General features: G+C 39.0%; 1 protein-coding gene across 5 annotated transcripts; it reads left to right on the top strand.

Moving 5' to 3' along the window:
• The first annotated feature begins 5,362 nt into the window (after positions 1–5,362).
• ATL2 (atlastin GTPase 2) lies at positions 5,363–90,436 on the top strand. 5 transcript variants are annotated; one of them, XM_088796213.1, is made up of 14 exons: positions 5,433–5,561; positions 61,635–61,879; positions 74,583–74,717; positions 75,207–75,311; positions 78,315–78,365; positions 78,671–78,727; positions 80,132–80,224; positions 82,286–82,424; positions 83,226–83,353; positions 84,457–84,513; positions 85,443–85,514; positions 86,168–86,599; positions 88,036–88,050; positions 88,637–88,849. In XM_088796213.1, exons 1-14 carry the CDS (start codon positions 5,501–5,503, stop codon positions 88,754–88,756), a joined length of 1,710 nt encoding a protein of 569 aa, XP_088652339.1. In that variant the 5' UTR covers positions 5,433–5,500; the 3' UTR covers positions 88,757–88,849. The 5 variants fall into 5 exon arrangements, with proteins under 5 accessions (XP_074188005.1, XP_088652339.1, XP_088652338.1 ...); XM_088796212.1 differs by lacking the exon at positions 5,433–5,561 and adding an exon at positions 37,320–37,504; XM_019742227.3 differs by lacking the exons at positions 5,433–5,561; positions 88,637–88,849 and adding exons at positions 37,320–37,504; positions 88,149–88,388.
• The last annotated feature ends 53,743 nt before the right edge of the window (positions 90,437–144,179 follow it).

Here is a 144,179-nt window from a genome sequence, read left to right on the forward strand (position 1 = left end):
CATCTAATACAATCTTTTCTTTGCATAAGATAGTTTGAGTTTGGTCCTGACTAATTAATCAACTCCCTCCCAAATCCTCTAAAGAGTAATTGGCCCCTAAGTTTCAAAATGAGAACGATTTGGGGGGAGATAAAAAGGTGACCACTAGGTGCTAAGTCTACCTTAGCATGGGCAATTACGTATAGAGGTTCAAACAGATGAATAGAGAATCTCATAAAGAGGAGGTGTTTATGCCCCATTTGTCTGCAGCTGCTTTTAAAAAAAAATGGTTCTATCTTAGCATGGCTCATTAGTCTATGAAGCCTGACTAATAAAATGGGCTGGCTACTTTTGGTTCTGTGTGTTGTCGTTGGATAGCTAAACCCTCCCTGGGAGGGCCCAAGGAGGGCCCAATAACTGTCCTCTGGTCGTAACAACTGACTCATCTTCCATTTTCGTCCAACCCTCCATGTGGGAAAATAGAACTTGCTCCGCAGGGGGCTCACCAGTGTCCATAGGTATGCTGGGGTGTGGTCATAGGGGAAGTTCAAGGTTAGTGCAAGCCCAGTGCTGACAGTCAAAAGCAAAGAAACAGAATTAGATCATATTCTCCAGGGACCCAGGAACAAGACACAAAGCCCAAGGGGTCTCAATCAGGCTGGATACCAAAATGGAGCAAGGGGTCAGAGCCAGGTAGAAAACAAAGGTAGACAGTCTAAGAAAGTGGATGCCAGTGGGACTGGGGTGTCCAAGACTTTCACTGATGTACACTGACCTGTGTATATATAGGTCTATTGAGATTAAACCACTGATTACAGGTGGACAATTCTAGCAACCACTCGAGGATTCGGTTACCTAATGTACAATGAACCATCAGCTTGGGAAGGACCTGGTGTGTGCACCACAGAGGGGGCAAAGAGAAGGGCAGCATGTTAAGCAGGAATTCCTGTGTAGATCCTTAGTTCCAGGAAGCCCTCTCCTCATCCTTTCTTTGACCATATAAACCACACAGCCATAAAGTGGAGCACAATTTAATGTGTTCCATGCTATGCCAATTGGTGTTAAAGTGACAGATAGGGAATTTTATACAACATCTTTATTTATCCAAACATTTGGCTAGTGTGGGTAAAGATAACAAGCATTATCTGGGCTCTTATGGAGGCTCACCATGACATAAATAGACACAGTCGCCCAAAAACATGATTTTTGTTCTAATAGCTGTCTGGCACTCACTAATCAAGCCAGTTGAATAAATAATGCTTCTCTCTGACATTCACTTTAGCAGGCATGGTGTCTGCATGTCTGTGTCTTCTCACAGTCAAAGAGTTTTGTGTTTTTTCCTGATCTGAGCAAATAAAGTATAGAAATGTTTATTGAATCAACAAGCCCAGGGGCTCCATGCTGCTTTCTTGTGGGGAAGGAAGCAGAAGGTTGACCTGAACAGTGATGGGAACCACTCTGGGGGTCCAGAGAAATGGGTTTGACCATCAAAGGACAGTCAAAGTGAACTAGTGGGTGGTGCATGAGAAACTCACTCAGCGAGCCCTCACTTCCCATGTGGGAAGCAGACCCTTGAAGTTCAAAGCTTAGTTGAATCAGAGGGAAGGAAGGTAAGGTGTTTGCAGTGCCTGGAAACTGAAAGGCATCCTTTATTTTATGGTAGTGAGCAGTGGAGAATGCAATAGAGACTGTGGCCCACTCCTCTGTCAGCTACAGCGAAACAGTGGGGAGTCAGTCGTTCCACAGAAATCCACCTTTCTGTTCCTTTCCTCCAAAAGCAGGTTGTGGCACAGGGAGCAAGGAATGTTTCTCAATCTCCTCAAGGTCTTCCCACTACCTGGCAACAGTGCCGTGCAGCCGCTGGACAGATCTTTCTCCCCATCAGATTACATCTCAATCCTGATTGGAATTCTCTGGGGGTCCTCATCTGCTACAAGACAAGGTCGACACTTCTAGGCAGGTGTACACTTAGCTCACATCCCAATGTGGCCCCACATGCCTCTCTCAGCCTCAGATCCCAGGTCCCAGCCACAAACAGTTACTAGATCATGGAAGACTCTTCTACCCATGTGCATGCTGTCTGCTGTCTGGATTGCTTTCCTCAGTCCACTGGGCTGAGCTCCATTCATCTTTTAAGACCCAACTCAGAGGGTATCACTGAAGGGCATTTCCTGACTATCCTGAGCCTTTGCCCCGGGAGACCCCTCTTCGCTGGGCTCCCACTTGCGCATGCACAGTGCTTTATCTTCTCACCCAGCACTTAAATGTCACTTGAATATACCCAACCCACCTCCACAGTTCCCCAGTCCTCAATAGATTGTGGGTACAAGTGAGGTCACATTAACAGTTATAGCCAAAGCCCACTGGCTATAAATCCCCACCAAATAGTGGCAGAACCTCAAGTTCCCTTTCTGGGTTCCCTGCCATCTAGTATCTTCCAGTGGGTCTTCAGGTGAGGTCTCATGGGACCTCATCACTCTGGTCACTGCCCATGCTGCAGTTCTGGGGATGCCACAGCACCCTGGCCCCAGACAATGCTGGTGTCTGGGTACCACACCAGCCCAAAGAGTGGCCAACAACCTGTCAGTTCTACTCCACTGAAGGCTCGAGGGAAATAGGATGGGAAATAGAGAAACCTCTGCCTCTTGACATGGAAGCTCTCAGAGCCCCAGGCCCAGATCCCATGTTTTTGTATAGGGGCTTTCCTGTCACATGGCAGAGGCACACCCCAGCCTTCCCCTCATGGGCCTCCCTGGTCAGAGCCAGCTTCCATCACCACCACTGACAAGGTCAACTTTGTGCACAACTCTAGAAGGCAGTGGTTTCATAAAATACAACATAAGTAGCACCCCCTGGAGTTGTTCAATAGAGTATCCCTGTATGTACCTACTTCCCAGGCTTCTTGGGGTACAGGCTCTGGAGACTAAGCCCAGAAAGGCCAGGAAGCCCCTTCCTCTCCCTGTCCAAGGCCCTCCTTCCAAGCTCTCAATGCATATTTTAGCTTCTGCCTCTTTGCAGCATGCTTGACAGTGGGTTGAGCCTGCTCCCCACCCACAGATTGGGGTGCCCCTTGGGCCCTTGTAATCAAGTCCATATACAGTCTATGACCAACTTCTGTTACATAATTATATTATGGGTCTGTCTCCCCTACCAGACGGTGTGCTCCCTGAGAGCAGGGACTGGGTCTCCTTCATCTTTACAGCCCTGGAACCCAGCCATGGTCAGTAACTGGTGCGTGAACAAATGAATGAATGAGACTCAGTATGGCATTAGCTTTAACAGTCATCAGCATGAGACTTCTAGAGACTTGTCAAATCTCCATGTCTTGGTCCTCTCCTTCCGTCTCCTTTGTGGCCCCCCTGAGATCCTTGCCATGGCTCCCTCCCAATCCTCCCACCATCTTCTCACCCGAGCCAGGCACAGCTTAGCCTAATGCTTCTCTCCCTTGGTTGCACATTAAAATGTACTGATGCCCAGGCCCCACTCCAGACCAGCTAAATCCAATGTGCAGCTGAGGTTGAGAATTCCACCCTGCTCCCCTCCATGCCAGAAGACTCCTCACAGCGTGCCTTGAGATGGCGGTCTCTTCAAAAGCATCAGTTGGTGGTCATTGCACTCAGTGTCCACAGTACACATGGGAAGTCCAGAGGAGAGTAATGAAGGGTAGGAAAGGAATAAAAACTATGCTCTAGATAAGAGACTGCTCTATGGGACTATCTGCTGCGAGGAGCTAGACATAGCTCTGCCCTGGGACTTTGGTCCTGAAATCAACTGTTTCCCAGTCTTCTGTGGACCTTTCGGTTACATTCCAGTCTATGACCAGTTTACTTAAGGCCCTAATAGCTATTGTACAGCCGTCTCCTGTTCACTTACTGCTCCTTACAGCTCAGGTTGGCCATCAACCTTCACAGACCTAGGGACCTCTAGTTTATTTGGCACTGTGTCCTCCCAGGAGGTCAAGCTGCCGGCTGATTACCCAAGGTCTTGCACATCTTTAGGGGGCAGCTGGGTAATTGCATAACCGTTAAAGCAACGCAGCCATGTCCTGGGGCTGGCTTCTGAGCATGTGAAGCAACTTAACTTGGTCTTTTCAGCTGCCACTGTGGCCGTGAGCCTCTGGAGCAACTTGAAAATTTACTCATTAACTCTGTGATCATTGGATATCTTTTCCTGAACTTCCTTCTGCCAGAGGGCCAGAGACTTAATTAGAAGCACTTAACCTTTTTTAAAAACTTGTGGTCATTTTAATGGGAATACTCATCCAGAGAAGCCAAGTCAAAAACCAGTTCCTGTTATTGCTCAGGCTTGTGGAATGTCAGAGGTGGAATCTTAGCTGTCACCTATCACAGAGGTTCCCAAGTGTGGCAACATATTAGATCTGCCTGAGGAATTTTAAAAAGTGCTGATGGCTGGGCCTGACTAATTAAAAAGCACCTCAGGCACGGCTGTGTTTAAAGCCCCCTCATGAGGCTGTGTCCTCAGGGCTGAGAATATTTAGTAATTCAAATTCCTTTATTTTTCATATAAGAAAATTAGGACTGAGGTGTTTGGGGGGCAGTTCTGAGATGTTATCCCTGCTTTGATGGCCAGTGTGTCCAACAGGCCAGAGAAATAAACAGTAAAACAATAAACAGTAAAATTCTGCTCTTTTCTGTAAGTAAGCTCTCTCTGGGCCTCTTGCCTGCTCTCCCACTTCCTTCCCTTCTCTGGTTTTTCATTTCTAAGTCAGAAATCTAAGAAACTCTAGAATGTCTCATCTTTCCAAGCCCCTAATTTATAGATTTGGTAGATGAGCTAGAGCAGTGGGTGCCTTACCTGGGACCACGCATCAAGGGGCTGTGTCCAGGATTCCATTTGCTACCTCCACGGCCCCCATCTGCTAACTCTGAACTCTCACCAGGGGCTGGCAGGTGGACTGTTCATATTCAGTCCTGTTTCAAAGCCGGAAGTTGGAACATTTAAAACTGTATTAGTTGTAACTTGGGGGAAGCTAGACATTTTGGGATTTTGTTGACCCCTTTTCATTTTGTAGGTGCTAAATCATTGTGATGAGGGGTATAGGGGGGACTGGAAGGGGGAGTGGGGAGTTGGTAACTGGCCTGGGACTGGGATGAGGCAAGCAAAGGGCCTAGGGTGGGTGCAGAACTGAAGGAGGGGCTCATTCTTAAGGTCATGCATGGGCCTCCTTACATTTTGTGCTCTATGCCCTTCACTTGCGTCACCCTAGACCTGGCTCTGAGGCAGGAAGAGGGAAGGGAGGGGGAAGAGGAAAAATTCTATCCTAGCCAAAGAGCTAAACCTAGAATTTATTCCAAGTTAAATAGAGTTGGAATGCTAATATGCCAGTCTTAGCCTACCTTAGGCACTGAATCCAGCTCAAAGACCAGTGATCTCAAAAGCAGAGAAGGTCAGAGCGGGGACACCCCCGAGGGTACCGGGTACCGAGGCAGTGCTGACAAAAGCTCAACTTTTCTCCCTCCCCACTGTCGTTTGCTCCGCGCCACAGCCTGCTTCAGCAGTCATGGAGCCTCTGGGCGAAGGTGGCCCCTGGAGAGGCAAAGAACAGAGAATCCGGAGAAGCGGCAAGTCTAAATATTTAATTTATTCTTTTTGTTCCTTTTTCTTGAGAAGTAGCTGCAGAAATCAGCCTGGGTCCCGAGGCTTTGTATTTCTCGTAGTGTGCAGGGCAGGGAAAGCAACTTCAGGCCATGGGAACAGCTCTTCTCTCATGCATGGAGATGCTAAACCTTGTGGTCCTCTCTGGTCTCAGAGTCCATAATTAGAGCTTTGCAGTCTTTGTCCAGTGTGAACTACAAATTCCTTGGGCACTTAGCTCACACTGAGCTATATCGGATATTACTGAGATGCCTGCCCTAACCCTGTCTGCCCGGAAATTACCACATGCCCCTCCAGGCTCACGAAGGGTCCCACCTCTTCTGAGAAGCATGTCTCAGCCTCTCTCACCAAGAGAGGATGCTTGATAACTGTCCTGTGACATTTTCTGTATTTGATATGGGATCCTGGAACAGACAAAAAGATATTAGTGGAAAGATTGGTAAAATCCGAATAAAGTCTTTAGTTAATAATAATGTACCAATGTTGATGCCTTAGTTTTGATAAATGTACCCTGGTTAAGTAAGATGTTACCATGAGGGGAAGCCGGGTGAAGATTATACAGGAGCCTTTTGAGCTATGTCTACAATTTTCCTATAAATTTAAAATTATTCCAAAACTTTAAAAAATATTTTAAAAAAATGCATTAGATGTTTTATCCTGTAGTGAATTTGAAAGACTGAGGTGTTAGAGTAAAAATCTCAACCCAATTACTTGAGAGTTCTCGGCAAATAACTTGAGTCTATTTGTTTGGCTATGAAAGGGAGATAATATCTATGTGGTCAGGACACTCACTTGTCCCCCCCAACTTGGTCCTCCCCTTCTTCCACAGTGATAGAAACTTACTTTTTAAATGGATATCTTTCATCAAAATGCCTTTAAATTTCCTTTCTGTGTTGTGTGTATGTGTGTATGTGTGTGTGATAATTGAAGGCTTGTTTCTACATACAGCAAAAACCTGCTCATGCATATTGTTTGGGAAAGTCTAGCTTGTTTTCTTAGAGAGGTCTGAAGGCCTCTCATAGGTAACAAATACCTATGGCTTCCTTCTTTTCATTTCATATATTTTGATCCAAAGATTTCATAGTTCTGTCCCCACCCTGGTTATTCCCTAGGGCTAAAAAGAAAAATATTTTGTAAAGGGCAGCCATTGTATTCTTTTCTTGGCATGTTCCCCTGCAGAGCTCTGTGTACACTTAGGGCTCTGTATAAACAAATGGCACAAATATAGATCTTGTGGGGAGAGCTCTTGCCGGCTGTTTTTTCTGGGGTCCAGTGTTAACTGTATTGTTGATGTGCTTATGAATTGAGGTTGGTTTATGCTTTGAGTGAGGACCAAGTAGAGATGTTCTTGAGTATTTGAATTTGGACCAAGTAGACACAAGCAGATGTTGATTTTCACACGTGACCTTTCTTTTTGAATTTGAAGAGGACGATGATACTTCTTTGTCTTCCTGTCCATAACGAGGAAGCTTTTCCAAAAGCTTTGTATGGGAGTTATCTTCATGCCCAAAGTCCCTCCAGTAGCTTCTCCTTCCCCTCCACCATGATTTTTGATGTCTTAACCTCCTTTCCAGTCCTTTCCCACTCATTCATTCTATTCTTCTAAACTGGTTTTATTTCTCTAAAGAATTTAATGTCCAGTCCTTGTACCAAGAACAGCCTTCCTCCTTTTCTCTCTGGTTCCACCTCAGAACAAAATTACAAATGAAATCTAATGGTGGATGAGTTTAGACTAGACTCAATTTATACCTTTGATGGACAGCTGTTGTTCTGCTCCTAGACCAGTTCTCTCTGAAGTAATGTTCACCAAAATATGTGGCTTCCAGAAAGCCTGGAGGAAGACTGATGTTTTTCCTAGAATGCAGTTTCTATGTCATTGTGGTAAACAGGAATTTTCAGACATGCAGTCAATGAAAGCCTTTAACATTCTCTTTGGATTAATCTAATCCTAAAGGCTCTGTAACCTCCCTATAAATAAGAATTTTACAAGGCTAATTGCCCAAATGTTTGATTCTCCTGCCTGAAAACAATGATTTGGGTGTGAATCACTGACCACACATCCCTCCAAACCCACTCAGGACCAGCAAATGGCAATTAAACCTACAAAGCTGCAACAAACCTTTCCAGCTATAACTATGTATTTAACTCATGAAATCTTAAAGCAGTTTTGACAATAATCTCATTAGATTGTTCCATGGTGTGTCAATTAAAAAACAATACAATTTTATTCAAAAGTTGGCTTATGTACCCTTCTCTCATCTAGAACTTTCTATTAACTGATATTTATGAAATTACATACATTTCTGGTGCAAAGATAAATAATAGTTATTATGATGAGCCTGAAACACTTGTGGAAGTGCCTTCTGAATCATCAAACCAAGATGTGATTTTTGCTTAATATATTTTGGGGTTAAGTATATTTGAGGTTCATTCTTGGGAAATTGGGCCTATATGCCTAATAAGACCTTACATTGGCAGGTCAATTTCCAATTTATCTAGTAGTTTAAATGAGAAACAGTTATAATCCACATTCTAAAGCCAAAGGAATTAAGGTGAAGTGACTTGCCCAAAGTTTATAGAAGGTAATAAGTAGAAAAGCTAGGACCCAGGATCCAGGTCTGCTATTTTCTTTTACGGCAGTTCTTTTTTTTTTCTTTTAAAGTCAACTTTATTGGAGTATAACTCTGAGTGAAATCCACCCACTTAAGTGTACAGTTAAATGAATTTTGCTACTCTCCTATTGAAAATCTTTTTTGCACAATATTTGGCAATTCTAGCTTTTGACCCCCATGAGGGTCCCTCCTCCTCTTCTCTCATTGGTCATCTTTGGCCTCTGAGGAGATGTCTTTTCTGCTCTCCCGGTTAATAACCAGCCAGCTCCAGCAAAACCCCTGGGAGCCATCCAAGTCAGGGTCCCTGCACACTCATATCAGACAGCCTGCACGATTTTGAGTCCCAAACTGTATTTACCTGCATTATTCACCAAACTTGACCAAAATGGTCAACCATGTTACTTTATAGTCCAGATAAAAGAAATAGAGACAGACTTCCCACTAAACAAAACAAAGTGTGAATCCCTGTTCCAGCTGCTTGGATATTCTAAGTGGTAGGCTGTGCCCATCTTTGCAAGAATGGTGAATTTTAGAGGTGAGGTATGACTAGGAGAAAGTCATCTGTTTTCTGATTGGCTGCTGAGCAACAGGTGAGCTAGCATCAAAAACAGAAATGTCCTCAGCCTTTCTCCACCCTCTGGGGACCTGGCCCTCTCACACAGGCTCCTGGAGGAAGGGAAATATCCAGGCCCACTTGATGCCTAAATGGCTCCCTCCCTGGCCACGCCAAGGCCACAGAGGTTTTATTGAAAGCTGCTCCAGCCCCTCTCCCAAGTAGACAATTTCCTGTCTCTGGTCCCACCTGTGTCTTCCCATGTTGCCTCTCACATGTTCAATCCAAGCCCATGAAGCCACCTCTCACCATTGCTGCTTGGTTTACAATGAGCCCGGTTTGGCACTGGGGGTCTTGAGATGAAGCTTCTAGGATGACTCGTGTCTGCTTCAGGAATAATACTTCAAAGGACTCTCCCCTCTCACTCAGCCACCCATAGTCCACTCGTGCCTGGTCCCACAGAGATACTAGTCATTACATGTCATATTTAAACTGTTAGATGGATAACAAAAGCAATCTCACTTTGGCCTAATAGCTTAATATCTTTTTTGTGCTTATTTGAGGATTACCTAGCACATCAGCAAAGTTTATACAGTATAAAATCGCCAATCATAACTTTATCACTTTAATCAGCTGAGTTGTTTAAGTAGAAAGTTTTGTTTTTCAGAGCAGCACACTAATTTATAATCTAAAGAATGTGCAAATATATTTCTTATCTACTTCTCTATATTTTAATTATCTTTGATTCTTCCTTTGAAGGATTAAAACTTTAAAAGTACATGCTTCATATTTCTTTTGAGTCTTTTGTACCTTTCTTGGCTTTGCTGATATTTTTAGAGAAAAATATTAAAAATCATCGTTATCAGTACTGTGGACCCCCAATGGGGAGGAGAGAGAGAGTTGCCACAACTGATGTTAAATTGGGGGTGGAGGAGAAATAGTTGGATGGAAATGGCTATAGGCTCTCTCCTCCCCCAGGAGTAGAACTGATGGTCCAAACCACTAAGCTTGGGGAGTGGAGCTGAGTCTGATCCAGGCTGGGCTGGCCTGTGAGGGGTTTTATCTGGTTGAGCAGGTAAGGCACAGGGTGGGTTTTCTAAGGAAAGTTTAGGTGCATTATGTGTATCTAACACGTTTATCCAATGGTCCATCTGTCCTAGGGAAGAGACTAGATTGAACAGGGCCCAATCGAACCAATGTTCAGAGATTGGCTGTGGTCCCAACAGGGAGCTGGAGAGGGCATTGGAACCAGAAGTCATGGCAGAAGACAGCCAGACAAATGGACCATATGTGGTGAAAGGGAGACTATAACTCCACACTTCTGTGGACAACCAAAGGCAGATTCATTTTTTCCTGGAACACTGGGCACTGGGCATGGGACTATTTCCAGCTCCCTCTCAACAGCAAGGAAGGCTCCACATGCACTGCAAGCCTAGTTTCACGTTGGCTCAGAGTTCAGGCAGAATGAGCCTAGATCTTACACCTCCTATCTTCCTATTATGAAGAGCTTTCTTTTCTCTTTACCTCCTTATCTATCTGGAGAGACTATTGTCTTACATTTACAGTTGTCACTTTGTAGTTTACAAAGCAGTTTCATACTGCACCGCCTCAAAAGGAATCTGACACCAGCCTAGAAAGATGAGTAAGGGAGGAATTACTACAGATAAGGAAATGGAGGTCAACTAAGTTGACCAAGGTCACATAGTTAATCTTGTTCTTTTGCTCCCCACTCAAGTTCAGGCTGCCCACATGCTGAGATCAGGTCCAAGGATATCTACAGAAAGCTGCTGGTTCAAAAAGTCCATGGTTCTGCTGAGTTCCATGGTGGGCACCAAGAACCTTGCCTGGGTGAGTTCCTTGGGCCCTTGCTTATTGGCTCTCCAGTCCTCTAACTGGGCTTTTCCAACCTCTGAGAGCCACATTCTGGAATGATGCCCTTGGATTTGGACCTAGATCCTCACAATTTTCTTGCAAAGCCCTTACCAGTCTCTTTTATGGATGGAACTAATAGACGGGTTATCTCTAGATCCCTCAGGGCCTAGAGTCTGGGGCAGCAAGCACTTAGGAAATGAATATTTCCTTCCTGCCCCACATTTATTTCCTTTCATGAAGAATTTCTTGTGTGTCTTTTTGAGGATTTAAAATTATGTCTGTCTTATGGATAGTGGCCTTGCTGCTACGATGATCCTTCTCAGGGTCTTTGCTCCTTGTGGGGTTTGGAAGTAAATTTCCGTGCCACACATGGGAGTGCTAAAAGGTGACAATTCATTCATTTAAAGTCACAAACCAAGTAAGAGGTGAGTTAGAAACAGGCTCTATATCTCTCTTACTCCTAAACTCTGTCTTTCTTGAAAATGACAGACAACCCTGGAGAGTCTGGATTCTTCTGCTATTCAGCTAGGACAAAGAACTAGTTATAAATCTCCTGCAGGTAGAAAGGGCCCCCATCCTCCCAACAATGATCAAAAGAGACATGATGATACTGAACATTTTTTTTCATCTTTTGGTCTCCTTCCTAACATTTAAAACAAACGTTTTAGATAAGACACAAAGGATGGGATGGGATAGCCACAGTGTAGGGTTTTACTGAATACTCAGCGTCATCACCTTCCCACTGCCAAATTCTAAAGGTACTTATGACTCTTAATCTGTGGACTTTGCTTGGGTCCCAGGATGGGCCTCAGGACAGGACGCTGGTCATGAGGTAAGATGCACATCTCTGCAGTAACCTGAGCATCAGCTGCAGTTCTTGGAGGCTTATGGTTTTTTGACTGTGTTTGAAAATGAACCAGACAGGCTTTAACATAGGAAATGACACTTCTCTTATCACTCTATGTCGTAGGTTGGGTACCCTAGAAGCCGAGCTGCAGTGGGAATTCAGGTGTACCTATCTTGGTGGGGCAGTGCTCTAGGAGAAAGGAAATGAGAGAAGCAGAATGAGACAGAACGAGCAGCTAAGCAAGGATTTCATCCCAGCTGGAGTTGAGCTATGATCTGATCTCAAACAGTATGGATTGATTGTACCCCAGAGCTTGAGACAGGGGTGCAACCTTTGGCACAGGGAGAGGGCCACTCCCCTTCAATTAGACATTGGTTGGCTGCCCCAGATAAGTGGTGGCGCAACCTCCAGGACGAGGGGCTCCCATGCAGCAAAGGGCAATTCTCTGAAGAAGGGGCCAGCTGTGATGCTTTCACAGCCATCTAGGGTGGGCACTGATAAGTTTACCTACTACACAGGGATGAATGGTGATCAACAAGGGCCATTTGGCACAGCCATAGAGAGCCATGAGACCACAGAGATGCCTGTCATATTCTGGCTTCCTGGAAATAGAATGAGCAACTATTATTAGGAGACTGATCTAGGTTTTGTGGTCCTTGAAGCTTGTTATAATTTAAGGAATTTTAAGAAAAAGAACACAAAACTAAATTCAAAATTAGGTTCACAGCCTGTGGAAGTGGCAGGTCCTGAAGCTAAAGTTTTGTTAGTCTCATCCATCTCTGGGTGTTTTAGATCCTTTGTGCAGAAGAGAAAACTGAGGTTCAGAGTTTAAGTGAAATTGCCCAAGGACATCAGTCAATGAAGGATTGGAGCTAGAGCCGTATTCTGGCTCATAGTCCAGAGCCGGCTCTGTGATACAGGCACGCCCATTGCAGAGGACTGCTGGGAGTTCAGGAGATAACAAATGAGAACGTGCTTTGTAAGCCCTCCCTTAAGTGTCATGTGGCTATAAGGCATTATTGTGGTGAAATGAGCAATTGATCTGTGAGATGGGAAATTGCCAACTTGAGTAATTTAGTCAAAGGGGATATATATATAGAGGGTGCCAAAAAAATGTATACACATTTTAAGAAAAGAAAACTATTAAAATTGTAATACTCAATATATACCGATAACAAAAGATGAGTACAAGTCACGTTTGACTTCTGCAATTACAAGAGGTGCTCAAAGTGGTTACCATCAGTGTCCAGACACTTCTGATTATGGCAAACTACTGCTTGAGCAACATTGACCAAAGGGTTCACTTGTATAAATTTTTTGGGGACTCCTGGTATGTTTTCTCTCCTGAGTTTCCTATGCTGGCTTCCTAGGTTTGTACAATAGCAAATATCGCTGGTTTGATTGAAATTTGCAAGCTTCCAAAATTGGCATGAGTAATAAATTGATAAATTGCCCTGGTCGTGGCTACTTGCTCAGCATGAAAACAGAAAACACAGGCTTTATCATAGAAAACAAGAGCGGTCCTCCTTATTACTGTACAAGAATGAATAGTTGATGACCTCTCAATGGTTCATGAGAGACAAGGCTGAGGAGATAAGAGAAGGGCGGGAGTCTCTTGAATTAATGGTGCAGAGCAATGATAGAGTAGGTTTCTAAAAACATTTTTTTTTTCTGTCCAAAAACTGTTGCCAATAAGTGCAGCTAACTCTAAGTCCTAGAGGCTACAGCTTATGCCCAATGGTTTTCTTTCATTCAAGTTTTCATCAGCATTGGGTTAGAGGGGCCCACCAATCCCCTGAAGGTAACTGAATGTCATTTAATTGGCATTATGTTGACCTCTTTGCCTTCTTTTCTGTGGACTGAGCAGCACTGCTGAATTTTGGGACAGTAGCACACTGAAAGAGTTGAACAGCTTCATTGAAAAAAGCCCTTTTTTTCAGAGTTTGTTTTGCAATCCCTCAGGATCTCTACTCCTAGGTACCCAAACTCAGCCAGGTGAGAGAACTAAGCTCTTGGTTGGCCTGTTTGCTTAAAGAGGATATGCCATAATCAGCTCATTTGTGCTAAAAGGTCTTTGGAGAACAAAGACATCAGGGCTTGAGAGTTGTCCCTCTCCTACGTATGTCACTTATCTCTGTTCATTTTGCATGAGTAGAAATTATAAGTGGCATGCTATTTCTCCATCATCTCCTAGCCTTTCTTGATTATCGTACAGTAAGGCCATTTTTTCAAGGGTCTCTCAACTCCTGGAAGATGGGGATGGGAGTGGGTCATGTGGGTATTCCCTTTCACTTACTACTTTGTTTATAGAGCAACACTCTACTTGGTCTTGGAGAAGGTTCTTCAGGGTCAGGAAAGTGTGGGAAGGGATGGATCAAAGGATGTGAGTGGGAGTTAATGGGTATGATGAAGCACGGAAGCAAGGAGACTGGGTTTTCAAGATCTTGGGATTTTAGGATCTTGATCTGAAATTCAGTTTTCATTGCCCAGATTGTACATTTGAAGATCAATCCTTGGAAATGGAAGTGGGTCATTCACTGAGGCTGACATAGGAACCACATCTGTGGAACTTTCCTAATTTTCGTTTTTGTGCATCCCAGAATTCTATGTTCAGAGCTGCAACCAACAGTGACTTAGATGTTACATTTAATGAGACATTTGACTAGGAATTTTAGAGAAGTAACAACTGAAAGCCAGTAGCAAGGAACTCTAAAATTAGAGTGTGTGTTGTTTAGACCTTTGTCTGTGGCATGTGACACTGTTTGATACTGCCAAAAAGAAACAAACAAGAAACCAAATTGAATTCCTCCTCCCTTCAAAACAAATAATACACAAACATGAGATGTAAGTTAGAAGGCCTGGACTTTCTATCTGTGCTAACTTTCTAACATTGGCCAAGATGAGTAAAATAGGAACTACTCTCATAAGTAAAAGAAAGGTATCTTTTCACCTAAAAAGAGGGTGCATATAGGAATTGTGTTTGGAAATTATTGAAGTGTAAGAGGAAAAACAGTTTCTGTAGGAAATAATAAGAATTTGGGCGATAGCATGGGCATGACCTCTACAGAACAGTGAACCTCCATTCTCCCCACATTTCTTTTTCTAACACTGGTGAGATTGAAACTGTTGACATGGTCAAAAATGCCCGTGCTAAGAGCCTTTCTCTCCTCAGCACTCCCTGTCAGCTAGCATAGGTATAGGGTATAATAGGAGAGACTCCATTTTAAAACCAGACTCCATCTTGTCTATAAAGTCAGGAATGCAAAGGGAAAACAGCCTGAGACACTGGTTAACTACCTGCTGCATACATCCTGAATGTACATAACTAAGAAGGGAAGAGAACACAGTGCAATCACCAGAACTTGTAAAAGTCACCAGCACGTTCCATTCTCATGAAGTCAATCATTGTTTGTAAAACAAAACGAAAACACACACAAAAAAACCCCATAAATTGTAAAATTCCATGTAAATTTGTTTTTATACAACTTGAAAGAAAACCCTTTAATGGGATGATATTGAACAGACACCTGCTGACCATGAGATAGAGACATTGCTTGTTTTGACCAAAGGGAAACGATCTGGGACTGCCCGCCAGTTTCTCCCTGGCTCCCTCCCTCTCCTGCTCCCCAAATAGCCAGTAAACACCAGGAACCAGCCAGCTCCTTCCTTCTTGCTGGTTCCCTGGTACACTAGCTATCTCTCCCTAAAGCTTTGCTTGCTGAGTTTCATATGGGCTACAATGTTCATTTCTGACATTGGGACCCAAGAACCTGGCATTTGTTGACTCCATCAACACCTGGGTGATAATAAAAGTAATAAGAGCCAGAGTCCTTGAGCACATTGAGGAGCTTTATCAATACATGTTAAGAGCTTAATCAATGTTATCTCACTTATTTCTTGCTCTAAGCCTTTGTGGTTTCATCGTGTTTTAGATGGCAGAAACTGAGACTCAGAGGTTAAGTCACTTGCCCAAGGTTACACAGCTAACAGAAATATAACGCTTTCCCTTTCTCTACTGTCCTTCCTATTCCCTCTAACTCAGATCAGCTTTCTATGTTGTTATTTTGGTCCCCTGGTCTTTTTCTGAGGTTTCCTCCTTAGCTGCCTATTAATTTCATTCGCATATCTGCAAATTCTAGTGAATCCAGCAGGACAAATTGACTAGATTGCAAACTGTGTGAAAAATAAGGAATTTTGCCTGTCATGTTCATGGCCATATCCTCTAACCCATAGTAGGTACTGTATACATATTTGTCATATGAAATATTTATTACTGAACAAATGATATGTCTACAGAAACTCAGATCCAGGAATCTGCTTTGGGGTTCAGGTCAGGTTTCTTGAAGGTTTGGGTCTGGGTTGGCTTTCCCTGGGAGGTGTCTTCTGGAATTTGAGGGTCTGGGCAGGCAGTTCCCACAGGACAGCCCTGATAGAACCACTGATGCAGGATCCACTCAGAACATATGGTTTGCAAGAATGCACAAAATCCCAGAAGGTAGCATAATTGTTCAAGAGATGTATATCTCTCCTTGGTATTAGGACCAGAATGAAATTTCTGTTGAGAAGCCTCATAAAGGGGGTCTTGCATGATGAATGTTTTTAATGACATCTATGCAGGAGATACCAGGGATTTATTCTGTGGCCTTTTCTATGGCTACACTCAGTGGAGGTGAATGGTAGTTTCCAGAAGTTCAATCAGAAGTCATCAGGCCCAGCCGTTGGATGCCACCGAGGAAGTAGCCCTCTCCCTGTTTTAACCACCCCTGCTTTCTGGCTGACTCACTGTAAAGGTTTGCCCTTTGGGAGCAATACGCCAACCTGGGAAGACTTTATTCTTGGATTGTTCTAAAAACAACACTAGAAATTTAAACACATGCTCTCATATACCCTGTGCCTCCTCTCTGACCCATTATCCCAAAATATGCTGGATCTGAAAGACCATTTCACTTGGAGGGAGCTAAAAGTTTTGAATGAAAAAGGTCTTACTGCTTTCTAAATAGGATGATGGAAAAATGCAAAACAATCCAGGGACAGCCAACCAGTTGTGTGCTGGTACCATTTGTTTTGATGCAAATTTAAGACTACAGATGCCCAGTAAAGCAAAAGGGACAGTGTAGACCTGGTCCCCAGAAATACAAGTTTTCATTCTCTCTGGCATGCTTTGCTGATGTGGCAGGATTTTGGAAAAGCCAGTTATTCAAAACTAACACTTCTAAAAATGTTAGAGCCTGTGGGTAGTCTTACACTTTTCTTTGGAGTGGCAAAATAAATTTCAGACCTATTATTTTGTTGTTTAAAGTCCCCTGATCTAAAGCCAGAATATTGAGGGCTGCTGGCAGTGTTGCAAGGATAAAGCTCTCCCCAGGCCTCGTTCTGTTCCAGGGAGCCTGCCAGTTCTGCCTGTCTGTCCAGTAAGAGATTGGGTAATCCCAATACCCCTGGGGGCCTACCAACCCTGCAAGAGCCTGCCTCCGAGTTTAATCTGGCCTAGCCGGTCCCCCAAACAAAGAACCACTTCACTGTCCATAGAGGCAGCTTGGATCACATTCTGCTGGGTTTAAAGCTATAAGCCACTTACCTATTGGCACAGGTTCAGTGCTAGCCCTTTTCACATTTGTGTAAGTCAGGATTTCTAAGCTGCGTTTGGGATTTACCTTTTTCTTCCCCCTCGTCTATAACAAAGTACAGGACACATAGGATATGACTAGTATTGTATGTCCCCAACAAGGATAGCACCAAAGCACAACAAATGTAGGTTCCACTGAAGGAAGAGCCCCTGGCCATGGCGATGGACACTGGCTACAGCCTACTGCTCCCTGCAGGAGGAGCTACGGGCAGTTGGGCAGCTCTGATTCCCTTTTGACATAACTGGGCTGCCTCTAAATGACGGTCTGAGGGAGGTCCAGAAGGCCCTGTCTTCCAGGACATCCACTGTGGGGACTTTGTTTCTTATGGAAAGCTGTTAGGTATTAAAGAATGCCCTACTAAAATGCAATTACCTTGTGGCGGGTTCTGCCTTAAACATGACCAGTTTTCTGGTAGTAGGCTTGGTGAAGGCGGGGGGAGCTAAGGGCCCCCAGATGGGACAAGGCTTTGGTTGGAAGAGAGGGAGAAGAGGTGGTTGAAAGAGAAAGAAACATTTGGTTTCCAGACGGCACTACCTCCCAGTGCCACTAGCAAGACAACACAATGCCTATAGGTCCTTCTGTGCCACCAGTGGGTTGAAGATGTAGCCAGGTGGAAGAATTAAAAGGGGAAGAAAAAAGGGAGGGGAAGAGAAAGGAAAGGGAGGGGGAGAAGGCTTCAGGTGAGGAGGATGGGGCTAGCCTCAGTGAGTGTGTTGCGGTGGGGTGTGCTCCAGTTACCCCCACTTACCACCCCCCATCAGCTGCCGACTGTAGGTCTGTGATGTGTCTGAAGGTGCAGGCAGTGTGGTGAAGTGGAAGTGGCACTAGCCTGACACCAGGAGTTCTAGTCGCTGTCCTGTAGTAACTGGCTGGATGACCTCTGGGATTTCTTATCCATAACAGGAGGGGGTTGGCCCTATGGTCTCAAAGGTTGCTTCCAACTGGAACAGTTCTTGTGAAATAGTAACGCTTTTGAAAGCCCCACGATTCCACCACCAGAAGGGATCCACAGCTTGCCAGAAGACATCCCAATTAACCCAAGGGAATGGCTAGCTGTACAGACGTCTGTCACCCCTAGCTCCCAAGGCGGAGTCTCGTGTTGGCAGGAAGTCTATAGGAAAAGTGCTTGGAAACTGCTGCTAGTCTTAATTCCTTTCTTTAACCTTGAGATAAGAATGCCTTTGTTTGAGTCTCAAGCAAGTCTCAAATTATGTAACTCACTTTTGTTAAAACTCTCTCTGACTGTTTCATATTCAGCCTTTTACTTGCCCTGGTTTGTGGCTTTAATTGAAGAGGTGGCCTTGTATTTATGCTCCGTTTTTTTGTTTTTCTCTTTTAGATCTTGACAGGCTAATCACTTGGTTTGTTTAGTGAACACTGAGGCCAGCTCTACAATCCAGTGGCCTGACAAAGGGCCTGTGACTGCTCTGGAAAAGCTTTGCTCCTCGTGCAGCACGTCAGGAAGTCTTTTCAGGGCAACAAGCCCAACCAAACCAGATCTGCCTCCTCCCCAAGCCCATGCCCCCTTAGAGAACCAGACAATTTTGCTCTTGTCTGTCGAGCAACCCCTGGTCACAAGATTCATTCGTCACTTATTCCTCAGCGTGGTCCTCCCTGACACCCCATCCAAAGTAGCTCCCTTCCCCCACGCACAGCTCTTCCAAAATGGTAACACTTACTACTCTTTGGAATTATCTTATTTACTTATTTTTGTTTATAGTAACTGTTGTGCTCCACCTTGCCTGGAATTTGAGTCCCTCTGCGGTCAACAATCACTTATTGAACATCTAGCATGTACCGGGCATGGGGCTTTCTGGGACAGATGCGTCTATAAAAAATAAAATAAAAATAAATGTGTTACACACTCGGAGGTAAGTTGGCAAAACTAGAAGTTTTCTCAAATACTCGTGTTCTGTCCTGCTGAGTATTTGGGAGATTGCCATCCACTGATTCACTACTTGATGTTGTGCTAGGTACTGGGATGGGGCAGGAGAATGCAGGAGATGAACAGAACGTGTTCGCAAGGAATTCACTGGTCCAGTGTGGGGAGCATGACGGGGATGACAGACATGTAAATGAGAACTCTAATATAGTGACATTGGTGCCTTAGTCCTGTGATGCACACATTGTCACGGGAGCAGTAATCAGAGGAGGAGGAGAAGGAGACCAGCTTTACAGCAGAGGGTTCAGCAAGAGTTTGACAGAAGAGGGGAAGGGCACTCAAGACATGAGGAACAGCATGTGCAAAAATAGGGAGCCAAGAGAGGATTTTTGGCAGAAGAGGAACAAGTCGGAAGAGCTTTGCACAGGAGGGAGAAAGCTTGGAGAAACCACGGGGAATGAGGCTGGAAAGATCAGCAGGGGCCAGATTGCAGAAAGTATGATTCCAGGGTCTAGTACGGAAAAGGGAAGAAGGGAGTAGGGCTGCCCGTAGAAATGTAATCTCAGACTTCCTGAGTTGGACGGGACACCAAGGTAATCAAAGGGAGGCATATTTATAAACCTTCAGGTCCTGATTGTTGCTGATACTCTGATTCTAGAAATTTGCAATGGCATTTGGATATATGTAAGGGCGTATGGTGCAAAATTGAGGAGATCTTTGAAAGAAAAAGAATACAAAATCTGATTACAAGAATGCACAGTGGTGTGGGCCATGGCCTTGGCAGAGCCTCGTACAAGTGAGGGGCTCTGAAGCTTACATTTCAAGAGCTTCACAGTGAAGCCACCTCTGGAACCTTCATGGTGTTTATACAAAATATTGCAAGATGGAAGTAAGGCCTGATGTTATGATTTCACAGTGATTTCCCTGGGAGAAAATTCTTTTGCTGCCAGTTCTTCCTCTGCTATAAATAAGTCTTAGTCCTGTGCCCTCCTTTCTATGTGTACCCTTTCTCTAGGTGACACTGCCCTTAGCATGACCCACAATGTCTTTTGTGCTCTAGACCCTGCCTGTCTTTCTGACCACATTTTGCCTCTCCCCCTGCTCCAGCCATACTGGTTCTCTGCCTGGTCCTCATAGGTGTCAAGTTCCCTTCTATTTCAGTGCCTTTGCATCTGCTGTTCCCTCTACCTGGAATACTCTTTTCCCAGAACTTTATTGTCACATTCAGAACACAGCTCAAATGCCACCACCTCAGAGAGGCCTTCCTTGATCACCCAGCCTAAAGAAACCTCCTAGTCACTCTCCATCTCACTGCGTTGCTTTGTTTTCTTCCCAGCATTTTTTTATTAGTCAAAGTCATCTTATTTTTTGTTTGCCTTTTTAACTATCTGTCTTCTCCTATCACATAAGCTGTTTGAGCACAGGTACCTTGTTTATCTTTCTCACTATGCTGCATCCTTAGCACCTGGAGTGGTCCACAAAGACACACACACACACACACACACACACACACACACACACAAAATACAATAAAATAAAATAAAAGAAGTCTACAGAATTTGCCGATAGCATTTTTACATAATTATAATAATTTGCATTTGTATGGCACTTTCTAGTTTCAAAAAAACTCTTACATATACAATCTCACTTCCACCTCAAAACAAACCAATGAGGAAAGTAGGAGAGAGATTGTTATGGCCCCATTTTAAAAATGAGTAAATAGAAATTTAGGGAGATAGGGTGATTGTTTAAAATTTTTAGCTAATAAGTAACACATTAGGTCTCCTCCCATCAAGACCAACTCTCTTTTCATTCTGGCTCATATTCTTAACACATGTTACTTCTCCTAGCTCCTCAGAGCAAGAGAATTTATCCATAGAAGGAATGAGAAAGCACCTCTCCCCATCCTCTGATAGGGAGGGATAAGAGAACCTGGCCTCCACGTAAAGATTTACGGCAGAGAATCAGGCTAATTATTACACAGTGATAACGATTAAGTTTAAACAACAACAATGCATTCATTGTCTGTGTGCAGTCGGATTTCATTACCTATCATGAAACTGATGAGGGACTTAAATTTTCATTTTGATTTAATGACAAAAGCATTGACTGCTGGGCAATTTCACATATTTCACCCTTAAAGGCAAATCTACTAGATGCTGAATAAAGAATGAAAGCCATCCTTGCTATTTTTTTTTTTTTTTTTTTTAAATAGAGGTATTTGAAGTAATGTTTTTCTAAAATTGTCTAGAGAAGCAGTGACAGAGCAGGGAGTTCAGAAGTTAGAAATTCCTGGTCCCACTCAAAAACTGTTGGAAGTCAATTTCTACAATTCTTCTGGGCTTCCATTAATAGAAATATTTAGGAAATGTTGATGCATTTGTAATACTTGAATGTGACTCATATGGATTTTTTTTTTGACAAATTGCATAGAAAGTGTGCAAATCATATAGAGTGGAATGAATTTTCACAAAGTAAACTATACATATGTAATCAGCTCCCAGATCAAGAAATAGATCATTACCAGCACCCCTCTTGCCCCTCATTCTAATAACTCTCTGCCCTGAACAAAGGGAACCACTATTCTGAGTTCTCCCACAATAGACCGAGTTGACCTGCTTTTGAACTTCATACAAATGCATCATCTATAAATCCCATTGTGTGTTCACCACTCAGAGTCAGTTCTCCTTCGATCACCATATATTTGATCCCCCCTTACCCTCATCTCCCACCCCCACCCCCTTACCCTCTGGTAACCACTAAACTATTGTCTGTGTCTATGAGTTTCTGTTTCTCATTTGCAGTTATCTTTTCTTGTCTGGCTCCTTTTGCTCCACATTATATTGGTGAGACTCATGTATATCATCATGTATAGTTATAGTTTGTCTTTTCTTACTGCCCTGTAGTAGCTTTTTGCCTGAATATGCTACTATCTATTCTACTATTGATGGTCATTTGGGTTGTTTCTAGTTTGGAGCTATGGTGAATAGGGCTATGACCATTCTCATACATGTGTCATTGTGAAAGTATATATGTATTTTAGTTGGGTATAAATCTGGGAGTACCACTCCTAGATCACAAGATATACTCATAGAGTTTTCCAAAGTGATTTTACCACTTTATTCTCTTGTCATTAGTATATGAGAGTTCCAAATGCTTCGCTTTTGTTAATGCTCAATTATATTCTTATGTTGTTCTCTAATTCCTTCATATGTATAAGTTCAACCCACCCAATAAGATGGCAAGTTTCTTGAAGTCCAAGCTTTTGTTCTAGGCCTCTTCCATAGTTGTTGTGGCCCTTAGCACAGTGCTTGGCACGGAGTAGGTATCCAGTAAATTCTGATTGAATTGGGCTGAATTAAATGATGGCGGCAAACCCACCAAGGACTGTGGAATATTTCTTTGTTAATAGTTCCACACCTATTCACTCTATTTTCAGGCACTTCCTAGGGTGGTGAAAGGACCAGGAGAGAGGAATTCTAGAAAATGTTCAATTCCTTCGGGTTCCTCTAAAGCCTCCATTCCAAGTGCTGAAACTCTTTAGGTAAAATGAGCCCTTCTATTGTCAACAGGATTTTCCAAAGGCGGTAACTTCGTCCACCAGAAAGTAGAACAGACAGAAGACTGTCTTACCCTGGTTGTCAGGAGAGAGCATTGTTTGTGTCCTTCCATGCTCGAAGGGGTGCTTTGGACTCAAAATGTCTGATCTTATTACACTAACCTGATTTCCCTATGGCTGTATCCAGTTTGATAGAAATTTCTCCAAAGGCCACAGTAATCTCTAGGATACTTAGTTCCCTTTTTGGCTGATTTTTTTTTCATCTGTCCTAATTTTTAAGAACTATTTCTGTCATCTCATCAGCTAAAGAATCTGTACTCAATTGTCCCTTTCAACATGCAGCATTGTGTTGTGATACACACATGTTTGTTCATATTAAATATTGGCCATTTCTGGACTGAGATCCCGAGATGTTAAGTGAGGACACTTGAACAGTTCTGATTTAATTTGGAATTAGGCACTTACTGAAAATAATTGATGAAATATCTATCCCCACTCCCAACACTTTCTCTCAGTTTTAGACCTGACATTCAGCAAGGAAGATGGGTTTTAATGGACAGGGTCATAATGTGGGGAGTAAAGAAGGAAGGAAAATATGGACTTTGAGAAACATGTATAAAGTGCTGATAAAACTGAGCCAGTTTCCAGAGTCCATTTGGGCCACCTGCTATCAGGCATATCAAAATAGAACGTGTGTGTGTGTGTGTGTGTGAGTGTGTGTGTGTGTGTGTGTGTGTGTGTGTGTGTGTGTGTGTGTGTAGGGGATGGTGAAAGAAATGAGAAGTCCCTGAGAAGAGTATTGTGGTAGGATCCCCAAAGCGTATCAGATAGTAATTGTATACAGCCACTAATGAGAACAGGCTTGTTCTGCAAGTTGAAATCATGAGCAGCAGGTAATCAGATCTAGTGCTCTGGGGCCTCCCACGACAGTGATTGTTGTAGACTAGACCAAAAACACAATGGGATGTTTGAGTTTCTCCTCTTTCTCTCCCATCAGCGCTTCCCAAGATTTGTGGGGAGAGGGAGGAGGGCTGAATTTCAAAATGCTCTTCCACTGGGGATGAACCTCATGTCTCAGATCTTCTAATATGAGATCATGTATCACATACATATATGTCTCTCTCTTCATAAATATATTTGCTTCTCAGTCTCAGATTGAACTGGCTATGACTCTTGGGCTTATTAAATCAGGTCCATTAGGCAACTCCATGGGTATTATCAATTAGGTAGCCAGGAGCCATAGCTCAAATGCTTGGGATGGATCAAGCAGGCAGCATGAATGTGAAATGGGGTCTGTGGCAAGCTGGAGAATCTATTTTCCTTCCATAGAAGACCCACTAGTCAGCTTCAGACAATGGTGACTATGGTTTATAATAAGGAGTATGACCCAGGTGGTCATATCTGATTATTTTCAAGAAAAGCCAGAAACCCAGATTAAAAAAAAAAAAAAAGTGTGTAATTTCCTGTTTTTTAAATGTTTTTGATTAATTTAAAATGAGAAATAAAATCACTTTGCAAGCCAGCTATGTGAGAATCAAACAAAACAAATCTTCAGGTCTCATTCAGCAACCAAAGATCTAGGTTAAACAATTTTCTGATGGGAAAAACCCAATTTATTCAAGTCACTTCAAGTTATTGAGGATTATATTATAAGGATATGTGTGGCAATAAGATAAACAGAATTTTTGACCATGTAACAAGCTCTCATAAAAAGCCAAGAGCTCTGTAAACATCCCAGGTCAAGGGACGGACAGGAACAGCACAAGATTGGTACTTACTGAGAATTGGCAGGTCCTTTATCACCACTTATGATGTAACGTATGCCTTTCAATCGGTGGCATGTTTTAACATAAGCTGCCTATGATTCACGTTAGTGTCTCTGGTAATTGTAGAATTCTTGACTGGGTCACGGCTTCCAGGCTGCTCCTGGCCTGTTGTTGAAGCGCCTTCAGTACTTCAGCTATGCCCAAATTTGAGGGCGTGGGTGTGGGTTCATTTTCTTTTTGGCAAGTGGATTGTTGGAACAGAAGAAGAGAAGCTGGGAGGTCAGGGTGTATTTGGAAGTCATGCTCCATGTTCTGATCTGTGACAGACACTATGGGTTGCCTCTCCATCTGCCACTCTTCCCTCTTTCCTTGCTAATAATATGCCAACTTTGTTCAGATATCAGGCAACTTATATGTCTCAGGCTAAGCTGGTCCCATCCCAAAGCAAGATGGATTTTAATTACATTAAATCAATCATAGCAAGTCCATTTTCCTTGTCAGAGATTAGTTTAGAAATTGGCATGTGTAGCAGTTCTGAGCAATGAGATTGAGAGAAAGGCTAAGGGAAATATTCTTTCTAATGAGCAGAGATTCAAGGCAGGAAACAGACCCTCTTCTGCTCACACTGTCGCATCTTTATGGGGCATTTAAAACTTGGGCATCCAGTTTGCAAATGTGAATGATAAAGGTGTGGACAAAAGTCAACTTACAGAGGAAGGAAAAGTAGAAAACTGGAAAAAGCAAAGCAAAACAGATGTCTTAGTGATGTCATTGAACAGTGACCAACCCTGAAAACATCCTACCTTTGAACTTACTATGCATGAAGTACTACTACATTCTCCTTTGTGTTGATGCTGTTCCTGGTTGGGTTTTCTGTTATTTTCAGCCTAAAGCATCCTAACAAATGATCACTTATTATTCCACTTAGAATATATGTCCTCCAAAGGTAGACCCAGCCTATGAGTTTTAATGTTGCCCTTCATGCTCAAAGAAGCCTCTGCAGGTTACAACTGCTTGTGTGGAGGAAGCTGCTGAAGGCTTACAAGTGTGATCGGAAGTCTCACTGGCAGGAGAGGAGAGCTATCTTGGGCATTATGGGGAACTGGCAGCTTGTACCCAACACCAACATCATCTCCTGAGGTACATTGCCTGGAGAATTAGTCTTAGATTTAAATCACCCATGCTCACTGAACTGCCAATGATCTAAATTATCAAAGGATCTATGACTAAGAATCTATGGTCACTACTTCCAAGCCCACTGCAGACCCCTTGAGGCTCAGGCTGCCACATAGATCCCCAGCTCACGGTACACCCTGCACTTATCTCTCAAGTCTCCCCAGCAGCACCTCCCAACTCTCTCCTCTATTACAATATGAGTATGTGCTGCTATTGTCCTTTATATTTCCCTCCTACCTTCGTTGCCTGCATCCTTCTCCCCTTCCCTGCCGCCCAGGAGGGAATAGCTGGCCAGATTGCTTCATTGGATGTTGGAGGGAGTAGAGTAGAAACCAGAATCTTCTTATCCTTCATTTCTTTGCGTGTGGGGCTTGGGAACACCATCATTTAATGAGTATATACAGATTCCTCAGACTCATATGGGTTCTGTACATTCCGTTTATTTTCCTTTTTCTGGTTCCTGAATTTTTGTTGCCTAATTTCTCTTTCCTCCCTCTTGATTCACAATGGGCATTTTCTCACCTTCATAACTCAAATTTCCCATTAGTCTCTCCCATTCTTGACTGCATACAACTAGCTCCTTTATCCCATATTGTCCCTTTTTTCTGCCTTTCCACTGTTATTATTTTCTCCCATCCTCCCCAGAGCATATGGGTGTGCATCTGGAATTTCGGTGGTTTCCTAGAACTCTCCTGACTTAATTTTGGAAAATAGCCATGTATCATGTATCAACCTCCCCATAGAACAGCAACCAGCTCCTCAGTTCTCACATAAGCATGAAGAAAAACCACTCTGTCATTGTTTCCCTTGTTAAAATATGAGACTGAAAGATTCTGTGTTCTTTTATACAATCGCAATTTTTATCGTGAGGAATCACCTGCTTATCTTGTAAAGAACAAATCCCCTACCTACGGTCATGGTGAACTGCCCATAGTTTTTCTTCATTGACCTGAATTTGATAAATCCTATCAATCACCATCAGATAAGGATGAAATAAAAGAGAATATAAATATATATGAGGAAAGAGTACGAATATGGGTTATAGGTTGCTGTTGGTCATGACCTTCAGATTTAAATATACCCATGAACTAAAACTTAAAAATGCTGTTTTCTGCATGACATTTGTTTTACACATGTAAAATAAGAACAGGAGAAAAATATTTAATACGTGCTAAAATTCTTAAGTATTTTTGTTTTTAACATCTGTTATTGGGCAATTTTGCCGTGTTGAGCTGGGGCCAAAATACAGCTAGTGAGGACATTTCTCCTTCAAGTCCCTTTCAGCTTTGCCTAAGTTGTTATCACTAATGAGCATTGTTTTGTGTTGGGTTGGTCAAAAAAACATCCAGTGCCCTTGAGGGGTAGGACCCGTAGCTTTAGTTGAGAGTAGGGCCTGAGCGGTAAGTAGCAGAGGAGGGGCATATCATATGTTCCCTGACTATCCTTTTGGAAGCTGCAGGAGACCCTAGGTGAGAGGAATGAGACTAGAAACAAAGGAATTGGCTTCATGAGACTCAGGCATTCTCAGCAAGAGGTGAGAGGAAGAAATGGCAAAGTATCTATTCAGGAGAGACATTGGGAATCTTTAGGCACAAGCAGAGCTGCTTAGAATGAAGCATGGTCGGAGGCTCATCTCATGGTCCCTACATGACATCTTCACAGCTGTGGGACCCAGTGCACCAGAGGTTCTAGAAGCATCAGCAGTCTGCATGCTTGGCACAGATCCTAGCTCTCCATGGGCACTGTCAGCACCAGCAAGGAGATGGCTCAGTCTTCAAGAGCTCTGAGGAAAACAGATGCTGAAGGGAGGGAGGTGTTGGAGGAGATGGCAACGCTGGGCAGAGAAGTACATTGAACATGAATACTTGCCCAAGAAAAAACAAACAAACCAGCCTATAAATGATAGTGGTATACTGCACCTCCTCCAGTTTTGCGGAAATGAAAGTACAGAAAGGTTAAAGACATTTTCAAGGATTCTTGTCACAGTGTCAGAATTACAGTCTGGACCCCTGCTGCTGCATAGCAAGTGTGGTTATTTCTAAGGATGAATTTCCATGGATTAAAATAGGTACCACATGGTTGTGTGGGGAGTGAGCATGCCTTTAAGGGGCCCCAGAGACTTTTGGCACGCAGCATAGAATGGGTACAAGACGGAGGGCATGGTTGGCTGCTGCCAGCTTAGCCCAGTGAGTTATGGCCGATGTGTAATGCTTCTTCAGCAACACCTGCCCTCTGCCAAAGCAGTTTGGGCTTTGGATTTGAGAAGCAGCTTACACTTAATACACTGGAGCAGGGATGACTTTATCTGCCATTGATGTCACCTGGTGACATGAAAGAGACGTGTGGCAGGGGATAATCAGGTCAACCCCAAGAAGCTATTAGTATCATTTAGCTGGAGTTCCTCAAGCTGCTCCAGGAAAACATAATTTAGTCATTCAAACGCCCGAGTTGTATCCCTGCGTTCAAAGCCTAGCTCCCTTATTTCATAAGCTGGGTAGCCTTGGGCAAATTATTTAATTTCTCTTGGCTTCAGGTTTCTTGTTGTAAAATGGACATAGTAATAGTATTTCTGTTTTACAGTTATTGTGAAGCTTAACTGAAAAAAAGTACTATAATATACATGTGAAAAGGTTCCGACCTTTGTGTATACATTATCTTATTATTATTACGGTAATATGAATTACCAGACATGTCTAAGTACCTGATCAATGTTTGATGTTGTTGTAAGTATTAATAGTGGATTCCAGGGATCTTCCCCTGTGACTTGAAAATCAAATTCTGATACCATTGTTTCTATTCCCTCCCAGAACAAAAGTACCGTGTTTCCCTGAAAATAAGACCTAGTCAGACCATCAGCTCTAATGTATCTTTTGGAGCAAAAATTAATATAAGACCTGTTCTTATTTTAATATAAGACCGAGTATAATATAATATAATACCGGGTCTTATATTAATTTTTGCTCCAAAAGACGCATTAGAGCTGATGGTCCGACTAGGTCTTATTTTCGGGGAAACACAGTAAAAGGAACAGGGTTGCAGACAGAGTGGAAAGTTTACTTAGGTGACCACCTGGCAAAGAAAGGGGGCCTGGGATACATGCCTGGAATTCGGGACTCTTGTCTGGGACCTCGCTGGGCTCTGCTGTGAGGTGCCATGGCTAATCTGGTCCCTGGGCACATTCCACTTTACGTGGAGTTGGAGCTGACCTGCCTGTGCTTTGTTCTTTGTTGTGTCCAGGACCCAACACTCTTTTTTGCTGGTTCAGGTCACCCTAATGTGGCCTACCTGCCTGAATCTCACCTACAACATCCATTCAATGCCTGGCTTAGGTTAAATGCTCTGTACTCATAACAATGACCTCTAGTTCCCAACTCAACTGTCTTCCTACCCCTCCATGGCGTGTGTGGTGCCCTCCAGGACCAGCCAAGGGAAGCTCAGAAGGGATAACTAAGGCCCATTTCCACCTAGCCCCTATGTAGCATTGGTTTTAATCTGCTGTGACCATTTCTTGAAGGAGCAAGACCACTCTGTGGGGCAGTTCCCTCCCTGAGTTCTAAATGGGGAGAGGGGCACAAAATCCCCTCTGCTTTCTGTTTTCCCTTCAATCTGCACAGTGTGCCCAAAAAATGTTTACACATTTTAAGAAAGGAAAAAAATGTATTAAAATTGTAAGACTCAGTATATATCAATAACAAAAGATGAATACAAGTCATGTGTATACATTTTTTTTTGGCACCCCCGGTATTTAGCATTGGCTTCCTGGATATACACCCTAAAAGGGCAGACAAGAACCCACGTACCCTTTGTCTCTATTCCTGTGTTTTCAGACTCAAACTTGATAGGAACATGTACAACGTCAGAAGTAAGACTGTCCTATAGTACCCAGCACCAACAGTATGTATGTGGTGATTGGAGGGAAAATAATGTTTGAAAAACATGGAGCCAGAAACTAGTCTATAGAAAATTCTTCCAATCGCTATATGGGTAAAACTGTAAAAGGAGAATTTTGTCTTCATCAACGATGATTAAAAATGGAATTTCTCTCCTGTTAAGAAATCTATTGCAAAATGCAACATATATAATTAAAAATGCCCCATGCATTTTCAATTTAAAGTGTATCTGAGATTAGCCACTGAAAAGAAAACTTGATATGCCCTGAAATCTGAAGCTCCTGCATGAAAGAGACCTGATAGAGATTTCCCCATATTTGACAATAACCCTAAAAGTTTACATGACGCCAACAGTAAAATTGTTATGAAGCTGAGATTTTTCTAAGCTGTCCATAAATAAAAACTTTATTAACTATGCCAAAGGAAAAACTAAATCATCATTTTTTTCTTCAGAATTGGTGTAACATGAAGAGCCAATCAAAGACTATGCAGCCAAAAAATTCAGAAAAAATGTATTAGAGAGGGGTACCATGAATGTAATCAATAAAAAAATATTTTTCTGTATGTTGGTGGTGTTAGCTCTGTAAAATTTGTGATTTTTCACTCTAAATAAATATTTACTTTCACATCTAATTTTGATTCATAATTTACTTTCTTGAAGAAGTTCCCCAAATTTATAGACGCCTTTGGCCTCACAAATCCTGGATCTGCTCCTGATGGGAGCTGCATGGCCAATAGTCTAATTTACAACGGTCACCAATGGATATTTGGGCATGCCTGTGGCAACGTGTCCTGCAAGCAAATGCCATTTATCATTTGTATCACTTTCAAATAAAATAACACAATGACAAAAACCACTGTTCTAGACAGCAGAAGCAAACAAGTAACATTAGCAATGAGTGATATTCTGAATTCAGGGTTTGTTATTGCTTTGTGTTTGTTTACACTTTTACTGCACATATGTTTATACATTGTTATTACACCATGTGCATGCATTCTGGTTACCTATTGCTGTACATAACAAATTACCCCCAAACATAATGTGTTAAAACACCATCATTTCATTATGTCTTATGATAATATCTCACTTTCTTGGATGGTGATCAGGACAAGCTTGAAAGATAAATATTTGCCAGGCAGATCAGGGGGTAGTAGCATTACCCACCGATATCTCAACTTGAGCAAAGAACTGTTGTGAGAAATAGATAGAGGGAAATCACATTCTAAGTGTTTATATTTGAAGAGAGAAGCCAAGAATATTGAGGGAGGGGAGAAATGGCCTGGAGCTGTTGGAAGTGTTTGCGATGAGGTGCAGGTTTAACCATCAAAATATAATGATGGAACTCCTCTAGTGGCAGTGAATTCAAGAATTAAGAAGTTACAACAAGGACGATTAAATCTAAGGGCATTGTCAAAGTGGAGTGTTTTGTCTGTCAGCTAGCCAGTCAGCTTTTGAGAGTTTGGAATTAGGCTTGGGTATGAGAAAGAAAGAAAGATTTGGCTGCTCTCCTGTTACAAATAAAATATGTTGATGTAATAAAGCCAATGTAAATATTGTCTTAATCTTAAAAGAGGCTAAAATATGCAGTTCCTTCTGTGAAGTGTGGATTTTCCACTGACCTCAAAGGCATTCCTGAGGGAGGGGGTTCATGGGGAGGACAGTTGGTGTGTCTGTAAGGTTGTCTGGGGTGGACATCATTCACTACCCTGTTCTCAGAAGAGTCGAAAGCACTTGACAGTGTTTGCTTCCAGCTACAAGCACATTCTCTGTGCCCTGGTGGCTACACTCACTCCTTCATGATTATTTTTGCAAAAGTGTTCAAGACTAGGACAGAGTTCCCAAAGAGTTCCTGTCAGCGATCTTAATTTAAAAACCAGTTTTTACCTGCTGTTTAAAACGTACTCAAGCGAGTCCAGTTCACGGGTTTGGATGCTTGTTGCTCCCTCCACTAAACTATTATAGCGACTTCGAGATACCTGTGAATTCCACCGAAGTCGATCATTCAAGCAGCTGCTCTCATTGCATCTAGATGAGTGTGAGTCATGGAGCTCATGGGGACCGTTGTCCTGGACTTGAGTGTTGGCCTCCACTCCAGCTATCTGAAACGACCTCCTGGACACCCAGAAGCTACTTCATCGTCTTCATAAATGGTTCTTACGATTGTAGAGTGTGCAGTTCCCAGCCTCAAGACCAGTGTGCTTTCTGGAGATAAACGGTTAAGATTATACACTCTGGAGGCAGACAGAACTGCAAATCTCGATTTACTTGTCATGTGGCCTTGGACAAATGATATAAACTTTTAAAGCTGCAGTTTCTTCTTCTGTAAAAGGCCGATGATGCCAATAATCCTTGCTTCATAGAAGTAGTTTATAAACTAAATGAAATTAGGAACAGGTATTATTATTTTTAATTTGCTCCTGCTCTTCAATGTCTTTAGACTTGTTTGGAGCAGTAATCATGACGGCTAGTATTTATTGCCGTGTACCAGTCACTGGGCTAAATATTTTGTCTACATTATCTTTAAACATCTTGACAAAAACGTTAGGAGGAGACCATTACAGCGGAAGAATCAGGGTTAGAGAGGTTAATCAACTTTCTCAAGGTCATAAAACCAAGGGGGAGAGCTGGGGTCTGAACTCCGAAGCTGGTGTTCTTTTGATGATCACGTGTCCCAATTCAAGTCATTACCTCTGAGGATGCTTATGGGTTGGAAGGGGCATTTCCTTCTTGCATTCATGAGGGACAGCTATCCTTTGCTCTAGAGAAAAATGGACACTGAATATTGAACAGCAAGCTCAGGTGGAAGCCCATCGGCCTGAAATGTCCCATATGGAGCAATTGCCTTTCAAGACGCTCACAATCCTCAGTCTGAGACACACAGGGCTGTGTAAGAGACGCATGCACCCACGTCTAGGATCCTACAAGGATTACCCCTGGTGTCAATGAGAGGAGTCTGCAGAGTCCCCCGAGAGAAGCCAGTGATTGGGTCAAGCTCATTAGTGCTCCATCAGTTAAATTGAGATTCTGGCTTTAAGTCGAGTACACTTATTTTGGGATTTGTTTTCAGTTTGCCATTGTATTTTAATGTTAGGATAAAGTTTTCTAAACCATTTGAGAGAAGGTGGCATATATCCTGGCTCTTTTCCCTAAAATACTCCAGTATGTATTTTATATAAGTGAGAATATACTCATACATAACAATAGTACAGCTATCAACTTCAGATAACATTATACTGATGTGACACTTTCATCTACCATCCATATTCCAGTTTTGTCATTGGATTCTATAGTGTCCTTTATAGCATTTCCCTCCCCAGCACAGGATACAGTTTACAATTAGATATTGCAGTGAGTTGTCATAGCTCTTAGCCTCCTTTGATCTAGAACACTTCCACAGCCTTTTTCTTTTATGACATTGATGTTTTTGAAGAATGTTTCCCTCTTGTGTGTGTGTGTGCGTGCGTGCGTGCGTGCGTGCGTTTTAAATAGAATGTTTCTAGTTTTAGGTTTGTCTTAGGTTCCATCATGGTTAGGTTCATTTCAGACTGAACTATTACCTGAGTAATGTTGTGTCCCTTTCCGGGCATTACACCTGGAGGCACATGATGTCACCTAGTCAAGGTGTGTGATTTCTACATGGTATGGTTTCCATTTTCCCCTTGTAATCAGTAAGCACATGTGGGGAGAAACTTTAAGACATGCAAATATTCTGCTCTTTATCAACTCTTCCCCGCTGGATTTAGCATCCATTGATGATTTTAGTCAGAACCAATCTTTGTTATCACAGTTGCAAATTGATGATTTTCCAGTTCTAGCATTTTCTTCACTTTTACCAGTCTACCCTCAGCATTCTACTGTAAACAAGAGTCCTCCCTTCACATCTGTATCTCTGTCTGTCTGTCTGTCTGTCTGTCTGTCTGTCTGTCTATCTATCTATCTATCATTGGTATAGACTCATAGATGCTATTTTCCCAAAGACCTATAATTCATAATTGTTCTTAGTTGTTTTGGTGCTCAAATTGCATTGTTCCAAATTTGACCAGTGGGCGCCCCTTCAAGCTGACTTATGTGTCTTTGTGACATGCCCCACTATATTTTTGAGTCCCTCCTTAATTTCTGCCACAAAGATGATGCTCTTGGCTCATCTTATACCAACCCTGCTCCAGCACTAGAATCAGCCTCTAAGGACTCCTGTTCCTATTTAGTAGGGAATGGTATTAGAGACCAGGACTGGGCACTAGGTATGATCATGGCTACCTGGGTGTCTTTGCTTGTAGTTCTTTTCTATAGACAGAGCTAGGCAATATATCTGTGTATGCATACATCTGTACACATACACACACACATATACCTATACATATTTGATAAATATTTGGTCCATATCAATACCTCCAATTTAATCCATCCCATAGGGTTCATTTTGCCTTCCCCCTTTCATTATTTGTATGCCCCTTCTTCTGAATCGCGAACTCTAGTTCTCAAAAGTATCAGGATATTCACTCACTTGTTCAATTCTATAGTACATCTAAAATAGGTTCAGAATTGCTTTGTCTATGCTGCTACAAAAACAAGCTTACTAAAAAGACTTCAGGATTTGTTTGATGTTCTCCCTCCACCCTGACCAAGACTGAGAAATACTTATAGTCCAATCCTCTGTTTGTAAATTACTTGGATTAGATGGCTATCTTTTTTCCTCTTCAGTGTTGTTAGGTTAGTCATTTAAAATACTGTTAAGATCTTTATTTAGTTTGCTTTCAGTTTTAATACACACTTCCCAACTCTGTTGATTTAATTTTATTTTTTGATCATGTAGAACACGATTCAAATATGTCCAGCAGGAGCCCCCTTTTTCCCAAAAGTCAACACTGTACAAAAAGGTACATTCAGAGAAGTGTCACTCCATTCTGTCTTCCTTCTACCTTATCGTCCATCACCCTATTCCTTGGAGGGAACTAACTTTATCATTTTCTGTTTAACCTGAATTTCTTTTTTGACAGGTAAGTAGATATATGTATGTTTTCTTATTTCTCTTTCTCACACAAAAAGTAGCATGCTATATATGCTTTTTTGTAGTTTGGTTTTTTAAACTCTTAGAAATTATTCCATATCAGTTAATAGAGAGCTTCCTTTTTTTTTTTTTTTTTACAGCTACCAAGTGCTCCATCATGAGTATTTAACCAATCACCTATGTTTGGATATATAGTTACCAATATTTTGCAATTGCAAATAATGCTGCAGTGAATAACCTTGTACAAATGTATGTTTTTGTATTATTGGAGTTGTATCTTCAGAGTTAATGCCCAGAAGTGAGACTGGCAGGTCAAAGTGTAAATGCAAATACAGTTTGTTGGATATTGGCAAATTCCTCTCCTTATGGATGATTGCATTTTGCATTCCCAATGAGAATGCAATGTATGAGAATGCCTGTTTCCCCCCACATCCTTGCCAACGGAGTTTAATTGTAAGCTTTTGAATTTTTGCCAACATGATAGATGGGAAATAGTATCTCAGTGTTGTTTTAATTTGCATTTTCTTATTATGAGTGAAACTAAACATTTTTTATGTTTAAGGTCCATTTTTATAACTTTTTTTGAATTCTCTGTGAATGTCTTTAGCCCATGTATTAATAGGATTAAAAAAATTTAAGTTGTTTATTTGCCAGAAATAGCTTTTAATACAATTTACACTAACTAAAGGCAGGATCCCAAAGTACCTACTATGGATTCTGCCCTCTAGGAATTCACAGTCTATAAGATGAACACCAATCACAACAGATGTAAGCATAAGCTCTGGACCCAGATTGCCTGCTTTTAAATACCAGTCCTGCCATGTAGTAAGTTTTTTTAACTTCTTGGCACCTCAGTTTCTACATCTATAAGATGAGAATAATAATAGCATTTACCTTTTAGGATTATTGTAAGGATTAAACGACAACATATGTAAAGTATTTTGAACCGTGCCTGGAACAGTAAGTAGTCCATAAATGTTAGCTGTTTTACAGTCAAGAAAACACTATCAATACATTATTCAATTTGATTGCATAAGAATCCTGTTATATAGTTAGTTACAAAAAATGAGGACCTTGAGGTTTGGAAACATTAGGTGACTCAGTGGTAGAATCGAAAGTGTAACTTATTTATTTATTCATTCATTCTTCATTCATTCATTCATATCCACAGATATTTTTTGAGGCTCTGTAATATACCAGGCACTGGTTTAGATGCTTATGTTCAAGTAACCCTTATTTTATTAAATAATGGCCCCAAAGCCATTCACATAACTTTTATTACAGTATATTGTTATAATTATACTATTTTATTATTGTTGTAATCTCTTACTCTGCCTGATTTATAAATTAAACTTTATCATAGGTATGTACAGGAAAAAGCATAGTATATATAGCGTTTGGTACTGTCTGCAATTTCAGACATCCACTGGGGGTCTTGGACTCTATCCCTATGGATAAGGGGGGGCTACTGTAGTAGAAAGGACACCAGTTAGGAGGCCAATTGGTGCAGCCTTAACTTTCGGGGGGGGGGTCTCTGATGGGGTGTACTCAGTGCTAAGTTAACTGATAATTTTAACTGGAAGTTTATTTTTTTATGGCAAAAGTACTCATCTTTGTATCTTCCCTCATGCCCAAGATGATACCTTGCATAAAACAGACTGGACGATATTAAATAGGTGCCACATAGGGAGATTGTGAAAGGAAATCCAACATCAAGCAAGGCTTATGGCTTGGGGCTTAGGCTGCCCCAAGGGCATCGAATCAGGATGCAGGGGGTTAGGAAGTCCCGGAGGAGCTCCAAATCCCTTTCCATAGACAGAAAACAGGTGAATAGACAGCCCAACAAAACCCGCTCTAGAATGATACCCTGCAAGCTTCCACAACACCAACGCTTTTCTAGAGATCATGCAGGATGAAGGCTGGGAGATTTAGGCTTGTGAGGAAACCTGGACAAAACAGTGATTTTTGACATCTGGACACCCTGTCTTTACCAGAGAAAAGGAATTTCTAATGCAGCTGCTGATGTGCAGCTGCTGTGTGATTTTTTTGGTAAAAATCCAAAAGAATAGGGACCATGTTTCACAGAAGTCTCCAGAGGCTATTTATTTTAAAAAGTGACCTGAACTTCCTACAGGAAGCGACTGGATCCCTACAAGAAAGTTCGTCACAGCTAGAAAAGGACCAGCAATGAGGTTGGTGCAAAAATAATCGCGATTTTTGCAATTATTTTTAACCTTTTAAACCGCAATTACTTTTGCACCAACCTAATACAATTCATTTTCTGATTAAAGTGCTTTCTGGCTTGCCACTGCAAGATGCTAGGAGCGGGAGGGCAAGAGTATGCACAGTTAAAAAGATAGGGGGAGGGTCTCATAAGTAGATGGGAGCTATTGCAAACAAACCATAAGATGGTCTCTGGAGGGGAAGCAACATTAGGGACTTGCGCGAGGAAAGGTCAAGAGGAAAAGCAGCGCACCAGCCATAGCTTGTGCGGGAGGTGGTAGGGAGGGAAGAAGGGAATTGCTGTGGAGGAGGTGGGGATAAAAAAGAGAGAAGGAAAGGAGTGTGGAAGCGACCTCACCTGCAGGGCAGGAGTCAAAGATTATGGAGAAGAGCTGTAAAGAGAACTGGGTTATTGAATTGGGAAGGAGGGATTTGGTCCTCTGGAGATCGCTTCTGCGTCTACACAGACCAGCCCAGAGCTAAGGGGATGTGGTACTGAGCTCAAGGCGGCGCGGTGTGAGACGGTGGGGTGGGAGTGGGAGCACACTCCGATTCCTCCCAAAGCGAAAGGCCAGGAAAGCCGAGGGGCAGGCCGGCCGGGTGGAGGCGGAGCACCGGCGCAGATGGGCGGCACAGGGGCGGGCGTGGGGAGGCCTGGGCGGAGCAGGCTGAGGGCGGTGCTAGGACCCGCCGGCGCCCCGCCGGCTCCCGGGAGGTTGATAAAGCGGCGGCGGCGTTTGACGTCAGTGGGGAGTTAATTTTAAATCGGTACAAGATGGCGGAGGGGGACGAGGTAGCGCGGAGGCAGCCGCCGCACCAGGGGCTGCGGCGCCGGCGGCAGACCAGCGACTCCAGCATCGGGGTTAACCACGTCTCGTCCACGACCTTGTTAGGTACGGGCCGGCGGGGCGGAGGCCGCAGAGCCCGGGTGGGGAGAGGACGCGGGCCGCTCGGGCTCGCTCGCGGGCACCGGCCGCAGGCGGCGGGGTCGTAGTCCGCGGCGGGCTCAGCGCTCCTCCCGCCGCCGCCGCGTCTGGCCGCCGGGCCTAGTCCCCGCCGTGCCCCGTGCTCCCGCCGCGCGCGGCCTGAAAGGGCGGGCCGCGGCCCCCGCAGCTGTCGGGTGAACGGGCGGCGCGCGCTTCTGCGCCTGGCCCGGCCCCCTGTCCGTCCGCCGCGTGGCTGCCGCCGCGTCCGCCCCGACCTGAGGGGGCGGCCGTGTGCCCGGGCCGCAGACCTGGGCGCGGGGTGGTCGGCGGCGCGGCTCGGTCCGGCAGAGCTCCGGACGCCGCAGGACGACCTGTCACCCGGCGGGCACTTGCTGCCCTCTGTGCCCCGCGCGGAAAGGGAGGAAGGGGTAACCAGGACGTGATGGGCTCCGCAGAGGAGGAGGACGCGGAGCGCGCGGTGGGGAGCGGACACCGCGCTGCCAAGTCGGAGAGCTCTCCAGACAGCCTTCCAGGGGAGAAGCGCAGTCCGCAGGCCAGAGCCGTGCCCGGGCGCCCGCCGTCTGGGGCTCGGAACCCATCGGCTCGGGGTGCGCGTGGCTAGGATGCGAGTCTAGATTTAGTTGTCAAACTGGTGTTATGAGCCATTTACTAGCCACTCAGACCACTAAGACCCGATCAGACTGAAAGTGTCCGTGGTGTGAAGTCACCTGATCCTTTGCTCCCGGGTTTTGCTGAATTGAGTTCTTACTGTACGTGTGCAGGGAAAACCACTGCCCCCTCGAAGACTCCTTTGCGTTGGCAGCCGAGTGTGGTGTGTCCCTCTCACTGATAACACCCCTATTTTTAGGAGTTTAGCATTTGATCTTTCGCTGTGGTGTGAATTGAACGCATGAAATCCTGATTGAGAAGTTTGATGGTACTTAAAGGCATAAAGTTTTTCAGAGGCTTAGGAATAGTAAAAACTTACGGTTAGGTGAGTGCGGCCATGGCATAGGTAAGAGTTTGTTAACTGCACTAAATAGGAACTTGAGGTTTCAGAATTCTCCTTCCACTATCTGATTTTGTGAGATGAAATGTAAAACATTTTGATAAAGTATTAACCATGAAGACTCACTTTACTAGAGAAGTTCACGTGAAATACACTTCATCAGTCATGTAACCCTTGGACCTTGAGCATATGTCAGAGGTGGTGACAAACTAGGTAAGGGAAAAGAACAGGAAATAAAGCTTGTTTTATTGCTGCCTACCAAACAAAGCACTTGACAGAACTGTTTACATAGGAAAAACTACTACTAGAGAAATAAGGTTTTGCCTTAGTTCTCTTCTGGCTGGAACTCTCAAGTAATTGTTTTGGAATGCTGATGGATTCATTTAGCTTTTTTTGGACCCTAAGGCTTGTGTGTGCTTTTTTAACTATCTACCTAATTTGTGTAATCTGTTTAATCTATATCTAATTTATCTAATCGAGGACCCTAAGGGGTGTGTATGCTCATCTATCCATCTCTATCTATCTATCTATCTATCTATCTATCTATCTATCTATCTATCTATCTATCTATCTATCTTTTCAAGGTAACTATTAGATGTAGTTTCAAAGTGTTTTATGTACTTGCCTAAGCAGGAGAAGCATAAATTTATGACAGGCATGGTTATTAAAATTTTTATGCTGTACATTGAGAAGAGATGTGATTTTTAAGACTTGACAAATAGGGCCTCAGCATTTATTAAATGCTGTATGCTGCTCACAGATTTTAGTCTTTTTTTCCTTTTCCTCTAGTTAGACTTCATTTGATAGCCATTCCTGTCAAATGACTGCTTAAAACTGTCCCTCTCCCTGCTGATTACCCATTATTACATTAAAAACCAAATAAACTTGTTAAGATTTGTGTTATACATCAGCAAACAGGCTGTGAATGAATAGGGACTCCTTATTTTAGAAACTCTTTGTCTCCCTCTGCTTTCTGAATAAGTAAAGTTGAAGAGCTAAGCTGGGGTGAGTCAGGTGCCGCTACAGTAGTTTAGTCTTAGGAAGATGCTTTGTGTCTCTGAAGAAAAATGCTTACTTGTTTTTCTTTCTTTTTCTTTTTTTCTTTGTTTTTTAGGAATAGGATCTTTATAAAGCCTAACACTCATTTTAATGACTTTGTAAGATGATAGGAGTTTGTGGATGTGATTAAACCTATTTAGTCAAGTGTTTTGAAATCCTTTTAAATTCTTTATTTGGGGAAGAAGGAGCTACCTTACAGTAAAGAGACTTATTATAAGGAAAATAAACCACAAGTCAATATGAGATTCTGGCCTTTAAGTCAAATGCGCCTATTTTGGGATTCCGTTTTAGTTTACTGCAGGCGTTTTAACTGGAGGGTAAAGTTTTGAATATTCACAAGTGAAAGCTTTCTTGAAATTGTTAGAACTTTTCTAAAATTGTGCTTTGTCCAAGTGTCTGATATTAAGCAGCTGCTGAGAGTACCCGGAAGACTGTCACCTTTTGGTGCTATAAGTCAAGACATTTTTAAAATTTCGAGACTTAGTACCAATGTACATTAAAAATAACTTGTTTATGCTCCACTGAAGACCTGTTGACACACAGTTGTAAGTAAAGCCTTTTGGCAGGCTCTCTCCCAAGTTAAGAGCCAGAAATGTAAGGCATGGGAATAGAAGTTAAACTTTTTTGTAATGGTAATTTACAGCTTTCCAGAAGGAGGTTTTCTCAGGCACCCACACCGGGAAACAGCTTTCTTCTTTTCCTTTTTTAAAGTGTAGTGGTACTGTAGTCTAATTGTGTAGCCATACTGGGGTTTGAAAGCACAGGTATGTTGTTTGCTTTATTGACCATTATTTAACTTAAGGAAGATAGTTGTGAATATAGAATAACTGAACTTGATCCCCCGATGAATTGCTTACTCATGTAAGTTTCTTCCTGTTCTTTACTCTTCCTCACCACATACAGAAGAATGAGGGCTTTTTTTAAAAAATAGTTTTAAAAATGTATAGCAGGAAAACATCAAACTGGAAAATATGATGACAGTAAGTTAATACTTGCTACTTTATAAAGCACATTAAACATCTTGCTTTGATTCCATTTCCTAAAACTTTCCTGTGAGGGAATGAAGTCATTCCCATTGGAGGGAGTGATTGTGACTTTTCTACAGTCACAGAAACTACTACTTAGAAGCACTCTTACTGCTCCTCACCAGACTTGGAGGATGGTAGGGGCCCTTTCTTCACTGAAAATTATCCCATGTAATTAGAGATGACTGGGTAAAACTTTGTTGAATGAGTGAAGTCTGAAATCATACTAATGAGAAGGGCAGTTAAAAAGTAAAAATGGGACAAGTCACTAAGTACAGTGGGAGATTTTAAAGTAGGAAGCGAAAAGGTAGATATAGAAGTAATGAAGTAGAACAATTTTGCTTGTGTAGACATTGAGAAGAGTGACGTGTTCAGAAGTGCCAGCCCAAGGTAACTATTTTACAAATGATTTTTCAAGTTACTGGTAACCATATCTCTGTGTTTAGGTGTACACATATTTGAAACTTGGGGTAGATTTTTGTAGAAATGTGTACACAAAAGTAGCCACCCTCACTACCTACTCTGGAGCAAATGGCTATAAGATAATTGTATTATGGGCAGATGATATGTGGTACAAACCACTGTTAAGTCATGAAAGACTAATTTATACATCCTCTGTATTCCCAAGGAGATAGTGTGCGCTTCTGACTGACGGTGCTTTTAGTCTCCTGGCTAGTACCAGTGCAATGCAGGGGATTGATTGCCTTGCTAAGGTACAAGATTAATAAAAATTATTCATGCAACTTGTATTTCTTTGATTGGCATCAAAATAACCAGTAACTCTAATAATTTGTTGGTGAAATAGGTAACTGGTGAGAGATGCTTCCTTAGGATCTCTAGTCATACATTTTATCTTTTTATTGCACAATATTTAGCTTGTGGGAACAATGTTTCTTTACTCAGAGAAAAACAAGCTAGTGTGTGTAGTGGACAAAGGATGAGGAATCAAAAGCTGAGTGACTTAAACCCTGAGCCTTGAAACCCCTCACATATAGTTATGATAATAATTCTATCACAGGGCTATTGTGGGATACAGATGAGATGACGGCACAAGTGTTGTCAATTATAAATCTGTGTGTAAGACAAGAGTTGCACATATGTAAGAAGTGCTAATTTGACTAGTTGTGTTATTTATATGTCTATATTAGCAATCAGAAATTCTCTTCTAATTTTTTTTTCTGTAATGTGGACAAAGGTTTAGTTTGGGCAAATTAAAATTTTGTAACTTTATCTGTAAAATACTGATAGTGGGTTCATGATTACGGTTATTGTGAGTATTAAATGTGATAAAAATGCTTAACCCATTGGCAAACATTCTATTGATGATAGTTATTACTATAATGTGTGGTTATCTTAAGATGAGACTTTGAAATAAAAATTAACTTGTAAAGTAGGTGATTTAAAAGGCCATTGTTCAGTTTTTATAAGATAAAAATAAGCATGCTTCTCAGCTGTCTTCATTTTAATAAACTTGCGTTTTAGAGAATCACTTAATCGTGGCAAAATAGTTTTCTGAAATTATGTCAATTACATGATTCATTATGAATTAATTTTTTAGTTAAGGTCATGGCAATTTCCAAGTAGAGTGTATTGGTTTTTCAAACAGTAAATACAAAATCTAACTTAGGTCTGTTATGCACAAGAATGCCTAAAAAAATGATTGACTTGAAACCACAGTAATCGTGACTTCCATAAAAAGCTTTTCCCTTCATGTAATCATTTATAGTAGAGTCATAGTACTGATTAATCGTGATCCCATAAAAAGCTTTTTTTCCCTTTCATGTAATCATTTATAGTAAAGTCCTGGGTAGTGATTAGATTAGAATATACTTATTTTAACTAAGGACTTTTGAGTTCTATAAACTTCCTATGACCTTCAGAATGGATTTAGATTGGAGGTTTGGATTTTGATACTAGCTCAGTAATATTTTTTCTTTCCTGGTGGTTAATACCTACCCTAGCAAACTTACAGATCTTAAAATTTTTTTTTTATTAAATAGATAATCTGTGAAGGCACTTTAGAAGCTTTAAAGCCTTCCATAAAGTCTCTCTTTAAAGGGGGTGAAATTGGCACACTCACTAAAGAAGCTATTTTCATATTTGAGTGAGTGGGTTTATGAGATATGAAAAGTTGGATTAAGTTCACTGTTATCAGAATGGAGGGTGATTTTTGAATATTTCAGAGAGAAATTTTGATAGGAAAATCACCCTTGCTCTTATATATTTTTTGAAGACAGTTATTAATCACATCTCAGAAATTGCTGTTTTCTTTTCATGAGCACTTTATTTTAAAATAGATAGGAGAGTTTGAATTATTTTAAAATAGATAGGACAGTATGAATTGGCTATGTCAATTTTTTTGTGTAGAGTTGAGGCTTTTTATTGCAGGAAAATGGCAGTGCACTTGGATATTGTTTCTCAATTTCTAAAATAGGCTAGAAGATGGAGGGAAGGTTCAACAATGTAGCTGATGCTGAATGTCTTACAACTGGATATTAAGATAGAAATTTACTGCCTTTAAGTTACAGACATACTCATGACTGAATAGGGCTTATGACTGCAGCTCTTTACTTAATAGAGTAGTATGGTAATTCATACTTGGTTGTAAAAGTTTTAATCTTTTTTGTTTGAAAAGCAGTAAATCTTTGTAGACACTTGGAAAACACAAATAAAATAAAAAGGAATATACATGAAAAAATGTTCAACATCACTAATCATCAGAGAAATGCAAATCAAAACCACAATGAGATATCACCTCACCCCAGTCAGAATGGCTATCATCAACAAGACAAATAGTAACAAGTGTTGGAGAGGCTGTGGAGAAAAAGGAACCCTCATACACTGTTGGTGGGAATGCAGACTGGTGCAGCCGGTATGGAAGGCAGTGTGGAGGTTCCTCAAAAAGTTACGAATAGAATTGCCATATGACCCAGCAATCCCTCTCCTGGGTATCGACCCAAAAAATCTGAAAACATTTATACATAAAAACACGTGTGCTCTAATGTTCATTGCAGCTTTGTTTACGGTGGCCAAGACATGGAAACAACCAAAATGGCCTTTGATAGATGAATGGATAAAGAAGTTGTGGTATATATACACTGTGGAATACTATTCGGCAGTAAGAAAAGATGAAATAGGACCATTTGTGACAACATGGATGGATCTTGAGAGTATAATGCTAAGTGAAATAATTCAGACAGAAAGAGCAGAGAACCATATGATTTCACTGATATGTGGTATATAAACCAAAAACAACAAAAGAACAAGACAAATAAATGAGAAACAAAAACTCATAGATACAGACAATAGTTTAGTGGTTGCCAGAGGGTAAGGGGGGTGGGGGGTGGGAGATGAGGGTAAGGGGGATCAAATATATGGTGATGGAAGGAGAACTGACTCTGGGTGGTGAACACAATGGGATTTATAGATCATATAATACAGAATTGTACACCTGAAATCTATGTAATTTTATTAACAATTGTCACCCCAATAAAAAAAAGGAAAGTAAAACTCATAACAACTAGTGATAACCACTGCTAACATTTTAGTATACATCTTTTAGTTTATATCCTTTTCTAAATGCATAATTTCATTTTTCCTAAATTGGGATCTTACTGTAATTTACTTTCTCATTTCATATTGTATTTCCCTATGTGATTAAATAATTTCTGCAACATGATTTTTTAAGTACTAACCGTATTTTGCCGTGTATAATGCACACCCACGTTTTTGGCCCAAACTTTCAGGGAAAAAATCTTTTGTTTTAATTCAAATTTTTATTTGTTTACCTTTAGGTACTTGTTTTTTTGTATTATAAAGGAATTTTAGCATTTATTTTTTAACATATTATGGGACAAGAAATTTTATGTAACAAATAATTACACAACATAAAAACAGAGACAAGGCACAAGAAATTTTATATACCAGTAACATTTACGATATTTACCCATCCTAGAAGGCCAAGAACTCTTTGTTGTTACAAGTTCGTCATAAGTTCAACAAAACCGATTATCGTATTCCAGGGTATTTTGCATATGGATATCGTTATTGATTTCTAGAGTTACATTTTTAACTCATAAGCATAAATAAAAATTAAAAACATTTATATAGATACCGAATTTGTACTACCCATGTATAATGCACATCCTTATTTTTCCCTTAAATTTCCCTTAAATTTGGGCAAAGAAGTGCGCATTACACACAGCAAAATATGGTAAGCTGATCCTCCTTTTGGATATGGGGTTATTTCTTGTGAATAATGCTGGCTGAGTATCTTTGTAGATAAATCTTGACCTTTAAGATAAAGTCTTAAAATTTAGATTTCTGGGTCGAATGGCGTGTACATTTTCAAAACTGAAGCCACACATCAACACATCCATTTCAAAAAGTTGTATCCATTTATTCTGTTTCCCATTAGGATTAGGTTTGTGCTTGTTTACAAATATTTTTGTTTACAAGTGTGTGTTATTTTAAAATAAATAGCAACACTTAGGTAAAAATAGGGATCTTACTGTTTTGTTTGCATTTCTTTGATTACACTTGATGTTGAAAATTTAATATAACTGAATGTGAATTCTTTCTATTAACTACATTTTTGTATTCTTTGACCATCTCAGTGTTTCTCTTATATTTTGTAAAAGCTCTTTTGCATACAAGAAATTCTTTTCATGTTTGCTTTTTAATTTTGTGGGTTTTTTGGGAGGGGAATAGTATGTTTAAAAACATTTAAAATGGTTCCATGTGAGAGTTTTTCTTAAATAAATTGGCAAAATTTCAATTTATTAACTTAGTGTTAGTCTCTTCTGAATCTTTAGGTATGCTACTGGAGTTTTTGTTTTTTTTTAATAAAAAAATTTTAAAAACTATTTTAAATTCTTTGTGAGATTATCGATTGTTTATTCCTGTCTCTTTTTAATACCTCAGGACGGGCATCTGCTTCATTGTCCAGTAGTGTGGTAGGAGCTCCAAGCTTAGCAGCCGGGTTCAAATTGCCACACCACCAAACATCAGTTTCCTTAACTAAAAAAAAAACCTACTTTAGAAGTTTAAGATTAAAGGATAATGTCGTAAAAGCACTTGGCATGTGTTGAGTATACAAAGAAAGTTATCATCTCTTCTCTTCAGGGTAAAGGAGAATTTGAAGGGGCTGGGATTGGTTTTCTTTTGGGGAGTGAAGCGGTGGAGGAGGGCAAGCAGCTAGAGGACCATACTTAGACAAAGAACGAGCTTTTTTTCCTTTGATGTTATCAGTTAAGATATTGAGCACCTACCTTATAAAAGGGCTTTTCAGTTGCTTGTAATGAATACCTACTGTAGAAAAGTGTGAAACAGACCTCTGTTCTAAGCTTTCATGTAGATGGAGATCAGATAGACCTTAGGCATATTTGTGTGTAAAGTTGATCATTAAGTTTATAATTTCAGAAGTAGAAATTACTGCGTGCTAGTGGTGTCGAGGAAGACTTCATGGAAGAGGAACTTGAAGAACGGGAGGGGATCTTAGAGAGCAGAGTGTAGGATATCCCACATGTTTGAAGATAAAAAAGATAGGCAGTGTGTTGGTAAGCTTTTTACGAAGTAGTTTAAGCATTTGTCCCTCCTTTCTAAGAATTTTTCTAAAAGAGATGCTTTAAAAAGTATTTAAAAGCTATTAGGTAGAAGCAATTTAAAGATCAAATGGCATTAGAGTATTTTTTTAAAAATTAAAGTTTATTGGGGTGACGATTGTTAGTAAAGTTACATAGGTTACAGGTGTACAATTCTGTAATACATCGTCTATATATCACATTGTGTATTCACCACCCAAAGTCAATTCTCCTTCCGTCACTATATATCTGATCCCTTTTACAAAACCTCATCTAGAGCATATTTAATAAAAAAAAGAAATATGGGCTGTTTTTCTGTAACCAAGTACAGCAAAGAAATGATTTAAATAACTGGATAATTCCTGAAAAAACTGAATAGCGCCAAATGTGACTTGTTAAAAACTGTGGAGATGTGTTACCCCCTCCCCCCTGTTTTTGAGCTTGTGTATTTATCTACAAGAAACCCTGACATGTGCTCTAAAACTGCCAAACTAGAGAAGGGGTTACAGGAGAGTATAGGGAGAACCTTTGAATTTCTTATGCCTTTTGTTTTTTTTTCAACTTAGTCACATTTTATCTAGCTGGAAGGATGTTTATTTGTCTGTTTTTGGAATTATTTCCCTTCTTTTTACAGCTGCTCTCTTAGTAGGAATTTTGCCAGTATTGAGCCAAGTTTAGGATTTGAGTGTGTACTTTTCTTTTTTTAATCTGCTGCTTTAATGAGTCATCTGAGGTAGAGTTGTGGCAAAATGTAACTTAGTGTCTTATTTCCAGGGTCTTGGCAGATAATCTGTTTGAGATTTGTCATGAAAAGCCTTTTCTAAACTTAAGTTTTGGGTCCTTGTGTGTATTTTTTTTTAAATGACTTCTTTCCTGTTTTCACACATTTCAATAGCTCTTCAATGGGTTTAATATGTTTTAATTTACTATACAGTTAATTTTTGGGCCAAAAAGGGAGTCAAGAAAACCTACTCTGGTTTTGATGGATTCCTGATCCCTGTGTTACAAAACTTTGTAGTGGAAATTTAGTGCGTTGTCACTTTAAGCGCTTGTAAGAAAAGAGAATACCTCTTATAACAAATAAGGAATAATTTAGTGTTATTTGTTGCATCTCCAAAGAAGGATGTTGAAGAACTAGCCAGCTCTTGCATGCATTGCTTTCCATTTTTACTGTAACCTCCTGACTTTGGGCTTATACTTAGTTTCTTACAGTTGCCTTATATCTGATTTCCCTGTTTTTAGACTCTCATTACACTTCTTACTCACTCATCACTTTCAGGTTATCTGCAACACAGCTTTGATCCTATCACTCCTCTGTTTCAAAATTTTCCATGGCTTCTCTCTTCATGACAATGCCCAGCACTCTTAGCCTAAATTTTTCAGGTTAGCCTTAATCTTCTAGCCTTAATCTCAGATGGATGTAGCCTTCTCCAGGATGTCTTCATCAATAACCCTCATTTAAATAATCTAACACAGCACTTTCTTTATACTGACCTTTTATGCTTGTTTGTGTTAGAACCTTGAGAGTTAGAACTATTATTAGCAAATTGTACTTCTCTAGTATCTAGAATAGTGTCTTGTTCTCTAATTACTGGCTTGAAGTAGGTAGGGTGGGGAACCTTTCTCACTTATTCATGATACGAGTTGGCGTACCAAGCATTGTGTTAAGGCGTACCAAGCTTTGTGTCAACGAATATGAAACAGTGTGTTGCACATTTATTTACATATATGCATATGTGCAATGCATATCTTACCAAAGATGGGCAAATACAATTTTATTCCATCTTATATTTTACAAGTCTGCAGCTTAAAACTTGACCTTCAAGAAAGATTATGAAGAAAAAAAATTGTTTCCCAAATGTTGGGGGATTGATTGTATAAATGATACGCCGACTGTATAAATAAGTTTTGACAAGGAAATTTTTGGGAGAAGTAAAGGGAAAAATAGCCAGATGCCAAGATTTGTTACAAAGATGAGAAATATACTCTTTTTTGTTAACAACTTGTCTTTTTGGTAACTTTTAGTTTTCTGCAAATCTTGAACACATAGGAATTCAGCTTTGAATTTATTCAACAAACGTGCTCATTTGGCATAGCTGGGAGATGGTGGATTTGACAATTACAAAGACCTGGCTGTGCATCCTTATTTGATTACTTACGAAATGTATGTCCCTGTGAGTTGCTTAATCTGAGCCTCACTGTCCTCCTTTATACAAACAAGAAAATGCATTGCTACTCCTCGAAGTGATTTTGAGGATTAAAGAGATAGTATGTGGTTATTAGCACAGAGTAGGCACTCTAAGTAACACAACTAAATAAGTGTTTTTTCTTCTATAGTGAAAGGTACAACAGCTGAAATGATTTCATATAGTAAATTATTTCCAGGAATCAGAAAGTTGCTAATAGTGTCTTCACCTCTTTTCCCAGATATCCACTTCTTTCAGTTCTCTGCTCAAATGTCTTGTAGAAAACCTTGCTCGACTGACCAGTCTTTTATAAAATGGCAGCCCCTGCTTCCAACCCCGCTGTTAACCTACTTTATTTTTTCTCTGTAGCACTTAACACCAGCTGATGTCATATATTTGTTTCCTATTTCCTCGCCGTTGGGATGTAATAAACTCCTAAGGGCAGGATTGTTTTGTTTGTTTCCTACTGAATTTGCAGTTCTTAGAACCATGTTGTAGGTGTTCAGTGAATATTTATTGAAGAATAAAGGCTTATTCACCTCTACTTGTAGTCCTTTCATCCCTTGGATCAAAATTACCTTGGTGGTTATTAATGGGATGTTTGTTACAGATGTCGCTTACTGGACCCCACACACCTGATCAGCTCTGTCAGCTCTGGAGGTGAGGGCCAAGAATATGTACTGTAAACAAGCCGCTCAGGTGGTTCACACTGTGTGATGGTGGGGCTGTGGCTAAATAGTGACTGTGTAACTCAGGTGTAGACCCATGTATAATTAAATTACAGATGAATTGACCATTCTGTAGCAAATAGATTTCCCCCCGGTTGATCTATCAAGGAAGAGTTATGTAGATCTGTACTTTTTGATTATTTTGGTTTTTCTAGTTTTTGTTTAAAAATCCAGTTTAATCCAGAGCTTTAAGGATCTAGAAATCTCAAATACTAAATGTTTGTCAGTCCACTTCTCCCAAACAAAATCAAACCCTTTTAAACCCACACATAATCTGTACTTGTCAGTTTTTACTCATAAGAATAGATGAGCTGATATCAGGGATTTATTTTAAGTGATAAGCATCATTCAAAAATATGGACTGATTTGAGTCTCCCTTTATGGCTTCAAACTTTAAAAATGACAGAAAAATATAAGAGATGCCCAAGTATCCATTTTATACATCTAATACATACTATTTACCATATTTATTAGAATCTTTTCTAAAGAGAAATAATGTTACTGTACAGTTGAAGGGTTCTCCCAACAGCTTTCTCTTCTTATCTTCCCTCCCTCCATAGATATACACCTGTCTTGAAGTGGTATAAATATTTCCTGATTTATAAGTAGTCATATCTATATTTTTTTCATAAAAATATTTAGTATCATGCTGTATGAAAATTGGTAGAAGAGGGTAAAGGGGGTCAACTATATGGTGATGGAAGGAAAACTGACTCTGGGTGGTGAGCACACAATGTGATGTATAGATGATGTATTATCGAACTGTACACTTGAAACTTGTATAATTTTACTAACCATTGTCACCCCAATAAACTTAATTAAAAATACATTTTTTAAGTAAGTGGCTTAAACTATGTATTTTTGGCTTGTTTTTTTTTTCCATCGGACATCGGTTTTGAAGTTTATCCATGTGTGTGCATACTTAGATATTATTCATTAATTTTGGTTCTCTATTTCTGGGTTTATCCATGGATATTTACATTCCAAATTTTTTTTTGCAGTTACAAACAATACTTCAGTGAATAAGGAGCCTTGGCTCTTTTCTTCCTGTGCGCATGTGTAAGAATTCCTCGAGCATGGAAACAAATTACCTAAAAATTGAAAAAGTTTCAGTACTGTGTACTCTTAATTCTTTAAACGTTTGGACTACAGAACAAAAGTATATCCCCACCACCACCACCAAAAAAAAAAAGTACTTTACGAGCAGATGCAAGACCCTTGGTGTGACTTGGGTGAGATTTTCTGCAAGACTTCCCTTTAGAAGAGAAGAGAGGGGTGGCTGGTTGGTTCAGTGGTTAGAGTGCAGTGCTCATAAGACCAAGGTCACCAGTTCGATTCCCACATGGGCCAGTGAGCTGTGCTCTCCACAACTAGATTGAAAACAAAAACAACCAAAAAACAAAACTCTATGACTTGACTTGAGCTGAGCTGCACCCCCCACAACTAGAAAGACAATGAGTTGACATGGAGCTGTTGGGTCCTGGAAAAAACACTGTTCCCCAATATTCTCCAATAAATTAAAAAAATAACCTTTTTGTGGACTCTTAAGTTGCAGAGCCTAATAGAATTTTTCTGAATTTCTATCTTGTTGCTTAGAGTCTTCTGAGCCATTATTCATTTCAGCATCTCTTAACTAGCCAACAAAATGGACTTCATAAACTCCAACCTCATTTAAATATCTAAATTACTTCAGTTGAAAATGTTTTATCTCCAAGTACACTTATATTCAAGTGTATGCTTTAAGATAACTGGTTAATATTTGATGATAAGCTTTGGGAAAATACTTTGAGTGTATACATTTGTAATCTATTTTACATTTTTCTTCATCCATTTAGATTACTGCATAAAGGCATTTTTATGACTCAGTTCCTTAAATGGGAATAGCAAAAAGTCTATTAAAACATCAGTGCTGGTTACTATGGAAACAGTAGATTCAAGTGGAAAATAATATGTAAATCTTATAGGAAAACAACTCTGTTTAGCTTCTGATTTGATAGCAACGAAGGAAGGAGATGAACTACATTATATACTCTTAAAAAGCATTTATAAAGCTTGGTGATGTAGGATGGTCCTGTTGGCCAAAGTGGCAAAGCTACTGGGGGAAGGTGTCTGAAGGGATTCAGAACAGGCCTCCCCAAGATGTGCCACTTTGCTCTGTGGATTATTTTGAGCCGAAGCTGAAGGCATTCGAGACCCTTTAGGTTCAGGAGAAACTCTGCCCCTTCTTAACTATGTAGAAGAATCTACGTTGGAGTCCTTGCCCATGCGTAATGAGTTATTACCAGAGATAGCATTTTATAACCTGTCTGTAGGGCAGGACAAACTTCTAATTCCTGAACTTGTGTTCTTTTTATCCTGCCAATGACCGTCCTCCGCTCTGAAGCCCCAGGGCATCATTCCTTGCCTCAGGATGCCATGTATACCTCACTTACCTTTCTGTCTCTGAACCTCAGGCACATTATAAATGAACATATAATTAAATTAGTTATTTTCTCTTGTTAATCTCTCATGGTGATTTAATTATTAGACCACAAGAAAGAACCTAGAAGGGTAGAGTAAAATGTCTTCCTTCCCCACATATGTGATATCTGATGTTGTTAGTATCCTCTTCAGGAGTCTTTTAAGTTTTTAGTTTTGCATTGCACTGTGGTTTATACGAGATAAGTTTAGCTTTATGAGTTCTTTTTTTTCTTCCTTTTGTTTTTTCTCTTTTTAACCTTTATAAGTTCTTAATAACATTTTATAGTAGCAAATAGTTAAGACTTTTTTTTGTGCTACATGATTAGCTAATAACTCTTCTTCTTCAAAAAAATATTTTATTGAAGTCCAAGTTGGTATGTTTGCTAATATTCTCATTCCAGGCTGCATCTGTCGGCATGGGGAGGGAAGCCCAGCACTGCTATAAAACTCGCCCAGGTGACTGATGACGCCAGACCAGTAATTTTCAACCCTCACTATATATCATGTCAACATATTAAAACATTTTTTTACATTTACAGTTTTAAAGTAGTGATGTGTATGTACACTGCCTGTTTTCAGAATCCTCAGCAGCTAGAAGGCATTGGTTTGTTGTATCCGAGTATTAGCAGTCTCCTAGGAAGAGTGGAGGGTTACAATTTAGCTTGAAAACTTTTTCTGTGAAAACTAACATCCTAGAAACTACATGAAATAAAAAAATATTTACATGTGAAACACCTGTAAAATATTGTGATCCTTGGTACTCGATTATTTTCTGAGGACCAGCAGTGTTGATATTTTGGAGTTAGAAATGTGCAGTTTCAGGCACTGTCTTGAATTTACTGAATCAGAATACGCATTGTAACAAGATCCTCAGATCATTCATACGCATGTTAAAAAAAGTTTGAGAAGCACTGCTGTGGAGAAAATGACACTAAATAAGAAGGCCTGGCCAGTTCAACAGTGGTCTGTCTAGTCATGTGTTTTCCTTATCTTTAAAATGAGTGAGTTTTGCTGCATAATGTCCAAAACCCCTGTAAATGGTATATTAGATTTAATTTTAAGTACAATAAGTCCTCATTTAATGTTGATAGGTTCTTGGAACTGCAGTGAAATGACGCAGTGAAACCACGTTCACCATAGGCTAATTGATATAAACAAGAGTTAAGTTCCTACAGCATATTTCTGGTCACAAAAACATCACATTTCTAAAGAAAGACCCCAAACACTTCTAATATTAAACATTGAAATAGATGTGAGCTATATATACATTTAAAAAAGTAACAAAAACAAGATTATTATTTTCCAACCTGCTCATTCCGGTTCCGGGTCGATGGTACCTGGAACCTATCCTGGCAACTCAGGGCACAAGGCGTGAACCAACCCTGGACAGAATGCCTTTCCATCGCAGGGCACACTCACAAACAACCAAACTCAAGTCAGACTGGGACAGTGTAGGCGCGCCAGTTCACCTAACATTCACATCTTTGGGACGTATGAGGAGACCCGAATACCCAGAGAAAGCCCATGCAGACATGGGAGAACAGGCAAACTCCACATAGTGGCCCCGATCTGGAATGGATATATATTTTTCCTCATCAACATTATAATGAAACGCTGTTAAATGAAACAATATTGATCAAGGCCCTACTGTACCAGAACTTGAATGCCCTCATGTCTTGACACATGTATGTCGTCTAGGGAGCGTATGCATCTTTAATTGATGCTTAATCTTAAAACACTTGGGGAATAAAAAAAAAAAATCCCTCCCCAATATAATAGGCTGTCTCGAGTACTTTAAGAAAAAAGTATTAGTAACTTTATAATACCTTTTTATTTTTTAAGCAAAATACTTTGACATGGTGAAGTACATACTGGATTCATAGGAAATCATTCACAAAGGAGTAAATTCGTTACTAATGGAGACACTCAAAATTATGTTCTGCAGGTCCTGAATTCAGGTTAAGTGAAAATATTTTAAATTGAATTTGAATAGTGTCAGAATTGATGGACAGCCCCAGTTTTTCATCACATTGGAATGTAACCTTCATGGACAATTATCCCTCAAGGGGACAATAGTGATTAGAATATATTTTTCTTTCTGGAAAATGATTAATAATTTGGTTGTATTGCTTTATCCTCTCATTTAACAAACGAAAGTGTCAAGAGGAGTAGGTTGGATTTGATTTTTTCAAAATCCGCCTTACTGAAATAATTTACATAAAATCCACTGATTTTTGAGTACAGTTTGATGAATTTTGACAAAGGCATAATTTTGTAACCACCACCACCACCACCACAAAAACATTTCCATCATCTCACAAAGATCCCTTGTACGCGTTTATAGTTGTCTTAGTTTGGGCTGCTACAACACATTACCACAGACTGGATTGCTTAAACAGACATTGATTTCTCAGTTATGGAGACTGGGAAGTCCAAGACCAAGGTGCCAGCAGATTTGGTGTCTGGTGAGAGCCCTCTTCCTGTTTTGCAGATGACTCTTCTTGCTGTGTCCCCATGTGGTGGAGAGAGAATCTCTCTCACGTCTCTTACTATGGTCATATAGTAACTATATTTACGTGAGGTTCCACCTTCATGGCCTAATCATCCCCCAGAGGCACCTCCAATACCATCACCTTGGAGATTAGGGCTTCAACATGCAAATTTGGGGGACACGTACATAACACTAGTCAGTTCTCTTTATCTTCAGCTCCTGGCAATCACTGATCTGCTTTCTGTTACTGTAGATTTGCTTTTTTTTAGGATCGAATCACAGTACAATATTTTCCGTGAGGCTTCTTTCACTTAGTATAATGCTTTTTAGACTGTGTATTTCAGTAATTTATTACTTTTCATTGCCATGTAATAATCCATTATGTGGATTTAACACAGTGTATTCATTTTCCAATAAATGAACATTTAGGTTTCCACTTTATGGCCATTATGAATAAAGCTGCTGTGAACATTTGTGTTCAGGTCTTTTGTTGTCATATATTTAATTTCTCTTTTGTACCTAGGAGTGTGATTGCTGATTGTATGATAAGTGTATGTTTAACTTGTATATAGGATATTGCCCAAAAGTTTTTCAAAGTGGTTATGTAATTTTATACTTTTACCAAAAATACTGTATGTTCCAGTTGTTCCCCACAAACTCTTTCGTCAGTCTTACAAATTTTAGCTATTCTGGTGAGTATGTAGTGGTATCTCCTTGTGGTACTATGGTAATTTACATTTCCCTAACATCTGATGGTGTTAAGTATATTATCATGTGCTTATTGATCATTCCTGTATCTTCTTTGAAGTATCTGTTAAAATCCTTTGCCCATTTTAAAATGGAATTGTTCTTATTGAGTTGCAGGAGTTCTTTATATATTCTGAATACTGTGTTTTGATTAATGATTTTTATGTCTGTCATGAGGGATGTTGGTCAGTAGTTTTGTTTTCTTGTAATCTTTGTCTGGTTTTGATATTAGGATAATAATACTGGCTTCACAAAATGAATTGGGAAATGTTCCCTTTTTTTTTTTCTGTAAGAGTCTGTAGAATTGGTATAATTTCTCCCCCCCCTTTTTTCTGCCTCCCCTCCCCCCACACTGGTTCAAGCCATTGTTTCTCAGTCTAGTTGTGTATTATAAGCCTTGCGCTCCCCCGACTGAGGCAGTTGGTCACCAGTCCTTGGTCAGCTGCCCACAGCAGCTCACAGCAGCTCTCACACTGGCCTGCCGGCCACTCACCCTGGCCACCGGCCGCTCCTGGCAGCATACAGCAGCCAGCGGCAACACTCGGCAGCCCACGCTGACCTCTGGTTGCTCATGGCAGCCCAGCTCCAGAGAGAGCCGTTGTTCACAATCTTAGCTGTAGAGGGCGCAGCTCACTGGCCCATGTGGGAATCGAACCGGTGACCTTGGTGCCAGGAGCACAGCGATCCAACCACCTGAGCCACCAGGCCGTCCCAGAATTGGTATAATTTCTTCCTTAAATATTTGGTGGAATTCACCAGTGACTCCATCTGGGCCCAAAGTTTTCTTTGTAAGGTGTTTAATGGATTTGATTTTTAAACCTGAAAAAGGTATAAAACGGAAACCTTTTCAGTTTTCTTTTAGTTGGCCAACTGATTACATAATGAGTTTCTTAGGGTAGCCTCTTTATTAGCCTCATTACTAAAAAACTTCCTGTTATGGAAAATTTCAAATATGTGCTGAAGTAAAGAGAACAACATAAGGAACCAGGTAGACACATCTCCCAGAGTCAATGATTGTCAATATAATGGCCATTTTCTTTTATCTATTCTCCCATAGCCAGCCTCCTACTTGATTATTTTGAAGCAGATAGCGGATTTTATAAATGTTTTATGTCTTTAAAATATTAAAGATTTTAAAAAACATAGCATGGTACCATTATCACACTAGAAAAATAAGTTCTTGATATCAAATATTCAGAGTTCATATTTCCCTGATTGTTTCAAAATTTGTATAGTTGATTTGCTTAAACAGGGAGTACACAGTGCATTTGGTTGATGTGCCTCTTAGCATGTTTCCCCAAAAGTAAGACCGGGTCTTACATTAAGTTGTGCGCCAAAAGACGCATTAGGGCTTATGTTCCAGGGCTGTCATCCTGAAAAATCATGCTAGGGCTTGTTTTCCAGTTAGGTTTTATTTTAGGGGAAACACGGTACATCTCTTTTCTATAGGTTGTCTTTTTTTCCTCTTTGCTTTTGCAATGTATTTGTTCAGGTTTGTTTGTCCAGTGGAATTTCCCGTGTTCTGGAGTTTTCTGACTCCATCTCTGTGGTGGTGGAGAACGTGTCTCCTATGTTTGCTTCCCTGATGTTGGATCTAGAGGCTTGATCAGGTTAACGTTTTAAAAATGTCTTCCCCAGAAATACATCATTAGTGGTGTCCTGTGCTTCCTGATACATCACCTCAGGAGCCACAAAACGTCTGATTGTTTCTTTGTAATGTTAAGATTGATTGGGGCTTAGGGGTTTGATCTATCCTGTATATCCATCCCATCAGCTTTTCACTCAGTAGTCTTACTAATCATTGTACAGTGCTGCCTTTTTGAAGTCCTGATTTTTAGGAAGTGAAGACCACCTGGATTCTATTTATGCAGGACCTTAGATGCTACTTAACTGATTCCTGGGTAAACAGTTGTAAGTCAGATCGTTAGTTCTTATAAGTGTGTTATTTCTAATTGGGATTTTGTTTTAGGAAATCATTCTATATCATACTTGATCTTGAAAATAAATAAAAATTGGACAAATATTTTACAGACACTTTTAAGAACATAAACTAGATGTCCCATATAAACATATTGTTATTTATTAATGGTTATATACTTAATACCAATACAACCTTTTAAGGATTTTTCTTTCTTTTATTATCAGTTTCAGATGTACAAAACAACATAATGATTAGACATTTATACCCCTCACAAAGTGATAACCCCAACAAGTCTACTACGCATCTGACACTGTACATAGAGGAATATTTTTTCATGGACTAGGTTGGCTGAATTAATTGAGCCTTCTTAGAGCTTCTAAGGCTCTTCTAAGAGCAAAATAAAGCGGCAAGTCAGGATATTCCCTTTCCCTGGTAGAATTTGCTTTAGCAAGCACCAGAGGTCTACCGTATTTCCCTGAAAACAAGACCTAACCGGAAAATAAGCCATAACATTATTTTTATGGATGCTCATAATATAAGCCCTACCACTAAAATAAGCCCCAGTTAAGATTATCAGCCAGATGGACGCATTTAGTACGTCTGTTGCAACACACGATGGACGTATTGAATTATAAAGTAATATATAATTAAATATAAGTGCATATTATTGATATTAATACTTCAAATAAATGATAATATAAGTTATAATTAAGTACTTGTAAATACCCAAGCGGACGCCTTTGGATGAGAAGTTAACGCCTATGTAAACAGATGAATTTGAGACTTACTGCTGAATGACCAATCGGAATACAGATACAGCACACGAATAATGTGCGCACTTGATAATGAATGGATGTGGTTGTGTCTAATATGAATCTTCATAATTCAATACTTCGTGTGTTGTAACGGATGTACTTAATGCACTCGTGTGAAATAAAGAAATGTTTTCTGTATTTTGGTGCCTGCAATTTTTCGTTGCTTTTGTGTGGACCATCATTCTTATGTGTCATCATTTTTGTTGCCACTCCTGTCTTGTAAGTCTTCAGTTAACACTTGATTTAATGGTAGATTTAAAGGGAATACTATTTTGACCCCCAGACAAGATGAGTGCAAAAAGAGCTATTCCGTTGACTACAAGAAAGGAATGGTGGAGGACTCCCGGGGCAAGAATCTTACGGCTTTCTGCAAAAAGAAGAAGTTGGATCTCTGAATGGTCCGAAAATGGCCAGCAGAGTAAGATAACCTCAGTCAACAGGTGGAGGGAAATGCTAAGAAGCGCAAATGTGGATCAGGTCGGCAACAATTATTTCCTGAGCCAGAAGACATCATCTGTGAATGGATTGCTGACAGGAGAGCAAAGTCTTTGGTCGTGTGCAGGGCTGATATTCAAGCATTTGCCCTTGCAATGGTACCACAGTTAGAAATATCCCCAGAAGAAGTCAAAGCATCACGACTCTGGTGAGATGGCTTCCTTCAGTGATATGAACTGTCTCTAAGATCGACAGCACTGTTCAAGCTGGAAGATACTGAAGTTATTAAACGTGCACTTGCATTCAAGTCCTTTGTTGATGGCATCGACTTTTCTAAATACCAACTCTCCAACGTGATTGCTACGGATGAAACTGCAGTGTTTATGGACCAACGATCTCAAACGACAGTTGATCGGAGGGGTACCTCGTCAATCTGCATTCTCTCCACTGGTTACGAAAGTGCACGTATTACCTGCATTTTGGCAATTCTGGATGGAAAGAAAGCCCCATCTCTAATCATCACTAAGGGCAAGAAAGATAAGGTTGAACGTGTTTCAGGCATTTACATTCTTGAAACTGAAAAAGCCTGGTGCACACAGCAGTTATAAGGAAGTGGGTTGATTTAATGCTGCCACTTGTTTTGCGAGGTGGCCAAAGAAGTCTGCTAGTCTGGGATTCAGCCAGCACTCACCGCGCTAAAGACATGAAGAACTTCCTTGCAGAGAGTAGAAGATCAAATAATGATTCCTGCATGAATGACTGCCTAGTTCCAGATTCTTGATAGTGCAATAAACAAGCAATTCAAGGACCATTTGTGCATGGAAATCAATGACTGCATTGAAAATACAATGGAGAGAAATCAGCGTGGAAACTTTGTGAAGCCTAGCCTGCAAGAGGTCGTGACTTGGGTGAAGAATTCATGGGATAAAATCACTGACAGCTGTGTTGCCAATGCACTACGAGCAGGCTCCATGGACAAGAAGTGCTCATTTAAGGAGAGCTCTATTGCTGGACATGAGAGATTGGGGCCAATGGTTCTACAGGAAATGGAGTCGCAAGACATTCAAGCCGGAATTCGGGGTTTGGAGACTTATGACGATGTTCCAGAAGAAGATGACATGACTGTATTTGAATAAATGTAGATTTTTGTACATGAATAAATGAGTAAATGTAGATTGTTGTACATGAAAAAATAAGATATCCCGTGAAAATAAGCCCTAATACGTCTTATGGAGCAAAAAAATATGAGACCCAGTCTTATTTTGGGGGAAATATGGTATATTATTTTAAAGACCTTATAATTATATCCTAAGTTATTGTCTGGTTCATATTTTCCTTGTTGATGGTCTAAAACTGAATAACAAATGCTAGAGAAGAGTTTTTCTTCAGTGACTCCTTTTCCACTTTTAAAGTGCTTTGTTGCTGAACTAGTTTGAAATTGTAACAATTAGGTCAAGTTTGCTCTGAAATTATGCATTGCTCTTTCTTTATTGGTTTTACTAATGCATTCACTTTCTGAAAAATTTTGTGTTATTGACAGTGATCTCAAATAGTAATTTCTTCTCAACTTTCAGGTAACATTACTGGAAACTTCAGTGCATTTGTAGTGGCATTTAATACTTCTCACTGAATTTCAGTGCCAGTAAATTCTCTTCCTAATCCTCAAGTGATCTTTAGAGCTAAAGAGTGTGACTAAAGAACTGAATTTTAAAATTTAGTTTACTTATATTTAGAAAAGCTAAAGTAGTTTTTTCAGTGTGGATGCAAATATGAATGGAAAATGAATTTTGAGATTTGATTCAGTTTTTGGAAAACTTTATGTTTGAAACAATTTGTATATGTGAGTCTACGTTTTCAATTGTAAATTTTATGAAATCTAAGTGATCAGTGTTTTTTGATAAATATTTAGTGTCTGAATTGAAATGTTCTATAAGTATAAAATACAGTGGCTTTTAAAGACACTACGAAGAATGTAAATATAAATGTCTTAATTTAAAAATATTATGAGTTGAAGTGACAATATGTTGGATATATTGGGTTAATAAAATAATAAAATTATTTTGTTATTTATCTGGATTCACCTAGTGATACATTAAATTGGAATTTAATTGTTGCTCCTTTCCTGGAAACTTTACTTTTTTGTCCATTCAAATAGCATACCTAGCTATATCTGTATACCTTTGAAGGAGGCAGTAATACTATCCAATTTAATTAAATACTGATTGCTTTTATGTTCAAAGATTCTCTTGTGAAATTGCTTGCTCTTTAGATTGTATTTTTCACTGTTTGCAGCACATTGTGAATTAGTGTTGATTTTGCTGTGTACAGTCAAATGTGCCTTGTGATGTGGAGGTAAAGGCTTTGCAAATCAAATAAGCTAGACTTTTTTATCTGTGAAGAGATTAAAAATTTGTTAATGTAGGTATGTAATCTTTGCTCTGAGAATAGTGGTAATCTGGATAAGGTATTGTCGTATTTTTGACTAATGTACCACCTACTGTTCAGTGGACCTGTGTCTCCCGGGAGAGGAGGGACTCCCATTGCATTGAACACAGTGGGTACTGTATGTTTCTTAGATTGGAAACTGACACTTAGTAGACAGGCTCAAGGGGAGAGTCTCTTTAAAATGTTGATAAATACTAAAAATGTGGGAGACGAGAAGTCCCCCAGGAATAACGTTGCTACATGGGATCAAGAAAGGAAAAAAGCCAGACAAGCTACATAGCCTCTGAAACTATTAGATTTTTTTCTTTTTTTAAAGAATAGAAACTTCAGCTTTAAAAATTTGTCTTGGCTGTTACATGTTCTATAGTTATTTCTTCATCAAACAGTAAAGTTCTGCAAATGTTATCTGGTGTACTGGGTGAACAAAGGAAGCATTTATGTAGCCGTTTTGGGAGCTATGTAATTTTGAAATGGTGGCTGTTGTGTTTGGTTAAAAAGAGCCCCAGATGCACATGAAACTAAGTTGTAACTCTGCGCCTCACAGACCATTCTTGTGTCTTCCACTGAAACATTAGTCATTTATCCTGTGCTTTGCTTTAAAATGGGAAGCTGTACTATTGGGTTACTCTTAATAATTAGGGACTCGTTAGCTTTATCAGAAGTGTCATTTTTGGAGACTTCTTAGGACCTTAACTTAGCCCTTTAAGTTTCAGAATGAAGAATAATGTTGACATTTTATATGTGTTCTAATCTTTGTAACTTGGAGTAATTTCTAAGTGATGCCTACAAGGGAAATTGGAATATGAATTGTTAGGTGAAATTGATCCTCCTCCCCCACCTCCAACTAGTTTTTGTGTGCATATAGCAGCAAAAGTTGTTGTAGAATAATGTAGTTCTCAGGAACAGCTACTGTTCACATTTAGCTCTTAAAGACTTAACTGAAATAGAGGCCATACTTAGTGTTGCTGCTTATCTGTATATAGAGTGGGAAATCCTACCAGTGTTCTTGATCCTGTTATAGAGGGAATGAGAAATCTAACCTGTACTTGAACATCACTTGTAACAATTTTCAAGTGATCATAAGGCGGGTGGAGAGGTGGTGTGGGAAGCTATTTGAAATTTTGCTTTAGTTGTGAGCCTTTAGGATAAGTTTGTAATGCAGGAATTAAAATACGTTTCTTTTTTTAATTCTAGATGAGAATTACGAAGATGATGACCTTGTAAACTCTGATGAGGTTATGAAGAAACCATGTCCAGTACAGATTGTTCTTGCTCATGAAGATGACCATAACTTTGAGCTTGATGAAGAAGCTTTGGAACAGATATTGCTACAGGAGCACATTCGTGACCTTAACATTGTAGTGGTATCCGTGGCAGGAGCTTTTCGTAAAGGGAAATCGTTTCTGCTGGACTTCATGCTTAGATATATGTATAACAAGGTGAATAGTGTCTTTTAAATTGAACCCAGTTAGAAACACCAAACTACCAACCAACTAATCTTGTTTAAAAGAATAGACAAAAACCAGTAAGAGCTCTATCTTTAATTTTATAAAAATATAGTTCTTGATAGTTCTCAGTTAAGACAGTAATGTATTTGTTTGAGCTCTTGATTCTTCTTCATTTCCATAATTCCTTTTTGCATATAGTACTTGTCGGTGCCTGTGATTGAGCATCTGTGTTCCAGGCATTGTAGCTCTCATCCAAGATGTCTGAGTGTTCTCTAAAGTCTCTGAAGTACGGTTCGTCTCTCCTTTTCTGTTATTTCCTCACACCTTCCCCTTTACAATAGGTGAAGTAAACTGATAGAGACTTTCGTAAAATTACACCTGTGCTCCTCGATTAAGTCACCTTCCGTGACTCTTACTTTCGGAGATAAAGTCCAGTCCTTATAGTGGCTTCCTCGGCCTTCCATGTTCTCTTTGCCTCATTTCTTGTCTTTGTTTGTCAGTTATACTATAGTTTTTGTAATTCCTCAAGTGTGTCATGTTATTTCTCAAATGTTGCTGTACCTTGGCTTATCTTTACACAGGAGGTCTTCCCTGATGTCTAAGACTATGTTATAGCTTCCCTGCTCTCATGGTACCGCTCGTGTTTCATTGATACTACTTTTTTTTTTTTTGATGCCCCTTTAGTTGCTTATTTTTTCTGACTAGTTTAACCTCTGTGAGGAGTAGGCCTTATCTTGATTACCATCTCTCCTGCACCTATCACAATAGTTGGCCTGTAGTAAACACTTATTTTCTATTTTGGCCAATGAATGTTCCTCTCGCTACACATTTTCACTTTTTAATGGTAGCAGACAATTGTTAGGCCCCTCCCCTTCTCTGACTGACTATTTTTCCCTGAAAAAAGAAGCACTTTTTTTTTTTTTCACTTGAATCTGAATGTTTTTCTCACAGTTCGAAAGTTGTGCTGAAGGAATGGGAGTTTGATAGGGACCAAGAAGGAGCTGGAAATTTGGAATGGAGCACTTAGTGGGAAGGGCTTTCCAGGGGGCGTTTGACTTTCAGAAGCCACGTGAAGATGCTAGAAATAACACTTTGACAGAATTATGTGATTGTCTAAACATCTGTCAGAGTGTTCACCTCTGTGAGTTCTATGTAAACCTGTAACTGCGTATGCATCTGTCTTGAGTTAAGTAGTAAGGCAAACATTCCCAGTTGGTTTTCTAGGAATCTTTTCAAAAAAATTATTTTCACAGGGATCTTTTCAGGCATGTTTAATTATGCTTGTATATCAAGAATGCAGTTCATATTAAGGAACACTATTGTACATATATAGGAACTTGAGAAAGATAATAGTATTTTAAAGTTTTTCCATTTAGGCTTGATTTTTTTCACCCAGAGTTTTACATCTGAAGTAGAGAAATGTATAAATAGTGGCAAATTCTTTTAAAAGAATATTGTACCTTTAAAGATGATAAAGAATTCCTGCATTTTGAGGTTCTAACTCCTTAAGTTAGTTTGTGTATATTGTATCTATCTGTTCTGAGCTGTTCACTGCAAATGTATTTGATTCCAAGTAGGTTACAGACAGTAGAATGTTAGAAGAGGAAGAAAGCTTAGATCACGTCTAGTAGTGACAGATAAGTTCCACCTCAGGTGCCATTTCTGATTCCATCTGCGATCAATTAGTAGTGGCTGTTCAGAGGGGGAGTGGCAGCCCACACATGTGTCACATATTTGCAGTTTCTGAGCTAACAGAGTTCCCTCGCTCCTGGGGGAGACACTGAAGCCACAGAATGGTTATGAGGGCCTGCGTGAGGTTACACACCTAGTTAGAGGCCTATACGTGTAAGTTGAAATACCTTCATTACTTTTCATTCATAAGGTTTCCATATAGAATTCTGGATATAAGTAGTATTGTTTTCTTAATTGAAAATTGTATAAAACAGTGTCTGATTTTTGGGATAACATGCCTCTACTAATTTAGTGGTGAGTCATGCTTTTCCTAGGAAATAAAAGGAGAAATAACAATGGGATAGTCTGGGATTTATTTCATTAACCTATATATCTGCAAAGGTGGAATGCTAGCTGAAGAAGATAGGAGATGATATAATATGTGGTCTTTTGTGACAGGCTTCTTTCACTTAGCGTATTTTAAAGGGTCATATATATTGTAGCATTATCAGTACCTCATTCCTTTTTAGGACAATAACATTCCAGATTTTATTTGTTCATTAGTTAATGGACATTTGGGTTGTTTCACTTTTCAGCTTATGAATAATGCTATAATTATATTAATATAATTTATAATATATTCACTAATTGTATATAATAATACATGAGTATAAATATATATAATAATACATGATATATATATAATAATTATAATAATTGTATGAAGTAAGGGTCTAGCTTCATTCTTTTGTACGTGCCTATCCAGATGTCCCAGACCATTTGTTGGGAAGACTATTCTTTCCCCATTGAATGGTCTTGGCACCCTTGTTGAAAATTAGCTGGTCATAGATGTATGCATTTACTTCTCGACTCGTAGTTCTGTTTCAGTGATCTATATGTCTGTTCTTAAGCTAGTACCAGACTGTCTTGATTACTGTTGCTTTGTTGCTAGTTTTCAAATCAGGAAGAAAGAGTCCTCTTATTTCAAGATTGTCTATTCTAGATTCTTGCAATTTCATATGAATTTTAGATTTGGCTTGTCAGTTTCTACGGGAGGTTAACTGGGATTTTGTTGGTGATTGGGTTGAATCTGAAAGGTCATTTGAGGAGTATTGCCATCTTAATGTGAAATACTCCCATCCAGGAACATGGGGTTTTCCCCCATTTACTTATATCTTTTAATTTCTCTCAAATGTTTTGTAGTTTGCATAATGTTTTACACTTTTGTTAAATTTATTTTTTTGATGATATTATAAACAAAGTTTTCTTAATTTCATTTTCAGATTGTTCATTGGAAATTTGCAGAAATACAATTGATTTCTGTATATTGATCTTGTGTCCTGCAGCCTTGTTCAACTCATTTATTAGTTCCAATAGCTTTTTAATGGATTATTTAGAGTTTTCTATATACAGAATCATGTCATCTGCAAATGGTGATAGTTTTACTTCTTTTCCAGTCTGAGTACCTTTTCTCTCTTTTTCTTGGCTAGTTGCCTTGGTGTCTCCAGTACACAGTGTTGAGTGATAAGAGCAGACATTCTTTTTCCTGATTTTTAGGGGAGAAAGCATCAAGTTTTTCACCGCTATGTATGATGTTAGTTGTAGGAGTTTTGGTAGATATTTTAAAATCAAATTCAGGAAGCCAGGAAGTTCTTCTCTATTTCTAGTCTGCTGGGAGGTTTTTGTTTGTTTGTTTGTTTGTTTTTAAATTGTGAATTGATGTTGGATTTTGTCAAATTGTTTTTTGCCTCTTTTGATATGATCATGTGACTTTTCTTTAGCCTATTGATGTGATGTTTATGTTATTTATGTTTATGATGTGATGATTATGTTATTCATATTTTTAAAAACTATTGATTGTCAGCCTTGCATCCTGGAATAAATCCCACTTAGTTGTGGTGTATAAGTCTTTTTATACATTGCTGATTTTAATTTGCTAATATTTTGTTGAATATTTTTGCACCTGTGTTCATGAGAAGTTGGTCTGTAGTTTTTCTTACTTGTGACATCTTTAGCTGATTTTGTTATTCAGATAATACCATAGAGTGAGTTAGGAAGTCCTGCTTCTACTTCCTGGAAGAGCTTATAGAGAAATGGTGTTATTTCTTCCTTAAGTGTTCGGTAGATTTCACTGGTGAAACTCTGGGCTTGATTCAGTCTTTTTTAGAAGGTTATTAATTATTGATTAAATTTCTTAAGTAGATATAGACCTGTTTAGATGATCTATTTTTTTTGTGTTTGTGTTTGCTAGTTTGTGTCTTTCAAAGAATTGGTCCAGTCCAACTAAGTTATCAAAATTGTGGGCATAGAGTTGTTCTTAATATTTCTTTACTATCTTTTTGGTGTCCATGGAATTGGTAGTTTTGTCTCCTCTTTGATTTCCAATATTATTAATTTATCTTTTCTCTCTCAAATTAGTTTCATTGATCTTTTCAGAGTACCAGCTTTTGGTTTCATTGATTTTTTTTTCCCCTTTCTGATGTCCTGTTTTCTTCTTTTCAGTTTTATTTGTTTCTGCTCTAGTTCTTCTTGCTTTAAGTTAGTTATATTGCTGTTCATTTCTAGTTTGCTAAGGTGGAAATTTAGATGACTGGTTTTAGATCTTTCTTCTTTCCTATTGTGTGCACCCAATGCTATTCTCCTCTAAGCACTGTTTTTATTGCATTTCACCGATTTTCATAAGTTGTATTTTTGTTTTATTCAAAATACTTAAAAATTTCTATTGAGACTATTCTTTGACCCATGTGCCTTTATTTAAACCTTTTTTTGTGGACAACAAATTGTTGGGTCTTTTTTTTTTTAAATCTATGTGACAGTTTCTGTCTTTTAATTGGTTTATTTAGATCATGCACATCTAAAGCGATTATTGATATAGTTGGATTAATATCTCCCACATTTGCAACTATTTTATTTGTCGTACCTGTTCTTTGTTTCTTTTTTTTTTTTATCTTGTTCTCTTTTTTTGCCATCTGTAACTTTAATTGAGCATTTTACATGATTTCATTTTCTATCATCTCTGACTATATCCATTATACTTCTTTAAAAATTGTTTTTAGTGGTCCTGGGGTTTGCAACATACAGTTACAACTAATCTAAGTTTACTTTAGAATAATACTATTCTAAAATACTAGTGCAGGTACCTTTTGATGGAGTATTCCCAGTGCATCCTTCCTGTCCCTTGTAATGCTGTTGTTCATTTCCCCTATCTATATACCATAATCACCCAGTACATTATTGCTATTACTACTTTGAACACACAGTTGAATAAAAGGTTTTATTTTACCTTCTAGTCCTTTTCTGACACTCTGTATATGTATGTCTTGAGTTTCTGAATTTGTATTATTTTCTTTCTCTTTGAAGAACTTTTAACATTTCTTGCAAGGCAGGTGTACTGGTGACTATCTCCCTTAGTTTTTGTGTGAGGAAGTCTTTTTTTCTCCTTCACATTTGTAGGATAACTTCACAGGATACAGAATTTTAGGTTGGTTGCTGTTTTCCTTTCAGCACTTTAAATATTTCACTCCACTTTCTTCCTGTTTGCGTGGTTTCTGATGAGAAGTCCAAAGTAATTCTTATCTTTGTTCTTCTACAGGTGAAGTGTTTTTTGTCTCTGGCTTCTTTCAGGATTTCCGTTTTGTCTTTGTTAATTTTGCAGCTATGCTGATAATGCCTGGTGTAGATTTTCTGGTATTTGTCCTTTTGGTATTCTCTGACCTTGGATCTGTTGTTTGGTATCTGTCATTAATTTTAGAAAATTCTCAGCCATTATTACTTCTGATTTTTCTCTTATTCCCTTCCTTCTCTTTTCTCCTGATATTTCCATTACACCTATAGATGCCTTTTATAATTGTTCCATGGTTCTTGGATGGTCTATTCTGTTATTCTTATCCTTTTTTCTTAATGCATTTTATTTGGGGAAGTTTTCATTGACATATCCTCCAGTTCACTGTTTCTTTCTTGGGTGTATCCAGTCTGTGGGTAAGTGCATCAAAGGCATTTTTAATTTGTATTACTGTGTTTTTGAAATCTTGCATTTTCTTTTGATTATTTTTTAGAGTTTCCATCTGTCTGTTTGTATTACCTGTTTTTACATATTGTCTACTTTTTTCAGTAGAGCCCTTAACATATTATTCCTAGTTATTTTAAAATTACTCTCTTACATTCCAACATTTGCATCTCATCTGAGTCTGCTTCTGATGCTTGCTTTGTCTCATCAGTCTGTTTTTTTCTGCTTCTTGGCATGGCTTGTTATTTTGTTGTTTTTGAAAGCCGGACACAAACTATCAGTTAATAGGAACTGAAGAATTAGACTTTTAGTGTGACGTTTTATGTTACTCTAGCAAGGAGATGAGTTGTATTTAATGTTTTCTGTAACTGTAGGCCCCAGAGACTTCAGTTTCCTCTCATTCCCCATTATCTTTGGGTTTCCTTAAGAACTTCTTAAATAGCACCTATGTCTTGCAGCTTTCCCAGTTGTAATCCATCATCGTCATATTGGACCCCTATTGGATCCGTATTTGTGTGGTGGTAAGATGTGGGGGAAAGGAAGCATTATATCATTTTATGGTTAAATTGCAGTTTTTTAAGTGGTTCTAAGTCCCCACGCAATGATCTTCAGAAGTGGTTCTTAACTTTTTTTCTGCCTTACAGAGACAGGAAGGCTAGAAGAGGGGTTTCCAGTTGGTGAATTGCCCTTCCCGAGGGTCAGATAAAGCTCTGGAAAGGTAGTTTGCCTTGGAGGGAAGGCCTTTGTTATGGGGACTGCTCTGGGTGTATGCAATTCAAAGTGGTTCTTTTCCCCTCCTGGGTGTATTTAGAAATGGTTTTTGTTGCCCATTCCCTACTAGAGTTCTGAGAGAAGTTTTCTCATATCTTTACCTTGAGAACCTTAGGGAGCTTCTAGAGGTAAAACCCAGGAAAGTAGGGGCCTTCTAAGATTGAGCCTCCAGGAGTTCTTAACTGTCATACTAGTCTCCTCTCAGCTTCCAGCAGTTTGTCCAGTTTACCATTTAAGTGTTCTTACCAGTTGGTCCAGCAGCTTGTTACTGGTAAACGACCTCAGCTTGTGATTCTTGTTTTTTATTAAACTTTTTTTTTTTTTTTTTTTTAAGATTTTACTGGGGTAGGGGAACAGGACTTTTATTAGGGAACAGTTTGTACTTCTGGGACTTTTTCCAAGTCAAGTTGTCCTTTCAATCTTATTTGCGGAGGGCGCAGCTCACTGGCCCATGTGGGAATTGAACTGGCAACCCCGTTGCCCAGAGCTTGTGCTCTAACCAACCGAGCCACCCGTCTGCCCCAGCTTGTGATTCTTTGTATTTGCCCATGTCTCCAGATTTGGGGGTGACAATTTGTGCTGTGACCTCAGTCTCTGAACTAAGAAAGAAAAATCATTCATTTTCAGTTCGTTCAGCTTTTTTCTTGTTGTGAGGAAGGGAGTGATTGTTGGATTTTGACATGGGATAATTGAAACTGTAGTGTCCAGTAGAAGACTATCAAGTCAAATCTCCATGTCAAACCTTTGTTTAAATCACTAGAGGTATGTCCGCTTTTTGTTCTGGTAGCACTCAACTACACTTTTTAAAGAAAATTGTGGTTAAAAAGTGCCTAATGAAACTTATCATTTTATCCTTTTTTAAGTATATAGTTTAGTGGCATTAAGTATATTCATATTATTGTGCAGCCATCTTCCCCAATCTATTCCAGAACGTTTCCATCTTTCCAAACTGAAACTCTGTACCCATTAAACTCCCCATCCCCCCCCATTCCCTCAGTCTCTATGAGTTTGACTGCTTTAGGTACCTCATGTAAGTAGAATCATGCAATAGGTGTTATTTTGTGTCTGGCTTATTTGACTTAGTAATGTCTTCAAGTCAAGGACACCTTTTAAACAGAACCTTTAAAAAAATTATTCTTTTTTAGTGTGTATCTAAGTTAATAGAGTTGTCCTTTGAGCTTGTGGCTTGGTAAGTTAGTCATGTTAGGCATCTATTTGTCTAGTCTCAAAAGGGAGGAGTTGAACGGGATTTGTAAGATGTTAGGCAGTTTTAAACTGTTTCTAAGAGTCTAGTGTTTCTTAATTTGTTCTAGGACTTGCAGAGTATATACATATTCAGATGAAAACACTGCATTTTGCTCAGTGGTCAGAATGTGTATACCACTCATTCTATCCATGAATTTGGGTATTGAGTGTTAATAATCTACCTCCTGAATTAGGTACTAGTTTTATACAGGCTGCATTTCTTCATCTGTGGTGTTTTTGTGGAGAATGCCTCACAACTATGAAGGCTCTCTTTTATTATAGTGTTGCTTGGATCTTTAATTTCATACTTTTTGTTTCTTTCCTCCTAGCTGTGATGAGTTATTATGGCTTCTGGATGGGCCTTTATTTTTCTAGCCCGCCCGTTGTTGGAGTCAGGAGGCCTACAGGCAGGGAGCTCCCTGTGCTTTGATACATGGAGATGATACCTGGCTGGACCACCAGCTCTGTGTTTAAAGTGTACCTAGCTCTTGTTTCACTTTGTTTCTAGGGAATGCTATCTTTCCTTTGGTGAAATAAGAATTTCTTATTATTTAGAGTAGATAGGGGTTATTTATTGTTGGCAATTGTATTACATTAGTAAGCTTATGTTTATTTACTATAGTATTTGGCTACATTTAAATTTCAGGTATTATCGGGTTGCCTTTGTAATTGAGATTTAGTCTATAACAGTCTTCTCTTTCCCTTTTTATTTTACTGGAGAAATAAGGTTATTTTTGGAATTTTGACTTTTAAGGCCTTTTTTGGTCCCCACAGATTACTGTTTTTCAAGTTCTAGGTTTGCTTTTAGTAACTTATGACAGTAAACAGTATCTGTTACAGTGAAGCTGCTTCTAGAATTCCCTAGAATGCTCTTTGAGGGCAAGAATGTTTATGGCAAGAATGTTCATTCTTTTTTTTTTTTTAATTTTTTTATTGGGGAATATTGGGGAACAGTGTGTTTCTCCAGGGCCCATCAGCTGCAAGTCAAGTAGTTGTCCTTCAGTCTAGCTGTGGAGGGCACAGATCGGCTCCAAGTCCAGTCGCCGTTTTCAATTGTTAGTTGCAGGGGGCGCAGCCCATCATCCCATGTGGGAATTGAACCAGCAACCCTATTTTTAAGAGCTCACACTCTAACCACCTGAGCCATCCCACCGCCCAAGAATGTTTGTTCTTGTTCTCTGCTGTGTCCTTGGAACCTAGAACAGTAGCTGGCACATGGTAGGGCTTCAATAAATATTTGTGGAATGAATGTGAATGTATTTTATAGAAGTTAATCAGTATTCATTATGTTAGAGAAATAGCAGACTTTTTCTAATTTTGAAATATCAAAACTTACTAGTTTACTAGTTTTTTTTGTTGCTGTTGGTTTTTTTATTGGGGAAGGGGAACAGGACTTTATTGGGGAACAGTGTGTATTTTTTCCAGGATTTTTTCCATCTTTCAATCTTAGTTGTGGAGGGCGCAGCTCAGCTCCAGGTCCAGTTGCCGTTGCTAGTTGTAGCGGGCACAGCCCACCATCCCTTGTGGGAGTCGAACCAGCAACCTTGTGGTTGAGAGGATGCACTCCAACCAACTGAGCCATCTGGGAGCTCAGTGGCAGCTCAGCTCGAGGTGCCATGTTCAATCATTAGTTGCACGGGGCGCTGCCCACCATCCCTTGCAGGAAATCGAACCTGGCAACCTGGTGGTTGAGAGCCCACTGGCCCATGTGGGAATTGAACCGACAGCCTTCGGAGTTAGGAGCAAAGAGCTCCAACCACCTGAGCCACAGGGCCGGCCCCAAAACTTACTAGTTTTGATTAGCTAGTTTCTCTGATTTACCTTTTCATCCTTTTATTGCCCAATCAATTTAGTGTTTTTTAAACATTTCCCTTACAGGGTAAATAAGAAGAGATGATATATAGATTTTTTTTTTTTTTAAATGAGATACCATTTCTTTTTAAAGTTTCTTTTGGAGAGGGTAAGGTTAACAAATATGCTAGGCTGATTTCAGTCATCTATACTTTAAAAAATTTATTTTTTCTGTCTGTGTAATTGTGTTATTTCTAGGAATAATAAAAAGGATCGTATTGTTTCCATGTCTCTTACCCATGCTCAAAAGGGAACTCAGAGAAGCTTAATAATGAAATTTAGGGCTGGCCCGGTGGCTCAGATGGTTGGAGCTCCGTGCTCCTAACTCCAAAGGCTGCCGGGTTCGATTCCCACATGGGCCAGTGGGCTCTCAACCACAAGGTTGCCAGTTCAATTCCTCGAGTCCCGCACAAGGGATGGTGGGCTCTGCCCCCTGCAACTAAGATTGAACACGGCACCTTGAGCTGAGCTGCCGCTGAGCTCCCGAATGGCTCAATTGGTTGGAGCGTGTCCTCGCAACCACAAGGTTGCCGGTTCGACTCCTGCAAGGGATGGTGGGCTGCGCCCCCTGCAACTAGAAACGGCAACTGGACCTGGAGCTGAGCTGTGCCCTCCACAACTAAGACTGAAAGGACAACAACTTGACTTGGAAAAAAGTCCTGGAAAGTACACACTGTTCCCCAATAAAGTCCTGTTAAAAAAAAAGTGGCAATTACAAAAAAAAAAAAAAAAAAAAATGCTAATAATGAAATTTAAAGGTATTAATTTAATGAACAAATATTGTGACTGCCTACTACAAGCCAGGCACTAGTCTGTTTTCTGAGTAAAAAACAAAACAAAACAAAACTTCTTTCTTCATGGAACTGAAGAGATAGAGAAACAATGTAAATAAGTAAAATGTAGACTAAAAACAGATTAACAGGGTAGGTTTTAAAAAATTATTTGTGTAGGTTGGACCCTTTAAAAATAATTAGTTCGTTAAGTACAACTCTGACATTGTTGGGGAATGAAATGCCACATGCGAGAGCAAGGGACTTTCGTGGAGCAAGTTGGTAAACAAAGATGGAGTTTACAGCTGGTGCGCTCCAGACTCACACAACCGCAGTACAAAGCTATATAAAGATAGCCACCTGTGGTGTCAGTGATATGCTTTAAGAGTTCAGAAAAGTTGGAGTTTCTTGACTGCTGGCTCAGTCTGTGCAGAGAACAGGTGGAACTAAGGTATAGATACTGATATGCTAAACAACATATGTATAGAGCAGTAGTGACTTTTGGGTATGGTAGAAACAGGAAGGTGTGTGGTGGTGACGGGGAGACTGACGGAGAATATCAGGAGCAGAGACAGGAAAAGTAAATTAAAGGTCGATTATTTGCAACAGCTCTCCAGATGGTCCTACAGGTAATAGGGAGCCACGGATGACTTTTTGGCATGACAGAGGCATGATTCCATTTCTTGCTGAGAAATTTAAGTGACCATGGGAAGGGAGGGTTGGAGGGATCTGTGTGGCGCATCCGAAATACAGTTCAGAGGCAGGACCACCATTGGGCTTATCTAGGGGGTACCACTGATTTTCTAATCCCTGGGAAGGGTGTCTACTGACGCACAAGTCCATAGTATGTAGTGTGACTGGAGTTGTGCCATGTGTCAGCCTGTGACCAAAAGAGATGAGGGCCTCAGTAGAAGCGCTTCCAAGAGAATTTTGTAATTGATAGGATTGGTAACCTCCTGGGGATGGGAGTTCTGTGGAATAATAATTATAATAGATGGTTTGAAGTATAAAGCTGATCTTCACATTAGGTGATGGTCTGGACGACACTTTTCCCTCCCTTATACCTTCTTTTCATAAATTGCTTCATCTCTCACTGCGCCTACCCTAACATCTTTCCTCCACCCCTGATTTGAGCTTTGTTATCTGTTTTGGACTATACATCCAAGCTTATTAGAAGTCTTGCTGAAGCAGGAATTTTCCCTATGAAATACTTTGAGTAAAGGGTATGTGGGCTTTAAGCATACTGAAGTGTAGGGATCTTGATATTTGTCAGGTGCTCATTTATTTTATCCCAGATTTAATTTTCTAGATATATTACCTTATGATATATGTACTTTTACATTATTTAATAATATTTAATTGTAGCAATTTAGCCTTGTGGTTTTAGTTAAAACATTTTATTGTGGAAAATTTTAAACATACCCCAAAATAGCATAGTATAATGAACCCCAGTGTACCTGTCAACATCTTGTTTTATCTGTTTTCCTCATTCCTCTTTTATTCTCCCTCATCCCCCACACTGGAAATTTTTTTTAAATTAAAGTTTATTAGGGTGACAATGGTTAGTAAAATTACATAGATTCCAGGTGTACAATTCTGTATTACATCGTCTATATATCACATTGTGTGCTCACCACCCAGAGTCAGTTCTCCTTCCATCACCATATATTTGGAGTATTTTTAAGCAAATGCCAGGTATATCCTTTCACCATAAATACTTGTGTATTTAACAGATAAGGACTCATTATTATTTTTAACACAACCTCAATACCGTTATCACACCAACGATCAACTTGATCCTGATTTAACAGCATCTCATATACCCACTCTGGGTTCAGATTTCCCTTTTGGTTTTGCAAAATACTTTTTTACAATTGGATGGTTTGAATCAGATTCCCGACAAGTCTTGTGGTTATTTTAAAGTCGATATTTTTTAAAAATAAAATTTTAAGACAGTGTGAACACATTTTAGTATAAGCTATTCTAAAAGATCAGTACTGTTTTTGACAGCCATTCTGTTTGGAACTTAGTTTTGCTTATCTGTATAAGAGATGTCAAAATAGATGGTATCTATTTTTTATGATTTTAAAACATAGGAAATTTTTCCAAAATGGGGAAAAGTGGAAGCATATCTAGAAGTATAGTGAGTGAAAATATGAGCAGATTAGAGAAGGTTCAGGTCCGTAGCAGAGAGTACATCTAAGACAAACCACCTCTGATGGGATTTAGAACTGTTTTTGTAATTGTGTAATGTTGGTGTATTTTATCTCTCTCCACTTAACCTTCCTCATCTGTAAAATAAAGAGTGGGTGATTTCTTACATTGTTTTTTGTTCTTAATTATTTGTGTTTTATTTTACTTTCATGCTTGACTTTAACAGGATTCTCAAAGTTGGATTGGCGGAAACAATGAACCATTGACTGGCTTTACATGGCGAGGCGGTTGCGAAAGAGAAACCACAGGCATACAAGTCTGGAATGAAGTGTTTGTGATCGACAGACCTAATGGAACAAAAGTAAAATTCTCTTTGTACTTTTTTTACTGTGTTTTTCTCCCATATTCTTTCTTGAGCTATTTTCTGATGTTAAAGATCAAAATAACATAGAACTATTAATGTCTGATAACTAACATACCACGTGTCCCTGAAAATAAGACCTAGCCATACCATCAGCTCTAATGTGTCTTTTGGAGCAAAAATTAATATAAGACCTGGTATTATATTATATTATACCTGGTCTTATATAAGACCGGGTCTTATATTAAAATAATACTGGATCTTATATTAATTTTTGCTCCAAAAGATGCATTAGAGCTGATGGTCCGGTTAGGTCTTATTTTTGGAGAAACACAGTATATAGATTATTATGTCAAAATGTTTGACATATTGCACTTAGAGTACTTTTCATGACTTAATTACTAATTTTGACATTTATCATTTTACATTTGATGTTTTTAGTCACTATTGAAGAATATTTTACTAAGTATTTTAAACTTTTATTCCTAGGTGGCTGTGCTGCTAATGGATACCCAGGGTGCCTTTGATAGCCAGTCAACTATCAAAGACTGTGCAACAGTGTTTGCTCTCAGCACTATGACCAGCTCTGTCCAGGTGAGATAACGAGATGACTGGCATGATCAGGTCAGATAAACCTAATACCTCCGTTTTTTTCTCAAAATGGCTTTTGATTGAAGGAAAAAAAGGATAAAATTAGAGCTATTTACATTTCTTATTGGTCATTTATATTTCATGCTTGTTGTTCTGGCTCACAATGTGAAATTTCATACTTTGAATGCTTACCAAGGAAGCAATAAACCAATAACCAGTCGCTTTGGTTTTTTCATCATAGCATCTGATGCTTTTTTTTAAAAAAGGAAAAGGTATTATTGCATGTTATCCTTAATTGAATTTAGTCATGTGGTTGCCAGATACAGTAAGGGGTAGAATATATCTTTGTTTTTGGCCAAACCAACAACCAACCAACAAAACAAACAAAAAAATCCAAGTAATTAGTTTTCTACTTGATGTGTATGGCAACTAGTACTTGATTATTTGAATTAATGGAGATAGAGTTAAATATGAATTTATAAGAATTAATTACAGTAAGAATTAAGAATCAATTCATATTTAACTTTGGAAACCTAAGTGATGTTTTTATAATAAACTAAGGACTTACAGCACCTGTTTCATTTAGAAAAGGGTAAAATCCTTTCTGTTTTCCACTTATTTTATACCTTATCTAATTGTGTCTGGTGTGCGATGAAGTTCTACTTTCTTCAGGGTAGGCCATTTCTTTTCTGTATAATGTAGATAATTTGACTGAATTAAAACACACTTCATTTTTAAAATTTCTTTACTTTCTTTTTTCTGAGATGATCTGTGGTTAATACTTCTGGATGAAAAATGAATTATTGAAGTATGATGGTTAGGCCCAGCTGGTGATGATGTATCCAGAAGTATATTTGCAAATGTAAAAAAAAGTATGTGCTCTTCCTGACATAAGAAATGTTTCTTCTTGGTGGTGGATTATAAGTGATACTGTCACAGTGTTTTGGAAGTTTTGTAATGCTTTCCAGTAATTTCTGGAACATAATGACCAATCTCTATTAAGTTCCCATTCCCATCCTTTCTCAATTTGAGATATCTAGCTATCAGAGTGGAAAGAAGTTTGGGATATTATGAGATAAAAGGAGAGTACTTTCAGCCTGACTTCTGTTTATTGTAGAGCTGGGATATCTGTCACTGTCAATTAAATGATGTGATTGGGTACTCTCAAAATCTCTTTTTTCCATTTTGTTCTACCTCTTTTTCTCTGATCTTACAAGGTGGCAGAACTGCCGCTCTCTTAAGGCAAGCAGAAGCCACATCTTTGTGTTTATATCATTGCATTATAGCCCTTCAGATTAGCTAGCTCTGTGGCTTGCCTTAAATTATAATGTGGGGAGTTCTCTGTCCTAAAACTTGTACTTTGGTGTTCTCTTGTTTATTCAAGTTTGTGATAGTAGGAGGCCTAGTTTTAGACAACCACTTAAGGCCACTCAGCTACTTTCTTATCTATAAAATGAGGGGTTTACCTATTTTGCCTTTCTCACTTGTGGTTGTGGTGTGCAGTCAGATATGAGCTCTAAATGAGATAATTGCATAAAAAAGTACTTGGTAAACTATAAATAATAAAAAATTTAAAAGTATGTGTGTATATCGGTATTATGTATTTAATTTATTGCTTTCTTCCTGATCTTTGAGGCTAGATTTCTTACACCTTCCTTACATAAGCTATCTGGCTGATAGATCAATGGCAAATTGATCCTTTGTCATTTATTTTTTTCAACAAATAATTATTGACCATCTATTAGTACAACACAGTATGCTAAATTCTACTAATGGTCTAAATAAACAAATCGTCTTCTCTCATTGCTGTTTGCAACCTGGCCTTGACAATGAAAGGATCTGGACCTCTTCTAAAAACTAGGGCCCATGTGGGTAAAAATAGATTAGTCGTGCTTTTAGGTTTTAAATTTAAAACTAGAGTTTAATCACTTCAGTCATTAATTACTTTTTAAGTACCTTTTTAGAGTTAGTCAGCTGAGAATATCATTTTAATTTTGTTGACCTATATTGGCTGTTTATATTCTTGACCTAGTGATTCAGCTAGATTAACACTTATTTGCTATTAGAACAAATTGTTCTATTTTTGGAATAACCCTGTTTTCTTAGACGTAGAGGTGACATCTGTGGACACCCACTTTTGAAGGCCTAGGTCACCTTTTGAAGACCTGAATCAAGAGCTGGACCCAGTGAATCTTTCCTCCAATTTTCCTTTCTTGAGAGTACTTAGTCTTTACATTATCAGCTCTGGTGTTTGTGCCTTGGAAAGCTTCATTAAAAATTCTGGAAAGGGCAAGAGTGCCACCTACTGTTATTTTTTTTCAATTACCACAGGCCAGTAAAATTTCCATGTTAAATTATTTAGACTGATGAGTTTACTTAACTAAAAAGAGAACCATATTAGAATTGATGGTAGTCGAGACACCCACTGAATAACTATAAACTATAGAGGGTGCCAAAAAAATGTACACACATTTTAAGAAAGGAAAAAACTGTGTTAAAATTGTAATACTCAATATATACAGGTAACAAAAGATGAATACAAGTCATGTGTATACATATTTTTGGCACCCCCGGTATATACTGTAATTGTATCGGGAAGGAATTTATCTTTTAAAGCTATGCTCCTCACATTCATTGACTTAGAAAAATAATTGTGGAAACTTCACTTTTTAAAAAAAGTGACCATTTCACAACATTAAAGTAACTTTGAGAAGGAGAAAAAGAAACTACATAATACACTTTTTTTTCTTAATGTCTGCCACTCCATATGCTTGTATTCATGATTTTTACAGTTTACCACCACTGCTTCCCTCTTAATATTTTATCCTGGCTGTTAAGGGAAAAAACGTATCCTTTTCATGTACCATTGTTTAAGATAGTGGCTAAGTGATTCATTTGTGCTGCGGTATAAAATGGTCATTATTTCCACAAGTAAAGTTATACATAGCTGGGTATTGAAAATAAAATGCTAATAAAAATTTTGTTTTTTGACATTTGTTTTAACAGGTATATAATTTGTCTCAGAATATTCAAGAAGATGATCTTCAACACTTGCAGGTACGAATGTCTCAAAAAATGTATATCAAAGTATTGAAAATTTAATTCCTACTTTATTTTGACTTTATATCTAGAAGCCTATAATATTATAAGATTGCATATTGTATGATTTCAAACTGATATGACTTAACTTTTTATTAACTTATTAATTAAATTTTAATATATACCCAGTCAGTTAGAAAAATTAATGCTTGCCTTTCAAATGATTTTGAAGGCTCTGGCATTTGGTAGTCTGATATGGAACAGCTTTACAGATGTCTTTCAATCTCTCTGGGGCCATTATTTTAAATAACTTGATTTAATAGTTATTTACAGAATACGGCAGACTTGCAATGGAAGAAATCTACCAGAAACCATTTCAGGTAAATAAATATTTTATCATTTTTTAAAAGTTACCCATGCAAAATTATCACACCACCTCATCTTGTAGCTGAAGACACGAGGATATTACAGTAAACTCATTTTTAGCAACAGATTCAGCGAAATTAGCTGAATGCTAATTTAGTTGATACTAATTTATGGTAATGTCATCACCAACTTATTATCAGTAGTAGGCTAACAGGATAGGAGATAGAACAAATGAATATGTATTGATTCTTAATACTTAGATTAAGAGGTTAATAATGTTTCTCTTAATTAGATGTTATTTAATTCCAAAACAAGACAGGCACTTAAATTTCTTTTAACATGATAAACTACTTCAAAATATAGCTTTTTTATGGTATAGTACACGTTGAGGTTAGTCCTGTTATTTATTTTGGTTTCATATAGAAAGTTCCAGAATTTATTATATCTCTCCTCCTTCTCCAACCCCTCTATCCCCATGTTTTTTATTCCTTTTAAATGCCAGGTATAGAATATAAAGGCAGAAATTAACCTGGGTGGAGTTACTTTAGAAGCTTTGCTTGCTTCTTGGAATCCTTTCATGACAGATTAAAAGAACAAAGCTAATTTATCAGTTGACATTAGTGCTATTTGGTCAGTTGTGTTACAGTAGGTGAGAATGACTCCACCCTATTTGCTAGGTCAGTGTGAAGTCCTTCCTGTGTGATAGCATTGCTGGTGATTTTTAGCATGAGTGGGTTTGCATTGATTCTGCCTCAGTCTTGTCTGGCTCAGAGAATCACTTATGAAATATTTGGGCAGTTTATGGCTTCATTTTTATGTATAAGGGTGAAATATATTCTACTTGGCCTATTTTAGTTTTTCTGAACTGGGGTAATTCTGCCCCTAAAAGGACTTTTGCCAATGTCTGGAGACAATTTTGCCTGTCACAGTTTTGGGAGTGGGGAGAGGTTAATGCTACTGGCATCTAATGTGCCAGTAGGGCTGTTCAGCATCCAACAGTGCACAGGGCAGCCGGGCACAAGTACCAGAATGTCAGCAGCGCTGCGGTTGAGACACCTGAGGATATAGGAACAAAAAATTCTGTGGAAAATTAGGTTAGTTGGTCTTCTAGTTATACAATTTTGACTTAAAATTGTGATGTGTATGCCCTGGTATGCCTTTTGTTTATTAAAAAACAATCCTGTATTCTTGTGATGACGCTTTATACATAGTGAGGTTTGCAAATGGAGGCAATTGCTTGGTATAGGGGTTGGGGGTGTTGTTGGTTTAGGTAGGCCCTTGATATAGCTATGAACAGTATTAACCATTTTGTTACTATATCTTTTGATAAAGATTGTTTAGGGGAGTTAGGGAGGCTTTAATTGTTCAAGTGATTTTTTGTAAAATTTTATAAGAAATGATTTTTTTTCTGTGTATAGACATTAATGTTTTTGATTCGAGATTGGAGTTATCCTTATGAACATGCATATGGTTTGGAAGGTGGAAAACAATTCCTTGAAAAGAGATTGCAGGTAAGCCCCCGTTTCTTAGAGAAGAGAGCATAAGCATCAAGCCAGGTAAAGGAGTGGGCTGCCTGCACTGCTGCGTAGACTATCAATCTCTGTCATTGGGATAAATTGAGTATCCCAAGTAGCCCAGATGACTCCATACATAATTGATGAAAAGTAAATTGGTAGCACTCCTGCCAAAGAGGACAAAGCCCTCAAATAGAAATGAAGGGACAAATATTTCTCTCCAGAGTGAACTGCCCCCCTCAGTAAATCAATATTCAAAGGATAAAAGTTTGAAGGAGACTAACCTTTTGGACCTACGTAGATGGTGTGCATGTCTTCTCTTTCTGGCCCAGCTGAGCTTCTGAGCGTTTGGGAGAGCCTGGATAATAAATACAGTGTGCATGCGTTGGATGATGTGAGACCCTCTCTCCAAGGAATACTATCTCAGAATGACAGCATTAGAGCTAGAAAAGGGATCGTAAACCTCATCTAGTTCAGTCTTATGTACATACCATGACACTGGAACCAAGAAAAATGACTTGCGTTTTGGTCACTTAACTAATTATTGATAACTGGGACTAGAACCCAAATATCTAGACTCCAGTCCCATGAAATATGCCACACCAGACATTCCTGGGAAATAATCTCACCGACATGATCCTACATTCCTAAAGGCACCCTCCCATGGAAGTATTTGGGGAACACTCAGGTCAGATACTACGCATCCACTCACATACACAAAAGAAACATAAAGGTCCCTTTATGCATAAGTAAGAGGGCTCTCTCTTTTCGTTAATAAATTTTGTTTGCCTGTGCAATGATGCATTTAGTTTCTCAACCATGTTCAAAGAGTTGGGGTACAATGTAATTTTATTATTCCCAAAATAAGATTAAAACCAATTCCTCATTTTTGGATTATTTGAAAGGAATTTCTAGACCCCGCTGTCAGAGATAATTTCAGTCATCAAGAGTTTTCTCTGGTTTCTTTAGAAGAAATTAGCATAAAGCACATCAGTCATAGACTAAACTCGGAATTATGTACTGCAAAGACAAGAAGGTTTTTTAATGTCTTATTGAAGTGATACAGAAAAGTGCTCAAATCATAAGTGTGCAGCTTGATGAATTTGTACAAATTAAACATAGTCATGTAACCAGTACCCAGAAGCACCACCCTCCATCCACTGACCCCTTCCCACCCCATAAACCCTCTGCTGTTATCCTGACCTCTTGACAGGCTTTGTTTGTTTTTGTATTTTTTATGAAAGAAATCACAGTATGTGCTTGTTTGTGTCTAGCTTCTTTTGCCCAATATTATGTTTCTGAGATTAATCCATATTGTTGCATGTAGTTTTTGTTTATTCTTATTGCTATGCAGTATTCCATTGTGTGAGTGGACAGTTTTTCCTTTCTACTCTTGATGGAGATTTAGGTAGTTTCCAGGTTTTGTTGATTATGAATGGTGTATGTTTTGCATGTGTGTTTTTAGAATAGTTTTTGAGAAGAGTCTTTGAGAGAGTATATTGGGATAAGTAGTTATTAAAAATCTAAATTTAGGGTTTTCTTCCAAAAATACATAGCAATCTCTCTTCTCAAAACACTGATAACTACGTGGTTTAATCACAAATAATCATTTGGAGTGAGTGCTAAAATCCTAATAAATTCTAAGGTTCTTTGAACTGCACTGGAGTGTTTCACTTTGTTATTTCTCTCAGGGGCTGACCTTTTATTTGTAGGCAAATTAATACTTTGTTTTTCTCTTCGCCATTATAAGTACTTTAAAGGCAAATTCTTAATTTATTATCTGGTTTATAAATAACAACCACAACTTGTTATTTTGGTGTTAGATATTGTGATCATTAATTATTATTTTTTCATATCCTTGTCAGCTAACATGGCAATGAACATCTTTTCTGGGTTAAGACAAAGTGGGGTCTTAGTAAAAATTTATATTGTCAAAAAACACCTATCTGGAATAGCATTTGAGTTAAGTGTGTATGCATGTGAGTATGTGTATATGTTTTCTTTAAAAAAATTTTTTTCTCCTGTTTGCACCTTCACTCTGTCTCCTTCTGCCCTCAGGTAAAACAAAATCAACACGAAGAACTACAGAATGTAAGGAAGCACATTCACAATTGTTTCTCAAATCTTGGTTGCTTCCTTTTACCACATCCTGGTCTTAAAGTTGCAACTAATCCTAGTTTTGATGGGAGATTGAAAGGTGGGAATTCCCATTCTTGCTAAAATCAGAACTTATTTTTTAGGGGCTGAAAAGTTTTTTTTTTTAAATACATGATTCCTTACATTTTCTGTCTTGTACTGGAGGACATTTAGATGCATTGTTAATGCTGTGATTGTAAAGCTCTCTGGTCTAGTTTTTCATTGTTTTTTCTTTCCAAACAGCTAGCATATTGATTAACGTGTTCTAATGCGGTCTGCTGCTCAGCACCAATGTCTTAAAAATTCTGAAGGCTGAGAACATTTCAATGTTTCATCTGATTACTTTCTGCTGAAAAGCTTTACCAAATATTTTGTTGATGTAATCAGATTTAAGCCTCTGTTTCAGGGGTGATAGTATAATTTTTTGTGTATGTTTTCGGATTATTTAGAGCATGGTGATAAAAAGCTTGAGGTTTGATGAAATTTGTAGTATGGCTGGAAAAACAAAAATCTAGTATTAAAATTTAATACAATTTCATGAATTATTTGCCATCTGAAAAGGGTAGGTTAGTTAATACTTAATGTGGGATTTGTTTGGGTAGTCCACAATTTGTTTTATTTATTATTTGAGTGAAGAGAATTCTTGGGGGATAAGGAGAAATGGGGTAGTAGAGTGGAGGGGGGATGTATGTTTTTCTAGGAGATAATGACGTGTTTGGATACGTTTTTAAAATGAATCTACTTTAGTAATACATGCTGTGAACTCTTATTTCATGAAACAGAATTTTACGAACTCTTACCAATGGGGACTTCTTTACTTTTTTTTTTTGACTAATATGTTGACTAATTTCGTGTCCACTAGATATTGATGAAGACTTTAAACGAGAGCTTCGAAATCTGGTTCCATTGTTGCTTGCCCCTGAAAATTTGGTAGAAAAGGAGATAAGTGGATCTAAAGTCACTTGTAGAGATCTTGTAGAATACTTTAAGGTAGGAAAACTCTTATATTAAATGACTTTGTCTAACTTAGAAATATAGGTGACTTAAAACTCATTTATATGTACAAGAAATTTCTTATCTAAAGCAAAAGAGTAAAATTTATGATTTATTTTTCTGCCTCAAATTGGGTGTATCAATATTTAAGGATATTTAAGATTAGCAGACAACTTGTATCTTCTAGACAGTGATTTTATTTGTTTACGGAATTATCCTACTTGTTCTCCAGCTCTGATATGGAAAGAAAAACCATTTACCATATTGTTGTAATACAGCTCTATCATTTGTGAATGATGATAGGTATTGGGATCACAATTCTGCATGTCCGATTCTTACAAAAGCCTTCTCCCAGGGTTCTGAGGACTTGATAAGAGCAGCTAAAAGTATCAAAACTGGTTTCTGAGCTCAACTAAATTATTCATACATGGTTTTTCCTCTGCTCTTCTCTAGTCTTTATAGTTTGATTGCCAGAGCAAGACCCTTATGGAAGATTATATTTATTCATTGTAGTTATAGATAGGTAGAAGGGAAAATACAGTTAACCAGGAATGTGTTTTTGGTCATTTTCATACTATCTTTGTTTAGTTATGAATTAATTTAGAGTCAGGAGAAAGTTCAGCTGAAAAGTTCCTATATGGCCTTACTAAAAACTTCCATCTTGCCTTCTTACTCTTAAACCACAATTATGTAATTTTTTTTCTTGAACTGAAATACAATTTAAGCTGGTCAAAGTAAAATACTGAATTAAAATATTTTCTAACATTTAGTTGAAACCTTGGCAGTAGGGGAGAAGTATGGATTTCTTTTCATAAAGTAGATGACATTTTATATATGACTTCTAAATATGAGGTACAACTTTTATGCAAGTTGGGATTATATTTAGAATTGTTTCTGTAGGGCACTATTTGGCAACACAGGCATTTAATAATTTTGAGTTTAGGGTTAATTTTGTTGGCATGAGAGTAGATGATTTTTAAAGCCTAGACTTTCCTTCTAATAGTGTGAATCATTTTTATATTTAATGATTGTTTTTTTCTTTGAGGATGTAGAGCCAAACTGCATAACCTACTAGTCTAATGAGTCTTCTGTATTTTTAGGCTTACATTAAAATTTATCAAGGAGAGGAACTTCCACATCCAAAGTCCATGCTTCAGGTAGTGTCTGCATTGTACATATATTTATTTATGAAGGAGGAAAATCTTTGCTTTAGAGATAAATGCTGGAAACGGGGTGGTGCTTCTTTGCATGAGAATACATTTTAGATATTTAAGGCAAAGCATATCATGGGTCCTGAACTTTTTATATGATTTGTTTTGTAACTATAGATTACAGACCCTGCACACATATAGGCCACCAGAAGAAATAAGAATCCTCAGTACCTTCTCTTCAGTTGTTCGAAAAGTGTAGGAAAACTTCTTTGCAGAAGATAGCTTAATACGGGCCTCTCTGAACCAAGCTTCTTCTGTTCTCTGAGTCTTTAACAGTGAATGTTGTTTGAAATAAGGCTGATTTTCCCTTGGTATTAATGATTTAGAGCTGCTCCTAATGGGTTCTTTCTTTTTAAAAAATATGCTTTTTTGGGACAGTGTTATTTTAGCCTAGTTCATGTTTTTAAAGATTTCTCACATTGGGCAATTTCTCAGGTTTATAGTGGATTAAGCAGTATTTTCACATAAATCTCACCCAGTAACCTGTTTTGTGGTTTTAAAAATGTCTCTTGTGTAATACTGATTATGAGAGAGAGAACCATATGGATAATTCTTAATTCTTTATATCTGGAGATGTTTTAGGATGGTATCTATTTAATTCTCTGTAATTTCCTGAGCATATCTGGTATTTTCTGCAAACCCATTTTAACAAACCTACGCAAAACAAAATTAGGCAGGCAGTCCTATTAGAAGCAATTTTTATATCCTTTATACTGGTGTTCCCTCCCATTGGAAAGGAGAGCTGGAAATTGGTAATATATCCTCTGGTTCATTTTCGGACTTGTTCATTGTATATTAACTTATTGTTTTAATCAGAATTTATAGAGTCATCAGGTATTGTTTTGCATAAAATTGGTACATATTTTATTTTTTAGGCAACAGCTGAAGCTAATAATCTTGCTGCAGTAGCAGGAGCAAGAGAGATTTATTGCAAAAGTATGGAACAGGTTTGTAAATAAAACTTAAATTTGACACTAGAGTAAGATAGAAGATTTTTATATTTAAAATAAGTGAATTAATTTGTGCTCCTTATGTACTGTTATGTTACATCATTCCCTGATTTCCGTTTATCATCTCTGCTGGCAATAAAGTAAGAAAATAATTCACATAGTTAGAGTGCAGGATATGGGTGGTAAGTTATTACACAAGCCATACTGAAATATTTTCTGACACATGATTGAGCTGTTATTAGTAGCTTCTGATGTAAATAACATTAGGTCAAGGCCAGTCGCAATTTCTATGCTGAGTTTGCTAACTTGAACATCAAAGTACCTTTTTTATGTTATCTTTTACTCACTCTCTTGCCAGCAGTCTTTTGTACTCTTACGATGTATTGATGGGTCAAGTGAAGTCAGGTACAGATCGCAGTGTAATTTTTTTGTCTTTACTTGTATTAGTCATATTTGGAAATTTATTTTGCCTGAGTCAGTTAAACATATAAGAAATAAATAGGTTATAATTATGTGTGAGGTATTATGAACAAGTTTAAAACTGAACCATTAGTGGTTTGACTTTTTTAGACTGAAAACTATGAGAAGAGAGCTTTTGAGTGAGTTATTTCTAGCATGTAATCTGTCCTACTGTAACCGTGTCTGTACAGATATGTGGTGGGGACAAGCCTTACATTGCGCCTTCGGATCTGGAGCGAAAACACCTGGATCTCAAGGAAGTGGCGATTAAACAGTTTCGTTCAGTAAAAAAAATGGGTGGAGATGAATTCTGCCGTCGTTATCAGGACCAGCTGGAGGCTGAAATCGAAGAAACCTATGCAAATTTTATAAAGCACAATGATGGCAAAAATATCTTCTATGCTGCTCGTACCCCTGCTACGCTGTTTGCAGTCATGTTTGCTATGTATATAATCTCAGGACTGACTGGCTTCATCGGCCTGACCTCTATAGCCGTCTTGTGTAACCTTGTCATGGGGTTGGCACTGACTTCTCTTTGTACTTGGGCATATGTTAAATACTCTGGGGAGTTCAGAGAAATTGGAACAATGATTGATCAGATTGCTGAAACACTATGGGAACAGGTTGGTATCTATCTTTTGGTTTTTCAGTGACTAATTTCATCCCTGTGGTTCCCTCTCCCCTGCACACAGTACTTGCACACCTACTTTTCCTTTATATGAGGAATGTCAAAAGGATGTTTTCTGTTTTGTTTGGATGTATGATCTGGATATAAAGTATGAACAGGAGAGTGTTTTTTCTTTAAAATCGTAATTATAGAGTGCTTTGGTTGGCTTAAATCTGTAATATCCTTTGGATAGATTCTTAATCATAGGTCTGACCATACCAGACAATGGGCAGGGCAAGTCTCGTAAGGATTGTTTTTCTTTGAGAGAAGAAAATATCGGTGAAATAGTTACTAAGGTAAGGAAAAGAAAATCGGAAGTGCGGTGCTTTAGAAAAGCAAAAGAAGTTTCTTACTAATATTGGCAAGAAGCGATGCATGCTTATATGTTAGATGGTATTCGGGTGATCGTTGCCTTCTGTGAAGATAGTGATTTACTGTTGTACGAACTACAAGGAACAATCCTAGAAGGATTGCTTACAGCAAAAAAACTTGGTTTGACCTCTGTACTGTGGAAATGCTAATGAACAAAGCAAAGTGCTACAAACAGAACTAACTTCTCTTAATCATGCTCTTTAACTTCAACCAGAATTCACATCATAATCTTTTACCTCAAACCAGAAATCAAAAGTCGGGCCTGACAAGTATCTACTAAGGAAAGCGATGTTGTATATTGGCCAACTGTGTGTGTTGGAATTAATTGCCTGTGTTCAGAACATTCCATTTAAGGAGTTGTCATTAAATGATCATCGTGAAATACTTGAACATCATGTCAAGGACCAGAATGAAAGCTACAGTTATTACTGATGGACAATAGTATAGGCATTTTCAGATACCATTCTGGGCCCATGAAGTTTTGGGCTTATTTGACGATGTAGAATATGCAAGTTCATGTTGGTTTGGGTTTTAAATTCAAAGACTGATGAAGTAAGCCATTTTTTAAAGAAAGTTAATTGGATGTTGACTTTTCTTATAATAATGTCATTGTTATTTTACAAAGTGACGCACACTATATTAGTTTGGATTTTGTAAATATTCTTTAGAGAAATGCTTATTTGTCCAGATCTGATTTGGAAGCTTGTGTTTGGATATTCGTTAAATTTTTATCTCAAAATTCATACTCTTCATATTCCTTTGATATCTTCTAATAGAAGGTGGATAAAAAGCTATCACAACCTCACTTTAAAAAAATAGAAAATCAGTCATCTCCTGTGCAGCATTGATTTTAGGATTTTAGAGGTTCCATTATTACAAAACAATTAAGTGGAAGACACTAAGTGTGTGAAATTATTTTCAGTATAGTTGAGGTAAGATGGTCACTAGTCAGAGAAGATCTGTGCTATGTCAACAAACCTTGTCTAAATTTTTTTGCATTTCTCTTTTCTTTTGCTTCAGAGGAGTCCCAGGAAGGTGAGAAACCTACAAAGTCTCAAATTCTTGTAGTCTTAAACTCTTTTAACTTCAAGGCACTCTGAGTCATTCTCCTAACAAATCACTCCATGTTTTAGGTGTTTTCCAAACTGTTTGAAGTTACTAGACGTCGAATGGTTCATCGTGCTCTTTCATCAGCACAGCGACAGAGACTGTCATCCAACAATAACAAGAAGAAAAATTAGACAGTATTTTAAACTTTTTCTCTATCTGAAGTGTTCACACTTATACATGTAGGACAATAAGCAGGACCGTCTGGGCCGGTCTGCATAAATGCTGTATACATACCAGATTTGATGCTGCATATAGGGTATGGAATTGCACATCCATCTCATAGGAATTGTAAATGGTTTGAATAAGAAGAAAGTGATTTTTGTTGCATTTAAAATGTCTTAACTGCATTATTTGTAGCATCATAACATTTTTTGGGAGAAGCGTCTTTTTATTTCCCACATTCCTGGTTATTTTCTTCATTGCTTTGAATTGAATTTTTATATCTATTTTTATATGTAACTCTTTTTTTACCTCATGTTTTTATTTGTTTTGCACATTTCTCATACCACAGGTATTGAAGCCCCTGGGTGATAATTTGATGGAGGAAAACATAAGGCAGTCTGTAACAAACTCTATCAAAGCAGGCCTGACTGACCAGGTGTCTCATCATGCCCGGTTAAAGACAGACTGACAGTTCATCTCCTCATGGACTCCACTCTCCCTTTTTTTCATGCTTGCTGTACAATGAGAACTCAAATAAAAATAAACCAAAGTTTACAATCAACTGTAGAAGTAGTTTAGTATAACTGGCTTCACAGATGGCTGCCACAGAGTGTGAAAATTGTTTGTTGGTTTTAAGATTTCTGTTCACGGCTCCTAAGGCGTGAAGATTGGCTAAGGAGCATTAGTTTATCATGCACATTTGTGCCATGTTTAATTCTTTTTTTTTTCCTTTTTAATCTAATGTTAGTGAAATTTGTCTTATGTAAAAGGATATTTCAGGGATATATTTTAAGAAATCTATTTAGAGTCTCTAACACAGTGTCCCATTGAAATTTTAATTTTTGGAGAAGGTATGAATCACTGTATCAAGAATCAGATTGGAATGACAATGAAGCCTTTATTGAGCCACTACATTTAAAGTATATATTGCTTTACTGCCTTCAATACCAGTATTACATAAATGCATGTGTCAGAAACTTCACAGAAATCACAGGACAACTCTTGTAGCTAAGAAAGTGATTCTGAGGTGTACATTTGTCTTGCCTTTTCAAATTTATAAACCTGCCCTAAAAGGAGATGCATATCTGGGAAACTGAACTGTCATTATGCAGTTTAGCCTTCATGTACATAAAATATGCCATTAATTTTATTGGGGGAGAAATTCCATCCAAAATTGTTGCCTACAGCTATGAGTTAAGAGTGTCTGTACATTGTGTAGTTTTTATTTTCTAAAATCACAGATAGGGCATGTATATGAATTATAAATATATAAATAACAATTTTGTATTAAAAGTTTTGTAGTTTATGGCAAAATCTGGTTCTGTGGTAGGCTAATAAGTACAGTCCCTGTGAAGGAATGTTTGTGGCTCATGTCAGTGTGTGAATGCATAGACAATTTGAAGTTTTTGATATATTTGTGATATTTATCTTGAACACTGCAATCTCACCCCCCAAGGGAATCCAATGGGAATGTTTATCGTGACTTTGTCCTCTGTTGCATTTTAAAGTTTTTATTTCCTGTAATTTATTTTCAGTACATAATTAAAAATTTGTTGTATATATACAATGAAACTTGTGATTCTTTTTTAAGGAATTCTTCAAGTATGTATTTCATTACATAAATCATATTTGTTTATACTGAAAAGAGCATGAGCAGGAAACACCCAAGTGAGAGCTCTAAGGTATTGTACCTCATAGCTAAGCTTGTAAAAAGTTATTTTTCTTTGTCTGTCTTTGTTAGGGAAAACTTGTGATTAGCCTAGGTATAGCTGGGGATTTATTAATTTCTTTCTTTTTGTATGTGTGGTATATGTAAGGCTAACATTTTTGCAATACTTTTGTAGCTTTCTTTTTGAACACAAAGCACCTGGTTTGGTTTTTAAGTGAAGAAAATTCAGATGTTGAGTTGCATGCCTGAAAGCTCTAAATTTACTTTGGTTGATATATCTCTTTTCCCCCTTTCAACTCCTGTTTTTATATGGATTGTATTTGTTTCCATCTGTATTAAATTGCTACCAACTCATCTGTTCTTAAACTTAAAAAATCCACCTGAAAAGTGTGTCTTTTTATTTCTTCTACCACCCTGTTTATGAATGCTGTGGACTGTTTTTATGAATGAAAAAATAAAAAGTTTGTTGTATAATAGCAATTTTTCTGAAATTAAAGACATAGCTTACTTTTTTTTTTTTTAACTAAAGAGTTGTGAAATCTAGACCATTGGATTTCTTAGTATTTCTTGTTGGAAAGAGTGAGTTTTCTCCAGAGAAGATATACTTCTATAAAGGATTCCAAGAAAGCACTTAGGTTTCAGCTGGAAGATTCTGTACATTGTTAAGCAAGAAGCAATAAAAAGGGGATTAAAGACAAACTCAAAACTGTTGACTGAATAACTTTGGTGTTAGTATATTTTCTGTGATACAGTATTTTAGTCATCTATATTACAAGGTGGGTTTTTAAAAAGAAATACTCAATGGCAAACGATTTATTTTCCTAATTAAATAATTTACTTTTGTGGAAGGGACAATCATTTGTGACCCGCTATTGAGCATTCCGTATGTATTTCTCATGAAGATAGCTAGTCAGCCTTCCTTCAGTGGACATACTCTTATTTATTTGTAGAACTGAATAGCAGTATTTCACTTTGTTTTGAAAGATTTTTTTAAAAATATAGCTAACATACAATATTATATTAGTTTCAGGTGTACATCAGTTATTCAACAGTACACACCTAGCACTAAATAGAGTTATTACCACATTATTGATTATATTCCCTGTGCTAAAGAAGTGGTCACCATGGTAAGTCCAGCAATCATCTGACACTGTACCTTGCTATCATAATATTGATCTTCCCCCCTTTTTTACATTTCTCAATTAGAGTTGACATTCAATATTATATTAGTTTCAAGTGTATAACATAATGGTTAGACATTTATATAATTTAGGAAGTGATCCCCCTGACTAGTACTCACCTGGCACTATACATAGTTATCATGTTATTGATTATATTCCCTAGACATACCCATGACTATTTTGTAGCTACCAATTTGTATTTCTTAATCCCTTTACCTTTTTCGCCCTGTCCCCCAAACCTCCTTCCTATCACCTCATAGATCTAGTACCCGTCTGACACCATACATAGTTATTACAACATTATTGACTATATTCCTTATGCTATACCCTACATCCCCATGACTGTAGCAATCAATTTGTACTTCTTAATCCCTATCAATGAATCGATTTCTGTTTCGTGTTTATTTTGTTCTTTAGATTCCACTTATAAGTGAAATAGGACATTCGTCTTTCGCTGTCTGACTTACTACACTCAGCATAGTACCTTCTAGGTCTATCCATGTTGTCACAGATGGAAAAAAATTCCTTTTTTATGGCTGAGTAATATTCTATTGTATACCGTGTTTCACTGAAAATAAGACATAGCTGGGCAATCAGTTTTAGTGTGTTTTTTGGAGGAAAAATTAATATAAGACCGAATCTTATAAGACGCACTTTCAATCTTAAGTGTGTCCCTTGTAGGCAACATATGTATGGGCCTTGTTTTCTTATCCATTGAGCCCTCCTATCTTAATTGGAGCATTTAATCCTTTTACCTTGAAAGTAATTTTTCACAGGTATGTAGTTATTGCCATTTTCTTTTTTTTTTTTTTTTTTTTTTTTTTTTTTTTTTTTTTTTTTTTTTTTTTTTATCTTAAGTCCCTCTAAGATTCCTTGTAATATTGGTTTGGTAGTGGTGAACTCCTTCAGCTTTTTCTGGGAAGCTCATTCTGTGTTTCGATTCTAAATGATTTTCGATGGGTAGAGTATATTGGCTGGCTGTAGGTCCTTACTTTTCATCACTTTGAATATTTCTTGCCAATTCCTTCTGGCCTGCAAAGTTTCTGTTGAGAAATCAGCTGACAGCCTTGTAGGTAACTAACTGCTTTTCTCTTGCTGCTTTTAAGATTCTCTCTTTGTCTTTAACCTTTGGCATTTTAATTACAATGTATCGGTGTTTGCCTCTTTGGATTCATCTTGTTTGGGATTCTGTACTTCCTGGGCTTGTATATCTATTTCCTTTGTCAGGTTAGGGAAGTTTTCTGTCATTATTTCTTCAAATAGGTTTCCAATTCCTTGCTCTCTCTCTCCTTCTGGTACCCCTATGATCTGAATGTTGGTACACTTAATATTGCCCCAGAGGCCCCTTAAACTCGCCTCAATTGGATTCTGAGATTCTTTTTGGATTCTTGTTTCTTTTTGCTCTTCTGATTGGGTGTTTTCTGCTACCTTATCTTCTACATTGCTAATTTTAATCCTCTGCTTCATCTAATCTGTTGATTCCCTATAATGTATTCTTCATTTCCATTATGGTATTCTTTATTTCTGACTGGTTCTTAACTATGTTTTTTATCTCCATTTTTGTTTTTGTTTCCTATATCTTGGTGAAGTTCTCCCTGAGATCATTGAGCATCCTAATAACCAGTGTTTGGAACTCTGCATCTGGTACTTTGATTGTCTCCATTTTGCTTAGTTCTTTTCTGGAGCTTTGTTCTTTTATTTGGGACATGTTTCTTCGTCTCCCCATTTTGGCTGCTTCCCTGAGTTTCTATATATTAGGTAGGGTTGCTAGGTCTCCTGGTCGTAATAGAGTGGCCTTATGTAGTAGGTGTGCTGTGGGGCCCAGTGACACAGTCTGATCATCTGAGCCTCGCACTCCAGATGCGTCCCTTGTGTAGGTTGCGTGTGCCCTCTTATAGTTGAGCCTTGATTGCTATTTGCACATCAGTGAGAGGGATTGATCCTTGGGCTCATTGGTTGTGAGGACTGGCTGTGACTGAGGTGGAGGAGTTGTGCAGGGGCTGACCCTACAGAGCAGGATCTGCCTCAGCAGGGCTCTGGTGCCTGCCCAATCTGCCCCTTGGGTGTGGTGTTCTTGGAGGCGGCTGGGTGATGCTCCAGCTCATTTCCAAGCTGGCCACTGGGGGCACCAGCCCGAGGACCACCTTGGAGGGGGTCAGCTGCAGATCAAGTTCAGCTGCAGCCTGTGCCCCACCCAGGGCCACCTGGAAGGAGCCACAAAGAAATCTGCAGATTGCTGCTGCTTGTGCCATGCTTGTAAGTGCTTCAAGAGGCCAAGCTGTGAACCAAGGCCGGCTGCTGCTAGTGCCGAGCTTAGGGCTGCTCAGCCAGAGGTACAGAACACGCTCAAGCCAGGTGCTGCTTGTCTGGGTTCCGAGAACCTTTGAGAGGCCCTAGGAAAGTCTGCAGCTTGAGCTAAGGCAGGTGGTTTATATGAAAAAGCCGCGGGAAGCAGCTTGGGTGTGCCTGAAAAGTGGGCAGGTCAGGGTCTCACCAGGGCATGGGGAATGAACTGCTGAGACTCAGATATGGCGGCTGCCTGCATATGCATGCTGGGAAGGGGGAGGGCTCAACAAACAATGGCCTCTGCCAGCTCCTCCATCCAGGAGAACGCTGCCTGTCCAGCCGCTGTCCCAAGCCAGACAACTCAGATCCCCACCATTTGTTCCTGCCACCTTTCCAGCTGCTGTCCCAGTGCTGGAGCTCAGAGCCAGTGATTCTGTCAGTGAGTAAGTCCTTGTGCGGTCCTTTTAGGAGGAGCAGCTGGGACTTCAGCTGCTCTCCGTGTCACTCAGTCACAATTTGCTGCTTTTCACAACTGGAAGTTATGGAGACCTCTCCCTGGCATTGGAACACTGGGCTGGGGTGGGGCTGGGACCTTCCGCTCGTCTGTGGGGGAACCTCCACAGCTGAGATATCCCTCCTGATTTTTAATGGTCAAACGTGGGTGTGGGACCAGCCCATTCCGGTCTCTGCCCATCCTTCCCATTTTGAGGTGGCTTCTTCTGCAAGTCCTTAGTTGTAGGGCTTCGGTTCAGCAAGATTTTAGGTGATTCTCAATGATGGCGTTTTTATACTTGTAATTTTGATGTGGCCGTGACAGAAGGTAAGCACACCATTTACCTACTGCGCCATTTTGACTGGAACCCTCCTGTTATAAATAAGTTTTATAAATCTTTATACTGTCTGGAAGCTCCTAAGGCAATGGCTGAACTTGGTCTGGTGCCCGCAGATCCTTGCCCCAGAGCACGTGGGGTGATACCCTAACCACCCCCACAATGGAGCAGAAGAACCCGCGTCCCATAGCACTTAACGATCCTAGACACCTCCACAAAACCCGGGATACGGACGCTCAGCAGTATTTCACTTTCAAGGTTTATATTTTTAGAGAACTTTGAGCTGGACTAGCTTTAGTTATTTTACGTCTGGGGACTTCACCCTTGCTGTAGGTATGAGTGCTTTAGTATTAGTTACATTGTTTCATTATGGGATTTTAAAATTTTGTCTTGGTTAAGGACCTATTAAAAATATACCATAAAATTTCAGAAAATGCTGTGATGTTGCGGTTAGTGGTCTGCTATATAAATATGGAAAATGGCCTTTCAGAAAGTCTTTTTAAGCAGTTGCATAGTCTTTTAACTAGGGAATTGGGCCTTTTAGACTAGCTGCTTTGCTTATACTGTGTTTCCCCAAAAATAAGACCCAGTCGGACCATCAGCTCTAATGTGTCTTTTGGAGCAAAAATTAATATAAGACTCAGTCTTATTTCAATATAATATAAGACCTGGTCTTATAGTATAATAATATAATAAATATAATGTAATATAATATAATACAATACAATACAATACAATATAATATAAAATACCAAGTCTTATAGTAATTTTTTGCTCCAAAAGACGCATTAGAGCTGATGGTCTGGCTAGATCTTATTTTCGGGGAAACATGGTATACTAGCACGGGTTGCTTGCATCTGTTGCACATACTTTTAGGTTTCAGCAGTTTTCATTCATGGCCTGAATTCCCATACTTTGACCAGAATTGATCTGTGCACTTAAGTTTTTCTCCCTGTTTTGTCATAGTTCTGAGTGATAATTAAAATCAGCTTGGAGAGCTGGCAGCTGTGCTTCTGGCAGCCATCTTCTCACTTGGCCAGGGTTTACTAATTAAATGATTGTTACTTAGATTCAGTCTGGAACCTCTGTCATAGAGAGAGCTTAACTTTGAAGAATCTTCCAGTTGGCTCCTGGACAAACAAAGCTAAATTAGGGCTTCTCCAAACAGGGGAGAGAGAATTGTCACTTTTTTCTTCCTAAGTCTTAGAGGAGATCCTAGGAATTTTTCCTTGCCCTCAGATTCGCAGTTTGCTGGAGTTTAGACTGAGGATTTGATCTACCCTTGACATACTTGAGTGCAATACAAACTCCCAATGTGTTCTTGTAGGTTTGTGATGGGGGCTCTTCAGAGTCAAAGCTAGCAGACCTGGTCAGAAGTACCTAAAGGTGTGTATAAAAAGAATTGGAATTACAGCCTTTGTGTAGCTCAGTAAAGCATTTCCACATATATTAGCACTTTTCATACAACATCCCTGTGAGATAGGTAGGAAACCATTTTATCCAAAAAAGGTGTCTCAAGTATCTCAGGCTTGCAAACCCAGGACTCTATCTACCACACACCTCCCAGGGGTTTGAATCAGATGAAGTTTCGGACAAAGATGAGTAATGTCCCTAACTCAAGATGAAACCTCTGTCTTGGCTGCATTCTCAAAAACACTAAAAGCTGGAGAAAACCGTGCTTCGTTAATGCTGAAAGACGGCGAGAATCACCCATAATATTACATTAAAAACAAATTCTGTTGAAGCAAGCAGTGACTATTTGCCAGTCCTTTTGATTGTACACCTCAGAGGTAACTATTATTTGGTGTGTGTGCTATTGAAATCTTTCCTGTGCTTATTGACATGTCTATATATGTATAAAAGTGTAAGATACTCTTCTATCTTACACAATATAAGATTACCCTGTACGTGGTATTTTCTTCATATGGACATTTTTCTAGGCCATTAAGTAATTCCTTAATGCTCACATGTTTGCTTTGATACTTCTGAGGGTAGGTGAGGTTTTGAGGAGCGGGCACTAGACCTTGGGTCATTGCTAAGTTTTTCTTTTTTTAATGACAATTTCCCCCCTACTATGGGATTGGTGAGAGAATCAGATTATACAATGTGAAAGTGGGAAGCAGGTACTGGAATAGAAAATTTGTGTTTTCAATTTTGCTAGTCTTAAGACTCCATTTACTAGCTCTATTTGGCTGATAGTCTGATAACTACTTTCTGAAGCTTGTCCATAACTAACTGGGGTGGGATGGGGTGGGGTGGGGTGGGGTTGAGGTGGACAGGAGGGTGGGTCACAGAAAATGTTTTAGCTTTCTGAGGAATAAATTTATATGGTAAACAACATAGTTATTTTGGAGGAAAATGGATCTATAGCCACTCACAGCAAGAAAGAGGTCAACAAAATGTCAGATTAGACTTCCCAGTCACAAAATGTGAAGACTATGTAAAAACTTGTGTAACCTAGAACTGGAAGAATACATAAATTTCAATTCTGGGAAAAGGAGATGGACCTTGGAGTTAAGAGCTTTGATCCCAGTACCACCACTTCCAAGTTTTGTTAACTTGGCTAAGCATTTATGCAACAGCTAAGCCTTAGTTTCTTTATATATAAAAGGGAGATAACATTTATCTCGGGTTATTAGGAGGATGGGATGAGAATGTTTATCTAAACCCTGGTAGACATTCCTCTGAATCCCTTTTATGGGGGTGATATTTGTGAAAAATGCATCTATCTTCCAACTCATTCCTACTTTTAATTTTACACCCTTTGCTTCCTGAAGAGAATAAGTGAATTTTGGAGGGTGGTGGTCATTGATGTTTTGTCTGGAAAAAAATCGGTATGTCACTAAGTTCTTTTTTTTAACTGAAGTAAGCTCCTTGGGAAGATAAAACATATACTGTATGCATTTTTTAATCTTTCACTTTACCTAATATTTGTGTGCATGATAAATGCGCGAAAAAAGTACTTTAACATAGGCTGAAACGGTCAACTTCACCCCCTCCACTCATCTTCCATACTTAGACATAGACCATCTACTGTAGGTGAGTTAGATGGGGATTTGGCGGGCTTCTAAATATCAGTGTTTCATTTTTCTCCCCTTGGCCTCAAAATGCTAATGAACATGATCATTAACTAAAAATATATCTGGAAGAATAATGGCTATGGTGAGAGCAGGCTACCCTTGTGGGTCTGGATTATCTTTAGAACTACTGATTTGATCTGATGCAGCTTCTTAAGTATCTGCTCTTAAGTTCTTCCAGAATTGGGTTCACAGGCTTGTACAGTAAGATGAGTTCTTACTACATTCATTTGTTTATCTCTGAGAATGCTACCATTGCTTAGAACAGAGGAGAGAGCAGTGAATTCTGGGAAGAATTGAAGTTTTGCAGGAGAAACTCTCCCCCCTCAAATGAATGCATTTAACATCTAAACTAGATGCTGCCAATGCTGGTGCAATACCATTGGGGTGGGTATTTTTACCTTAGTTTTGATAGAGGAGTCAGCTGATGCTTAGGCAGTTTGTCCCTGTCTACCAAAGGGAATGACCTCTGGGATTGGAACCCAGGTCTACTGGCTTTAGAGTCCACATAGCCATATCTCGCCTGCCCTATTACACTGCTGTGAAGAATAAATAGTCCTATCCAGTCAGAGGAAGGAAGAGGGAAGGAGGTCAATAAAGAGGACCGCAGAGGTGGCCCAGTTTTGGCTCCAGTGTATGTAGGGTGGTTGTAGGTCAGAGATGGATGTGGTGGGAGAGAAAGTTGTGAAGACAGACCAGTGAGATTGTGAAGTGCCTTACTTGGCGTTCAGATGTTAAGGATGCATGTGTGGATGATCCTTAGAAAAATGGAAGAGAACAAATAGTTAAGCAGTCATCTTAGTAATCTGGGAGAGTTTCTCAAAATGTGGTTTTATTTTTTTAACCAGAACCACCTGGAGTGCATGTTTTAAAAGGCGCATTCCTAGTAGGTAATAGGATTATGGATTTCTCTCGCTGTTTTTATACCTTTCTGACTAGGAAAGCTTTCTGCAGAGATCTGAAATTTTTGTGTTGCATTTTTTTACCTGAGAGGAAGGTGGAGCCTGTGTTGGGAAGGGCAGATGTTGACAATAGATGAAAAATATACTCTTCTATATTAAAGTGAATATTGTCTCCCAAATTTACAGCCCCATTTTTAACCTTAGACATTCTTTGAAAACTGCCACTCAGCTTCACAAGCTTTGGACTGGTTCTGTCCTTTAAAATACTTTCCTTGAAAAAGGAAGAACAGAGATGGTTTCAAGTTTACTGCTATAGAAAAAAGGAAAAATTTCAACACTTTTGTCCGAGAACAGAATGAATTTGATTTCTCTATTTTGCATTGGAAATATTGAGGGGGGCCTACATTCGTATATCCTATAGGACATAAAAAGATAAATGAATAAAAGTGGTGAATATTGGTTCCTAACTCCATTAACTGTATCTGTTAAAGACTTTAGAGTAGGTGGTATACTATGAAATAATTAGTATAAAAATAGAAGCATGTGGGGACTAATATTTTAAACATGATCTTCAGTTGAACATTTTAAAAATAAAATATAGCTGTGTAAGCTTGAGTATATGTGACATGATGCAACCTGTATAATAGTCTTGCATTCAATGCCTAACTAAATTATCAAAGATTTTGTATGTTTGGGATTTGTTTATTCCTTTGTTTACCAATATAATGTTAAGTTTTCTTAAGTAAATTAGATCAAATTACTTTAAAAAGGAAAAAGAAAATACTTTCCTTGAGGAACAAACTAGTTAGGCACAGCTGATCATTGCAATCTTACTTCATTTCATTAGGGAAATGTTTAAAAATGATGAGACTTTTCGTAGTGTTCCTTGTTTTTTCACCCGCCTTTGAATGCAGAGAAAAGAACCTTAGGGCTAAGTCGTATGTATCTATAGATCAGCAGGGATTATACTTCCTGTCAAAGTAGAATCTTCAAAAAAACAACCATCATACAAATGTACATTAATCAAATTTATTCGCCTCCTTAATGAGGAAACCAATAAGGTGGCAAAGCTGGTTCAAAGCAGAATTGGAGGAGACAGGAGTTATGTAATCCACCAGGAAGGTCGTTTTGAAACGAGTAAGCGGAGTGATCTGAGCCCTTTACAGTAAATAGCAGTCAAACATACCTAGATCAGCGAGTCTCACACTTCTGGTCTCAGGACCCCTTCACACTTAAAAACTGAGGACCTCAAATGGTCTATCGATAGTTACGTTATTAGAAATTAAAACAAAATGTTTAAATATTAGTTTAAAAATAAGCCCCGTTATATATGTCAACATTTTGAATGAGAAATAACTTCAGATATAAATATTTTGAGACTAGGCATTGTTTTACAGTTTTGCCAATAGAACACTTATTTGGCTTATCAGAGGACAGCTGGATTCTCATATCAGTTTCTACATTCAAATGTTACAACATATTGTTTTTGTTGAAGTATGTGAAGACAATCTGGCCTCCACAGTTATGTACCTACTTGGAAAGGGAGGACACTTACAGGATCGCCCAAGTGTCTTGGGAACTCCCAGGAGTCTTTGGATTACATTTTGAATAATCCACTGCCCTGAATTAAGACATATCCTTGGGAGGCATGTTAATGCCTCAGTATGACTTTGAAAGGACATACTCTACTGTCTTTTGCTTATTTCCAAGTTTTGGATAATTTTTCTTAATACTTCAAAGCCCATGTCATGCTCCTATCACTAGAAACAGATTAGGTCAGACATCCTAAATTCCACTTGTAAACAGTGGGAATTGGGACTGTATTATAAATCCCTTTCTTTAAAATAAGCACCCTACACACCCCCCAAAAAACCCGCAAAAATCTGTCCCACAATATAAAATGTGTGCAAAAAATTTTTCAAGTATAAAAACAATCACCCTTAGTTCTTTGAACTTGTCAAAGATGAACGCTGATATCTATTTTTAAAATTTCCTTCCAGTCTGTTACCTGTGTTAGTGTGTAAAATTAAGTATGTATTTGAGTTTGGTACCATGCTATACATAATGTTTTTTTAACCTGTATTTTTAATTTAATATATTGTGAGCCTTTTTTAATGGCTGCATTAATTTTGTTATAATTTATCTAGTTTCATAATGCTGAATATTTGACATTTCCACTTTTGATGTGTTAATCACATAGCAATGGATAACCTTGTAACTACATCTTTATGCACATCTCTGTTAATAACCAGGAGATAGGTTAAACTCCTAGAAGTAGAATCACTGCCCTCTGGATGTCTTGTACCACCACCTTCTTTAACAGTACTTGAGAATACTGTTCCACCAACAGTGCTTCTAGGACCAATCCCATCATGCCTCACAACTCCTTTCACCCATTCACCATCAGGACACTAAGGCACTTGTCTCCATTCTGCTTCGTATATCACTTAATCTGGGGGTTCTCAACTCTGTATCAGGATCACAGCACCTCAGCCAACCCTGGAGATTGTGTTTCAGGTATTCTGGGCCCCTGCCTCAGTATTTTAAAAATCCCCCTGGTGGTTCTGTTGTGCACCTGGGTCTGAAAACCACTACCTACTCGAACTCCATCTTCAACCCTTCTCTGCCCTTTCACCCCTCCCTCTGTGGTCTCTACCATCTACTCTCTGGTATTAGCTAATTGGCCTAAAACCTTATCTCCCTCTGTGTTTTCTCTTCATTTCTCACCTTCGCTGAAACCTGGTGTCCTCTTCCACTCCCCAGGTAGAGTGTCTCTACTGCAGTCCTCTCAAGGCTGGTTTTCTTCCACATCTTACGTTCTTCTGGTCTTAGCAGAGTGTTGGATGTCCTGGGATTCCATTGCTGATTTCAAATTTTTTTTTTTTGTATTAAACAGACAAAACAGCTTCTGTAGAGTCATCATCTCGACTTAACGCTGAGCAATCCGCGGATCTCCTTGTGGCTCTCCCCTCCTTCACTGATCACCGTAACACTTGGCTTACCGTCTTTTTCCTTTTGCTCCTCCTGTGGTGTTCTTGGCAACCTTGACTCCACATAAATGACCCATCCCGTCCCTTGATTGTTTTTTCACCTCCAGTGACATTTTTTCCATTCTATGTCCACCCACTTATGTCATACCCTTCCAAATCTAGATTTTCGACAGCTATCACTTTTATCTTTTTCACTCATTTACTCTAGTATTCTCTTTCAAGCAAGGCTCTAATCTGATCAATACCTCATCCTTTAGCCCCACTACTTTTTCATGCATGTCACCCCCACCCCCACCCCACCCCATCTCACTTCCCTTTTTGCTCAGTTTAGATGCAGTGGGCAGCACTACAGCCATTCCTTTATACATATCCTTGGCCCTTCTGTGGTTCTCACCTGGACAAACTTCAACTCTTGTTATAAGCCTACCTCTGATTACTTGCACCTATAATCCAACAGCGGAATAGAAAAAAAATAACAGAATCCTGTCGACTAAAGTACCTTAAATTGCCAGTATCAATAGAGTAGTGGAGAAGAATGGGTGAAGCAGGAGCCGGAGGGAGGAGAAAGAAATGAAGGAGGCAGAACTCAGGTGAGCGTCCATCAGTTTGCCACAGTGGCATTTCCTATGGAAGTTGAGTCTCAGGTGTCTGCAAACAGCCATAATGTTGAGTAAATGTCAGGATCTCATCTCTGGACTGTTTGCGGTGTCAGTGTATGTATGTACCTATGGACTGTGTTTTTCTTGATTGAGCAGGTGTAGTGCCAGGTTTAGATCAAATGAGGACTTAGTGAAAAAGTCCTTACTAGAATGTTTAAAGACATGATTATGAAGATTTTTAAATATGAAAGTAGAGAAAATAGTATAATGAACTGCCGTGTACCCATCACCCAACTTAAACAATTATCATCACATAGGCAATCTGGTTTCATCTACACACCCCCATTCCTCTTTCTCCACCCCAACTCAATTATTTTGAGGAAAATCTCAGATTTTATATCGTTTCAACTACAAATACCCCACTGTATATCTCTAAAACATTAGGACTCTTATTTTTAGCAATCACAATACTCTTATCACTTCTAAAAGAATAAAATATTACTCAATATAAAATATCCAGTAAGCATCAAATTTCCCCAGTTGTCTTATAAATGTCTTCATGCTACAGCCAAGGTCCCTGACCACTCACTATGAGAATCTGCCCTGACTATTCATGGGCATTGCCCTGTTGTGTGGCACATACTCTAGATATCACTTTTTTCCTCAAAAGTTAAGAGTGATCCATTTACCCTACGTTTTAATCATTTCAGAATTGCACATCTAGAATGAGTCACTCTAGGTTTTATAAATCAGGGCATTTTTAGTATCAACAAATAAAAGAACCCTCTTGACACCCTCCCTTCCTTCCCACCACAAAAACAAAGTTATTCTACGTGAGGTGAGGTAGGATTTATACTTGGGGAATTATCAGTGAGGGAGGGTGTTTCGAAGGTTCGGGGTGGGGACAAATGTTTACCCTCTCGCTGCCCAACATCAGCACACAGCCTTCTTCCATCCTTGTATCTCCAGTCTGCCTAACACAATGCAAGTATCCTTTATATAAAATATGCTACTCTCTATTCAAAAGAGGAAGTCTGAAATTTCAGTGTATTGCAGTCAGTTCTAAATTCAGGATTTGGGTGTGATGTTTATTTTAATTTAAGCACAGTGTCATCTTAATACCCTGTAAACTATGGATAAATTGTAAATTGAATCAACGGACGCTTTGTCGAATAGTTGAAGAAGGGATAGGGGAAGAAAAAGAGAATTCGTATACATACTTACACACAAAACTCACCAAGGAATGAGAAAAATACGGCCTTAATTGATATTTACCCATTCCATGTTCCCTGTGCCCTCAGCCACAACTCCGTCTGGCTTTACCCGGTGGAGTGAACCAAATCTTTATTCCCCAGGGATTAGAGCCCATGGTGGCCCTCTGCTTCTCTAGGGTTGCTCCAGTCCTCTGTTACCTTTCACCATTAAACAGGACAGTACATTCCTTCCTGCCTGTCTCATGTAGCGCCAATCCTAATTAATTCCTTGATACCCAGGATCAATTACCTCAGCTAAAATGGTAAACACTCTCCCCCGATTCCCCTGCTTTGTTTGCTTGTTGAGTTGTAGTGTAAGAGACTGCCAGTTTCAAGTGGTAAAAAGGTTCCCCTGGTGGGAACATGTCTTGGGCATTTTCCATATCGCATCCATTGGCAATTAATTCTATTCCCTTTAGAATTGCTCGGCATGTACTTTTTTGTTGTCTCACAGTGAAGCTTCTCCAGGGTAGGTGCATAGATAAATCAAATGTCGAAATCTTAGCCCTGACGTGACTTCTTTCATATTCAATAAATCCACCCCCAACTAAAGACGATGCCTATCTTTCCCATCATTGCCTTCACTAATCCTTGAGAGACATAAAGATAGTCATGGAAGGGCAGGGAGCAGCAAGGGTCTTTGGAGAAAGGGATGAAAGTTGATGTGGAAAACTTTATGATATCTCAACTAGTTCTGCCACTTTGGAGACAATCATATATATGTGAATATATATATATATATATATATATATATATATATATATATACACATATATAGAGAGAATATTCATATATACACATATATATTCACATATATATTCATATATATATTCACATATATACATATATATTCTCTATATATATGAGGTTAAAAAAAATATATATATATATATTATTATATATATATATATTTTTAACCTCATGGCTTTATAGATCCTAAACTCTCAAAGACTTATTTCTTGGCAGTAATATTTAGAAAATCTACTTTTATCCTTAGGTCTGAATATTCTGATTTTATTAGTCATTTTTCAGCCCCGTGGAATTATTAGAGGATGTCAGACATACCCAATGGCACTGATTTACTTCAAACACTTGTGAACTAAGAATTGCAAAACATTTGTATTGTTTTCTTTCTTGGGCTTATGTGCTTTTGGTATTACACCTGTGCAAAGAGAGTATGAGAGCACACCTGCCTTACCTGTGTGTTCAGTCATTCAGCACATGTACCCCGAGTACCTGCTGTATTCCAACTATGCTACATGCCATCCCTTTTGACCTAGCCTTTATATTCTAGAAAGGAATGCTTCTCTGGGCCAAATTTGGCTCTATCTCCCGAGGCTAAATTAGGAAGTCTTGTCATTTACCTAGAATACAGCAGGGGGCAGATGAAGTCCATATTTCAAAATCATTTGTGGCAGCCTAGCATTTCAGATGTAGCAGATTAAAACTCACTTAGTTCAGCTTTGGAAGGGAACTAGAAGCTGGTTTTGCATTTTGCTCATTTCTTATCTGACTTTAGGGTATCAAATCTGTGAAAAAGCCAGATTCTTCTGGAACAGTTGTGAGGGAAGCTTGTGAAGTAAAGGAATTCTACTCCGAATGCTTTCAAAAAGACTATTCAACAGATTTAATTTTAATTTAATTTAATATTTTCTGTAAATCTGAATTTTCATTTAGGTGTTCGCCTAACTTGAACTGTGGCTGCGTTTTTATTGTTGCTGAGAGGATGGGTAAAAGAGACTGATGCTCATTAGCTAATCTTGTTTCTACTTCAGCAGTTGTTGCCCCTCCTACAGCCTCAGCCTTTTAGGAAAAATAAGAGGAAATTTTAGAAATGGTGAGAAAGCAAATGCGGTGTGTGTGTGACATATTACTTTCGCCATGAGAATGGTATTGTAGGGGCAAGAGAGAGGAAAGGACCAGGGATGTGGGGTGTTGCATTTTGGGCGAAGACCTCAAGAGAATAGTCTAATTTTGGACTTTTTAATGCTATGTAAGACTTTCTGGGTGCTTTAAAGCAATCAGTACCCATTTGAGGGGTGTGAAGCTAGATACTGGAATTTCTTGTGAAAAGGAGAATCTGAACTAGAGAGAATAGAGTTATCTGAGCAGACATTTTTCGTCAAGCAGTATTTTGTTGGATCTTTCATTAAACTATGGTTTCCCTGGCCCTCCTGTTTTATTACTCTCTGTGGGACAAACACAGGAAAATTTCACCAACTCTCTGGTGATGGCTTCCTAGAAAGCTAGTGGTTGAGTAGATGTGGAAGGGGAGGCAACTAATTCAATTTCTAGTGAATCTGAATGCCAAACGCATCTTATTATTTTGTTGAATTATTTATTTTCCCCACTAGATAGTAATTTCTGTGGAACAGGGTCATATTTATCTAGCTCACCACTGAGTTTCCTGTGCCCGTGACATATTTCATATACCAATGCTTTCAGAGCATAAATAACAGTCCTCCCATTGAACTTATTTAAAAAAAGACCAAAGATTAAGAAACATGGATAATCGTAGCCATGAGTTGTTTGGGAAGTGTGTGTGTGTGTGATTTCCAATCATCTGTTTCTGATCCATCTGTGAATATGACAAAATGCAGAGCAAATATTCGTATACCCACTAAGAATTAACAACAAATAATGTTTTGACCTTTTTGCCTCAGCTCTTCATTGTTGGGAAATAATTCTCAATGGGTTTCTTAACTTTTTGTACATTTGTGAGTGAATTACTGGCTATTCCTTCTTCTGGACTATCTTTTCAAAGATGTTTATATAGTAAACAATGGTGAATAATAGAAAGAGTAGTTCCCTGCAGAGTTAAGGGAAGGTTTCTTACAACCTTGGAAGGTAGAGAATGTGTCTCGCTATGGAGCAAAGAGCAGGTGTGCGTAGTGACCATTATAAAATAATCGGGTTCTGTAAACTCAGGGTTTCTCTCCTGTAATCCAACCAGTGTCTGTGCAGGTGTCATCTGGTCCTTTTCACATTGCCTAGTCGGAATGAAGTTTAGGAAATCAGCACAAAAATCCTGATCGCTCAGCTATTGCTGCGAGTAATAACTGTCTTTTTTCTCTGATTCAGGAGTTTTGTGCCAGCACCCATGAAACTATGGCGGATTATTATTTACACTAGGCTAGGCCATAGAAAAAGGTGGAAATAGTGCCCAAATAATATTAATATTAAAACTTGATAGTAAGCAAAATCCAGTATAAAATTATAAAAAAGAATGAAAGGAAATTAATACATGTTATTTCAGGTACATATATGTAGTTCAAGATTTGTAAATTTATCAAAAAATTTTACTATGTTAGATGAAAGGAGAAAAAACTATATTATAACAGCTGATGGTAAAAGGCATTTGATGAAAATCTAGCAACAGCTACTAATAAAAACTCCATGTAAAATAGGGTTAGAATAAAACTTTTTTAACATGATAATATCAAACTATGAAATAATGAAACCATTTAAAAATTGAGAATAGTACTGACTGCTATTTTCAGTATTTAGTATAGTTTTGGATGTTTTAAATAACGCAATAAGGTAATAAAATATGTAAACTGTTGGAGAAAAAGCAAGTCATTTATCTCTTTTTTTTGCAGACTATATAAATATACTACATTCAAAATTTCGTGACTAATAATAACCTAGAATGAAGAGGAGAATTTGGTAAGGTGGCTGAATATGATACACATAAAAAAGTCAATAGCTTTTTTAAAGGAGCATATATAGTTAGAAATAAAAATAAAAATAAATCTCATTCTTGATAAAAACAAAAATTACGAAACCCTTAGGAATAAATCTGATGAGAGGAGTAGGAAACATACATAATATAACATACATGTGTATATAATAGTTGTGGTAAGGGACAGAAGGCAAAACTGAATAAATGGAGATACAAACAATGTTTCTGCAACATAATATTGATTTACAATGTCAATCCTCATTAATATTCTATAACGTACACATTTAATATAAACATGCTTATTTGAGTAGATGGAGGGTAATACACTAAAAGATATTAATATTCCTATGGGAGAATCCATATCTGAGAGAAGTTAAGAAGAGTAACTTGCTTTACCAGGTAGTAAAACTTTAAACAAACCTACAAGAGTCAGACAGTAGGGAACGGATGCTGGAATAGATAGATGGAAAGAAGACAGTCAGGAGAGCACACGGTGAAAAGGAAAACAAAATGAGTGATAAAGATGATATTTTCAATTCAGTGGGAAAAGGATGCTTATAAAAAATTAATTGTACTGGTATACAGGGGTACCTATAAAGACAAAAACAGCTAGACTGCTAATTCACATCTTACTCAAAACTAAATTCCAGGTGGATTCATGTTATGAGTTTAAAAAGAAAATATTAATAAAAATTTGAGTTTCAATATTTCCTCTCATTCCTGCCCCATGGCTATCACATAAAGCTAAGGGGTCAGGAGTGGGAACTCAACAACAAGCCAAAGCATTTTTCTTCCTAAGGTCGCAGGGGAAACCTGTCACAGATAGACAGTATGTGCCACAGAAAGACTAGGAATTTGAGACAGACAGACATAGATCAGAATCTATTTGGCTCCACATTAGCTGTGGGACTTTGGGAAAGCTATTTAATTTCTTTAAATTTCAGTTTCTCTTCAGTGAATGAGTATAATAATTTTTGGAGGTATTGCAAGGATTAAATTCACTGCTGTCTTGTAAAAGGGCCTAGCTCAGTGCCTGACACATGTTCAGTATTCAATAAACGCTCATTTTCAACTTCTGAGGATTTGAAAAAGAATAAGACTTTGGCTATTTGTGAAAGCTACTACAGCACTCTTTGTGATTACGAATAAAACCAATACAGAGATGACTATTTCAATTCTTTTGGTTCAAGTTTCTTCCAGAAACCTGAGAACTTTCAATATTGGCAAACCAAATTGAAAATTCTGCCTTTTACAGAAGAATATTAATAAACATTAGCTCCTCTGAGGCAGGCAAATTACAGGAACCACAAGTTCCGCAGTGTTTTGTAATATTATGACAAACACCATTCGAGTTACTTACAGTTCGTGGATGAGAAATGTTTCTTACTAGGATCCCACTGGCAGGCCCAAAATTAGCTATGTCTTCCTTCTCCTAGTTTTGTCACTTGGCACATGAGATTTGTTTGCACTTTTGCTTACTGTGAGCTTGGCCTTCTGGCATGAGTCAACCAATCTCCACAGAGGGTCCTGGGACGCCTCTTGGTCTGGCCACTAACTCTTGGCCCTCAGTTCCAGCAATAACATGCCAGGCTGAAGCTTTGGTTCTTTGGAACTCTTTTGGGCCTATGGCTCAGCCTCCTCCGCCCATCTGAGAGAAGTCTCTTTGAGTCTCCTCAGGGAGTTTCCATTCCCATCATCAACTGTGGGATTCAATGTCTGTCCTGGACTGCAGGAGAGCCCTCTGACTTATCTCTGCCTCAGATAAATGTCCATGCCTCAGCCCCTACGGGGGTTCTTTTCCGTCTCCCGGTAGATAAGTTTGTACTTGTTAATAAGGCACTGTCCTTTTTGTTCAAGGCCGAAATTAGATTATTTGGACATATGAAACGGATATTCCAACCTCCACCCTACCCCCAGCTTAAGCAAAGAGGGATTTATTATACAATTTCAAGGGAAAATCTCTCAGACATCCAAGCACAAGACACAAAGTACAGCCAGATTGGAAATGCAACCGGAACGTTGGGAACTAAGATTGCCCTCTCCAATTCTTAGGCCCAAATGATCTCTCTCATCTCTATTTCTCCATCTCCTCAGTGTTTTGTAATATTATGACAAATAATATTCTCTATTTCTCTACTCTCTCTTTTTGGTGGCTTCTGGTGCTTTTAATGAACCAACGTGGCTGTCCCAGTCATGGCTCTACATGACATTTCATCTCATGAAACATTTATCTCATGATTTTTTTTTTTAATATCTGTGACAGTTCAAAGACTGGAAGAGTCTGATTGGTGGCTTGTCAGCCAATAGATTGACAGATTTAAGTCAGGTGTCAGCCTGTGGTCCAATCAGCTTTGACGGGAGGCAGGGTCAGGTAATATGCATTCTGAGAGGTTGGTTAGGTTAGGTCAGCTACCCAGGAAGTAGCCAGGTACCAATCCTACCCTTCATGTTTAGATAAAGCCTGAATGGTTTACAAAGCGCTTTTACATGCACTATGTTATCTTCTTGCTTGCTTGATTAATGTATTCATTCAACAAACATTTATTGGCATGCCCTATACCAAGTACTGCAATAGATATCACTGTACTAGGCCCTATGTTCCAATATAAGTATATTGTTCTCAAGGCAATTCTATTAGGAATACAGATGCAGCGTTAACAAATAAACAGGGAATGTGATGTAAGTGCACTGATGGAGAAAGTTGGGCTGCTGTAGTCATATAGGGAAGGATGTAACTCAGGCTTGAGAGTGAAGGGAACAAGTCAGGAAGCTTATTCAGTGGCTTGATCATCTTTACACATCATAGAAATCAGGAGATTGGCAAGGCGGGTAAAAATGTCATCTGATTTGATAGCTGAGATAACTCAGGCTCAGAGGGGCCAGGTGATTTGCCTGACACTACACAGCACTGGAATCAACGCTGGATTCATATGCTATGACTCCTGGCCCAGTGCTTACTCTTTTCCTTGGGTTTGCTCTTGGGATGCACTGGGTAGGACTCGCCACATTAGTAGGGAGCTTAGAGACTTGGAGACTTGATTTGGTCACCGCCTCAAAAGCTGGTGTGGTCACATTCTGCAGATCCTAAAGCCTTCGAGGCTCAGGTGATGAGGTGGGATAGGCAAGGGGAGGAGGATGAAGATGAGAAGCTAAGAAATCTGTTGTCACTTGGCCTGGGGTGGGGGAGGCTGGGACTCAGAATTCTGGCTCATGTAACAGGGGATGCCTGACTCACGGACAGCAGGGGTGGGGCATAGAGGAGAAATCAGACCCTCACTGCCTCTGGCAGGCCTGAAAGTTAGGGAGGATACGAAAGACGTGGAAGACCCTCTCTCTGCTCTTCTCGCACGTCCTCTTCTGAGGTGGAGTTGCCAGTATTAGAAATTCCTGTCCATTTGTGCAGACCCTACTAGATGCCTGTGTCCAGATAAGTGACAGGGCCATCCTCCGGGTAGTGACGTAAATTTGGCCTGGGGAAGGGTCTTGGAAGGAAGTCAGGGCAGGTGAAGGTTTCACCATCCTATTCCTTCACTCATCCTCTCCCTTTTAATTGGCTTCCCTCTTGACCCACAACCTTCCTTTCTGCTGCCAAATAAGCAGTGAGGGCTGTGTCATGTGAACAATAATCACCGAGAATCACATGCAGTTTTCAGAGGGTGCATTCACACTCTTTCCTGTTATGAGGGTAAATGCAGTTTCCTTGAGATTCAGCTCATCCCATTTCTGGCTCTTGCTTTCTTTCTCTTGAAACGTGGGGCCATCTGGGTTCATTTCTGTTGTGATAGAAACACAGAAGACACCTCTTTCTTGTAAGAAAATCAACTTCTCAGAGCCTGCCTCGGACTGCTGTGGAAGCCTGCAGCCACCAGCTCTTTATTTTTTTAGAGAAGTTGGAAATTTGAATTGAAAAAAAATCACTAAATTGGCACAAAGTTTGTCCAAAATACAGATAGAACAAACAAAACACGAGTTGGTTTGAAGGCAGGTCTGTTTGTAACTTCTGAGCTATTTGTTCTTTTTTTTTTGAAAAATAAATCCCTCCCAGACACTTTACTTCTGGGTATTCTTCCTCAAAATCCATAACCTTGGTCTATTCTGAGACAACATCAGACAACCCAAATCGAGGGATAATCTATGAAATGACTGACCAGAACTCTTCAAACTCGTCAAGGTCATGATAAACAAGGGAAGACAGAAAAATTGTGACACATCAGAGGAGACTGGGAGACACAATGACTAAAATGCCAAGTGGGATCCTGGAACATGAGTGGAAAAATTGGTGAAATCTGCATTATGTCTGGAGTTTAGTTCATGGTACAGTACCAGTGTTCATTTCCTAATTTTGACCAACGCAGCATGGTAATGAGAGATTTTAACATCAGTGGAAACTGGGTGAAGGGGGTATGGGAACTCTGTACTAGATTTGCAACTTTTCTGTAAATCTGAAATTACTCCCAACTCAAAAGTTTATTAAAAAGGAAAAGTCCCTTCCGAGCCTGAGATAACCTTTGGTTGTTAGGGTTCTGAGAATGAAGCCAGGTTTCCAATGTCAAAACAATGCTGGCCCATTGGTGGTCTTTCTCCCAACCTGTGAAGCTCGCTAAGCACAGTGTTGAGGGCTGCTGTCATTCTCTTTTAGATCCAATGGTACCAAAGACTCCTAAAACAGCCCACAGGTTAGCTCAGGGGCGTGTGGCCATGCCACTTCACCATACCAAATGGTGTCTCTCCTCCTATTAATTAAAAGGTCTATTTATTATCCCCACACACGGTGTTGCCCTCCCACTCTAATTGCGCTATAGCGGCTGGGGTCAGTTTGAAGTTCATAGGCAGAGTTTCAGGTGCACTGGAGGACTGACACTTTGCCCAAGAATATGGTGGTTTGATCTGTTAGCCAGGCTGTACCTCTGGGTCATTTTCTAAATGGCTTCTGGCTTTGTGTAGTAAGATCCGAGAAGACCACCCCTCCCCCCCTTTCTAAGAAAATATTCCCAGCGTCAGGAAAATTGGAGAGACAGAGAGCGTTGAAGTGAGCTGTCAGAGTGAAGAAGGGGCGAGCATGGGAGGGAGAAGCCTTTACGAATATTTTCAACTCCCCAGAGGAGTTAAGTTTCTCCAAATTCATGGTCCCTCCAGCTCCACAGGAACTGTATCACTCTGCAACGTTCCCAGGCAATTATGCCTCCTGGCAAAGCTAAGCCTCCCCTTTCAGGACCCAATCAAGTGACCACAAATCAAAGATAGCTTGGACTCATTCCACTAATAGCAGGGAAAGCCATTAGCTGAAGTTGTTTGAAAAGGGAAGTGGCTCAGATATCTCTGGTCTCACAAGAAAAGCTTCTGTAATGTCAGATTATGGTTACTAAATGGCTTAGTGGACTGAGGCATCGCATTTCTCATAATGAGAGGTTATTTATTGCACCACTGAACCAACACACTCTCCCTTGCCCACTCGCACAAGAGAAGATGAAGAGGCCTTTCAAGTTGAATTAAGTTTGAAAGGAAAAGCAACACACATGCTCCCAGCTAATGCTTGGGTTTAGCTCTGGTTGTGCAGAGAGAGAGTGTAGACGGCTCCCTCTGTGGGTAGTCTGAGGGGCTCTGCAAGGTTCTCCTTGTCCGGTCTCTAATGCTTCAAGTTGAACTCAGGAGGAGCATTCCCTTTGGTTAGGGCACTGTTTCCAAGAAAGTCTTTGTCAAAATATTAAGAACCTGTGCTGTTCATCATTCTTAACCTAACAGGAGCCCCTCTTTCTTAAGGGCACTACTTTTCCCAGTGTCCCGTCCTTGTGTTTCTGAGGGGTTGTAAATCCCAGAACTCCATGTTCTTGGCCATGGGGTAGGCATGTGTCCCTTCGGCTACAGAGATTGGTTCAGGGATGACATAGTGTGGGCCAATCATAGAGGACTTTCTAAGGATTGTTCTAAGAGCTAGTGGTGAAGGCGTCTTAACTCAGGGAGATTGGAAGGAAGGGTGGGAATCTAGGGCTCCAGAGGCTATGTTATCAGCCAAACAGAGAAAACCCATCTCTGTCAGAGAGAATAAAGCCAACTGGAGGTAAAGAGAGAAGAGAGACAGAGAGAAAGGGGTCTTCACAGCATGGAGGCCCAATTCTAGGCACTGAGAGCCCAGATATGTGTGTGGATGCTCCAGTATCCTTCAAATAAAGCCCCATTTTAATTAAGCTTGTTTGTATTGGGCTTTTACTAATTTCAAGAAAGGATTTTCTGGCTACTGCACTCATCAGTGTGCCTGTCTTCTGCAACTTTCTGGAAACACCATTCCTAGATGGGCAAGAGAAGTCTGCCTGATGGCACACCATAGCTGGGCTCTGGGCTAGAAGGGAGCTAAGGAAGGAGAGTGAAATGAAACACCTTGGCCCAGTAGAAGCAAAACCAGAGAGGACAGGTGTGGGTTGTTCCTTCTGGTTTTTATCAGTTTTGCTCATTGGATTTTCTGGTAAGGCTCTTTCGAAGAAAGGGCTGTACAACTAAACTAGTTTTACATTCACTAGCTTAGAAGATCTTTTCCAAACTCTCCAACTTATTATTCCTTTTTCTTTTCACCTGGCCTTGGCTTGTGCCCGTTAGACACCTGAGAGTGTGCTATGTTCCCAGAGGGATAGGCTCAGGCCAGGAATGTGGGGGGACAGGAGGGAGAAGTGGTCCTGTGGGTTGAAAACAGGACTAAGCTCCCACCAAGACACTCACAGCGGCCTCAATTCCTTCTCCTGACTTCTGTAGGCTCCTGCTGAGCTAAGACTGGAATAAGTCAGTCAGTCATGTCCAATTTCCACCTCAGCTGACCATTCTCACTCTTTGATGCTCTATCCCAGTCAGAAGGGTAAGTGTGGCGTGCTGGGTGGTCTGGGATTTTTGACTCCTGGAATGAACCCTGCAGGAGCGGGGCCTCTTGCCGAGCACAGGTGCTCTGAGGCCTGAGAGAGCTGGAGAGCCTGCTGTGAGTGTGGCAGGATTTCAGGCCAGAGGGCAAGGCGAGAAGACAGAGGGAAAGCACGTGGTGGTGGAGAATAACAAACTCCTTCATGGCTCTAAGGACTCTTGGAGTCTGATTTTCAATTATAAATAACCCTAGGAGATTTGTTCAAAGCTCAGCAACAGCCCCTAGTGCCCCACAGCTGGGCAAGCAGCCCACAAGATGTTTCAGATCTCAGCAGTGTGACGACCTCCCCAAGGCCTTTGCAATGATGGAGGAGGGGCTCAGGGGACACAACTGGAAGACATGTATTGAACAGAAATCCAAGTCACCGCCACATATGTTTACTGAGCCTTTTGCAGGTGTGTTAACAAAGAGTGCTGTGCTTGTAGCAGAGAACTTTTCATTTAGACAGCCAATCGTTACTGTACACCTACTGTGTGCCTATATACCAGTCCTGCATGAGGCCTTTCAGTGGAAGAGGGAAGCATAGGAAAGTAAGTCTTTGTCTCTGAGGTCTAATTCAGTGGGAGAAGCAAACACAAAAGCAAGATCATGTGCTAGAATCCAGGCCTTACTTCAATGCTCTAGGACGGATCTCAGAGTGGTGAGGAGGGCCTGGGTGGGTGCATTGGATCTGGTTCTTGCAAGAGCAGGAGGAAAACTGGGCAGGAGGACCAAAATTCTGAGTCCTGGCGAGACATCTCAGGAAGCAAATGAGAACCTCAAAATCTAGCATCCAGGAGCCGGTGGAAAGAGAGAATCCAACCCATGTGAATCATCTGTTGGTGGCGCAGTGTGTGAGGGGTGGGATCCAGGCAGGGCCAGAGGGTCAGGAGATGGAGGCTGAAGCTGCCCCCACAGCTCAGAAGCCAGAGGCTGTGTAACACCTGGGGTCCTGGTGGCTGGAAAGGACGTTCCCCAAGAAAGCTTGAGCCGCCTGAAAGCTGAAAGAGGGTGTGGTGGGCCCTGGTGGGAGGTGCTTCTCCCCTACTCCAAACCACAGTCCTAATCCCATTACCATTCCACAGCTGGCTGTGGGCTGTGCCAATGATTTCATTCGGAAAGAAGGACTTTTCAGGCAGCACAAAGTAGCCCCAGAAAACGTTAAAACGTTATTCTAAGAAAATGTCCTTCTAGAGTTTTAATGTAGGTGGAGGGACAGCAGGGTAGAGTTCAAAATCGTGAAATGGTCCATGATGTCCTTTCAAACTGTGTTTTGGGAATGCTCTGGGCTCTACAGCTGTAGGGAGACTAAAATTGTCTCACTGTAATTTGAGAAAAAGTGTCCGTTTTCTTCTCATTCCCCGAAGAAGCGAAAATAGTGTGTGTGTGTGTGTGTGTGTGTGTGTGTGTGTGTGTGTGGTGCTGTCTAGAATATCAGATGACATGACATTTGATAAAAAACTCTTGTTATATGTGTTATTCAGTCAGTTGCCTTGGAAAACATTGTTAAATCTTTTAAAATCAACATTTCTAAGCTTCATAGCAAGGATTTTAGCAGAGCAGTAGAAAAAGACATTACCTCTTTCCCAATTCAGTTCTAGCATTCTCTTCTTTTTTTTTTCAGCTCTTTTTTAAAAAATTAGTTTCAGGTGTACAAAACAATGTAATAGTTAGACATTTATCGTTTATATCCCTCACACAGTGATAACCCCCCTCCCCCCATCTACTACCCCTCTGACATCGCACACAGCCATTACATTTCCACTGTCTCTATTCCTAATGCTGTACTCTGCTTCTTGTAAATATATATATATATATATATATATATATATATATATATATATATATATATAATTGTAGTTGACATTCATTATCGATGAGCTTCAGCTTCAGGTGTACAGTGCAGTGATCAGGCATCTACGTCATCCCTGTAGCATTCTCTTCTTTTACCCTTCCATATTATCTTCATAGGAAGGAAGAAATTTGTCCAAGGGAGGCAAATTCAGGACTCTGTTCTCCCCTAAGTTCCACCTCTAACAATGCATTTCCTAAAATTTTAAAGGCTTTGTGGATTTATTAGAAGCCAAATGTTCTCAAGAATAGAACGCATGTCCATTGAAAGTCCCCAGGCACCCAGGACTGGCAGGCACAGTGGTGGTATAAGTTCTTGCCTGGCTGTTGATTTGTGAGTGATGCCTAGCAGGAGATTCTAGGATGGTGGGGATGGGGCCAAAATATGCAGCAGCTGCAAAAAATGCTGGGAGCTTGGCTCCACTCCCCGCAAACCCTGGAGATAAGGCTGGCTCTGGGAACCCTGGGATCATCATGGGAGGGCGTGAGTGCTAGCTAACCTAGACAGGGACAAATCAAAGAAGTGTGGGTCCCTGCAGATTTAGTGTGTTTCAGTGAAATCCTAGTTCATTCCTCAAGGTCTGAAGAGGGAGGAAGTTCCTTCTATCTTGCTCTTCACTTTTAATTTCCTAAAAAGATGTCATTTCTCCTTTCAGGGACTCATCTTTCTTGTCTGATGAAGGGATTGAGCTAGATAATCTTTAAGTTCTTTTCAGTGCTAATCTCCCGTGTAAGGCTGGCTACCTAATTTGTTGGGCCCAGTGCAAAATGAAAATTCAAGGCCCTTGTTCAAAAATCAGGCAAAAAGTGCTATTAAAAGTCCTAAAATAAAGACTTTTTCCATTCTCTGGTGGTCTCTCTCTCTCTCGATTTGTCATGATGTTTCTTTGCTATTTAATGTTCTAGGTAAAGTTAATATTTAACATTAATTCACATGCATTTTACCATTCACCTTTATATTATGCCATGCCAGCTTTAAATTATTAAATATAAGAGCATTTAAGTCATATACATAATCATTGAGATTACACAATTCATATTTTATAGTGTGCACGTGCACATATAATTTATTTTTTACGTGAACAGTGGAAACACGGCACACAACTAACTCAGCTGCTTTCAATTTACTTCTTGATCTACACATATTCTGCCTATACTCTCTACCTTTGGCTTCCTGCTGAGTAAGGAAGGACTGAAATGAAAAGGAATTATGAGTTGTCATTTCTCTTTCCTTTAATGTCACCGTTTTCAGCATAAGTGGTTGACTAACACAGGGAAGTAACCGGAATAAGAAAGCAAAAAACGGATACAGGAAAATATAACTTGTTTCTAGGAAAAATCACAAAAGGAACCATTGCATGATTTTGTAATATATAAAGATGTTACATGAAAAAAGAAGGAAAAGAACAAGAAAAATGAATATCAAAGGCAGCACAACCTCGAAATAATGTTGCAGTCTAGCTGACAAAAATTATGACATTAAAACAACAGTAAGATATCATTACATGCCTATTTGAATGATCAAAATTCAAAATACTGATAACACCAAATGCTGGTGAGGATGTGGAACAACAGGAACTCTCTTATTCCTTGCCGATGGAAATGCAAACGGGGTACAGTCTGCAGTTTCTTACAAAACTAATTATTTTTACAGTGCAATCCAGCAATTGCACTCATTGTTATTTACACAAATGAATTGAAAACTTATGTCCACACAAAAAATCTGCAACTGGATGCTTTTAATATTTTTTAATTTTTAAATTAAAAATTTATTTTATTTTATTTTTTATTAGTTTCAGGTGTACAAAACAATGGAATAGACATTTATCATTTATATCCCTCACAAAGTGATAACTCCCCTTCCCCAATCTATTACCCCTCTGACTTCGCACACAGCCATTACATTTCCGCTGTCTCTATTCCTAATGCTGTACTCTGCTTCTTGCAATATATATATATATATATATATATATATATATATATATATATATATATATATATATGTATATAATTACAGTTGACATTCATTATTATTCAGCTTCAGCTTCAGGTGTACTGTGCAGTGATCAGGCATCTACATCATCTCTGAGGTGTTCTTCCTAATAAGACAAGTGTCCATCGGATACCCTACAAAATCTTTATAACATTATTGATTATATTCCCCAAACTGACTTTTGTATCCCTATGGCAATTTGTGGTTACCGATTGTTCTTTCTTTCTTTTTTTTTTTTTTCAATTTGTTGGGGTGACAATTGTTAGTAAAATTACATAGATTTCAGGTGTACAATTCTGTATTACATTATCTATAAATCCCATTGTGTGTGGTGAACACACAATTGTTCTTTCTAATCCCCTCACCTTCCCCCTTATCCCCACCCTCCTCCAATCTAGCAGCCCTCAGTTTTTCCTCTATGTCTCTGAGACTGTTTCTGATTAGTTCATTCATTTATTCTTTTCTTTAGATTCCACATATAAGTGAGATCATATGGTATCTGTCTTTCTCTGTCTGACTTATTTCACTTAGCATAATGTTCTCTAGGTCCATCCATATTGCAACTGGATGTCTATAGCAGCTTATTTGTAATTGCCCAAACTTGGGAACAACCAAGGTGTCCTTCAGTAGGTAAATGGTTAAATAAGTTGTGGTACATCTCAACAATGGAATATTGTTCAGCGCTAAAAAGAAATGGATTATTAAGCCAGGAAAAGACATGGAAGAACCTTATATGTGTATTATTATTAAGTAATAGAAGCCAGTCTGCAAAGGTTACATACTGTATGATTCCAAGTATATGACATTCTGGAAAAGGCAAAACTATGGAGACAGTAAGTGATCAGTGATTGCCAGGGGCTGCATGGGGGTGGAGAAGAGGGCAAGGGAGGGATGAATCAGTGGAGCACAGAAAACTTTTAGTGCAGTGGCACCATTCTGTCTGACACTATAATGGTAGATACATGTCATCATTTGTCAAAACCTATAGACTGTGAACGCTAATTATAAACTGCAAACTTTGAGTGATGATGATGTGTCATTGTAGGTTCATTAATTGCAATAAATGTAACATTTTGGTTTGGGATGTGATATTTGGGGATGAGGCAGGGAGTATATGGGAACTCTCTGTACTTTGTACTGGTTTATTATGGACCTAAAACTTCCTAAGCGAAAAAACTCTACTTTTAAAAATTATGACAAAACATTTTGGAATTAATTTAAAAATAATCAAATCAAGCCCAAAACAGAGATAGAGAAGATCAGGAGAGATATGCTGCAATAACAAAAGTTGCTGAAATGTAAACAGGTATAATACAAATTACCAAATAAGATTTAATGGAAGATAGAATATCTGTACAGACTAATTATATTATTAGGTTGGTGCAAAAGTATTTGTGGTTTTTGCAATTATTTTTAACCTTTTACACCACGATTACTTTTGCACCCACTTAATAGAAGAAACAGAGAAAACTGCCAAACATCTATCATCTCCAAGAAGCACACAGCCCAGAATTTTTAAAACAGCCAAAAACCTCTATGATTAAAATTGAGGCTACATTGGAAAAAACATGAAGGAAAATAGGCTGAATATAGAGTAGAGGATATACATGAAAAAATCTGAGCAAAATGAAAAGGAAATAAAAAACTTCAAAGGTTAAAAGGCACTACCAATCGGTGTAACTCAGAAAAAGACTTCTGTTTTACCTTCTATAAAGTAAGTTTTTTCCTATGAAGTGATGTGTCGATTTTAAAAAATAGTCTCCTTGTCTATGGCATCATCTTAAGCATATGAAGTACATAAAAAAGGCAGACTTATTTTTAAAAGACCAAGCTTTTAGAAAGTAAAAATAAAATAATTTTAAAACAAAATATAAGGCAATTTTTTTTTAATTTGAGAATTAAAAATATAGTTGAGAGAAAATGATGGAATTGGAAGACAGGGAGAGGAGATCCAACTTATGCATAATTGAAGGACCAAGGGACAAATAATCAAGTTAATGGGACAGTCAAGAAATTTATTGACAGACTTTAATAAAACTATCCTTAAATAAATGACTTGAATGTACTTAATAAAAAGGTAAGCTGGGTCCCAGAGAAAATTAACTAAAATAAACGGTCCACATGTAGACAGACTCTTATAAATTCTGTACTTCAAATACTCAAAGACACCTTTGAGTATTGTCTGAAGTTAATAATCAGAATCTACCGTGTTTCCCCCAAAATAAGAACTAGGCAGACCATCAGCTCTTTTGGAACAAAAATTAATATAAGACCAGGTCTTATTTTAACATAATATAAGACCAGGTATAATATAATATAACATTATAATATAATATAATATAATATAATATAATATAATATAATATAATATAATATAATATTTTAACATAATATAACATAATATACCGGTCTTATATTAATTTTTGCTACAAAAGACACATTAGAGCTGATGGTCCAGCTAGGTCTTATTTTGGAGGAAACATGGTATGATTTCTTTCTGTTTGGCATTTTGACATTCTTTTATATTTAACCTTCTTGGATACTTTAAAATTTTATTTATGTTCTTCTATGAGGTTGTGCAATTAAGTTTGGCAACTCATCCTAGAAATGGTGCTACATACCTCATTGCTGAATATCACTATGGTCATCTTTGAAGTACTCCCCTTGGGAAGCTATGCACTGATGCCAGCGCCTTGTCCACCCTTCAAAGCAATTTTGGAACTCTTTTCCTGGAATGGCCATCAGAGGTGTCATCATATTACCCTTAATGTCCTGAATGTCATTAAAATGTCTTCCTTTCAATATTTCCTTTATCTTTGGGTAAAGAAAGAAGTCATTGGGGGCCAGATCAGGTGAGTAGGGAGAGTGTTCCAATACAGTTATTTGTTTACTGGCTAAAACCTCCCTCACAGACAGTGCTGTGTGGACTGGTGCATTGTCGTGATGCAAGAGCCATGAATTGTTAACAAAAAGTTCAGGTTGTGTAACTTTTTCATGCAGACTTTTCAGCACTTCCAAATAGTAAACTTAGTTATCTGTTTGTCCAGTTGGTACAAATTTGTAATGAATAATCCCCCTGATATAAAAAAAGGTTAGCAACATCATTGCAACAAGTTCCCGAACTTAATTGTCAAATGTCGTATATGTTACAGAATTGGGTGTTGTTTTATTTTGTACTCTAATCTAAAAAGCTTTAAAAATTGGTACAAGAAACATCTGTCATATTATTTTATTATGTTTAAGAATTGCTTTTGTAAATACTTTTCTATTCAGTCTTTGTTGTGTTTAATCATCCAGACAATAAGATCAACTCACTTATGAGAAATACATAAGATGATCTTAGGTTTCTCCACAGCAACACTTAGTGCTATAAAACAGTGGAACAATATAACTCTAAAAATCCTCCTGGAAAGAAAATGTGATCTACAGATTTTTTTTAATCCAATAAATTTTTCATTCAATTATAAAGGCAACTTACTGTTTTCAACATAAAAGAATTTAGGCAATATAGTTCCAGTTAGCCCTTCTTAAGGAATCTACTAGATTAAAAAAAAAAAGTACATTCAATGGCAAGATGATAGGAAAAACTGTGATAGCAATATTGGTGGGGAGCATTGAATGAATCTATTGAACTGTAGGAACTAAGCAAATATGGACAGTAACCCTCTGAAGGGGGTCATCTGGGTAATCCAGAACAGGCTTGTTTTATTTCTTTTAGATTGTCATCATAACAGCAAAATCAAAGCATTTTCTAGAGAATCTGGGATCAATCTTTAGCTCTCTTGTTTGAGAAATTCAGGTGTAAGCAGCTAACATTTTCAAGGCATGTGATCTATTAACTAAAGATTGGTCTTTCATAAATCTTGCTTTATAAATATGTGTTCAGGATACTATTCAATGTGTGTTGTATATTAAATATTTCTACTATGCAAACATTCCTCATGGATATGTGCTGAGGGAAGAAAAATTTAAATGAAAAGCAAAAATTTGTAGATCTCAAATTGTACCTAAATCAAAGAAGCAAAAAGTCAGGATGGTATTAGTTGAACATACAACAATCCATTGATTTGCATTCCTGGAAAATTCAGTGTATTTTATCACCATGTAAAAATTATTATCCACAGTATACCTTCTATTACTTAGTTTATTTGTAAATTTGTGAATTTGATTTATTTTTTGCTGTGACTATGCCTTATTTGTGAGTATGTTTTATTTCTCATGCTTGTTTGGCAACTTCTTGGGAGTAAGGCTCATCTTTTGATATTTTGAGTTTGAATCCCATTTCTGCCACTTAGAAGCAATAAGACCTTGGCAAAGTAACTAAAACTTGCTAAACTTGGTTTTTTCCTTTGGTAAAAATGAAAGAGTAATATTAGCTGCCTGAAGATTAAATACGGCACTTTATATGAAGGCCTTAACACAGTGCGTGGCAGGTATGTGTGTTCAATAAATATGAGCTTGTATCACTATTTTTTGTTGCCATCCTTTTCTAGTGCTGTCAGAATCTCTCATATTTTACCTGCAGGTAAGCACTCAATAATTGTCATCTTGAAATAAGGTATTTATGGTGCATTTGTTATTAGACTTAGGGTAGAATTGTAATACCTCACATTTGCACAGCTCTTGGGAAAGTAATTTGTGCCTCAGCACAATCTAATGAGTCAGGTATCACTGGATCATCAGAGTCAGTAATATGGAAAACCAGGTGCAGAAGTTGAAGCCCAAATGTGCTCTGTCACATCCCGCACGACGAGGGTTGTGGGAAGTGAGGAGGGTTAAGAAAAGACAGTAGCCATGAATAGAGTGCAAGCGGGGCCAAGGGGTCTGCAGCCATTAGCTTTTATTAGTTAGGTGAGGAAGTAAAGAAGATAAAGCTTGTCAATCTCAAGATCTGTGAATCCTATGCGTCATAATAGCAAACCATTCGAGCCAATCACCCTTGCCTGCAGGCAGCTGAACCATAAGTGTCAGGATGTACGCACTTCCCCAAGGGACTAAATCTTTATGCATATGAATAGATGGAGAGCATACCATTGAATCTCTTCCCCTGCAGGCTGTGGGAAGGAATGCAGCCACAGAGGCAGAGGCTCTCCTTAGCCGAGGAAGGTGGGGGGCTGTGCCCACCTCTATGAACCCCATGGGTTCTCCTGTTGGTCCCCACATGACTGCGCCTGGCTTGGGTGCCCCCTCCGTGGGGAATCTTACTCGTCATTGGCTGACCAGCCATCTTTCTGGGGCCAAACAGGGAGAAATAAAGTGTAAGCACAAAGGTGAAGCTAAGTCCCTGAAAAGATCTGTCTCACAGACTCTCCTTTCTTTAGGGGCAGGTACATGGAGACAGACGGGTAGGCTGCTGCGTGGCAACAGTGCTAGAAATTGAAAACTCAATTTAGCAAAAAATGCAAACATACGCATAACCTATAAGTCAGACCTTATACATCTGTGCCTGGAGCTGACATTCCTCAGAACAGGTACCCAGTGGGCTCAGCTGAGAATAAAGCATTTCCGGTTATCTGCCCACAGCCCCTTGTATGTGCAGTAAGTAAGGCAGCCTGAGCCAAGGACAATGACCAGCCGAGGCAGCCACACCTGCTCTTGGCATTTAATTAGAGTGTGGGGAGCCATCCATGCCCAGGCTTCCACTATGGTGACTATTGCCTTCTCTACAGACCCTTGGGGAAGGCCTGTACAAACCAGAGATTACAAATGAGCATCGGGTCTTCACACAATCTGCAGGAAGATAGTGCTTCTTCATGGGAGAGAAATGGTTTGTTTTCAGAAAGTGAATGGTGCCATCCTGGCTAAAGTCGTCATTAGAACTCCCAGCAGCCAGCAGGTGTCTCAGTGCAGAAGCAGCCTGTTATCTTGGTTTTTCTTTTGTTAGTTTTTTTGCAGATTTTTGGCACAAGTTACCCAAAACAGAATATACCTGTGAATATAGTTATTGAGAAATGTATAAGATTTGGTGAAGACAACAAGAAATTTTATTGAGGGATATAAAAGACTTGAGTAAAGGGAGAGATATGTTTGTTTCTGGATGGAAGGACTTGAAATTCTTGGTCTGTCGACACAGTGCACTCCAGAGAGTTGGGGTAAAATCAGAGTCCTTGGCCACTGTTAACTGCACCTGGGAAAACCTGGACACATTGAGAGACCTTGGTCCGGGGAGGTCAAGGCCACAGCTCTGCTTTAAGAGCCTTTGCTGAGCATACTTCCAGCAGAAGATGCAGAAGGGAGGCTGGCTGCACATTCCCCACAAATGAACATCCTGGCTCAGCCTTGTGGTGATAAGGAAGGTCTGGGAAAACCGAGGGAGGAAGAATGATACCTGAGGGGACTGTCACTACACAGAACCAGGGACTGGAGAAACCTGAAGTTCAAGGAAGCCATCAATGAAGTAAGATGGAAACCACTTGCCTTTTTGGGAACTTACTAACACAACGTGGGACAGTCAACCTGTTATGCAGATATAATGAAGAGAAAGTGCTTTCACTGCTATTTCCACAGCCAAACCACAGATCCAGGCAACTTCTCGCCTCAGAGGCAACAAAGACATATTCATAGAGTTTGGCTCATTTCTTTTGAGTTCTACACCTTAAGCTAAAGAAGTCAGTCACGCGAGGCTAGCCTGCCGGGACCAGCTGGCAAATATACTCATGGCCACTGCAGAGATTACTACCCCCTTCCCTCAGATCTGTCCTCCCATGTGCCCATATGTATGAGTTCTGGGAATGCCCGTTAATGACATGATGGATAGTTTCTTCTGTTTTGCTTCCAGGAAATGAATCTTCTTCTTCTTCTTTTTTTTTTTTTTTGGTTCAAAGCCATTGAACCAGGAGAGAAAACTATTTTTTGCCATTTTGGAGACACCTTGTGGATAATCAAGAATTCCATAATATACAGTTAACAAACATTTTGAAGGCCAACAAATTGTCAGGCCTTCTGCCAGGTCTCAGAGACACACAGATAAAGAAGGTTAGAGTTTTCTTTTTATTATCCACCAGACTGGAGGGCGTGGCCTGGGAACTTGGCCCAAGGGAAGAAGTGTCAGAATAACTGGATTTGGCTCCAGGCTCTGCTAGATAGATGACCACAGAACTGTTGCCTATGGGCACTGAGCCTCAGTCTCCTAATTTGTAAATTTAGTGATGGACCTATGTGACCTCGCTGTCCCACCTACCTCTAACCCTAGATGTTGGCGTGTCTGTGACACAGGCAGAATCATGAATAACTGGAAGAATCTTGTTCCTGTGTTCTCAGAAAAGGCTGGCCACCTGATTTTTCCTTTCATTATTATTGTGTAATACTTGATATACGCAAAAGAATGTGAATATCATACAGGTAATGATGACGCATAATAACAACAGGAATATCTGTGAGTGTTGCTGAGAAAGCGCGGACAATACGATTGCTTCAGCTGAGAGGCGCCTTTCTCACATCGTGCCTGGCATACCCGTAGAAGTCACTAGCATGCTGAATTTTACTTCTATAAACCCCTTGTTTTAAAGAATAAGTTGGCACATATATATACAACATCAACTAATATATTATTTAATTTTGTTTGCTTTATAAAAATGGTGTTATACTATACCCAATCTTCTTTTCACTCGCTTTTTTTCACTCAATATTATGTTTCTAAGATTCATCCATGTGGCATATAGTTCATTGTTTTCGCTACTGTATGTAACGTTTTACTGTGTGAATAGGAATAATTTTTTATTTATTCCCAGGCTACTTGGGACATGGGTTGTTTCCACTTGTTTTTATGCTGTGTCTGTGAATGTTCCTAAACATAAACACTGGCGAGGAGCTGTGGTGGGGCTTCTACTTAAAAGTCGAGTCACATGACCCTTGGGCATGTGTACAAGAGCTTCTGTCGGGTAGAACTGCTAAGCTATAAAGTATGTGAATATTCAGCTTATTCTTTTCCAAAGTAATTATACCAATTCAGACTCTTGCCAACAGTGTAGAAAATTCCAGTTCACACCCTCACCAAGACTTTGACAGTGTCAGGCTTCTTAAATTTTGCAGTGGGTGAAAGTAGTATCTCATTGTTGTCTTAATTAGTGTCTCTCTGATTACTGATTACTAAAGAGATTGTGTGTTCTTTCATGTATTTCTGGGCCACTCACATTTCCTGTTCTGTGAACTGCCTGTTTTTTGCCCGCCCGTTTTTTTTTTTTTTTCTACTGGGCTGTTTGGTTTTGCATTTATTCATTTACTTATTGGACTTAGAAGATTTAAAAATAAATCCTTTCAATGTGTGTTTTACTGGTTATACATATTGCAAATATCTTCTCCTGGTGTGTGGCTTTCTGATCACTTTCATCATGGTGTCTATTGTTAGAAGGTCTTAATTTGAATGTAGCCAAATTTATCTTTTTTTTCTTTCAGAGGTAGCACTTTTGTGTTTTGTTTAAGAAGCCTTTGCTACCCTGAGGTCCTAAAGATATTCTTGTATACTGCCTTCAAACATTTAGAATTTTGCCTTTTGCATCTAAGTCTTAAATTCACCAGGATTTTGGTTTTATCTGTGGTGCAAAGCATTATCTAGTTATAGGTTTTTTTTGGTTTTGTTTTGTTTTCACCCATATAGATAACCAGTTGGCCCCACATCATTTATTGAAGGTTTTTTTTTTCCTTAGTGATTCGCACTGCCTTCAATGATCTGTCCCTCCCCCCTAATCTGTTTCTACGTTCTTTAGTCTATTCTGTTGGGCTATTTGTTTATATCTGTGCTAGTAAAACCCTGTCTTCATTACTACAGACATTTAATAAGTCTCGATATTCTTCAGCAGTGCCTTATTTATTCTTAGGTCTTTGCTCCTCCATATAACTTTGAGAATGATTGGTCAGTTCCTCAATTCTATTTGGCATTTTATTGGAATTGGTTTCAACCTTTAGATCAGTTTGAGGAGAAGTAACATATGTGTGATATTTCTAAAAGATTATATTATGGTCCTTGAGTAGTTGATGGTCCAGTGGGGAAGACAGACATAGACACATTATTGCAACACTGGGTTACAGGTCTTGCACATATAATATTTTAATCAAGGAATCAACAAAAAGTTAGTTACAAAAAACTAGAAGTGAAGACAATAACTTCTGAGATCACTTTTTTTCTTGGTGGAGTATATGAAGTAGTGAAAGCTAAGACACTCAGAGAGGACATGTGTTGAGAGAAAAGCACATGATTATACAATCCAAAGAATCACATCAATACTCCACTTTGATCCAGAAAAGATTTAAGATATCATGTAAAAATAGATAGATTAGACCAAGGTAACAAAGTGGTGAAAAAACAAAGCAAAAACAAGGATGGGGCGTAGAATAAAAAGTGAGAGGGAGGAAGTACAGAAAACACACACCAGGGAGTCAGTTCCACACACTTGATTGAAAGGGCCATAAATTGATGCTAAGCTCTCCAGTGGCCACCACCAATAGCCATAATGCCAACGGTAGATAACTACAGGGAATGCCAAATCCAGGAGAAGTCTCACCACAGAGAAAGGCTAGGTGGAGAAGGCTCCTTGAAAATAATGAGGCTTGAGCTAGGTTGAGGAGGATGTTAGAACTCTGTATTTCAGACAGAGGGAGACACCTGAGAAAAATATATGGAAGAGAGCAAAGAGGTTGTTTTGGGATGCAGGGATCCTTCTGGATAGTCTCAAGGTAGGACAGACAGATGACTGAGGTCTTTAATACCAGTCTTTAGATTTCACACAAAAGGGAGCCCTGACTCTCCCTGAGGAGAAATGACCTGATGAGAGTGGTATTTGGAGGAAATTATCCTGGCACCACACAGCTACAGTTTTCCCCTTTGCAAATTATAATTTATCATGGGCATTTAGGAAAATGCTGTCACGCGTCTCTCCTGATGTGGTTCACATCTGGCTCTGCCATTGGCAATACGGAATATTTAGAAAATCTGTGTAGCATTAGTGTCTAATAACCTTCTCTTTAAACCCAGTGAAGTCAACCACAAACTGAGATGTGGCACATATCCCTCTGCAGTAATTTAGTCCAGGTTCTTTATGTGACTTAGGAAATCCCACATTGTAGCATCTAGTAGTCTGAACAATGGCACAAGTGTTGAAAACTAAGGAGGTTGAAATAAATCTTAGGAATACGCGTAAAATCAGTGACTCTTAACTTTCAGTTTGCTTTCCTTGCATACATAAAATTTTGAGAGTTTAAAATGGCTCTAGATTTAAAAAGCATTCTGCATAAAATATTTATAGTATGATTAGTAGTGTTTTTAAAAAAATGTTATAATTTTGTAGCACATAGACATCATGGTCAGTTAAAATATTTAGATTGAGAATTTAGGCTTGAATTTTGGCTGAACCTATTTTTCCTTTGTTGTATTTTGAGGGACCGTGGAGCTCCTCAGCCCCTAAAAGAAATGAAGTTAATAGCTCTTTAATTGTTCAATGACAGAAGCCTGCAGAATTAGAAACACCAAGTACCGCAGGGACTAAGCATTTAGGGGCAGAAAAATATCTAAGGCAACATGCATTTTCTCAGCCCCAGATGCACTATTTTATAAGACTATAGACATTTTGACCCCATGTGCAATTATCTGTTATTAACCTATGTGGGGAAAGCACGTCCTTGCTAAACTTTTGATGGAGAAGAGGAAAGGGCAAGGTTTTACAGCTTGGATAGTCATGCATTCACGTCATATAATCCAAGTGGTGTTTTCTTTGGAGGCCTTTCCCAATTGACTCTCAGGGAGCAAGTTGAATTTGTTGAAAGGGAAGGGATAAGATGAACCACAGACCCATATTCCTTGGTTCACCCCTAACTCTCAGCTGGGAAGAGAATTTCATTTGCAAGTGAAAGAACTCCTGGGAGAAAGTCCTGGTGAGACTAGATTTGGGAATTCTTCCACGTCTAGGTGGATTGTCCAAATGGGGCTGATTACTGTGACTCTAGGGAATTTCTCTTCTCTGTAGGGAAGTGAAAGTAAAATCTAGAAGAGATACATACAGAAGGTGCAGAGTTTTGTGGCAAGTCAATTTTTCTAATGAAATTTCATTCCTTTACTTAACAAATATTTATTGGGTGCCTTCTGCTTGGTGTTGGAGACACTAGGGGATATACTGACAAACAAGATAAATCATAGCCCATGAATCATTGGTATGACTAAGGGGCCAATAAATTCCTCACTTTGCTTTTTGTATCCTCGAACTAAGAGCGGCAGCAAGATCCTTTTCAGTTCATTAACAATCATGTTGCACGAAGCAGATGCTGGTTCATAGCAGATGTGCTGCTGACACATGTGCGGCTTCTGGTGTCTCTCATTCTGACAGAAAAATGAGTCCTCATTGACATGCATAGTCTTTCCCTGGAAGGAGCCACCTCTATAGGAGTCTCCAAATAAGGAAGGGGGGTTGCTCCCGAACCCCAGCATTTACAATTTTATGCAATTCTGCACGCATAGTCCTGCCTGCTGAGCAGGGCTGGGACAGCACAGAGAAAGTCCTTGGACTCTGTGGCACGCAGACCCACAGATGTGTAATCAACTCAAACCACGAAGCCTCTTAGGAAATGTGTGTGTGGTTTTCAGGGTCAGCCAGAGGCACAACCAGAGCTTTTGTCTTCAGTCTCCTGCCAAACCTTCACCTTTCTCTGGCCAGTCCACCCCCATCTTTTCTTCCCAGGCATTTGTCCCTGACCAGCAGATCTCAGCCCCTGAAGCCCATTCTAACCCTACCTGAACTCTCCTCCCTGAGAAAGGTCCCCGGAGAGGATTGGTCTCATCTCTTTCTAAACATTCAAAGCCAATTAAACAAATGGAACAGATTTTAATACAGTATTGAGTGTTCTTGTAATAAAGGATAAGGGGGGAAAATGTATTCTTCTTTCAGTCAACCAAAAACATGCTTCCTGATTCCTCGTTGCCAAACAAGCAGTAACTGAGGTAAACCCTGTGGATTATTGGGAACTAGATCTTAAATAATATGGGCCAAGCTCTGTGTAGATGGTACAAAGAGGACCCACTCTCGGTGCCAGCCCTCGCCAGGCGTCTGTGAGACCTTCGGCAAGTTAATTAATCTCCTGAGCTACCAGTTACTCATTCTTAGAACAAGAAAACACCCACTTTCCCTACCTTCTGTTAAAATTGTATGAACTAACGTGTGAACAGTACTGGCACCTGGTGAACATTCAGTAAATATTAGTTTCTTTTCCTTTTTCATGAAGGAGGTATTGAGGATGAAAAAGAGACTGTAACAGATTCAGGCACAGACAGAAATGAGGACAAATATTTATGGAGTTGCCACCAAGTGCAGGAGCCCAGCATCGGTGGAAGATGCAGACAAGTACACAGGCAGAGACAAGGTAGTGGGGACCCTAATTCAGAGTAAGGTCAGGGGCTTGTGAGCTTACGGGAGGGATACCGACTGTTGGGGATACAGGAAAGAGAAGATTCCTGGAGGCAGTTCCCTTTAAGCCCAGGTCAAAGGATTAATCGGAATGACCTGAGCAAAGGGTATGGGACAGTATTCTGGACAGAGGAAACAAGTAAATGGGGAGACCTGGAAGCAGCGAATCCTTGTCCGTTAATGGACTGTTGGCAATACAAATAATAACAGCAACGTTGGTTGTGGACCTACTATGTCCTATGCATTCTTTGATCCTCACAACTCTGAGCAACATGTTGTTAGTTTTACAAATGAGAAAGCTAAGACTCAGAGTGATGAAGGAATCTTTGTAAGATCACAGGTGGCAGGTGGTGGGAGAGGTTTTGATCAAGACTCGTCAGGGACCAGAGCCAGAGCTCACTCCTAACCATGAGACAGAGACGCCCTTAGTAATTGGCTATGACTGAGGAAGCTCTGTCTTAAATTTGGGGGAGGCCATTGCTGTAGGCAAGCCTGTCAAATCAACATTTAGATGAGTAGAACAGATCCTCGTGGCTACCCTCACTCCGCCCTTTCCTCTACTTGGCCACCTTGCTGATGCTCCTGACGTCAGTGCAAATCACTCCCATGATTGACTAAACAACAATTCTCAAGAACGCTACCTGTTAAAGGTGTGTTGGGGAGGGGGCGTGCCTGACAGGGTGAGCAACACACAGCTCCATGGCTCCAGGCACACAGATGACCATGCGAATGGTACCCTCTAGGGATCTGCAAAGGTAGCCTTGTGAAATTCAGATGATATGATATTCTAGGATTCACTGAGAAAGTGAATTCTTGGCTGGGTTTTGGAACTAATCTTTTTCAAATAGTTTTGTAGAAATATCTTTCTTGCAACAGAGGTTAGCCCAAGTTGAAGACCTAGTAATAGAACTGGGTGAATGTCTTAATAATTGTCTTAGTTTAACTAAAAATATTTCAAATCTTCAAACAAGAAGTACGCTGGACAGACATAGAGAACAATTGATCTTGCCAAGTTCCATCTATCCTGCATCTTTTATTGTTAAATTTCCTGCCATTATCTGAAAAAAAATAAACCCCCATTATGAGTATGTGAAAAGATACTCATCACTAACCATCAGGGAAATGCAAATCAAAATTACAGTGAGATAATACTTTGCATCCACTAGAATGGCTGTAATAAAAAAGAAAATAATAAATATTGGCAAGGATATGGAGGGATTAGAATTCTCATACACTGCTGGTGGGAATGTGAAATTGTGCAGCCATTTTGGAAAACAGTCCTCAAAGGTTAAACATAGAGTTACCACGTGACCCAGCAATTCTACTCTGAGGCATATATACAAGAGAAATGAAAATAGATGTTTGCAAAAAGAAAACAAAACAAAAAAACTTGTACATTTTTTAAATGTTCAATAATGTTCATAGCAGCATTATTCGTAATAGCCAAAACCAATTCAAGTGTCCTTCAACTGATGAATGGATAAACAAAATGTGTCTATCCATACAATGGAACATTATTCTGCAATAAAAGGAAATGAAGTAGTGATGGACCTTGAAAACATGCTAAGTAATAAAAGCTAGTTGCAAGGAAACATATATGATTCCATTTATATGAAATGTCCGGGATAAGCAAATCTATGCAGACAGAAAATATATTGGTGCTTGCCTAAGGCTGCGTGTGTGTGGCAGGGGGAGGGGGAGGAGAGGGATAAATGGGGAGTGGCTGATAATGAGAACAGGGCTTTTTTGGGGGGTGAGGAAAATATTCTAATATTGATTGTGGTGATGGTTGTAAAATGCTATGAATACATTAAAACCATTTAGCAAACACACTAGAATCACTTTCAATGGACAAATTATATGATATGTGAATTATAGCTTAATAAAGTTATTTTTAAAAACAACCATTATAAGCAGTAACCACACCACAGTCGTGGGCTTATCAGCACATTTTTCTGTGTATTCCATTGGGCAGGCGGAATACGGGAGTCATATTTACTAGATGAGAAAGCCAGACTGAGACCATGAGGCTTCCCCAAGTTCACGTGGCTTTGCAGCAGGTCCATTAGGCGCTCAGACCTTCTGGCAGTCAGTTCCAGACACAGTTGACAGACCTGTGGTTTTCAAGCTGTGTTTTACGGAACCTTTTCAGGGGATACCTGTGGGTGGGAACAGTGGGGCTGGGGTGAGCCTGAGAAGTAGAGTTACCGATCAGGCAAGCTCTGGTTTCCTACTTTGTTTGATTCAAAGCATTTCTGGATTTAAATCGACATATTGGACCGATGTATATGCTTTCCTTAAAAAAAAAGGGAGTGTTTGTTTGCCAAAATTCATTGCCCTTAGACTCATGGTTCTCAGATTGCAGAAAGTGAACAGAACACTTCCCTCGACTTCGGCACCCAAAGCGCTGATGTAGTCTTAGAAAAATGTCCACATTTCAAACAAAAAGTGATGACTTGGACTGCCAAGGTCTTGTTGCTTTGGTGTGGATGCTTTGCTGAAGAATGCCTTTACAAGGTATCTGTTTACAACCCCGATTGCCAGAGAAAAGTGAGAAATATTGCCCTTGGCCAAAATATTTTCTGTTGCCAGAAAACAATACAGCTCAAATATTTATGAAATTATCAGAAAACTGTCACTTAATACTAATATTGTACAAGACGTCCTGTCCCCAGCAATGCTTCCTTCCTCATCCAAGACTCTCTTTAGAGAGAACAAAAGTTGTTTCCCAACATGATCTAGGTTTGTTCTTCATTTGTCTTCGCAAGGAATGACATAAGTTTACCAGACAAAGGAGTTCCAGTTTTTGTTTCCTGTGTTTAATCTGCATGGACAGAAAGCTGTAAATATCTTAAGTGGTTGTTGCAGGCTGGCCTTGGAGGCGCCCTGTTCGTTAAGGACCATGGTTGGCTGGTTTCTTGTGTTTTCCAAGGGCCAAGCGGCTGCTTGCCTATCATCGCTATCAGGGCTGCTGAACAAAAGCAGGGGGCCCAGGAGCCTGTGTTGAAGGATGATGCGACCTTCGACCTTTACTAGCGAGGCCCAGAGGGAAAGAGGCAAAGTCAGGCTTTGTAATGTTTAATGACAGATCTTGTTAGGGTTAAAAAAACGCTTTGGCATCCAACTGTGCTCAGGGGGCCTTCAGTGACAGTCACCAGGTCCCATGCACAGCTGCACCAGGTGGCAGCTGAGTGGTCTTTCTGAGCCTACTTCTGCCCTCACCTTTGATCAGTGCGACTCATTAGGAAGATTCATTTATTTTTATTTTTTTCCCTGTTGCCACCAGCACGTCTCCCCTCTCCTGATGTTATGGCGAGGTTCTGCCAGTGGCAAGGCACTGATTCTGGTTTCTCTTTGATAAAAATAATCATCAAGAAGAAAAAAACATGGGATTAGTGACCTTATAAAAGGCACCCCCAAAGAGCTCTCTAGCCCCTCCCACCAAGTGAAGTCACAGGAAGAAGACAGCTTTCTATCACCCAGGAAGTGGGCTCTCACCAGAACCTAACCACGCTGGCACCGTGATCTAGGACTTACAGTTCCTAGGTCTGTGAGAAATAAATTTCTGTTGTTTATGAGTCACCCAGTCTATGGTATTTTTGTTACGGCTGCCCAAGCTGACTAAGACAACATCTTACATAAATGTAAGGGGCTTTTAGCCAAGTGTGACTAGTGTTTAACTTATAGGTTGAATGAAGTGAGATAAAGATCTAGGATGCAGCTCTATGCTAAAATATTCAAACATCAGATTGAGAGAATCATGCCATAAACAGAAGCCCTTCATTATCTTCCCTTCTGAATCATTCCTACCTGGTATCATATGTGTTTTTGGCACATCTGAATAGATACCAATGACCCATTTTATTCATGCCAAAAAAGAAAAAGACACACATGCCCTTGGCATCTCTAGATGTAGCACCATGTTTCTCATTAATCTTTGTAATTTGGCATTTTACTGAGGTGCAGATTGGAGCAGCCCAGGACCCCTGCATCTGTTCCCTGAAGCAGCACCATGGCTCTTGATTTGTCCTTGAGTGCAGTGACTCTGGGGAAATAAAGATGCTAGTATAGAAATGAACATAAAGGGAGAGATAAAACTCCAGTAAAAGTTGAAAATATGATGAGGAGAACTGAGAATGTGTACAAAGGTCTGACAATTATGCTCACGAACTCATCCTAGAAAAAGTGCTACCTACTTCATTGCTGAATATCACTACCGTCACCTTCAAAGTTCTCCCCTTGGGAAGCTATACAACAATGCCAGCACCTAGTCCATTCTTCAAAGCAATTTTGGAACTCTTTTTCTGGACTTGCCATCAGAGCTGTCATTGTATTACCCTCGATGTCTCGAATGTCATCAAAATGTCATCCTTTCAATATTTCCTTTATCTTCAGGTAAAGAAAGAAGTCATTGGGGGCCAGATCAGGTGAGTAGGGAGGGGGTTCTAATACAGTGATTTATTTACTGGCTAAAAACTACCTCACAGACAGTGCTGTGTGAGCTAGTGCACTGTTGTGATACAAGAGCCATGAATTGTTGGTGAAAAGTTCAGGTCGTGTAACTTTTTCATGCAGCCTTTTCAGCACTTTCAAATAGTAAACTTGGTTAACTGTTTATTCAGTTGGTATGAATTCATAATGAATAATCCCTCTGAAATAAAAAAAGGTTAGCCACATCGTTGCACCAAGTTCGTGAACTTAATTGTCAGATTTCGTATAGGGCATGTGTGCTTCTAGAGGAGGTGTGATGTGGGAGAAAGCCTGTACCAGCATGTCTATTTTCTGGTATTTGGGGATATATGAAGGTTTGAACATATTATTCTCAAATATCAGGGGTCTGGTATAAAAGAGTGTGACACATTTAAAAACTTTATTTAGAGACAATTATAGCTTCACATGCACTTGTAAGAAATAGTACTGCAAGATCTCCTGTGTCCTGTACCCAGTTTCTCCCAAAGGTACATCTTGAAGACACTAATGCCATCCTATAACCATGGAATTGACACTGATACAGTCAAGATTCAGAACAATTTCCATCACCACGAGGATCCCAAAAGTTGCCCTTTTATAGCCACACCCACTTCCCTCTCACCTTCATCTCCTTAATTCCCTGGAAACCACGAATTTGTTCTCTATTTCTGTGATTTTGTTATTTTAAGAATGGCATATAAATACAATCACGCAATATATAACCTTTTCATAGGTATGTAGTGATATCTCACATGTGATTTACTTTCAACCTTCCTATATAATATTTGACGTGAGTTTCTTGTAGACAGAATATAGTTGGGTCATGTTTTTTTTAAATCTATTACCAATTTTTGTCTTTTAATTGGTGCATTTAAGACCTTTTTTACGTTTTATGTAAGTATTGACATATTAGAGCTTAAGTCTGCCATTTTGTGTTTTTGTTTTCTTTTTTTTCTCTCGGTTTTTCATTTCTCTGTTGTCATTTTCCTGCCTTCTTGTGAATTACTTAAACATTTAAAAGTTCCACATTGATTTATCTATAGTGTTTTTAGGTGTATTTCTTTGTATAACTTTTTTAGTGGTTTCTGTAGGCACTGCATTATATATATATAACATCACAGTCATTTTACCAGTTTGAGTGAAGTATAAAAACTTACCTCCATTTATATCTCTTTACCTTTACCTGTTTATAATATAATTGTCTTAAATATGTTCTCTATGTGCATTTAAAACCTCATAATGTATAATTTTTCTTCAAATATCAAACATAATTTAGAAAGCTCCGAAGAAGCAAAGCTTAATTGTATTTACCCACATGTTTGCTTACTGAGTTCTTTCTGCCTTCCTGATGTTCTAACTTCCCTTCTGGTCCATTCCCTTCTATTTAGAAAACGTCCTTTAGCCATTCACTTAGGGTAGATTTCCTAGAAGGGCCCCATCGCCAGTCCTAACTACTAAACCCAGCAGCCTTTACTCACATCTCTCAAACTCTTGTAGCTCTCAGTATCTCTGGGTGCTAGGCACTGTTCAAATGAATTAAGCTAGTGAGGTACTGTTCATGCAGTACCTCCATTTCACAAATGAGGAAATGGAAGATTTGGACCCAGAAACTCTGGCGCCAAAGCCCACAGTGCTGCATGTGCAGCTGCTGATGGCTGCTCCCCTCCTCTCTAGGAAGCAACTGTCTGCTTGGTGTATGGGATGCATTTCTTGGTCCCTTTCTACCTCTTTGCTTTCTCCATTTTCCTTTTTCCCCCCGCACCTATGGGTAAACATTCCAGGAAGACTCTTTCTTTAGCTTTCTCCCTTTATCATTATCTATGACTATTGTAATGAGCGACATATACACATTTATCAATAGTAATGTCCTGTCAACTACTTACACATACACACACTTCCTACTTTTGAACATCTGTATTACCACAAAATTCATCATTTCAATTTGATTGCATTATGTAACCCCCAAACTTGTTTTTTAGGGATACATTTTTTTATTGGTATATAACAGAAGTCCAGAAAAATGTACTAAATAAGAAGTATCCAGTTCAAGGAATTTTTACAAAGGGAACATACCCTTGTAACCAGCACAAATATCAAGACACAAAACATTACCAGAACCCCAGGTTCATCTCTCTTGTCATTATCACCTCACCCCAAGAATAACCACTATCCTATTTTTAACATAATAGATTATTTTTTCCTGTTTTTGAACTTCTTATAAATGGAATCACGTTTATGTATTTTGTGACTATCTTTTTTCCATTCAACATCATATTTGTAATATTATTCCAAGTTGTTGCATGTAGAGATAGTTTACTCATTCTCATTACTGTATAATATTCCATTATGTGACTATACCGCAATTGTTAAAATCTATCTATTCCTGATGGACATTTGAGTAGTTTCCATTTTCAGGCTGTTATGAATAATGCTGCTTTGAACAATCTTGGAAGGTTTTTTTTTTTTGTGTGTGTGTGTGTGTACATATGCATTTCTTTTGGGTTCATGTTTAGGAATGGAATTGCTTGGTATGATGATGTGCATATGTTCAGTTTTGATAGATACTGTCAAACAGTTTTCCAAAGTAGCTGTATCAATTTACATTTCTACCAGCAATGTATGAAAATTCCAATTGGTCCACATATTTGCCAATATTTGGTATTGTATGTTCTTTTTATTTGAGTTATTCTGATAGTTGTGCAATGTTATCTTATTACGGTTTTAATTTATGTTTCTCAATGACTAATGAAATTGTGCAACTTAACATATGTTTATTGCCAACTGCATGTCATTCTGTGAAATGCCCATTTGAATCTTTTTGTCCATTTTTCTATTGATTTGTCTGTTTGGTTTTTATAAAATATTGATTTATATTAGTTCTTTCTATATTCTGGAAATGAATCCTTTGTTAAATATTTCTACAACTCTGTGGTTTGCTGTTCATTCTCTTAATGGTGTGTTGGTGATACATGGAAATGTTCATTTTAACGTAATCCAAATATTCATTTCTTCCCTTACTGTTAGCACTTCTTTTATCCTTCTCAAATATTCTTTTATTCTTGACTTTTGTACTTCTGAGAATGATCTTCCCATCTTTCCTGCCAAGCACATTTGCCACTTTGGAGTTCCTTTGACTTTTTTCTCTCCTGTTCACTTTAATCAGTCACTATACCAATTTGATGCTACCTTAGAATTAATTCTTACACACCTTTCATTCTTACAGTCACCATCCCTGTTCAGGCTCCACTTAGCTCATCACAAAGCTTCCAAGTAGCATTTCCTACCTCTCATCTCTCCTTTGGCCATATCCCTGTCATACCGTGTTTCCCCAAAAATAAGACCTAGCCAGACAATCAGCTCTAATACGTCTTTTGGAGCAAAAATTAATATAAGACCTGGTCTTATTTTACTATAATACAAGACCGGGTCTAATATAATATGATATAATAAAATATAATATAATACCATAATATAATACCGGGTATAATATAATATAATATAATATAATATAATATAATACTGGGTCTTATACTAATTTTTGCTCCAAAAGACGCATTAGAGCTGATTGTCCAGCTAGGTCTTATTTTGGGGGAAACATGGTAGTAATCCTGTTAAAACACAACACAGTCCCACTCTTTGGCTCAAAAAACATCCAAGGGTACCCCAATGTACTTAGAATGAAGCCCAAGCTCCTTGCCTATTACTCAAGACCTTCCAGGATCTGAACGCCTCATTGCTCACACAGGCTTTCATACAACCTGTGCTCCACTAATATTGTACCATTTGCTGTTCCCAAAGCTCCTGCTTTCTTTGCCTATTATGTCTAGAGTTTTTTTAATGCCCCAGCAGCTTTTCCTGGTGAGATGTCGCTATCCTTCCAGGCCCAGCCAGAGCGCTATTTTCTCTACAAGGTTTACCATGATCCTCTCTCACAGCACCGTATTCACTGCTTCTTAATGCTACCTTGTGTTAAAATGATCCGTGTATATGTTTTGTTTCCAATTTTAGATGATAAAGTTCTGGAGGATAGGGACTCTTGTCTCACTCATCTTTGTATTTCTCCTCAGGGCCTTACCCTGGACCTTTCACATAAGTGGGTCTCAACATTAATTAGTTTATTTATTATTAATAAGAAATTAGTAAGAAAATAATAACAATAACTACAGTTTATTAAATACTGGTCTAAACATGCATGATCTCAAATGTCATGGAGTTGTGAGGATTAAATGAGATATTGCAAATAAAGAGCTTGGTACACAGTAAGCACTCAGGAAGTAGTAGCTATTATTATTATTATTATCATTATTACTATTTAACAGGTGAGGAAACTATAACAGATAGACCTGCTCAGTGTTTCACAGCTAGATGAAGTTGGGACTTGATCGCAGGTACCTGCCTGTTTTGCCTGGTTTCTTTCATTCAGCATAATGATGTTGAGATTCAGCCATGTTGTTGTGTACATTGACAGTTCATCCCTTTAACGGATGAGTAGTATTACGTTTTATGGATAGACTACAACTTGTTAATCCATTCACACACTGATGGACATTTGGAATGTTTCCAATTGGTGGCTAGTACAAATAAAGCTGCTGAGGACGTTCATGTACAAGTTTGTGCGGACATACGTTCTTGTTTCTTTTGGTTAAATACCTAGGAAGAAAATGGCTGGGTTGCCTGGTAGGTGTATATTTAAATTTTAGAAAACTGACAAATTGTTTTGGCAGTAGTTGTACCACTTAACATTCCTACCATCAGTGCGTAAGAGTTCCAGGTTCTCCACATATTCACAGACACTTGGTATGTCCAGTCTTTTTAATCTTAGCCAATCTAATAGGTGTTTAGTGGTATCTCATTGTGGTTTTAATTTGCATTGTTATTCTTATGTCACAATGATGACTAATGATGTTGAACATCTTTTCATCTATTTGTTGGCCATTCATATCTCTTCTTTGTTGAAGAGTCTGTTCATATCATTTTGAATTCTGATAGTTTTCTATATGTTTTGGATGCAAGTTCTTTATAAGATAATTGTGTTGTGAATATTTTCTACCAGCATTTTTTTTCTTATTGGTGCCTTTCAAAGAGCAACAGTTTTAAATTTTAATGAAGTTTCATTATCAGTGTTGTTTTCTTTTATGGATAGTGCCTTTGGTGTCATATCTAAAAACTCTTTGCCTGCCTCATATATTTTTCCTTTTTTTTTTTTTCTTTTTTTCTAGAACTGTCATAATATCAGGTTTCACATTAAGCTATAAGATACATTTTGAGTTTATTTTTGCATATGATAATAAGGATTGATGTTTTTTGTTTTTTTTAATATGGATGTTTGGTTGATTGAACATTTATTGAAAAGACTTTCTTTTCTCCATTGAATTGCCTTGGCATCTTTGTCAAAAATCAATTGGTCTATTTCTTAACTCTATTCTGTTCCATTGAACTATATGTCTATCCCTAAGCAATACAAAACTGTCTGAATTATTATAACTTTATAGTAAGTATTGAAATCAAATAGAATAAGTTCTCTAACTGAGTTCTTTGTTAAAATTGCTTTGGCTATTCTAGATTCTTTGCATTTCCACATAAACCTTGGAATCAGCTTGTTGATTCCTACAAAAATGCCTGTGGGAATTTTGGTTGAGATTGTGTTGGATTTTGGAAGAGTGTGCACAGCATTGCCATCTTAATAATATAGAGTTTTCCAATCTTTGAACATGCTATATCTCTCTATTTATTTAGGTCAGAGAAATTGAGGTAGGAGACAAAATATTTTGACATTAACGTTAAACCAACGCGAATCTCACAATCATTGTTCAGCTGTTGGTGTCAAATGTTAGAAAAATTTTCCTTCTCTTCTTCCTCCTCCTCCTTCTTCTTCCTTTTCTTTTTTCTTTTGTACATATTTTTCACTGAAAACAAATTTATTACAGGCTCAGATTTTAATTCACTTTCTATCTTTGTCTTCCATTGTTAAATTTGCTTCTAAATACCTATTACATTTTGAAATGTGTTGAGAAATGATGCATGATAACACATTGTCCAATATAGGAACATGAAACTGTAACTAGCATAGTGGACAACGCTCATTTTGGGGTCTGATATAAATACCATTTTCATTGGATTGCCATGAGAACCAAATGAGCTAAAGCATGTGAGAAGTCACCCTAAAATCGCAAAGCGATGTTATTGATGTTTTTATTTAAAAGAGGTGTCTAAATAACCTTTTTGTTTTACTTACAGAGAAACAAGAAAAGTTAATTCATTAAACTGATTCATCAAGTGCTTAAATAAGAATTTTTATGAGATAAAATATTGATACATTTTATCAATCAGTTTAGTTCTAATATACAGAGAACATATATAAACCTTGGCCACATCCAAACTCACAGGGACTCACTTTTCCTAAACAGGTTTATCAAGTCCACTTGCCTGAAGAGGTGGGTCTCTCCCTAAAATAGATACTAGAATTAGCCGACTTAGATTTTCTCCTTGTTACTCTTGAATTCGCTGTGCCTGGCACATTGGTGAATGATTATAGACCACTCCATCAACAAGCACTGCAGAAGGGAGACTCTGCAATTTTCTAGATGCTTTAGGTAAAAAAAAACCTGCTTTTGAAGTCAGAGTAAGTTGTTTCAAAAACTTTGTTTTTTTTTAATCTACCAAGATCAACTTCTCTTGAATATTCTCTTAATTCATCTCTTCACTTGGCCTTACAAAGGCATAATATATACATATATTTTAGTTGGTACAAGAAAAAAATTTACTTGAATGGAATATATTCTCTTCAGAAATTTTACTGTGGAATTCTTTGTTTTTATCTCCTTTCTAGAATTCTGGTTGACTAGATCAAGAATCGAATTCCTCACATTTTTTAACCAGTCTGATATATTTTAAATATTTTAAAAAGTGGTATGGTATCCAGTTTCCAATATGGCTCCTAAAGATTCTTGCCTCCTGATATTCCCACATCAAATAGGCTGACCTGTGTAACCACTAGAATACTGTAGATATGATGGTGCGTGACTTCTGAGGCTAGGTCATAAAAGAAGTTGTGACTTCCATCTTTCTCTGTCTTGAATTATCACTCTGGGGGAAGTCAAGCAGCTCTACAGAGAAACTGATGTAGCAAGAAACTGAGACCTCTGGAATACAACTAGCACTAATTTGCTAGACATGTGAGGGAGCCACCTTGGAAGCGAATCCTCCAGCCCCAGACAAAACATCACATGATATCACAGCTCTGCTCAACATCTTGACTGCAATCTTATGAGGTTGCACACAGAAGCTGTGTGAGATAATAAAAGTTCATTGCTGTTAAGCCACTAGGCTTTGTGATAATTTGTTATAAAGCAGTGGATAATAGTACAACTAGTTAGAAAAACTTGAAAAATTTTTTCTTAAAACCCTTGTATAACCTTATTTAATACACTGATAAGGTCCTTTTTATGAGAAGATCTGAATGTTTTTGTAAGACATAAGTGATTCTTGTAATTTTAAGTGATGTAGCAAATGGGCAGGTGTTACTTCTGGTTTTTCTTTTTAATTTAAATTTTTTGTTTTTTTTTTTTTGTTTATTGGGGTGACAATTGTTAGTAAAATTACATAGATTTCAGGTGTACAATTCTATATTACATCATCTATAAATCCCATTGTGTGTTCACCACCCAGAATCAGTTCTCCTTCCATCACCATATATTTGGTCCCCCTTACCCTCATCTCCCACCCCCCTTACTTCTGGTTTTTCTGGAGAAGGAGCTGAGATAAACTGTAGGAGTTGCCCTCGCATCCTCATCTATAGTATGAGATGGTTCAGGACACCTATGATGGCGATCTCTTTTCAGAGTCCCAGGTGCTAAATGAAAGGCAAGAAAACTCCAGGGTCTCTTCTGTGAGTGTCTCTGTCTTAGAAAACATCAGTCAAAGCAAACAAAAAATCTAGTTTCATTTCTCCATTGTTTCATGGATGTATGTTGATGGGGCAAAAATCCTTCCTTTGTGCCACATGTAAACATTGAATGATTGAGGTGTAAACTCTTGTGAAACTTTCATTTAATTACACATGAATCTCCATAGAATTTCACCCACAGAACAGTAGGGTGTTTTGTCGAGTGTTCAAGACCTAAATTTGCTGTTGGCTCACCCCCAGCGCAGTCATGCGATTAGTCACGCAAGTTGTCACAAACCCCTTTGCCATAAAGGAATCACAGTGCTCTTTTCCCAAAACATGTCTCTGAAAACTGAACTCAAACATGCAGGTCAGTTTGGAGTTCTTTTTCGTGTTTGTTTTGCCCAAAGCATGGACCATGTCATAGAAGATGGAAACACCTTCACGGCCTGTTAGTCACATCTCACCAAAGCTTCTCAATGGGCTGTCAGACAAGAAAGGAGCCTCATGTAGCCACCTTAATCAGCATCCCCATCTGTGAGGTCATCAGGATGTTTCAATTTTCAGCTCTCATTAGTTGAGCGTGTTCCACAGGCAAGTCCTTATCTTTTGTAACTTTTGCTGCCACATCCTGAGAAAGCCTTTCTGCAGAATGACACTTTCCCCATGGGTCAACCTGCAGTAATGAGCCACCAGTTGGTGTGCCCTTTGCACTCACTAGCAATATATGTTGATATTAACCTTTCGCGTTGTGAGATGTCGTTTTACCCTTGGCTTCTGCCATGTAAATCTCATTATTTCTAATAGGCTGTGGCAATTAGGGTCTTGGGGCTGTTGATCGCAGCCATTTGGAACGGGGAAGGAGCACTCGGGGAGAACAGTTGCTTTTTCTTTACATGAACAATGTGATGCATGGCTCAGTCCAAATCTGCAGACAGTGAGGCAGTGGTGGACCTCCGGTCACCGATGGGAAACTTTTTATGGAGCCCTTTCACATGTCCTGCCCTCACAGTAGTTACTGGCTATTTTCAAACCCCTTTTGTGCAGAATGACATGCTTGGCAGATATTTCAGTGTGTTGGATTTGGCCTAAAAAGGAATTCATTAAACAGAATTATTTGGGAAAGACATGAGCGTGTTCAAAGAGACTTACTTTTTGTCTTTCAAAGATAGTTGGCTGGAAAAGGAAAAGGGTGACACTGGCTACCAGTGATCTTGGTTTCACAGGCCCTCTGAGGAGGCAGTATTGAGCCCAATAGACCCAGGAAGGCCCCTCAGACTTGTGATTAGGAAATCTTAACTCCTGATGGAACTGTGTGGTTGAAATTTGGTGGGCCTCCCATGGCTGTAGGGAAGTTAAGAAACTGCTCCTTCAAGATTAGAACAATACGTTGGTATGATCCTAACAGCCTGGGCATTAAGGGGGTGAAGGGGACAAAGTCCACACTAAATTAAGTACATAGGTAATCACAAATAACTAAAAGCATAATGTAGAGTCAGCATTCACATTCTCTCCAGTTCTTTGATCTGAAGCACTTTCTATCTTAGAAGGAAAACAAAACAAAATTAAGCTTTTTGCTTCAGACGAGCTGAGATTGAAGGCTAAGGGACAACTGAGTAGAAAGACTAGCTTATTCATAAGCAATGGAGCTTGAATGTGCTACATGGGGACAAGATTTTTCTAAACAAATGCAAGAAAAAGCCCCTATATTAATCTGTTTATGAAAGTAACACTTGGGAAAGCCCCTCCAATGAATGTCTCATAAATTAGGGATGTACCATGTCAGGGACCCTAGTGTGCAGCTGTTGAAATAATTACTCTTGGTAATGTAGCTGTACAATCTTTTTCTGAGAGTCCTTCATTGATGTATTCTTTGCTCTGCAAAATGACACATTTAAAAATGTAAATGTATTTCAGTTAGGTCAATTCACATATAAATATATAGCAGTTGT

The sequence above is a fragment of the Rhinolophus sinicus genome, chromosome 2 (genome assembly GCF_057876585.1).
Source record: "Rhinolophus sinicus isolate RSI-liver-muscle chromosome 2, RSI-T2T, whole genome shotgun sequence".
Taxonomy (NCBI): Eukaryota; Metazoa; Chordata; class Mammalia; order Chiroptera; family Rhinolophidae; genus Rhinolophus; species Rhinolophus sinicus.

Excerpts from the sequence above, each read along its gene's own strand:
- ATL2 (XM_088796212.1), top strand. The coding sequence starts at position 37,387 with ATGGCGGAGGGGGACGAGGTAGCGCGGAGGCAGCCGCCGCACCAGGGG. Across the intron at positions 37,505-61,634 it reads CTCGTCCACGACCTTGTTAG|ATGAGAATTACGAAGATGAT; the intron begins GTACGGGCCGGC and ends TTTTAATTCTAG. Across the intron at positions 83,354-84,456 it reads ATCTTGTAGAATACTTTAAG|GCTTACATTAAAATTTATCA; the intron begins GTAGGAAAACTC and ends CTGTATTTTTAG.